This window comes from Accipiter gentilis, chromosome 32 (assembly GCF_929443795.1).
Source record: "Accipiter gentilis chromosome 32, bAccGen1.1, whole genome shotgun sequence".
NCBI lineage: Eukaryota > Metazoa > Chordata > Aves > Accipitriformes > Accipitridae > Astur > Astur gentilis.
The window spans coordinates 7,290,827-7,407,440 of record NC_064911.1 but is presented as its reverse complement, the minus strand read 5'-3'; the positions used below and the strand labels follow the sequence as shown (position 1 = coordinate 7,407,440).

The 116,614-nt window shown below is 38.7% G+C and overlaps 5 protein-coding genes across 6 annotated transcripts; 4 read left to right on the top strand and 1 right to left on the bottom strand.

Moving 5' to 3' along the window:
• The first annotated feature begins 8,529 nt into the window (after nt 1–8,529).
• On the top strand, nt 8,530–19,294 carry LCA5L (lebercilin LCA5 like). Its single transcript, XM_049835040.1, is given in 8 exon segments — nt 8,530–8,991; nt 10,434–10,571; nt 12,522–12,615; nt 16,201–16,310; nt 16,611–16,743; nt 18,417–18,471; nt 18,473–18,943; nt 18,945–19,294. Coding segments are annotated over 8 exon segments (1,536 nt in total). The 5' UTR covers nt 8,530–8,544; the 3' UTR covers nt 19,033–19,294.
• A 1,345-nt stretch (nt 19,295–20,639) lies between these two features.
• On the bottom strand, nt 20,640–28,781 carry GET1 (guided entry of tail-anchored proteins factor 1). Its single transcript, XM_049835043.1, has 5 exons — nt 28,574–28,781; nt 26,211–26,376; nt 24,768–24,835; nt 23,792–23,906; nt 20,640–22,222 (listed from the first exon to the last, which is right to left on the bottom strand). The coding sequence occupies exons 1-5, from the start codon at nt 28,661–28,663 to the stop codon at nt 22,149–22,151; spliced, it is 513 nt and encodes a 170-aa protein (XP_049691000.1). The 5' UTR covers nt 28,664–28,781; the 3' UTR covers nt 20,640–22,148.
• A 226-nt stretch (nt 28,782–29,007) lies between these two features.
• HMGN1 (high mobility group nucleosome binding domain 1) lies at nt 29,008–36,665 on the top strand. Its single transcript, XM_049835038.1, has 6 exons — nt 29,008–29,274; nt 29,764–29,796; nt 29,911–29,940; nt 30,050–30,100; nt 33,123–33,254; nt 35,773–36,665. The coding sequence occupies exons 1-6, from the start codon at nt 29,260–29,262 to the stop codon at nt 35,818–35,820; spliced, it is 309 nt and encodes a 102-aa protein (XP_049690995.1). The 5' UTR covers nt 29,008–29,259; the 3' UTR covers nt 35,821–36,665.
• Nucleotides 36,666–42,117: 5,452 nt separating this feature from the next.
• BRWD1 (bromodomain and WD repeat domain containing 1) lies at nt 42,118–105,363 on the top strand. 2 transcript variants are annotated; one of them, XM_049834934.1, is made up of 42 exons: nt 42,118–42,233; nt 42,415–42,473; nt 42,681–42,710; nt 42,901–42,960; nt 46,145–46,295; nt 47,586–47,684; nt 48,243–48,403; nt 48,799–49,020; nt 50,980–51,080; nt 52,584–52,654; nt 53,822–53,922; nt 55,790–55,830; nt 57,435–57,533; nt 58,959–59,109; nt 59,706–59,840; nt 61,270–61,398; nt 62,709–62,934; nt 63,381–63,566; nt 64,305–64,488; nt 65,322–65,412; nt 66,350–66,490; nt 69,543–69,628; nt 70,554–70,749; nt 71,737–71,853; nt 71,966–72,073; nt 72,440–72,564; nt 72,673–72,755; nt 73,208–73,319; nt 79,703–79,764; nt 83,596–83,751; nt 84,038–84,158; nt 86,339–86,464; nt 87,126–87,201; nt 88,423–88,467; nt 89,092–89,238; nt 90,372–90,524; nt 90,801–90,970; nt 92,598–92,833; nt 93,983–94,174; nt 94,674–95,651; nt 101,136–101,159; nt 103,278–105,363. In XM_049834934.1, the coding sequence occupies exons 1-42, from the start codon at nt 42,173–42,175 to the stop codon at nt 104,423–104,425; spliced, it is 6,960 nt and encodes a 2,319-aa protein (XP_049690891.1). In that variant the 5' UTR covers nt 42,118–42,172; the 3' UTR covers nt 104,426–105,363. The 2 variants fall into 2 exon arrangements, with proteins under 2 accessions (XP_049690891.1, XP_049690892.1); XM_049834935.1 differs by lacking the exon at nt 101,136–101,159 and having other exon boundaries at nt 103,278–105,362.
• A 1,716-nt stretch (nt 105,364–107,079) lies between these two features.
• PSMG1 (proteasome assembly chaperone 1) lies at nt 107,080–114,957 on the top strand. Its single transcript, XM_049834970.1, has 7 exons — nt 107,080–107,227; nt 107,361–107,470; nt 108,837–108,988; nt 109,368–109,430; nt 112,486–112,684; nt 113,567–113,703; nt 114,769–114,957. The coding sequence occupies exons 1-7, from the start codon at nt 107,097–107,099 to the stop codon at nt 114,841–114,843; spliced, it is 867 nt and encodes a 288-aa protein (XP_049690927.1). The 5' UTR covers nt 107,080–107,096; the 3' UTR covers nt 114,844–114,957.
• Nucleotides 114,958–116,614: the final 1,657 nt, after the last annotated feature.

Below are 116,614 nucleotides of genomic sequence, written 5' to 3'. Positions count from 1 at the left end.
TCCCTGACCACAACAAGGAGGCTTCAGAGTTATAGCTGCAAATTTTACGTTATAAAAGGGGAAGGAGGACGGGGAGGGCAGGGGGAGCATAGATGCAGATGTAATTATAGCAGAGATCATATTAGAATAAGTCTCAGTTACAAACGCTCTCAGCTTTAAAGAATTCAGATCATCATCCACACTGCAGGGCTCAGGGACTTCTCTGAAATAAAGATGTGTCAGTACACTTCCTAGTACTGAGGAGGGCAATTTGGTCAATTCTATGTATCCAGAACCCATTGTTGTATTTTCTCCTTTTTTTTGCATCACCAGTGAAAATTGCCAGGGCACAAGGTGTAAGAGGAGGTCCAGAATACTTGGTAAAAAATATCCCATTCTACTGTGTTATCCAGGATCCTCTTTTTCCATCTGGTTGTCCCCTTCTACCCCTGAGATGGTCACAATTCAGTGGCTGCCTGCACATATTTGCTTAAGGAGGTGTCTGAGTATGAAAGGTATTTTAGGAATGTTAAATGGTAAAAGATTACTTTTGAATTTTAAGGGCCAAGTTTGTTTCTGCTGTAAGTGAGCAACATGCCAGTGAGCTCAGTAAAGCTGACCCTGTGTCAGAGGTGAAACTGGCCTAGGTTTTAGAAAGTGCTTACACACATTTCAAATGTTAATATTGAATATAGCAGTGTCCAATCCTGAAAATACTTTAAATGGAAGATAATGTTTTATCTCCAGGATTGATTAGGTAGGACCAAATGCACAATAGTGAAGATGATCATGAAAGTAATTTTTTAGTTTGTGCAAACCATTGTGTGAAGTGGAAATGCAGTTTCCCATGTATGGAACAGGGATCCTGAAAAAAACTCACTGAAAACTAAAAATAACAGTATGGATTGTTTGCACTGTTTACTGTGGCTCATCATCTGTCATTTCTTTCTTCTTTTGAGAGCCAATAGGAGGTCCAGCAGAAAGAAAACCTGTTAGAATCAGGTATTTTCGGAGTTATTTCCTGTAAGACAAAACTCCCACCTTAGTGCCAAAACATAAATTATTGCCAGAAGTTACTACACATGCTTGTTTCTCAGGAGATTTTGTATGTAAGTATAGCCCAGTAAATTCAACGAAAATGACTGGCCCTTTGGAACATACCGTTTCCAAATTAATTTATTTGGTTCCTAGTACCCTGAAGAAGCACAAAGGATGCAGGGGTCTTTAAGCATACTGACAAGCCTTGCAAATATAGCAATACTAATAACTAATACTCAAAGTGGTAAATGTTTGCACCATCAAACATCCACGGTCAGGACTGGGACAAAATTGCCAATTAACGCGCTCTGCTGTCCTACTTCACCCGTGAAATGCCTGGTGAACTACACAGGGAAAAACCAGGATGCGGCCCAAAGCCTCTGCCCACCCAGGGCTTGGCAGGTGAGGACGTTAGGGCACGATTCCCACCGTGTCCAACCTCGGAGAAAAACATTGCTCCGGCTGCTTTCATTCCTATGGGGTTTTCCCCCTTTTTTTAGCATAAAAACTTTTTACGTAAACCCGAACTGTGAGTTTGGAGCCTGTTGGGTTTGGCCTGTGCGCTCCCTGGGCGCACACCACGCCACGCCACACCACCCGCCATAACACGACACGACGTGAGGTGAGGTGAGGTGCCTTCACGGCCACCCTGAGGCTCCGCGGCCTACAGCCCGAGTGGCAGAGGGACCCGCTGCCTGCACACCGCATTGCCAAATTTCCATTAAGGCCTGGGTCGGGTGCAGGAATGGGAGGGTGGAATGATGCCCCCAGACGCCTCGGCAGGGTGCGGGGCGAGGGAAGGGGGCGAGGGGAAGGCGCCGGGGGGCGGGCGAGGCCGCCGCGCCGGCTGCGACTACAGCTCCCAGGGTGCCCCGCGGCCGCCGCTTGTCCCCATGGCAACGGCGACGCGCCTGGCGGCCGAGAGGCCGGTAATGGCGGCGGGGGAAACGCTCGGGGGGCCGGGAGGGGACCGGGCACGCCGGGGTGGGCCTGGCGGAGGTGAGGAGGGATGGAGGAAGTTTCTTGAGAGGGCAGAGGGGAAGGTGGGATGCCCCGCCTGGGGGTGCCCTGTGGCGAGGGGCTGCTTTCCCGCTCTGGAGAGGGAGAGCAGAGCAGGGCGGTGTCAGGATGGGTGGCAGGGCATGGGGCTGAGTGTCGGGGCCTGGGGCTGGGTGTTGAGGTGCTGAGTTGGCTGTCTGGGCGGGGTGCTGATTGCCAGGGCGTCGGGGGGGCTGCCAGGGCACGGCGGGGGCTTTGAGGCCTCTGAGGCGGTTGGGGGGAGTGGGGTGGCGGTTGGACCCCACCAGCACCCGGGGGAACCCTACACTCGTGAGGATGGTGGGGGAGCTCTGGCTTGTGTGGACCACACCAGGGAGCTGTTTGGGGCCTCGGAGGAGCCCGGGGGCAGGTCGGAGGGCCCTGGATATGCCCTCGCCCTTCCCGCATGAGCAGGTGGGCCCTGGCACCCAGCTTGGTTCCCCTGGGGCTCAGGGCTCGGCTGTGAGGCCGAGGGACTGCTGCACCATGCTGGTGAAGGAAGTCAGACAGTGTTCTCCCACCAGGACTCCCCCTTCATTTACTTACTCTGGTTTTGCACATGGACTGCAATTAATTCTTCCCGTAACTGCTGTGCAGTTTCTGGATGCTTGAAATGCCATTTTCATCTTTGACAGATAGGTTTGGCCCTAATTATTTTTGTTCCTGCACCTTTTCCTTCAATATGCATTCTCTTGGTGTTTGTCCATTTTGGTCCCCCTTCAGCTACTGCTTTTTTTAATCTATTTCTATAGTAATATCTTTCATTTAATTTCTCTGTTTCTTGTCCTTCACCTTTTGTTTTTCTATCTTGTCTTCTCTTTTTCCATTCTATTTACTTCTCAACATCTGCTCTTGAAGCTGGATGGTGACTTTCGGCCCACACTTCTAGTCAAAACAATTTAAAGCGGTAGTTTGAAATTTAATTTAAGCTAATTTGATTTAAAGACAATTTGGCCAGAAAGTGTTGACAGTGCCAAATCAAATTTAAACAGAAAAACAAATATATGTACCAAGCTGGTCTTTGCCTCATCCTCATCTTAAAATAAGAGTTCTCATCTTTTGGGGATTATTGCACTGGCTCAAATTTAGTAGGTCCCTGCGCATTCCTCAGTCTTCCACGAGGAAGGGTTGTTCATGGAAGGGATTGAAGAGTAATGAAACTGGTTTGATTCAACCTAGAACATTTTGTGCAATCCTAAATTACACTTTTTAATTTTCTTTGGGAGTTATGTAATTCCCCTCTCCCCTTTAAGAAATTTAATTTAATTTAAAATAAAATGCCACCACAAAGCAAAAATGCCAACAAAGGGGTTAGAATGTTCTAAAATTATCTTCTCGTGTTTTTAGTGAAGCCTACTTGTTAAAATCCATCTGAAGTATCATTTTAACACCCCTCAAATTTCTTTTACATAATTGCTATTATTTAGACACCCCCCCCACCCCCCCCCCCCACCCCCCCCCCCCCCAATATACAACTTATTCTACTACTGGGTAGAATTAGAATTCTGCATCTATAAAACTATGGTCTGAGTAGTCTTCATGTGCAATTAAGAAAATGAAATGGATTGAACCATATCCCAATAAATAATTTTTACCAGAACCACAGTGTTTAGATAATGCTGCCAGGAGTATGAAGTAATCTGTTCTTCTACTCTCCAGGAGTATGAAGTAATCTGTTCTTCTACTTTCCAGTAGCCTCAGCAGGGAAGAAAATTGAGGTGTGACAGATATTCAGAAAGACATAGAAAATTAGTCAGCATTCTGTATTTTTATGCTAAATAAGTTTTTTAAAAAGCCAAACAATTAGGAGAGTTCATTTTGTTTAAAAATTGGGCTATTGAGAAAAGGCAATTCCAGAGGAAGCAGCAGTGTTACTTAGAACCTGATCAAACAAAATGAGATCATCATCTCATCGGAGAACCATATCTCTGACAACAGCAGTGCATTACAGATGATATTTTCTGAGCTATATGGGTGCGTAGACATGGAGATAAGTGTCTTGCAGCATTTTCGAAAGTAAACAAATGTGTCAAGTACAGTTAAGCTGTGAAGAAATTGTTTTCATTAAAAAAACACTGGAATTTTCCCTAATGTTTCTTCTGCAATTGTGCAGAGACATTTCTATTACATTGTGAGGTTTTATTTAGTAAGCTTTGTTGTTTTTACAAACAATTCTAATTTGAAAACAAATAAAAAAAAAATCCAAAAAGTTTAAGAAAACCTTTATTCCAGTCTCTAAGTCAGATATTCTGTTGTGCAGCTTTAAGTGCTGCTATATCCTCTACCTATAATATTAATATGGCAGCTAAGATTTTTTTTCTATTTTTTATGCATAAGTAAATTTTGTGATCTGCTTTGTGATCTAATTATTGAAAAATATGACTAAATGATATTTTAAAGACATAAATGGAAAGCTAAAAATACTATAAAAACACATAAATTTCCAGTTTCTAGAGATCTGAAAAAGTGTTTTTTTAATATTGTAAAGCACTTTGTAGTTATTAAGCTTAAATACAATTACATTTCTTTTAAATTACATTAATCATGGAGAAAATATATACATTACAGGAAACAAACTATGGTTTCTATTTACATTTAAATGGTAGTACCTTGTAAATCTTTAGAAAATGCATGCCAGTATCATAGTAAATTCTGAGATAAAAACTAGTATATTTCATATTGCAGTTCATTCTGGAAACAAACTTACCCACGTACTACAAACCACACAATTATTTTAATGGGTTAAAGAGTAATAATTGGGGTTTTTTAAAGGTAACTTAGTATTTCTTGGCATCATTTAGTATAGTTGAAAACTCTTCAGTATTGTTTATGTTAACTGTAAACAACTCATTAGCATTCTGATAGGTTATGGAGGTCAACTTTTAAGCCTTCTACCATAACACAGTGGTGAACTCAGATGATTGTTTCCTCCATATTTTAGTGACAGAAGATAATAAGTCAGAACATGACACAAAAAGCAGGGATACCAAAGATTCACCAAAGCACAGAAGTATCAGAAGCAGCAGCTGTAGCAGCTGTAGCATTACCTCAATCAGAGGTAATGATTGTTGGTGACGCAGTAGAGAATACAGAAGTGAAAATTCTCATGGTAGCTGTTCTGAGGGCTTTGCCAGTGACTTGCTCTGAAACAGTTAGAAGCAGGCTTTGCCAGTGACTTGCTCTGAAACAGTTAGAAGCAGCAAATGTTTAGAAATACGAGGAGCTGAAGAGAAGAAAACACAGGAAAAAGAAAAAAAGAAAAAGGAAAAGAAGAAAAAAGGACAGCATATCTTCCCCCAAGATGATAACAAAGGTACTTTGTTTTCTGGTAGTAGTAAAATGAGACTCTCTTGAGAAATATAGCTGTTTCCTTTCTTTCGCATTTTTTCAGTAATTAGGACAGGAGAAAGTTTTTCAGTGAAGAAAAATAATAAATCATGTTTCAAACACTAGGAAGGTTAGGGAAGAGAGCGAGAAATTTCCTATTGTGTTATCCCACAATACTCGACGATCCAAGAGGCGGGATAATCACCTGAAATGTGGAAGTACCTTTGCAATCCTTATTCCTCAGTTTTAATCTGAGGACTTGAAAATGGCTCTCCCACATATACTGCAATTTCTGTTTTTGACTGTGTATCACATGATGTGTCTGAAAAAGCCTTTCCTGAGGAAAGTTACTCAAAAATTGTATGTCTGCACAAAAGTGTCAGTTTTGACAAAAAAGCCAAGTTTTGACCAGCTTAGTCATGGTGAATCATGTAAAATTCAGTTTGTCCTTCAATGGAGTGACCATATAGCACAAATATATCCCTTTACATAAGTGTTAACAGTGAAGAATCTTTTCATGTCTGCATGTTTTCGTATCTACACCCCTACTTTCTTAAGCCCCACCATGCCACACCAAAAAATGAGTGTAAAACCAATAACTCTTTTCCTGCTAAGCGTCGAAATTTCATCTAGGTCTACCAAGTCTACAAAGTGCAAATCAACCAAAAACAGAGAGAAGAACCAGTGATTAGCTCTTCTATTACATAAGTTGTATGCTGCTGTCAAGAAGTCATACTGGCATGGAACTAGCAGACCAGAAAGAATGATGACATTTTTTAAATCTATTTAGCAGAAGAATCATTATTAGCTACTGGCTGTGTTGGATATTTTAAGTGGCTACTTTTGCTTGTTCATGGCTACTTGAAATGATTGATTTCCCAGGAACACAATTATACCCTGCTTTTTCACCTTGTATAGATGTGTATAGATTTTGCAGTATTTTTGTCAGCTTTTGCAGGAAGGTATCTTCCCATTTCTTTTACATCCTCTCATTCCATTCTGGCAAAACAAAATAGTAATGTAATGGTTGTTCTCATTTTGCAAATATTTGTGTGACAACATTTGTGGTCATATTCCTTCCCGCAGTGGAATCATGTTACAGAGAACATGCAGGTGTGATGCTTGTATACCTTCCATTTGCTTTGGGTTTTACCTCTGGTGAGTTTTCTTCACGGCATCTGTTAATTTTGCTTGCTGCAGAAGGTCTTGAACATGTCTGACCTCAACTGACTGCTGTAATTTCCTCTCAGTTTACTTGAACCTTCATGACAGTCCTTCTTAATACGTTTAAAACATAAATAAAAAAAATAACTGCCCTGCCCAAATCACAGTCTCTCCTCCTTTTGATTCCTTATCTCAGATTCTGTCTATCCTTTCCTTTTGCTATCACATCAAATTTGATAGTCTATTCCCCCCACGTGGCTCTGGATGAGCAAGGTCCTACCAGCTCAGCCCCGCTCTCTCTCCTCTATCAGCAGGACCATCAGAACAAAGGCCATTGGGTTTGTGTCCTGAAACAGTTGAGTGGATCAGGTATTTCAGGAATAAGAGCAAAGGATAGATAGAATTGTATAACTGACCCCCTTCATACTTTCCTCTATCTTGCTGCCTCCAGGCCCTGCCATGGGAAAGGGAGGTGCAGACCTGGGCTGAAGCTGTGGAGAACATGCGGGCTGGTGCAGCTGCTGCCAGCAGGGAAGGAGAGAGCTAGCGATAGGTGCTGCTGCTGCAGGGAAAAGCCCTTTCCCTGCTGAAGCCACTACCCCACACATCTCTCTCTTCCTAGATAACACTCTTTCCATAGCTGTCCACTATTCTGGCTTAGGTCATGGAAGCAGCGAGGTCACGGCGTGGTGGTGCCTGGCTTAGGCGGTGTCCTGCTTTACTTTTCCTACCACTGATTTGATGTTTCTTCCCATCTGCAATGGGATGTTCTGGTTGGGGCCTGCTCCTGTAAAGGGTTTGTGTGCAGAACACCCATTGGTTTCAACAGAAACGCTTGAAAAGATCTGTCCTTTTCCTCTGGTGCCTTTTTAGGTTAGGACCTTACTTATGTTATCCATAAAATGTTACGTGATCTAAATTATTCTAATAAACATCTAGTAAAATACTGCCTGAAATGTCCTGAGAGTAATAGTGACATTGATTATATGCCTGAAAAAGGGGAGTACACTCAGATTTACAGTCTTGACTATTTTCAAATTCTAATTATGTTTCAGGAAAGGAAAATGAGAGTAATTCACTCAGAATGCTGGCCATAAAGGCAGGCAAATGGCAGTAATACACTTAGAATGCTAGCCCATAAAGATTTTTTCAGTTGCTGTATAGAAACAGTGTACACAACTGTATAACTGTTCTATACTAATAAGCAGGTAAGTTTTAAAAATGTAGTTTAATTCAAAGCTGACTTGAAAATTCTAAAAAGCTGGTTAGACAACCTAATTGCAGAGAAATTTAACCATGTGTTATTGTGATCACCTTGGTTTTTGAGTTCTTGCAGACCTGTAGATTACTATGTTGGGTTTTTTCTATCACACCCCTATTCAAGGTGTAGGTCCTCCCTCTTGGGAATCGTTCTAGGTGAGTTGAATTTGGTTCATCAGTCCCCAGATCATGCCTACATTAGCGAACTGCACAATTTACAATTCATTTATTTCCATTGATACTGGAGTAATGTGTTAACATAAACATACTTTACTAAGTTATGCCCAGAGTATTATTGCTGTTTGCCTCAGAAGACACCACCTGTGTTGTTACCCTTATTAATGAAAGGTGAGCCTGATGGCTGTTTCTAATGAAAATGGCTTCAGAGAATGAAAGGAGGGAACCCTGACCTCCTGTAGACCTAGTTAGCTGTGGCCCAGTGCAGCCACATAAATGCACACACAGAGATATAAATTTTTAATAGATTTGTCTGTGAAATACTTGAACATTGGAGTCTCAGTATAGATCTTGGGCATTTTGTCAGATATACTAGTTAACTACCTTGGATGAGCAGTATATGAGCTTATGTGAGCAGTAAAGACATACAGTGATTTTGCTGTCTCAGATGATTGCTATATATCAATGCCAGTTTACTTTGCTCTGAATGCAGGAGGAAAAAAATTGCCAGCTGAGAAAATACCACATCAGAATTCTTCATTTTTGAGCCTGCAGAGTAGTATGATTTCCCAGAAAAAAAATGCAGTGGCTCAGCAAATATCATCAGCAAGCCTTCACAAAATTAAAGAGCTGAAAAATGAAATATGTTATTTACAACACAAATTAGAAGCATCAAGCTTAGAAAACCACATTTTGAAACAGCTTCAGTGTCGACACTCGAAAGCAATAGGTAGATACGAAAATTCAGGAAGTAACTTGCTGGATCTTTTAGGGAGTCATTATGATGAGGTGAGAGCTTTAAGGAAACTCCTGAGGATGTCTCAGGAGAATGAGAGAAATGCATCCAGGAAGCTCAGAAAAGTTGAAGCAGAGCTGCTAAAAGCTAAAAATGCTTTGCAGACCTTGCATATGCTTTCAGAAGACAAAGCTCTTGCAGAGAGAGAGGAACTTGATCACAGATTATCAGCCCTTACAGAAAAAATGGAAGAGAATCATAAGACAATACAGGTAATATATGCATATCATTGTATTTCTGGAACAATAATAGGAGAGGTTTCTGTGCAAGAATAGTGGAAAGATTTAGCTGCTTCTTGTCACATTAATTATTCTGTTACAGCCCTGTAACATTGAACATTCTTTTTAATCCAGTGCTGTCCTGAGTGTAAGGTACTAAAAATGGCAGTAGTACCCCCTTCCACTATTTTAAAATTTGGCAGAAATGTGTGAGTAGATTAAGTTCAGCAGTAAAGATCTTTTAGGAATTAAGTTGTATGCCTTAACCCTGTGTAGCATATAGCTGGAGAGCACTCTTCAACAGCGTGTCTGCTCTGCTCCCCGCCAGCAGCATGGGGTACCCAGGCTTGCTTGGGCCGTCTAGCCACAACAGCAGGATTAGTTATACATGGAGACCACCAAAGCTGGCTTATCTGGAACTAGCGCTGTTATTTTCACGTGGTACTGGTGAGCAGCATGGACATACCTACATCTATTCACTAGTTACTGTCACTCACTGTAGTCAGCTGTAGGGTGGCTGCTGAATTAAGCCGTAGTCAGGTGTCCTAGATTTTAGGGTTGGTTCTACTGTTGGTTTATTATGCGACTGTAGTAAAAGCCCGGTGGGAGTTTAAGAGGAGATAATTCAGCTCCTCTTAATATCTAATGCTTCTTTACTTTCATTGAACCTTTCACAAAAAGACAGTAATACAGTTTTTAATACAAACCTGGAAGAGTGAAATTTCCATTGTCCTCCAGGAATTAATTTCTATTTTCTATGGGGTATATTATGCATAGAATTAAATAAAGAGCCAGGTAATCTTAGAGGCATTTCACCATCTGAACAGCTGGCTCTGAAGTACATTTATTACATGAAAGAAAATGAAAATATAAACAGCTGAATTCAGACTCTTTTTTGAAAACTTTCTATTTACAGAAGTCCTAGTGAGAAGCTATAAAAAGCATGCAGGGTTGGGTGTCCACCTTACAGTTTTAGTAACTGTAATTTCAGTGCATGGCACTGGGTTCTGATGACAAAGTACTCAATAAAGTACTCAATAAATTACCTAACTTTTCATTGACACTAAGCCTCTTTATGCTGCCGCAGTTAACAGATCTCAGTGTGAACAGAAATGTTGTCTTAACAATTCTCAAAGATATTGTATTCATTAATCCATCAGAAAGGTAATGTACAGTCCTATGTTTTATGTTAAATGCCAAAAATACTTTTTCTTTGTTTAGTAAAATTAGGTTTTAAACCAGTTTTTGCTCATTTTTAAAGTAATTTTTCAGATACTTTGTCATAATTTCATGCATTGTTTACAACAGAATATAATTGCTAGAAGCTTACTTTTCATTATATCAGCATGCTTATTTTTTGAATCTGGTAAGAACTGAAATTTTTCAACAGTCATACTGAGTACGTGCATATGGTAAAATATGTAATTTTTTTTAAGAGCCTGGAAAAGCAGCTGAAATTGAACAATAGCACCTTTAGTTGTCAGCTGGCAAATGAGAACAAAAAAGCTGTGGAAACTGGGATAATTACAAAGAACTTGCAAATGGAAATTAAATCTCTTCACCAAAAAATTAAGGTATTCAAGATTTTAAACAGGTTTCTGTTCCTACAAGAAAACTCAAGTGTTTAATGTTACCTATTCCTTTTTCCTCTTTTATATTATTTAGTAATGGAATTTTTGTTTCCTAGTTGAGTGTATAGTCTACCAAAAAAACCCCAAAATATCAAATGATGAAATTATTGTCTGGTCTATTTCTCAAAAGGTCAAAATAGTTCAATAACTAATCGAAACAGACATTAATGCATCACAATTTGAACAAATAATCCATACCAACTTGTTACCATTTTGGTAGATCTACGTCAATATATTCATCTACTAACTTTAAATGAGCTCCTTTACAGAAACACTTTCAAATAAAAATGAGCCAAGTATTACAATCTGCAAAACTAGACTTTAACAAAAAGACTTACCTAAACGTTTCAATAGTTTGTTTAAATTCCAGCTTGGTTTTTAGACAAATATTTTTGGGACAAATATGCCTAGTTCAACACTTACTGTAATGCTTGTAAACCAAACATACAGGAGAACCTAAAAGTGACACTGAATAGAAATAGAAATAAAACTGCCACAAATGGTATGTCATATGAGTTGTAAACAAGAAAAACAGTACATATTCCAGAAAACATGAAAACCCTTGTGGCTTTTTAATAATCTAAACTGTTTGTAACACAGTTAAAATATACTTTTTTTTTATTTCTATGTAAAGTGACCCATCCATCTGTGATCCTGCTAGGGAGCTTTCTCTTTCTAAATGGAATCAAATGTCTGTGAAATATGCTGTTATAGGGAGTTTTCCCAGACATTGTGAAGGACAAAACAGGCAACTCCTGAGGATTCACAGAGATTTGCATTTCTGTACAGGGGCATTGTTTGTCCCTCTTACCTATGTATCAAGTGCAGAAACTTTCCTCTTCGTATTTGGCAGCAGCTAGGCTGCCCAGCTGCAAAAGCCCAGTGAGCTGTTGGGAAAGGAAAAAAAAGTACACCGCTCTTGCCAGGCCCCATATCAAAGTCCCCCGAATAGCACTTGCGGGGCTATTTCTCTGCCGGAGTCTGATCTCCTCCTATGTGAGCAGATCTGGGAGATGGGTATAATTGTAGTCCCAGGAACACAAATGTGTTATTATTCTGAAGTACAGTTCTCACCTTAATGCTTCTCTAAAATATTTCTATTATTTCATGTGTTTTCCGTGTGTGCAGTTCTCTTAATCTTATATTTAGATTTACAAAACCTTCTATTGTTTTACCACAAAGACGACCAGACATGCTTATTAACCTTATTTCTGTGCCATAACAGAGTTTATTCTTACACATTCATAGTTTTGGGCACCTGGCTCATTCAGATCATTCAAGCTATTCAGACACACTTTCAGGACAACCTGTATTTCCAAAGTAAATGCAGCTCCTATTTTTCACACTAAAAAACTGATACAGTGAGAGTATTACTGAAATCTCTCTTCTGTGTTTAAGACAGATTTCAGTAAGGAAAGAGGACTCTTGCTAAATAAATTTTAAAAGTGTGCCTCTGAAGATTATGTCTCCCGAGTTTATGTTTACATCTCCCAAGCAATAGGTTGTAAACCAGAACTGAGCTCATTGTAACCGAGGGCATTGAGTAAATAAATTTTAAAAAAAAGCAAGTAAAGACAAAAGTTACTTAGTCCGAAAAAAACCCCTCAGAACAACAAATGAAAAAAATCATTAGAGAAGACTTCATCTTCTGAACACTGTGTTATGAAAAAGATCATGTAGGTATACAGATGTGTTCTTAGCCTTAAAAAGGGGGAATTTTGATTTGGCTCATGAAAGAAAACGACAGATTCCTGTTTATGTAAATGACAAAGTCACCACATTGCCTGGCACAAAGCAAAATCACTGAGTTTTCTCCCAACGTAGGAAAATTAAGTTGGTAAAAAGTAATTCTTAATGCATATTATAAGTTTAATAGTGTTTATTTCTTCTTAGGAAAAAGATCGTCAACTTTACATAAAAAATACCTGTGCAAATTGGATGCCTAAAATCCCCAAAGACAAAAGTGATTCAGTACCTCATGAAAAAAGTATGTGTATATTCATTTTCCTTTTTTGTTTAGTTATGTGCAACTTACATTGTTTTATAACTGGGACTTATATGCCAAAATAAAAGCCAATATAGTACTTTGATATGGGCTAAAAATATTGTCACATGTAATTTAAAAAGAAGTGCTTGGTTTTTTGCTCATTTGTTTTATGAATACAAATACATGACCCATTTTTAATATTTAACCCAATTTTCATCATGAATAGAGTTTAGCATACATAGTTTTAGTATACTAACAGTGACAGTGAAGCAGTGGTGCTATTTTAAGTGTCCATTTGCATCAAGAGCTGTTTGCCTATTTGTTTTTTAATGTGGTGAAGCTATCAGTCCACAAAGCTTTTGCAGGCTAATTTTTGTTCAGGCTGTTCCCTTTGACTTTACCTGGAGAAGTGGCCACCCTAGACCTAGAATTCCCACAACGTGACTCACTAACTCAAAGCACCTCACAAACAACCCTCCTGTAGCAAGTTCCTAGTTTTAGTACAGACCTTCAAAGTGCTTTTATATGAGCAAAAATAATGAATTTAATTGGGTCTTTAAAAACTGTTTTCTCATCTTTAATATCCTTAGACCCTGTAGCTTAACAAGTAGCAGAGATGCTTCAATGTCCATTATTGAAGCTCCTACAACTCGGATTTTGTTGGGGTGAAAGGAGAGGAGGAGTTTTCAGATACAAACAAGGTTTAGGAAGTTTAAAGGCTAGTCTGATGATTGTACTGTCAGTTTATCTGAGAGAAGAGAATGTTTATCCTTACTAGTCCTTTGTTTTTTAGCATAAGTAAATTTAAATGGGCAACCAGACATCATAATAATCCAGTTATTTTATATTGTCTGAATGAATTCTATCCACAGAATTGATGCTATTTAGAATAATATAGTAGAATGATAGAAAAGAACAATAGAAAGTTAATTCTATCAAGGAAAAAAGAGCTCTTTGGTGAAGAGTGTTTCTTTCACGTGGATGCTCGGACAGGTATTGGAGAGAAATATCTATTATGTGCAATTTTGTCTATCAAACATTCCAGGAGCAGCTACCTTGTGTGGGATTCAACTGCCTAATTATAGGCATCCAGTGCCATTTGAGATGTCCTAGCACATTCTGCCTGGCCCTGTAGTTGTTGTTCCAGAAGGACACGGGTGTCCCATCGGTCCTGTGTAATATCAGCCAGCCTGATACCTTGAATACTCGAAGGCATCTCAAATAGCAAGAGGCGCCTGTGTTCAGACAAGTGGATCCCACCCCTTGAACTGAGGGAGCAACAGCTAAAAGCAATTACAAATCATACAAGCCAAGAACTGTTCTGTTGCCCATGTGCTCATTATATTCATCAGGGACAAAAATGTTGAAGAAGATAGTTTTCTTAAAGCACTTATAAATTTCTGATTGCCATATGCTTTAGATGTAGCATCTAGAATTTATTAATAAATGTGTTTTTTACAGAAACTGATAAACATATTTCAGGTACTTTCCCCACGTTGAAAATAGTATTTTGCCTCCTACTCAGGGTCATAAATGTTCTGTCAATATCCTAAATGAGAGCTTTCTACATGACAAACTTATATCCTTAATTTTGGACAATGATCTGAACATTGACTTTCCTGTCTTAAGCACCTCTTTAAAATACTGGTCAGATATTCCTGCTGCTAAACTGAAGGAGGAATTGGAACTTTCTTCATATGGGTGCAGAAGAGCACTTCAAATTTACATGGTAGCAAATATATCTGCTGAAAATATTGCACATGCCCACAGAATTCTTCAAATTATGGTATCAGTACAAAGTCTTATCACAGTCAGTTGCTTATTTGTTTCCTCTTCATTGCCTTTGCAAATCCATTACTCTGCCTTAACTACAAGTCAACTACAGGGAAAAGGTTGGTAATTCAAGCTGTAAAATTAAGAAACACAAATTCCTATTTTTCATTCCAAGTCAGACACAGTTTTTTATGAAACTCAGAATTCCAGTTTTAGTTATGTCAGAGAACCAGCTGTATTTTCTTTAATTTTACTCACATATGGACTTGTACAATAACGTTATTTAAATTGCAGCACTTAAATCACTGTTTACCACATAAGTTCTTCTTTTCTTTAGGCAAGATAAGGGAGCTTAGTTGGAGTGAGACCTGATATTTTGCAATGAAAAGGTTCCAAGCAAAACTGTCAGTTCTCTTGGTATTTTTGGCCAATAAAAGTTTCATTCTCTGCCAGTTAATGGAAAGAGATGGTTTAGAAATCTAGAATTGGAATGACTGACAATTATTTTTCCTTTTCACTATTGACTTGAATTTTCCTATAACAGACCTAGAAAGAGCTACTTCTTCAAGTAGTTATTTTCTATTCTGTGTTTGCAAAAATTTTTACCCAGCAGAAAAGAAAAGAAGAACTGTGGGGCTGCATTTTTTAACACTCCTGATAAATAGCTGAAGGTAGGCTTGCTTAGGTTATCAGAAAGCTCTATGTACCTAAATAAAATTGATCTATTGAATGAAGCCATTAAATTCATAAGCTCTTCAGGAGAGCAGTTTGCTCAGTTGTGGGAAGTTCACACCAGCTCATCTAGAGGTACAGCTCCCCCTAGTACTGAATCTGGGGAACGCTCCGCTGGTTCCTGGTGAAAAAGCTATTGAAATAACTAATCGCAGGTTGCCTTTCAAAAGGGAAAACTAATTCCCTCCACATCACCACAGCAATTCCTTCAAGAGTAATCCTCAAATTGGTTATCAACATCCTTTTTACCACCAACCTGCAAACATTTGAAAATCACCATATTTATGGAAAGCCTTTTTCCGATTTCAGAGATCGAATCTGGGAAAAAGGTGGAATGCTGATGTATGTAAGGTCACATTTTTGCTGCTGGGCTAGCAACTTTCTCAGCTACTGTACTCATGTCAAAATTATTCTAAAAATAGAATAAAAGAACAATATACTGACCTTTTCCATCCCATCTCCATTCAGCTATTTCTTTAAATCTCATTCAATCACTCCCTTGCAATCTCTTGCCAAAGACTGTATTTCAAACAGTGTTAAGCATTTCCTCTGAAGAGCTTTGTTCCATAAAGACTTACATAAGCACTGAACTTTGAGAAAGGTGAGTAATCAAGTCAGAAGGCATAAAAGCAAGCATGTTTATTATACTCTGTAAGATCCAAATTTAGGAACCGGAAAGCTGAGGCCTCATACCAGACCTCTTAAATTTACATTAGAAATGTTACCACACAAATTAAGCCCATATGGGCTCTAGGGTATAGACATATTTGTCTGGCTTTGCATGTTCCATCCGAACAGGGTGGTGTAGATATAGAACTTTAGTATGTTTATGATGTACTGATGTATGGATGAAAACGCTCAAAAGTCCAGGTAGCTATGTTTGTGTTCCAGTTTCAGCATTATATAGATCAGGTAGAACAAAGAATTTCTTTATTAAAAGGCATTAAGACATGCAGAAAAAAAATGTTTAAATCCTAGGCTACATATCAGTATCATCAGTCATTAAATATATCTTTTGTTTATACCAACAATATGATTCCAGAAACTACTGTGTTACTAACGATTGTCCTTTTTCAATAGGTATTAGTATAAACAGATCAGTACAAGTAGATAAACAGAATTTTAGATCACTGCTGCTGTTACAGTGCCAAACTCAGGAAACAGAAAAAAGCCCAGTTCGGCTAACAAAGGTATGAAAGATCTGGATCCAAGCCCTTGTTTAAACTCTCAGCTAAATTGTATATTATTCCATAAGTTTCAGTAATATGCCTGAATAGCCTGATCCATCATCTTAACTTTCTAGGATGTGGATTTTGTGTGAATGTAATTATGTTACAGAAAATATGTAGGACAAATGTTATGATACAAAATAAGAATGTAACAGTGATAGAAATTACTAATCTTTTTTAAGTATTGCACTGACTGTGTACTTTTAAAAGTCACTAAACAAGTATTCCCTCATTATTTTTACCTTTAATCGCCAATTATAGGAGAAAATGTCTTCAGAAGATAAGAATCAAAAAGCTGAAGCAAACGAAGCATACACAGATGCCCAATGTAGAACAGAAAAGCATTCAACCAAGAAAATACCAAGGCCAGAAACTTTTAATAGAACATGTAGACGTGTATTTTAACATTTTTCTCAGAAATTAATTTGATCTTTTCAAAAGTGAATGAACTGATGGTATTGGTAGTTTACATGGGTCTGACAGCCATTAGCTGGCACCTGACTGACAGGAACTAGGTCAACAAAATAAAGTATTAAGAGTTGCTGAAATCCAGCTGCTGGTGGTGCTAGACTGACTGCAGAGCTGCTCCACAGTATAAGGCATCTTCATGCTGCTGTACTTCTAAAAGCAGTTCCCGGTCATGTTGGTAAAAAGTCAATGCTTTATCTGTAAAAGTATACTTTTGTTAATAGTTTGCTAATTCCACACTAATCAAATACTGATCTTAAATTATTGGTGGTGAACCTTCATCATACCTGATGTCAACATACATTTCTGGCTCAGGATCTATTGCTAAGAAAGGAAAAGGGCTTCTTCAAGGGCTGGGAGCATCTCCATTACAATGATCACTGTAAATAGATTTTATGTAAATCTTAGCCATTGACTGTGTTCTCATATAAAAGTTATATGCAAGGGACTTACTTATCTAGAAACACCTTTATTTTGAAGAAATTCTGTAGAACAGAAGAAAGAAGGAGCCAGTGCATCTATTCTTTTATGTGAGGTTTTTTTTTCCTAAAAATATTCATGTTATTTTCATTATAGTAAGCCTTATAGAAAGAATGAAGATCTGAATGCCATCATGCTTCACAAATGGTAAGGGATATTACGTGACCTAAAGGTCATGCATTTACAGAGGTGAAATGGGTTGCTGAGGTCACTTACTAGATCAGTAACAGAGCTAGTAATCTGGAATGCGTTAACTCCTGTGTTTTGTACTCCGCCTTTTCAGCCTGCAGCCTTTCCAGACCCCACCAGATAACCGAAGTCACCATTTGTCTTTGAAATCCCCTTTTAAAACTGACAGAAAACACAAGTCTTCTGATTCTGCCTGTGAATCTCTCTCCTCACTGTTTGCCAGACTTTATTACGGCTTTCTCCCACTGTCGAGATTAGATTTACTTATTGAAATCTTATTTAGCTCTTTTAGTAAGTGCAACTTCATACTTCTCCTTTATGCTTGTACTCTGCCTCATTTTGAAGGTACTCTTTGTGTCTCTCCAAAGCACAGAACCTATTACAGTCTGTCCCCTGCAGCAGACAAATGTATTTACTGTAGGCATTCAGTATACACATACCTTTTTCTACTCATTTATAGGTTAGAGGGTTGCAGTGTATTCTGCTCCATGCAACAAGCAACTGTGTTGTCAATTAAGGGAAAGAAAATCATACATATACTTAAGTTCCATTTAAAAGCAAGAAAATTACAACTGGAGTTCAGATCTCATGTGGTTTCTCCATTGCATTGTACAGGACTTCTCTGGACCTGTATATTTATCCGTTACTGATTATATTTGCATGCTAGTTCATGTAATAAATTAAACATAATGAAAAAGGTAAAAATAAAGATATTTACCTGGATTCAATGGTACAATGATCTTGTTTAAATCTTGCCCCATCCTGTTATATTTATTAGTAAATAGCATTGTTATAACCCTCAAGACTGAAATACCATCAACAGTAACAACTTAAGCAATGAAGTGAAACTTGCTGTCATTAATGCTTCATGACTCTTTATGTTCCTAGGCAATTTAAGACATTCCTAAACCCCACACTATTTCATTTTAGAGTATTTAAGGGAGGGCAGACTACTGATGGAAGAATACACTTGTCTGGAATTTATGGAAGTCAGATTTGCTTAAACGGGAGCTGAAAAAAATGATGAAAACTGAACAAACGCCTGTAAGTGACAATGTAAAAGAGAAAAGTCAAGAGGAAGATGCAGTGGAAGAGTATGAAAAAGAAGAAAAAAAGCCAGATGAACAGCTGAATAACAGCACGAAGGCAGGGACTAAATGTGTTACTCCAGGTCCAAGAAACAAAAGACTCATTAGGCTGAACCGCCCCCCCATATTCTCAGATGCCACTGAGAATTTGCATCGTGGGCTTCTTACATCAGGTACAAAATCAAAAAAAGGCAGTCTTTGCAACCATAGACATGCAGGTCAGGACTGCAGTGAACCAGCTGAATCAAAAATGAAAAATTCCTTTGGGCTATATGAACCATCTTTTGGTAAAGTTACCAAAACAAGGCAGAAGGACAGTTCCACTGAAGCAGAAGGCTGCGCTCACATGTCATTTGCTGAAAGGAAAAAGTCTTATGAAAGAACTCTTTGGACCAGGCTGTGTTTGAAGAGACAACCATTCAAGTTCTAACATGAGAGGAATGAAGAAAGGGAAGTGAAAGGATGCAGGATTACACAAGCCAAGTTTCAAACCACCACTAGTTTATAGTGTAAAGCACGTAACACTAATGAAATTGTTACAAATAACCTTATGAGAATACACAAACTGATTATTTTATTTGGTTAGTTAAGTACATCAACTTATCTTTATTCTAGGAATATGGGTAATTTAAAACATTTTTTTAAAAAACAATGTTTTTACCTTCATTAAATGCATATTAAATCTTACAAATACTGACAATTTCTTTCAATGATTTTTCCAAAATGATAGTCAAATCAGTTGTCACAGAAGAACATTTTCCAGTTCTTGGTCTGCGTCCATGCATGTGCATGCGTGTGTCTTACTAAGAGGGCCTTAACAATTACAGCATTTTTACCTGCTATCAGGTGTCCAAGTTATGTCCTTGTTTTGTAATTTCCTTTTTTTTTTTGCATTCTCTCTGCAGTTTGAATTTTGAAGCTGATTATTTGTTAGCTAGCTGAAGTGAGCAAACTGCTTTCATTGGGTTCATTATTGGGTTAGTACCAACAATGCAATAAAAGAAAATAATTTTTATTTTCTTCACTCCTGAAATAGCTTCCAGAATTCACACATAATAAAAATAATTCGCTATTACATTGTTTTCACTAGCATTATAAAGCTCTAAAGCTTCATTCTTTTCCACCGTTAGAATTTATCAAAGCAGTTTGCCTGGTAACTTCCACAGCTGACATACAAAGATGAATGTGCAAGAGTAAACTATTGTTTTGGAGAAGTCAGGCATATCCAGTTCTCAAAAAGCCTTTAAAAATCCTGTGTTTAAGGTTATGTAAGTGAGGGTAGGAGGATTACATTTTGTTCCTCATAGTAATTAATGAAACACTTGCTAAAATGATGTGAAGTTAGGGAAAATTATGTGTATTCTATTGATTTTAAAAGGCAGTAGCACTTAAAAAAAACCACTTAAATTATACTGCAAAAGCTTTTAAAATGATTAAGACATTTAGATCTGAACCTACTTGCAGTGTATTTCTTTTCAAAATTTCGAAGGTTTTTCTTGAAGTAGTGCTTAAGCTGTACAGTGGACAGGTTTCAAAATGACTGCGCAGTCAGAAAAGTAGGTGTTTCTCCTCTATGAACTCCTAATACTTCTACAATGCCTTTACTGCTGTCCCAAAGCTAAGAGCAAACAAGCATACATAATCCAACACTACTGTTTGTACTGACTGGGTGACCAAAAGCCTTTTTGCCCTTACTCACGCAAATGTTTGACTAGAGCAGCCAACAAACTGCATATCTGATGACCCCACGCTCAGTGTGGATAAACAGCAAATGCCACTGTGAAGATTTTAAATGATGCTGCTTTTCTTGACTTCACTGTGTTAAAGTCTGGAACAAGCTAAGTAGAAATATCAATAGCCACATCTTTAGATTTGGAAATATGTCAAAGGCATAGTTAAATAATAATAAAAAAAAAAAAAAAGTCCTGTTGATCCAACAGTATCTCCTTATGCAAGAACATGGGAGGGGGGTAAGGGGGGTGTTGGTTTGGGTTCTGGTTTTTTTTTTTCTTGTTAGGAAAACTGTAGTTAACATTGATTGTTAATCAATGCAATGAATAATGGATTAGAAAACCCGAGATGGGTTGAAAAGCTTTATTTTGTTAATAAAAACACAAATATACATAACATTCAATCACAACATTTTTTTTCTTGATGATATTTAATGCATCTATTTTCGTGGTGGCTAAATGTAATCCTTAATACAAACCCAAATTTTTTTTTAAATTAACATTTAAAAAACCCAAACACATTTCATGCATACATACACGCAATATACCATGACCTTTTGAACTGATTTCTAAATGCAGTGTTAATTATGGAGGGGCCCCAGCCCCTTCCTTCCTGCAAAGGACCTGAACTAACGTAACAGATGCATTCCAATGTACAGAGTGGAAAGCTGAGCCAGAACCACCAAAGCCCAGCAAAAGAGGGAGAGGTGTCCCCTAGAGCTTTGTTCAGGCTCACATTAAAAAAAATAAATAAAAAAAAGGAGGTGTGGAACAAGAACTTCACAAACCCACCCATTTGTCTTATGGGGCAGCAAGGACAGGGTTGCAGATCACGGTAGTGTGGAAGATAATGCAACTTTGTCACTGCTCTACAGGCACAGTACTAGGAAGAATTCTGTCCTCCTTTAAATGCAAAACATTGTGGCTGTTTCCTGTATCTAAATACAGCAAGAAGGATTCACTCCAAAACAGAAAATTGTTTTCCCTCCTCCTCCTGCTTCCTGCCATTCTGTTACTACTTCAGACATTTAAATCACTAATTTGCCTTTTTACATTTACACAGCTGTTTTGGGCTATCCTGGATTGTCATTAATGTATGCTAACCCCCTTAGAAATGTAGTCCTCTGAAGGAACAGCACCATCTTCTACTTTCTCTTTACTAACACAGAGCTTCAGAATGTTGGCCAGATCTTTCCTCCCAAAACGTGTAAAGAAACAGTTTCAGTGATCCTCACTCAGTTTGGGAAGCAGAAAAAATGTCAACGAAGGAAAGGTCAGTTATCAATAAAAGTAGGAAAAAAGTCAAGTGTTCAATGAGTTTTAAAAGTCAGGGAGGAAAAAGTATCCAGCCATCCTGCACTAGGCAACTGAGTGAGTCTCGGGAGATAAAATCTTGATTCCGCGTATATACCAATAACGTATTTTCTAAGACAGCCCAAGAATACACCAATTCTATTGTAAAAAATAGCAAGGAGGAAACCAATTCTGTTCTACCCTAAGCCAACCTACCTCTATCCTCTAGTACCACTTGCACCAAATATAATCCCACCTTTGGGTGAAACTACCATATTATACAGCAAAGAAAGAGCAAAGCTCCCCAAGTAATTCCTAATGCCAGTGTATTTCAGACTTAAAAATACAAATCCAACATGTTCCAATTTTGGTGAATATATACCATGACAAATTCTTATGGTTCTGCCATGAATCAGATATAAATGAAGTAAACAAAGATTATCTCAGACCTAGTCTCATGAAAGACAACTGTTCTTTTTTTTTTTATTTATTCATTTAAAACAGCAATAATGAAAATGCAGTTGAGGACTCTGTGGATTACTGGGATTCCTTCAGCTGAAAGGGTGTAGCATGATAGCTACAACTTTATTACAAACCACAAGCCAACATGTAATTCCAACACCACCTGAAAGAGATATAAAACATGATTTAAGTCATTGTAACAACCCTGAAGCATACATGCATCTGAAAACAACTTTGGAAGTGTAAAAAATTAAACATAAGAGTTATGAGGTGAACAGGAACAAAACAGCTTTCTTTTTATATACAAATGTCTCTCTTCAAGGAATGGCAGCTAACTCCATGCTGGTCCCGAGAAAAGCTGAAGATTGCGTGGGGAAAAAGAGTAACAAATAATGTGAATATAAGCCAAAGTAAATTTCCTGGGAAATTTAAATTGGTCTTTTAAAAAGTATGAAATCCATACTTCTCTCCTTTTCCCTTGCTCCCCATACAGCTATATAGAAAAAAGCTACTGAGACCTTCGCTACTGACCCAGATGCCCCACACTGCTGTTTTACAGGGTCCTGTCATTCCAACCAGCGGCACAGAAATTTGTACTGGTATGATGGAATGGAGGATGTGCCCTGACTGTAATACACAGCACATCCATATTGCAGACTGCATAGAATCATGCTACATAGTATCACGGAATACATAGTTATTCATGGCACACATGTGAAGAAACTACCTTTTTGGTGATTTTTAGACATTTCTGTGTTTTATCACCTAGAATTCAAAAGCAATCTCTTTACTACGATTATCAGCCAAGACAAAGCAGGAGATTTGAAGGCAGACACAGATGTGAACTTTTTTAAATCCCTTCAAATGCTATTTAAATAAATGTCCTCCAAGGACTATTCCTCCAGAAGCAGACTCTTCTCTTGTCCAGTAAGCATGCTGGATATCATTCATTCTCTAGAGAGCTATTAAAGATACAATAACATACAATTGCAACAACATATTTTGGAATACCTTCTACGGCAGTTAGGACTTAGAAGCCTAATATGAAGATTCACCAGCAGCACTTTAGCTTGAAGGTAAATTTCCACATTACTTCGTCCTGTCATTCTGCCTGTCTACTTATCCCGTTAGCATAGAGCCAGCGCACTTTTCACTCACAAACAGGTGTCTACAACCTGTGATATCGTGCTGATCATTAATTCATTAAACTGCCCAAAAGAAAAGGATTTAAGTAGGTAAAAAAGCAGCAGAATTGTGATGGGAAAAAGGGTGGGAATAGACAAGACAAAATGCCAAGAGAGAGCATACCTAAATCACTCTGGAGTTACACTACTATGAAGCCCCAGCAGTTTATAAGAAACACATGTAAGCAATACAGACCTATGAAGTGTCTCCCCATTTTTAAACCCAAATGTACTATTTCAGTGGACTCCTTAATATAATAATATTTCTGATTTGAAATCTTCTCCAGGGTCTATTCCATACAGATAAAGCTGCTCTGTTTGAGAAGAAATAAAAATGACAAAGAGCCCATTTCCCTGTCAGTTAAATAAACAAGAATTGAATACATAGGAAACAGCTGACCAAATGTTTGAAACTCCTCCTCGTGTTACGGGAGTTAGAAGAAACGTACAGAAGCAGTGGTTTTAATCTATGTATGCTCTTTGTCACTACACTGTTAGCATCCTCCTGGGCTTGGGAAATGTATTTTTTTCCTATGTTCAGTCCTTACCTGCCACCCCGGTAGGAAAGGCTACCAAGCGCTCCAGCGGAGCAAGCCATTTGCTTGGAAGCACCGTAACCGGCTCAGAATAGTACTTCCAAATCAGAGAGATCATCAAGGCAGCCTAGAATTGAAATTTTTATTAGCTTGGATAACAATACACATCAAAGTATGTTTTCGCTGCTATTCTGAACCAGTAAATAACAAATACTAATTAAAGGGAATAGTTTCTTTGTTAATTTACATTGTTCTTAAGAAAGTTGAAAATATTTTTAAATTCGGTATGACCTTAAATTTATACACAACATTAAGAGGCAGCAGTGAGATGTTGGCAAATACTGCTTTCTTTTGAGACCCTGGTTCCAACCTAGCATAGACAAATATAGCAATAGTAATTGTTAAATTCTGATGACTGTTTTTAGCCATAATCCCTGCCTGCTAGGAATCCAACTCACTCTAACATTACCCTAAAGACATCTTCAGGTTGACCACTGTCATCCTTATTAGCAGACAATTCTTTGGCATGAAGTCTGAACTACAGGGACAATCTGATGAGGTACCATGGGGAAATGTGTGGCAGCTGTAAGTGGACATCTGCATCCTCAGCAAAAGCATATTTTGTTTTCAAAAATGTAAGTAAAATATATTTGTATGTATTGGAACTTTCCTGGGTCCAGTGCCACATATAAATTAAAAAAACCCCCAGTGATTAAAGAGTTAAGACAAACTCCTACTTTGTCATCTCAAAACCAGAACCACAAAGCTAAAGTGAGACTCAAAACTCCCTCCATCCCCAACTACCAGGCCTTATCAGCAACATCTCTCTCTTCTACTTCAAGAAGCTCTTTCAGTTTGGCATGCATTGTGCCACTGGTATGTCAAACACCTGTGTGACTAATCACCAGCCAATAAACGCAGGAGAGAATTGTAACAGTACTAAGGATTTGGTTTAGTAATTTGTATCCATAATAAAATATTTACTTACTTGTAAGATATAGAATACAATATTTATAACCCACTTTATTTTGGCTAATTGGGCAGTTCGTGCTTTCACTGTTAAAAAGAAAAAAAAAATACTCTGCATTATTTATAATAGTGAATTATACTTACATCAAACTAGTAATTTATTAATATTTCACTCTTCCAATCAGGACATTACACTATTTAAAAATCTCTTTTCAAATTACTCATAGCTATATTCAAAGTACCCTTCTGCTAGAAAGTGCTAGGTCTGTATCACACCGTAGTTTCTTATTAACTTTTCTTATGAAAAGTTGCAAAACACTGATATCCTAGACTGAGAAATGCCACATGTAATCAAGAATGCTATTCCCAATTGAGAACAGTCACTGTGGTTACTAATTTAAGACCCTGCTTTAGATGAAGCATAAAGTAATTTTTTCCCTTTCCTAAAAGAGGAGAATGATGGCTTTAGCAGATGCACTTTTTGCCTTCTTTCATTCAGGAACACATTAAGACTGTTCCTTCACTGAATGAATCTTGGTCATGCCTATTTTTCTTCTGTTACAGTACCTCAGACCAATATAAAGAAGCCCAGTGAAGACAGCACAACTTCTAACATAACGGTGGCCTAAAGTTTTCTAAAACATTGTTGATTGCTAAGTAAACTACCCAGATCTCATTTAATTGAAATTATTGGATTAAGAATTATACTATTGAAAGCAATCCAAAACTGCCAGTTGTAAATGTTGTCCTTTCTCCAAGCAAGGAGCCTATAAACATCCAACCATTCTGCGCAGAGGAGGCAGACAAAGCAAGCAGTCTCCGATCCTGTTAGGATCAGTTAGCGAGTCTGGGCAAAGACAAGAGCAAAAGCTCTGGTGCCAAAGGTTTATGTGTATTTTCTACCACAAGATGAGGGAGTATAATACTATAAAATCCTAATCGAGGCAAAGCACCACAGCTTTATCGCACAAGCTGCTGCGTAAGACCTAACAGGATTTCAAAATGACAGGAAAGATCTCATCTGGTTGTCTTATGGATCAACAGTTTCTCTCTAGCGTTTTGTGGTACACTAACCAAACAGCCCCAACCAAGCAATGCATCCTTTTGCAGTGAAGATACGCAGCAGAGGACTTCCTTGACTTATTCAAAACATGATTCAGTGATGAGCATCATGGAAACAGAGTAAATAATTACACAGTGAAGCCCAGGAAACTCCTTGTAAGAAAAATTTTATATCTAAATCAATCCCTTATCAGTGTATGCAGAACTATGTGCAACTGAAAGACAAAAGCAAGCTCTCCAAAAACTTTAAAGAAAAAAAGAGAGAAAAAATGGAAGGGAACACCGGAAATGGGTAAGAGGGGGAGGAAAAAAGTTGAAGGAGAAATATACTTAAAATTGAAAACACTCTTGACAAAATGTTTTCCAGAAACTAGAAAAGGGAATAAACATTGCACTCTACCATGAGTTTTAAGCTTGTCAGTCATTTTGTTAATCTTTCTTTCCAGACGGGCATATCTAGCAAACTCATCCATCATACTAATGGTTGAGAGTTCTTGCTTCATGTTCTGAATTTCAGCTCTCATTTGGGATTCCTGCTCTGCATCCTTTTGTAACAATCTGGATATCTAAGAAATAAAGAAATAGTATCAGTTATTTATCCAGAATTCCACTGATTTTCTTTAATATGTATAAAGTACGATCTGCTGTTTACATACTCAAAAGCCTCCCACAAAAAAAGGCCCTTTCATGAAGACACAGGAAAACCTCGGCTTAACATCTGCAACATGTTCTAAAAGCCAAAGAATTTTTACTCTCTTGTTCTGACTAAAGCAAACCAGAAAGGGTTTTACCGTCCCTGTAGGGCAGTGGTTTTCAACCTTTCTAACTACAGTTAACCGCCTCTTCCTTCTATGTTTCTGCCTTCATCTCTTCATCTTCCCACTCTCAATGACGCTGCTGCCTTCCAAGATCTTTCAAACCTCCCAGGCCCTGCCTGCCACTGCATCCCGAGCTGAACTGCTGTCCTCCCTCCTTGCAGTCCTCACCATGCGCTGCTTGGATGACAAGCACCTGGTATGCGCAGGGGAGGAAGGGCCCCGGAAGCACTCCTCTTCACTACTACTCCTTCCAGCTCCAGCAGTGCCCCTTACTCATTCACCATTCCCACTTCCAGCTCCAGCAGCCTCAGCCAGGGTCTAAACTAATTAGTATGTAAACTTTATTCACCGAAACCCAAGTTTAGACCTCACCAATAATGCATGGCTCACCAATTGGGAATCACTCCTCTAGATTACAGATTGCCTAGTCTGGGCTGTTAGAAACACACGGATTGCCATGCTGGCTGAGTTGTGATCCATCTAGTGCAGTATCTTACCACTGCCTCAAAAACAGAAACATAAATTTGTATTAGTTATTTTTCCTACATCTTACCCACATGTTTAAATGGGGTTTTCTTATAACACTTGGTTGTTATAACATTGGTTTCTTGGCTAAAATTATTTCTTACTGACAGGAACGTACAAAGGTAATCATACGTTGCGTAAGCAAACATTTTCTCCCCTTCTTTTACTTTCCTACTTTCTTTTCGTGATACACCACCTGCTTATTGGTTCATTAACTCCTTCTACCATAGAAACGAAGATACAAAGAACACAAAAACTTTTTCTTGCTGTTCCTTAGCAAATCTTCCTAGCTTTCTCAACACATGCGTGATTTTTTCCCCACAAACGATGTTCCCAGTAGTGCAGTCAATGAGAACGTTACACTACGTTCTGTCACGAACCACAGCAGAAAGTTGAGCAGAGATTTTCATTAGTCATCTGTGGTGTCACTCTGTTCAACTTCTCAAATCGCTAGGAGTAATTTATGTTTTAACGGATTTTTATCCATTATCGAATGGTGTGCACAGATCTGCATGACGGTGAAGTTATTCACATGAACGAGCAAAACGATGGGTATTTTAGCATGCTTATGCTTACTCGCATGTAAGTTTATTTGGCAGTCACAGAGTTTAACGGTCCATAATTCTGTTACCCACGCTTCCACAGAAATGCTTAAGACCAGACCGGAGGGCATCCCGATTAGTGACTGCGACATTGGGTTTTCTCCTACGGTACCCAACTCCTCAAGCCCTGGGTCCGCTCACCTCCCCCCCAGCCGCAGCGGCGGGTGTGCAGGAGACAGGGAAGGCCGCAGAGCTCCCCTCCGCATCCCCCGCGACGCCCTAAGGGCCGGAGCCTCAGCGGCATCAGTTAAGACACCGGTAACTCGTTACCCGCAACTCCGCTTCAAAGACCGGCTCCATGGAGGCTGCCGGAGTCGGCCCCGTCGCGGTGCCGGTTCGGTTTCGCGAACCCCCAGTTCCTCCCAGTATGAGCCCCCCCCCCGAGCTTCCCCTCCCCCAAGGCGAAGAGCCGGACCAGGCCCCGCTACTCCCAGCCGGGGATGGTCACGGGTACGGCCGGGCACCGGGAGACCTCCCGAACCGGCACCGCTCCCCCCGCCCCGCTTCACCTCATCGCTCAGCCCTCAGACGGGGGTGACGACGCCCCCGGCAGGGACCTGCGCAACGCCCTGCCTGCCCCCCGCCGCTCACCCCCTCCTCGGCCACCCGACGGCCCGGCGCCCACCCCCCTCCCCGTTTTGCCTCGGCGGCGGAGCCCGGGCGGGCAGGGCGAGTCCCGCGGCCCCGCTGCGGGGGGGGGGGGGGGGGGGGGGGGCAGAGGGGAGGAAGAGCGGCGGGAGCTCGGTCGCGGCCCCGGCTGAGGAAGGGCCGCCGCCCCCGGCCGGCGGGGGCGGGGAGGGCGCGGCGACGCCACTTACGATGGAGGAGCAGGAGGGCAGGAGGATCTTGAGAGCGTTGCAGAGGAAGACGGAGCTCAGCACCAGCAGCCAGGCGCCGCTCTCCGCCATGCCGCCCGCCCCCGGCACTAACGAGAGTCCCGGGCGGGCGGCATCGCGGCGGGACGGGTTGGGGCGGCGGGCGGCTGCCGTGCGTGAGGGGAAACGGGGTCAGGTGCGGCCACGTGACGGGGGCCGGCCAATCAGAAGGCTCCGCCCCACTTCCCCCGGCTAGGGGAGGCGCTGGTTCGCCGAGAGATCCCGCCTGGCGCCAGACGGGGGAGGGGAGTGGGCGGGGCGGGGCCGCTGGCGGCAGCCGGCCCCGCCCCGCTGAGGCACCTCGGCCAGGGGTAGGGGGGGGGGTGGGGCGGTGCCGGCGGCCGCCGGAGAGCGGGGAGCGTCCCCCCGTCGTCGCCCCCTCCCACCTTCCCCCGCCTCCCCCCCCACCCCTCCAATCCGGCTGGATCCTGTTGCGGTGCCGCTGGCGCTGCTGGGATGGATCGGGGGGGGGGGGGGGCGGTTTCCCTGCGCAGCGAGGCTGGCTCGCAGGCAGCCGCAGCGGCTCGCCGTGAGGCACCCAGCGCGCGCAGCAGCCAGGCGGGAGTCGCCGCCGCCGCAGCTCCGGGGGTCGCGGCCGGGAGCCGCCGCCGCCACCGCGCAGCCTCGCCATGCCGAAGAGAAAGGTGAAGCGGGCGGGAGCGAGCGGGAGGCCGCCGACGGGGAACCGGGCTGTCCGGAGCGGGCCCCCGCGCTCCCGCCGCAGGGGACGGGCGCGGTGGGGGGGGGGGGGCGATCCGACCGCGCGGGGACGGGGCTGGGCGGGAAGCGGCCGCTCCGCGGGCAGCGGCCGCCAGCGCTGTGGTGAGCGGGGGCCGGCGCCTTCCCCGTGCCGGCCGGCTCGGCGTAGCCCCTGGCGGGGGCCCCGCCGGGGACGGCGGTGGCGGTATCTGGAAGGTTCGGCGGGGGGCTCGCCGGGCGTCTCGGCTCTCCGGGACTCGAAATCCGAAAGCAGCAGCGGCGGCGACCGGCGGGAAGGGGCGGGCGGGGGGGCGGGCGAGCGAGCGGCGGCGTCACGTGCCCGCCCCGCCGCCGCCGCCGCCGCCGCCGTCGTCGTTGTCGTCGTCTCCGCTGAGGCGCCTGCGCCGCCTGACCCGCGCTGTTTGTGTCGGCAGGTGACGGTGGCGGACGGGGAGGCCCCCGAGGAGGTAGGTGCCCGGGGCGGGGCGGGGGGGCGGCCAGGCGGGGCCCGCCGCCGGCCCGCCCGCTCGCTCGCTCGCTCACTCACTCACGCCGTTTCTCTCTCTCTTCCCTGCCTGCAGCCGAAGAGGCGATCGGCGCGGCTGTCCGCTGTGAGTAGGGGAGCGGGAGGGCGGCTGGGGGTGGTGGTGCGTGTCTTCCCGGACCGAAAAGGGGATTACCGAGGGCTGAATCTCTCCGTTGCTTGTTCTTTCCTCTCAGAAACCTGCTCCTGCCAAAGCGGAGCCGAAACCCAAGAAGTTAGCGGCAAAGGTGAGAGTCTGCGGGAGGAGGAAGGGGGTCGAGTGCGCTGTGCCCGTGCCTGGTGTCCTCCCGTCCCGTGTCGTCGGTGCGTGGTGTGTGAGCGGTCTCGCTCCTCCTCGCGTGTTCCCTGTGGGAACGCTCACCGAGCTGCCGTATGGTGTTCAGGTGCTCCTGCTGGTACCTGCAGGTGCTTTCCGCCGCTGTTTGAGTAGGTCCTCGTGAAGCGCTCGGAGCATTGCCTAGAAAGGTGGGCACCGATTCACAGGTGTTGGATGGCAGTTTGGTACTAAGCAGAACTGCTTGGATGTTGAAGCAACCGTACCTAGGATTGTGTTTCATTGCTGTAACAAAAGGGGGTAAAATACACTCGCAATTTAAAGCAGCTTGTTAGGACAGGAAAAAAATATTTGTATTTCTTAGGTAGCCACCGAAAATGATCTGAGTTTCCACGCATGTAGTCTAGGTTTCAGGTCTTTGTGTGCGTAAGTAAGCGTGGTTTGGTATGACCCTTCAATTTTTCAGTGTAGCCTTCACAGTGCTAGTAGCTGAGGTGTAAAGTTCTTTGTTTCTTGGGAGAAATAAGAGGCTGTGTATCTGTTGGCTTGTTGGTATACATATTTTCAAGTGTTCTTTTGTGATTATAAGATTTTTCTCTTTAATGTATGGATTAAAAGCATTTCAAATACACTAACATCAAACTCTGCTTTGCAGACTTATTGATGTTTTCATTTTATTAATCCTACTGAACGGTTTCTTATCAGTAATGCACCTTCATTCCAATGGTTTGAATATCAGTGCATTCCCATCCTCAAAGCTGAAGTCCTAAAGAAGCTGGGGAAGCTTTCCAGTTTTACTTCAGTTCTGATTCTCTTTTTGACCAGTGTTTTTCTGTGGTGCATCTACTTCTTAGTGTTGCTAGTTGATGCTGACTGATACGCATGATACTGACTTGCTGCCTATAACTACTTTACTTCCAGATAGAAACATTTCCACAGGTCATAGCTGGGAACATATTTATGTAAACCAAGTACATCGCAAACAATTGTCATCTTAGAATATTCAGTAGAACGCCTTGCACGAGGCCCCCGTGGAATGCTGCTGTAATGTGAATATGTAAACAATCTTTTTTCTTCTTTTTTTAATTACCATTGGCAATTCAAATACATCTAAAACTTGTTTTACATTTGATCCTCTTTGTTCTAAAACTCATGCTGTCACTAAAATCTTGTGACATTTGGAAACTTTCTCATTGTTAATGTAAAAATCTCATTTGTTTGCATTTTACTTCTCCAGCTTCAGTGCATTCTCTCATTTTAGCTATTTCTGGACTTTCTTTAAATGGGTTGCAGAAATACTTCACTGTTACATACCAGTCAAATGTTAGATTGTTATTTTTTTTTTTAATTATTATCTTTTTCTGTATTTGATACATTAAAAGATGCTTCCCTGCATCAACTTTGTAACTCTTAAGACTTTCATGACAGTATTTTTTCTGGTTGGGAGAAGTTTGCTCATTATGGAGTTACTTGGCAGTTTTTTTTAAAATAAATATTGATGAAGAAAAACATATTTTGACAGTCAAAACACAGAAGTCTACGTGTTGTGAAATTGTCTATTACATGAATTTGTAATACTGAGTTCAGCCTTTATAACTTTTTAAAAAGAGGTTTTTTCCATTAGCGTGTTTCAACTGTTTTCTCTGAGCTCTTGAGGATTTCACATTTTTTTTCTAAAAACAAGAGCAAAGAATTTCTAAAGTCTTCTGACATTGACGAGTTAGTTATGTGACATAAGATGCTTCAGCATTAGATTTTTCTACCTTGCATCTCTTGTGTATGTAATGTAACTTACGGCATGTTTGTATCCAGTGGTGTAAAACACTTAGCACTTTTGCTCAATAGTTGCAATTGGCTGACAAAACCATATTTTCATGAAGATGGTATTTTACATGAGCATTCATGTAAAATAGGAAATGTATTCAGGTAGCTATTAAAACGTTGCATGTGTGACGTAAGGAAGTTGCATCGTTTTGGTAAGGAAGAATGCTTGGAGTGAAGATAATATGGAATGCTTCTGACCAAATGGTTTCTAATAGTAATCTGAGATACACATTTCTACAGTACTTAAAATATGCAAAAATGATAACTTTATTTCTTGGAGTGAATTTTAGGTCAGAGACAACAAATTAGGACCTAATTTGAAGAACATACTTATGAAATGCGTGCAACATTTTTAATGAGATTAGACACATTTTAGAGTGGATCAGTGTAGCGATCTTCTGCTTAGAGGTATAAATGCATTATGTTCTCTTGCCACTTATGTTGTACCTGCCCAGAAAAAGTGTTACAGTTTGTCATTTATTGAAAATTTTTGTTAGTATTATTACGTTTGACAGATGGTGTCAAAACCAGTGCATTTATGTAATTGTGAATTGATAGAAATATTTTGTAAGTAGCGGGATTAGCCGGAGGACAGGCAAGCTTTGTAGCATCTGGTTGCAGTAAGGAGTGTCTGGGAGGTTGTATTACATATTTATATGAAAAGTAGCCCTTGAACAAATACCTTTTCCCTACCCATTTAACAACAGTCATGTAGGTACAGAGGATGTGACTGAGATACTATCAGAGGAGCAATGAAAATGATACTCGGTTACGTTGCTGAAATTCCCACCTGTCAATGTAAGAGGAAAGATAGTGTTTGAAGTGTTTTGTATTTTTTAGAAAGCGGAAGGACTGCATTGCTATTTTTTTTAATGCACCGCGAGGTTAAATCATATATTACAAATTGCTCTGTCTAGCCACTAGAATCTAGTTATCTTCTCATCCCAGTTTGATTCTGTGATTTTACTGACTATCTGAAACTGTGATTGTTTGTCTATATATAGTTTGGAAAACTTCTATTAGCTCATTGGTTGTTGGTAGCAGCTTTTACTGTTTAGCAAGTCCATCTTGGTTTTGTGTGGTTTTTATTTTTTTGAGGTTTACCTAGTAGGTCATAGGAACTTACTTACTGGAAATTTATTTCATTGTAGGATAAATCTGAGGACAAGAAAGCTCCATCAAAGGGGAAAAAAGGGCCTAAAGGAAAACAGACAGAAGAGACAAACCAAGAACAGACAAAGGACAACTTGCCTGCAGAAAATGGGGAAGCTAAAAGTGAGGAGGTAAAGTTGTCTGTATTCTTCGGTGCAAAGCACCTGGATAACTTAGTGTACTGGTTTATCCAAACATCTAGGAGAAACATATGCAGTTCTTACAATAGAATCTATTTCTGCTAAAAGAAAGATGTAAGATATTGAAATATTAGTACACATACCTGGAAAATTATAGTTGCCCCAAAAAGAGTTGCAGTGATGTGATAACAGTCCCTGAAATTAAGGAAAAAGGTGAGAATTTTACCCAAGTCCCTTCAGAGAGGGGCTGTTTTCCCTGTGGGTAGGTCCTGGCAAAATAATACATACCAGGTGTACAGAGGGGATATTGCTCTGGGGGGAGCGGTGGGGTGGGGTGGGCGGGTGGGTATCTGTCTTTGGAGGGTTTGGTTTGGTTTTAGTCTGCCTTTGCTGTTGCTGGAAGAAAGGTTCCTTCTTGCTACAAAAGTTTTTTGACAAATGCAATATTCATTCTCTGGGACTGGAAACAGTTTTCACTGAAAATCCAAAGTTGAGGTAACATTTATGGGAGTCACAGATGCAGACACTGCTCATAGAAGGGACACAGATACAGACACTGCTGGTGCAGGGATGGGAGAGAAAGTGCAAGAACTACTTGTGGCTGAAGAAATGAATGTGCCAAATCAGCCCTGGCTGTAATATTGTGCTAAAATGGCTGCGTTGATGAAGTTTTTGGAGTCCCGATCATCTAACTTAAAACATCCTCCACACTGTATTCTTTTTCTGGAATGTGGACATAACTTAGTTTCAAATTTAGGACAAGATCTGTAGGGAGAAGCAGTGCCTCTTACTAGGGCAGCTGTTAACAACTGGACAAAACACAAATTTTCATGTGGCAACAGGCCTAGAATTAGTGTCAGGTTTCTGCAATATTGAATGCCTCACTCATTTTAATTAGTTCAGTGAAGTTTGCTGATCAGATAGTCAGATGATTTTTTTAATTTAAATCTGTGATTCATGCTTACTGTCTGGTTGTTGCATTGAGAAGTAATTTTTTTAAGATAGAAAAAAATGTCTCTCTGAATTATATCACACTGTTCTATCAGTGTGCAGATAGATCCTCAAGTAGAGGAAAAGAGTATTTGGTTTTTAGGTAGACAATGGGTTTTGGTGGGTGAGGAAGGTACAGGATGGTACTTGAGTGCACAAGACAACTTTACAGTAGCAATTTTTCATTTGCAAACTTACAGTGTGATGTTTGTGAAAAAGTTGTGCTATAACTAGGAATTCTTTAGTTACGTTTCTGTGTAGCTCTGGCTCTGTACTACTAGTGCATAATTTGGTCTTTTAATTTGTGTGTGTAGTATTTCAGCAATACCTTCGAATGTTAAATTTGGCGATATTTCTCAACTGGCGTCTGTTTAGTACACTAGTGCAGAGATGATGTAAATTTACAATGGATGATGACTTCTGCGGCACATCTTCATGCTGGTCTCATGTTGGTCACACCAGCTAAAATTGCAGGTTTAATATAATACGTATGTCTAGAAGAGGCAGGGGTGTAGTCTGTCCTGTTGGATGTTACTGTTTTCAATCAGAACAATAGTGTCAGCGATGCTATTGTTAATCCATGAAAGGCCAGTGATGACTTCTGGTGACATTCACAGAGACTAACGCCTGTGAATGGAAATGGCTTCCGTACTTCATCCTTCAAAAGCTTCCCCCAGGTGGCAGTAAAGACTGAACTGGTTCCTCTTTGGGTACTAATGTGGGTAAACAATCTATTCTGCTGGTGGTGCTGCAAAGCTTTGGAATAATTAAGTATAATTTTTATGTTAATACGTATGTTACATTCCTTTTTGTAACCTACATTGCAAATGCAGCGAGTTTTCCGATCTAAATGGAGTTGTAATTTTAATCAATTAAGTTTGTATGAACTTGTTCTGAAGTTGAGGTATAGCATATAGAGACTTGACTTGAAAACAGTATAGCTCTGCTGCTACAGTTCAGTTTCACTTTAATGTATTTTTTACAAAATTATGTTTAATGCAGTATTGTGTTTCTAAGTCTTAGTTACTTTAAAACATGGTAAGATTTGAGAATATGTTAACAGTGCTGCACTGAAATTTAAAAGCATGAAGTGTATCTGTCATGTCTTTTCTAAACGCCCTATGTGCAGGGGTTTTAGCTTATAAAAAGCTTCCTTTTCTTGTCATAAAGGCAGTAATTATTGAAATGGGCTTTGTTCTTTAAAAAAAAAAGAAGAAATCCTTTGCAGTGTGTATTGAGTAGTAACAATAGTAACATTCTGAAATTCATACATGATGCATCTGAGGAGATAGAAGCCTTTTCAAGACAGCTTGGTTTTAGTAGGTCATTATCCAAGAGAAATAAGCGGATCATGACACCAGTTTATTAAGACTGTAAAGCACGGTATGTAGAAACAAGTCATGGTTGTTCTGTATGTCAAGTTAGCTAACTTGTGTGTTAAAAATACTATGAACTAAGAGGCTGAGTCACTTAGAAACTTTCTGCATTGAAGTGTTCTGGTTTTCTTTCTTCTTCGCAGACCCCAGCATCTGATGCAGCAGTAGAGAAAGAAGCTAAGTCTGAGTAACGTCTGGTACCAAGTCTTTAATTGGTGGTCCTTATACCTTTCTTCTTGTACAATTCAGAGGAATATTTTTATCAACTATTTTGTAAATGCAAGTTTTTTAGTAGTTCTAGAAAACACATTTTTAAAAAGGAGAGAATCCCAACTCAACCCATTTTTTTACATATTTAGATAAGTGTAAATGCTTTTTTTAAGTGGTAAAATCATGTACTGGTTGTCTGTTTTCTATGAAACCAGAAATTAATGGCATGTTACGTTAAGGAGAGGACTTTGAAGCCTTGATTAGGCTTCACGTTCCACAAACTGAGGGACAGTTTTTCTATCCTATTAAATGAAGCATAACACAGATCAGACTTTGGAATTCATAATGATATGTTGAGAATGTCTTTAACATTTTAGTTATTTATCTTTATCTATGGTTGTACCATCAGTAGAATTGTTTATCTAATAAAACTGCTCCCTAGTGTTGGATTTCTTGCTGAGTGATGTATATCTGTGATAAAGTTATTTTTGGTAGCTGCAGCTTTATTTTTTCCAACAACTTTGTAGCTGTGATGCAAAAGCTTGGAAACTTTTGTTCTATCTTTATATACTGACTAAGTAAAAGTTTCTGCTTGGCAGACATAACTTGTTATGTCAGTATTTGAGATACTGGAACTTCATATCCAGTTTTAAAGGACAGCTTGTCTACAAAGATCAAACGGAAAATATTTGAAATAGTCTTAGAAAAAAAAACAGAATTATAGTTTTTAGATTTAAAAAACAATGTGACTAAAAACAATTGTAAAATTGTTCATAGTGTCTGTGATCACCAAGCAAAAGCCAAATAAATCTTGATTATGAAAGGATATTTCTGTAGCTCCTGCATTGACTATGACAACTCTCAACCTTAGTGGTGTACCTTTTGATTCTTAACCATGTTCTTAATATTGTTAAAAATGTACTTTTCAAGAGATAGGTGGTGATGCAGGGAGTGAGAAGCAAGCAGAAAACTGTAGTTGCAGTCTTAATCTGGACTTGTAGTTTGAAAGCTGATAGCCTAGTGCTGCTTCTGTTGCCTTAAAAAAAAAAAAAAGTAAGCATCAGATGTTTTCATGTTTGGCATCTAAGAATTTGCATATGCACTCCTGTGTGAAGAACTGCTTTAAGGAAGGTGCACAAAGCAATCCTCTTGAATGTTAACTGATCAGATGGTGTTGCTGTTGTGTTGGAACCATATTGGAATTTCCCCAAATCCTGCCTTAAAATCAGTAACGCTTCAGATATCTGGGGAAAAATGAACCTGGGCTGTGAACCTCCCCTGGTAGCTGAGTTTATGTAATGGAACCCATAGAGGATGAGCTGTGGAACAGCCTGGGCAGGAGCAGGGAGGGAAGCACAAGAAAATTTCCCATTGGATGCTGATGAGCTGTTAGGTGAGCTAAACGTGCTGTGAACAAGTGTACCTGCTACTTAAGGTTGCAGGTTGACAGAGCGTCATTTCAAGTAAAACATACACGTGCGGAGAGCTAATTCATTACAGTGGGTTTGTGTGGCAGGATTTTGGTAGCAGAGGGGCTATGGGAGTGGCTTCTGTGAGAAGCTGCTAGAAGCTTCCCTGATGTCCGACAGAGCCAATGCCAGCTGGTTCCAAGACAGACCCACCAAGGCCGAGCCCATCAGCAACAGTGATAGTGCCTCTGTGATAACATATTTAAGAAGGGGAAAAAAAATTGCTGTGGAACACAAACTGCAGCTGGAGGAGAGAGGAGTGAGAACACGTGAGAGAAACAAATCTGCAGACCCCCCTAGGTCAGTGAAGAAAGAGAGGGAGGAGGTGCTCCAGGCGCCAGAGCAGAGATTCCCCTGCAGGCCATGGGAAAGACCACGGTGGGGCAGGCTGTCCCCCTGCAGCCCAGAGAGGTCCACGGTGGAGCAGATCTCCACCTGCAGCCCATGGAGGAACCCACACTGGAGCAGGTAGATGCCCGAAGGAGGCTGTGACCCTGTGGGAAGCCCATGCTGGAGCAGGCTCCTGGCAGAACCTGCGGCCCTGTGGAGAGAGGAGCCCACGCTGGAGCAGGTTTTCTGGCAGGACTTGTGACCCTGCAGGGGACCCACGCTGGAGCAGTCTGTGCCTGAAGGACTGCAGCCTTTGGAAAGGACCCATGCTGGAGCAGTTCGTGAAGAACTGCAGCCCATGGGAAGGACTCAGGTTGGAGAAGTTTGTGGAGAACTGTCCCCTGTGGGAGGGACCCCACACTGGAGCAGGGGAAGAGTGTGAAGAGGAAGAAGCAGCAGAGACAATATGTGATGAACTGACGACAATCCCCATTCCCTGTCCCACCTCCACCAGTTGCGGGGAGGAGGTAGAGAATTCAGGAGTGAAGTTGAGCCCAGGAAGAAGGGAGGGGTGGGGGGAAGGAAGGTGTTTTAAGATTTGGTTTTATTTCTCATTGCCCTACTTTGGTTTGATTGGCAATAAATTAAATTAATTTCCCTGAGTCGAGACTGTTTTGCCCGTGACAGTAATTGCTGTGTGATGTCCCTGCCCTTGCCTCTACCCACGAGCCTTTTGTTGTATTTTCTCTCCCCCGTCCAGCTGAGGAGGGGAGCGATAGAGCGGCTTTGGTGGGCTCCTGGCATCCAGCCAGGGTCAACCCACCACACTGATGTAGTATAAAACTGTCCCAATTCTTCCTTGCTGTATTTGAGAAAAACAAATCAATCTTGCTGAAGATTGAACAGCCTTTCATCAGATGGGGGAAATATTAAGTATATATTACTTAACCTTAAAATAAAACATTGCATCTAGTACAGCATTACTTCAGTTCTCCCACAGAGTGGAGGTTGTTGTGGGTTTTTTTTTTCCCCCATTTCACATTATTTTGCTGAATCGCAGCAGGTAGTAGCATGGTTTTATCTTACTGGTCTATTTGATGCCAGTCGGACAACTGTCAGCCTTGTCTTGGGAGGAGTCAAGATCAAAAAGTAATGTTCCTTCTTTGATTCTTTTTATTTCCCCTTGACCGAGAACTTGTTTATGCTCTGAAGTAACACCTGCAAGCACAGTATCTGCTTCCTGTACATTTTCATTACCTTTTTCAAATTGTCATAGTTATTTCTAAAAAACAATTTAGTTTCACCTCTAACTTTTCTTAAACAGTGCTTTCATTTGAGAAAGCATTTTAGCATTTTTACCTCTTCAATATTTAAGCAATGTTTAGCTTTTCTTCAGCTTATATATAGGATGTCCTCTGACACTGGACCATGATACGCTTCTGATACCAGAGCTGTGTTCCTAGCAGAGTGCACCTGGCTTTGGCAGTGGCTTTGGCTTCAAGTTCTTGGGTACTCCAAAACTAAATTTATGCCACTTTTTCTAGCCCCCCTGCCTTCCCCCCCAAGCTCCCTTCCAGTTACCTCACTTTGTTGGTTTAATTTAGTAGTAGCATGACGTAGCTACATGACATTCTTTTACTTTCTGTTTTGTAGCAAGTCAAAAACACCAGTTAAATGACTAATAAATGAAATAACCTCTCTTACATCCTCCTACTGAATGCCTGCTTCTCATGTGTTTTGAGTCTCTGATGCTGAGATCCTGTTGACTTCCATCATCTTCTAACATCTATTATCCAATAATTTATTGTAACTGCTCCCTGATACTTACTCTTGGGGACAAAAAGGTATTTCTGACTTTATTATGGACGTGAAAGGACTTGGCAGGGGTAAATCAGGTGACAGCTGCTGTCTCGCAGGAGAGAGGAATTTTCATGCTGGAAGAAGGAAAGAACAGAGGTAGTTGCATCGGGAGCACAGGAGCTCTAGACCTCTTTTAAGCAGCACAGCCCACTTGATGCGGTAAAGAGTGACAGAGGCTTTCCTAATTACGTAAAGTATGCTTAGTAAATACGTAGGTGAATCAACTATGGATTTTGATTGATTCTACAGTAGACAGATACTGTTGCCTTTCTCCACCTAGCATGAATGCCAGCGTGTAACCACTGTGACACCACCAGTTTGGCTACTGGGAAAATGAGGAACTGTATATGTTGGCACTAGATGTCAATTCTGCCAGTGGAGGATTGGAGTGGAAGGCATTTAAATTCACGTGACAAGAGTTTCCATGGGCACGCTTCAGAAAAAGCATTCTTTCCTGTACAATACCAGATACATTTGCTCTGTGCAACTACGGCATGGAGCGACAGCTAACGCAGGTTTGCATACAGCACTACGGAATACATACGTAACGGAGAACCATCCATTTCAAAATACAACATGAAGAGAACAAAACTTGTTTCTTTGGAGTTACTCAATCGTATTTGTATGCTGTTACTAGTTTTTCTAGTCAAGAGGGTGCTGTTTCATACATGTTCACGCTGCACTGTTCTGGAACTCGTTTTCTAGTGTCAGCTAGATCACAACTCTTTAAAACATGAACACAGCCAGGACGCTGAAGCGCATCCAAGTTTAGCTAATGAAGACTGATTTGTTTAGCCATGAAATCTAAAGGAATGCAGGTGTCCTTTAAGAATGATGTGGCTGCTTCCAGCAACACAGGAAGCAGAAAATCATGGATCTCATTCAAAGAGAGATTTTCAATGGACAGGATACCTGTTGTTTTTTCTTTTTTCCCTTGTACCTGAACTGCGATGCAGCAGCACTGCCCAGGCAGGGGGTGGTGAAGAGCAGGAAGCAGAGGCAGCAGTCTGCCTTGCAGGATGCGCCTGGGGAAACTGCCTGCTGCTGGGCCTGTGCCTCAGGTGCACAAAAGCTCTTTGTCAAAAGCCGAAAGCACATCTGAGGTAGCGAGATCAATAAAGTACACACGTATTTCTACAGGGATATGTAAAAATACTTTACTTCAAAGGTTCTAAAGACTCCTAACAAGCCACCACAGATGGGGAACAGAAAAGGAAAGGAACAGCTCAGATTTGAAATACAGCATGAGTATAGCCATTGCTACATCTCCATCAGAATTCCTGCTGGGCAGAGGTGAGAAACAACTGTAAGAAGGAAAAGAAGAAAAAAAAATCCCCCCTGACCAGGCTCCCAAAGCCGGGGTGGGGTGGCTGTGGCACGGCCCCCCTTTGCGTGGGGGCAAAGCTGCTGGTCTTGGGAAGGTGACACCCGTGAAGTGATGCCTTCCTGCGGGGTGTGTGTGTGTGTGTGTGTGCAAATACCACCCCCCGAACCGAGGCTCGGGGCAGCCTGGGTGCCCCCCAGCATCACCCCGCGGAGCCTGGGCGGCGCAGGAGGCGACCGATCGGTCCGAGGAGCCGGCAGAGCCGCCTCCAGCGGCCAACGGGAGCCAGAAGACGATCGATCCCGTGCAAAGCCCGCCTGTGTGGTGATGCGGCGGTCCGAAACGCTCTCCTGCTGCTGTCCGAGCCCAGGGCCGGCCAGGCGACGTGCCGGGCGACCGCCTTCCAGGCGAACGTCTGGGCCCCGCGGAACGGCCGGACCGGAGCCGGCTGCCGGCGCCTTGCGGCGGGCCGCAGCTGGACCCCGCCGGTCGACCCCCGGGCGGGCTGGAGGGCCGGGTCTGGTCGGCCGGGCCGGGCCGGGTCGGGCGGGCCGAGTCCGCTTCCCCGGCGCGACCGGCGGCAGCTGCGGGCCTCGCGCCTGCCCCCCGACGGGCCCGCGCGCTCCCGTCCCCCCACCGCCCCCGGCAACGGCAAACGCGCGCTCCCGAGCGCGCCCCGTGACGCCTCCCCCCACCTCACGGAGCGGCCCCGCCCACCGGCGCGCCGTCACCGACCGGCTTCCTCGCGCAATCCTTCCGCGCCCGGGCCTCTCGTTCCCGCACCGGCCGCCTTCCCCCGCCGCCTCCTCCTCCTCGTCGTCTCCCCGCCGGCCTGCCCCGCCGCCCTCCCCGCACGTTTTCGGCGGCCGCAGGCGCTTCCCCTCCCCCGCGCCGCTCCCCGACCGCTGCCGGGCCGGGGACTACTTTTTTCCCCCCCGCCCTTCCCCGGGCGTGCCCGGCGCAGGTGGCGGCGGAGGCGCCGTGGCCGGTCGCGCGGCGGCGATGGCGGCGGCGCCGCCGCCGAGGCTGCGCTAGCGCCAGCGCAGGGGGGAGGGGAGCCGGAGCGCGAGCGCGGCGTCCGGCGGGGGGCGGGGGCGGCTCGCGCCCGCGCGCGGAGGAGAAGGGAGGGGAGGGGAGGGGGGGGGGGGAGCGGTTGGCGGTGGGGGAGGGGCGGCGCTGACAGGGCTATGCCGAGCCGGGCCCTGCCCGCGCCAGGCGCTGCCTGAGCCCTAATCCCTGCCCGGGCAGCAACGGCCGCCGCCAGCAGCGATTGTGCCGAGCGAGCGGGCGGGCGAGCGGGCGGGCAGGCAGGCAGGCGAGCGAGCGGCAAGCCGCCGGGCCGGGGCCGCCATGGCCGAGCCCCCGGCCTCTTCCAACTCCGGCGGCGTGTCCCTGCCGCTCATTGAATCAGGTAAAACCGCCGGGGCGCGGGCGGCCGCGGGCCAGGGCGAGAGCCGCTGCCGGTGCCGCCGCCGCTCCCTGCCGCCATCTTCCTGCCCGTGATGATGAATTACAGTCACCCCGGGGGCTCCCCCCCCCCCCCCCCCTCCCGCCCCGGCCTCATCCCCCGTCTCTCCCCGTGTCTCTTGCAGAGCTCTACTTCCTCATAGCCCGGTTCCTGACCACCGGGCCCTGCAGGAGAGCGCTGAAGGTGAGTAGAGGGGCTCCCCACACTCACCTGGGCGCACAGGCTCAGACCCCTCGGCCGTGGCTGCCGCAAGGAGGATTGAAGGGGAGGTGTGAACAGCCGGTCCCCCCGGTCCCCCTCCCCCTCCCGAGCCCTGCCGCGGCCGCTTGAGAAGCCGGAGGCTTGCTCATCCCTAACTCGGTATTTTTTTTTCTCCCCTTTTCTCTGCAGGTGCTGGTGCAGGAGCTGGAGCAGCACCAGGTCTGTGTGGGCTCTGATGAAATCATCTCTCTTGATGTAGTCAAAAGTTTCCTTTACTTTACAAGTCATTCAGGTTTCTTCCACTCTACTGTCTCAACTTTTTCCCCTCGACACACATTGTTTTGGATGTGATCTATCCCTCCTTCCCCTTTAACCGCTCACTTTTTTTTTTTTTTTCCCCTCCGTTTAGTTGCTTCCTAAAAGGTTGGATTGGCAAGGAAACGAGCATTATAGAAGTTATGAAGAATTGGTGAGACTTTTTTTTTTTCCTCCATAAAAAAAACTTTCAATTAGGAAGATAACTTTGATGTTAGACCCTTTACCTTTAAAAGTAGGCCCAAAGCTTTACCTTCCAGTTTCATTCTGGCTCTATTAAGACATTGGACTTATTTTGGAAAGGGCCTTTAATTTCTTTACATTAGACTAACAAAAACACAAGTGGTGTTTTAAATTGAGGATATTGTTTACATAGCAGAGGTGGAGCTTGGCGTTGTGCATTGGTACATGCCGCTGCCTACATACAGGGAAGAACCAATCTGAAGCAAGGTTTCATTTCAGAGTTTTGTGAGCAAGTTTGTTAAGCACGTTTTGATTTGATGATATTTATTTTCTGGTTGGCTTCCTTCATCAGTCCCCTTCAACAGATTAGGAAATGAAATCGCTGTTCAGAAATCAAGGGTTGGCAGTTCTGGTGCCTACGAGTATGCGCTTTATCTCTGGCTACTCACTGGTCATAGCTTTGTTTCCAAATATTAGAAAGATAGGAGTGATCTCTCAACAGCATGTACTTACGCCTTCTATGGCAGATGTTTGCTCTAAATGTTTTAACTTACATCTCTTTCAGAATGGAAAGCTGCCTTTCTCTTGGTGTTTTATTTTACTGCTTCTTAAATGGCAAAGTGTAATTGGCAATTGAATCGTGTGAAATGATGGCCTGGTGGTGCCTGCCCAGCGTGGTTTTATCCTGCTTTATTGTAGCTGATCTTGTTTTCTTTAATCAGATGTTTATTCTCACTTCCGCCCCCCCCCCTAAGATTCAGGCATTCCAGGTTAATTGACTGATTTCTCCCTTATGGGTCAGTTTGTGTATTGTTATAGTTAAATCTCCTTGTCCCTCTTGTGTATTTGCATAGAGAAGGAATGAAATCTTGTTTAAAACATTTTCTTAATTATTTAAGTGCTGCTTAAAATGATAAATGGGATTCCATTTCTTCTACTTGTCAGTGTGGTCAGGTGAGCAAATGAGGTTTTAAATTAATGCTTTAAGTCACTAAAAAGCCTAGTCTTGCTAAACAGGAATACTTTCAAGCTCTGACTTGAATTTAGCAAACGTTGACGTTTAAAAAGGATTGTTTGGGGTTTTTTTTGTTGGTTGGTTGGTTTCTTTTTTTTTTTTTTGACCCCAGTTCTTATGGCAAAAAGTGGTGGTGTTGGGAGATGTCATGTGTGGATTCTTCTGACTTCAGGGTTTTTTTAACTGTGTTTATTATGCATATAAGGTTGTCAGATTAATTCTTTAATATGTGCTACTTCTGCCTCTTTTTCCTACACAATTTAAAAGAAACTTCTACAGAGGATAATAGTATTTCAGAATATACAGATTAATCTTTTGAAGGTTTTAGATTCTGCTTTTGAGGGACTTTGGGAACCTCTTGTTGTCCCACTGGTCTCACTTTGAATTTGCAGAGACCACAGACAAACGCAATCATGTGGTGCAATTATTTCTTCTCCTCTTTGTTCGTGATGGAATTGGAGCAAGACTTTAAAATAACTGCTCCTTCCAAAATGTGAGTAAAACTACTTAAAAAGGAAAGAACTGCAAGGTTTCGTATGCATGCTTCTATCGGGCATTGCATTTGGAATCAGGAATATACTTGCTGATGATGGCATGCAAACAAAATGGTTTATAATGCTTGATGTAACGTATGCTGAGCTTTCTGCCCTGAATGTCGTGGCTGGTACTGCTCTATACCAATTCAAGAGGCAAAATTTATAAAGAAATTATGAAAAAGTACATTTTTGCAATCTTTGGACTACCAAATATATTTCTCATAATCAACCTTAGGCATCTGATGAGCCAATTTGCTTGGATGTTATTTGGCTGTGTGGTAATGTTAACTATTTGACTGATATTACTGCCTCCCTCTCACCCAGGAACACAACCTATACCCTCGCAAGCTTTATACATTACTTGGATTTTTATTATTAAAACAAGTATTAAGTTGTGGCTTAAATCATATGTTCTCAATACTCAGTATGCATTCGTGCAACTTTTTGTTGAATAGATCTTACATGACAGCATGTGGTATTTTTATTCCCACTGTTCTGATGACGAGATCAGCCTTGTCAGGACTTCACTCGTGTACGTTCAGTCAGTAGGCTAAGGGAATAGCATCATAAGCGTGAGCTGGTTCTGCCTGCGTTCTGAGCTACGTGGGCAAGAGGCCACATACCTGTGTTGGTGTGGCCCTCTGCCTCTCCTGGGTGTATTGGCTGGGAATAGTCTGGCTGCTGAAGTAGCAGTGTGGCTTCTGGGTCTAACTGGTTTTACGTGGCCAGATCAGAGAGTGGAGTAGGCATGGGGCTGTTTGTGTCTGCTGATTCAGACTTCCCCAATAGTTGAAATTTATGATTCTTATGGTCTGGTTTACTCGAGTCTGTGTAAACTCTACTTTGCATCTTTAACTTCTACATTATTGTGATTGACTTTATAGTTAGATAAGGATTTTTTTCACTGAACTGCTAGAAAGAAGAGAGGGGAAAAAATAATCAAAAACCACACACATCTGTTCTTGACCGAGACATCTGAGTGTGTGTGGGGGTTTATTTTTTTAGACTGTTAGGTGTAGATAGTATGGGATCCTTCCTGAATGGACGGATGACTGTTTCTATCCTTTTGGTTTAGGGAGGAAGAGCAGTCTTATGCTGTGTAGTACTGGTTCTTCAAGGAAACTATTTCCGGAGAGATTATACTCAAACCTACTAGTTTGCAGTTTACTGAACAAGTGCTGTGCGACTGAAGTACTAGTTGCATAAATTTTTGTGTTTGATTATGAAAAAATTCTCTCTGATCTTGAGTTATGAAGGTTTGAATTTTATTTATTTTTAAGAAAAATAATTGGGTGAATTGGGCAAAGACACTCATTGCAGGGTGCCACACAAACTGGTGCCACAAGTGTAAATATTGCAGGCTTTCAGTAGTAAAATACCGATGTGCAGTAGTTTTACTGCAGTCATTTTTACTACAGCTCTCCCATTCTTGGAGAGTACTTCCTGAATTTATGAGATCAGAGCTTAACAGAACTGATTTTGTTTTGTAAGTTGAACTTAAAAAATATTTAAACAATGTTTAATATACCTGTGGATACTGATGCTTTTAGATTTGTCTGTTCTGGATGTACCATATATATTTTTAAACCTTAAATTTCTGTCAGGTGCTGTCCAACAAACATGTGGCTCCAGACCATTTGTTACAAATTTGCAAGCGTATTGGCCCTATACTGGATAAGGAGATACCACCCAGCATTTCGAGAGTGAATTCCTTACTTGGTGCAGGGAGACAGTCATTGTTACGTACAGCAAAAGGTATGGTTTGTTCATTATTTGAAATGACTATGATACATTTTTGTAAGTGTATGGTGAAGACTTTTGGAATACTTAAAAGCGGTGAGCTTTCACCAAAATTGGCCCCCGCTTCTTCTGTACTGTGTTTAATGAGCCAAAACACTAGCAATCTCTGTATTAATGGTATAAATGTATATTGGTTGTTGTGAAGGGAAGGTTTTAAGTTGCATCACAAGACTTATTGTTACTCTGAGTGCTGAGGCTGCTGAACATGTCCAGTTTTCGGTGTTAATGCAATATAGTGAATCATCAGGACACAGGTGCTACTTCTCTAACATCTCCTGACACTCCCAGTAGTATATTCGCCCATGTTGATTTTGAATGCGATAGCTGTTGTACTCTGTTCAGTGCAAATGTGAGACAGTAACACCGGTTTTCTCAAAGTTTTCTTGGTTAATGCAAATGGCATCACAATTAGTACTTGTGAATTCTCTACGTATGCAGGAAGAAAGTCCCTGCCCGTACCTTAAAGGCAATGGTTGGCAATGCATAATAAGCACATAGTTTATTTGATAGAGTAGTTTTTAGCTTTAGACTTATCTCTTTGAATGTTTCTGGGAGGGGGGTGTTTATGTGTTTGTGTGAAGTTCTGTTGGGTAGCTAGACGCTATGAAGTGGGACTGGTTTATGGGATACTGTTGTGTTTTCAGTTATCTGCCCTAACTGCTTTAAAGGATGCGCACTGAATGACAGTGACTGTTCTATCCTCAAAATCACGATTGCAATTACTTCAGCATGAGTGTGTCACAATAACTGCCAGTGTGGGATTTTTTTTTTAAGAATTGCAGAATTGTCAGGTTGGAAAGGACCTCTTGAGATCATCTAGTTAAATAATTTCATACTAATAAATATTCAATAAATATTTATAATTTATGAATAAGTATTCATGAAAATGTTAAAAATCTTAAATCTTTTACACTGACAACTAGTAGGAAAATTCAGTTGAAAAGTTACTTTTGTGTTATATAAACTGCAGGGGCATCACCATTTAGGAGTAATTTCAAAGCTTGGTGGTTGGTTGTGTTGCGGGTTTTTTTCCTCCTTCTGTTACTATATTAAATGGATTTTTCTCTCCTCTGATGCTACACTGTTCATGAAAAGTTTTGAGGCATTTGGTGTTTCTAGTTTTTTAGTTTCAATTTGGTGTTTGAGACCACCTATAGGTACGTTCTTTACCATGTTTTGGAACTGCAGTTCTCTTGGCATTTTTAATGTGTACTTATGATGAACTTCAACCAATTGGTTTTAAAGATTGCAGGAGCACTGTTTGGAAGGGCTCTGCATTTGCTGCTCTTCATAGAGGAAGACCTCCTGAAATTCCTGTGAACTATGGCACACCACCAAATCTTGGTAAGCTCTTTTCAACACTCATCCCTGCTGCTGTGAGCGTATGATGTGTATCTTGATTCTGGCCTTGCTACAATGCTAATAATTGCACCTCAGAACTGGATCTGGAGGCTTATGTGAAGAAATTCATATGACTCCACTGGAGTTAGGTATTGGGTACAAAGGTCTGCCTGCAGCATGAGTGAGACAGTAGCCTCTACATGACATCTTTTTCTTTTATAAAGACACTGTATTAATTAGATAAACCTACAGAAAATATATATCATTCTCCTTTGGATAGAGGGACTCTTGTATGATTTAAGGTATAGAAAGCCATGGGAAGATAAAGATGACATTTAGCACTTATTTAGAGACTGAAGTTTTGATTAGAGCAAGTTTAATATACTGTCTTGGTTTTATACATAGGAAAAAATAGCAAATACAAAAAAAGTGACTTTATGCAATCTGAAAGTCACTTCTGTGAAGTCCTTAAGTAGTATATTAATGGAAGTTAAATCCTGGTTTAGAATAAACACGTTTTAAACATCAATATGTTCATTCTTTGATTTCTTTGTGTTCTAGTGGAAGTACATCGAGCAAAACAATTAACTGGATATGCAAAGTTCAGTACTTCATTTCCAGGAAGTATGTATCAGCATATCAAGATGCACAGACGGATTCTTGGCCATCTTTCTTCTGTATATTGTGTTGCATTCGATAGGACTGGACATAGAATATTTACTGTGAGTTGATGAAATAGATCCAAATCTGAATATAGTCCTAGATGGATGCAAGGAAAAGAACTTTGAAATGTGTGTTATGCTAAAACCTCTGGAGGTGGTATCAGTAGTGTTAAAATGTAGCTGATTAGCTCCATTGCCATGCTTATGTAGAACAATTTGATGTAACTAAAGGCCGGAAGCATGTAAGAAATTGTTGTACTTAATATCTGGTCAGGTGTTGACATAGATGTAGGAGCTTTATTTCTTTCAGCCTAAGTAGTATACATAGTTTTAAATTGAAGTGTTATTTACCAAGCTGTGGAAAAACATAGTTAGGTTCTTTAAAGGAAACTTAGAACTCTTATTCTGAATGTCTTTGAAAATCCTTGCTGAGTGTAATAAATATTTCTTTCTAGGGCTCAGATGACTGTTTGGTAAAGATTTGGTCAACTCATAATGGCAGGTTATTCGCCACATTACGAGGACATTCAGCGGAGATTTCCGATATGGCTGTCAATTACGAAAACACTATGATTGCAGCTGGAAGCTGTGATAAAATGATCAGAGTGTGGTGTCTGAGAACTTGTGCACCAGTTGCGGTCCTCCATGGACATACAGGGTCAATTACCTCATTACAGGTATGGGTTTTTTTTAAATGTTTATACATATTGAAGCCCAAATAATGTAGATGGATTGTAAGAAGCAGCCAGTCCATGAAACTCAGAGATAAGTTTCATTTGACAGCATGGTATGGAAAGTTTGAAGGTATTTTAATCAAATAGAAAACAAGAAGTAATTTGGCAAAAAAAAAATGCTCTTTCACCTAATTTGAAAAGTTAAGAGTCTGCTTTAGTAGTAGGATTTAGATTGTTGCGACACCTTAAGATTAGCTAGCTATCATATTGGTAAGAAATAACCAGTTTCCTTGGTTTCTTATTGAAGTTGAGAAACATAGTTACATGAATGCTCTACACCTTTAGAGCCTTCTATATTTGTGTTAAAACTTCTTGAGAAGGAATATTAATACCTCATTTTCAGTTTGTGGTGAAAAGTACTTTGTGGTTGCTGTCACTAGGTTACTTGCGAAGTGTACATCTTACTGTTTCATGTTGAAGTGCAAGGAACTGATGTTCCGCTTGCCACGAAGGCTGGCATGTGAACAGCAAATAACTTCCACTGTGCCTATCACTGTGGTTTTCACATGACTGAAATTATGTGTGACTGCCTGTGGGAATATTAAAATCTGAACATTTAAACACCGATGTCAAAAACTAGTCAAAACCACAGGAGAAACCTGCTATTAAAAAAAAAGAAAAGGGAAAAAATAAAGTTCCTTACCTCCCTGAAAATCCTGAATATTTAAGTGAAGATAATGACAGAAATCCTTCTTCACTTAAAGATCACTACCTGTAATATTTGAGCTGTTGGAACCAAAGAGAATTTCTGGGAAATATTGTGTCCTCCTATTGGTGATATGCTGGTTTATGTGGGCGAGTGTTCTGATCCAGTATGTGGATTCTTGCAACTTCTGTGATATAGTTATCTGTCTTAATCTCAAAAATATGAGTTACTTCAAAAGTGAAAAGATGTTCAGTGCAATATGTTGTGTATTTAAATTTGAAGGCATTGTGATAACTTTGTGCTATTGGTAGTCCTTTGGATTCAGTCTTGTTTTGGCCTTTTTAATTGCTTATTTAACAGATAAACTAGTAGTTCATTATCCAGATTTGCTGTGTTTTCCAATGAGACAAACAGGCTTATGTTGAGGGGTGAAGAGTGGCTACCTGCCAGCTTGTGAAGTTCAGTACAAAAAATAATTTTGCAGTTTTCTGAGAAGTGCTGCCTCTGAGAGTAATCTTCATATTTGCAGAATTTCTGTGGCATTTATTGCAATTGTGTTGTTTCTTTGTTTTTTTAATGGCAAAGTACTTGTGATGTTTCTTTTATTGTAGTATGGTGAATTTTTTTTTGTTTAAGCATTCTTAATACTATAATTGCAATACATACAATTTATATGGCTGTTTCCAACGGTGGTAGTAGTAATTAATGAACAATTTAATCAACTTGTGTAACTTGTGTTCTGTAATGTGTTCTGAAGGGTAGCTCTGTGCATAGTGGTAAATCCATATCTTAAAGAAGTATGTGTGAGGACTTCCTATAAATTCGTATGTGTGGCTGGGTTGCACATACTCAGATTATCTGATGACTGATGCTCTGCTTAATTATAGAATTTAAAAAGTAAGCCTGTCTAGTGAAACATCCTTCCTTTTTTTTTCCAGTCTGCTCTGCTCATTACTTCATGCATTGAAAAAAAAATTTTGTCAATGATTGTGGTTAGTTAAGACTTGAAAAACAAAGTAGTGGATAAATTGGTTTTATATAATGCAATAATTGAAACAATAGACCGCAAACTTATTTTAATGTACAGGAGACACTATTTTGTAAACATTAAAAATGACAGTTATCGAGAACTGCTTTACCAGTTTTAGTTGAAAAATCCAAAGTAAATCAAGGTTTTACATTAACGTTCTTAGAAGTTCATAAACAGTTTCTAAATATCTCTTTGTATGTGTCTGTTTTTACTTTATTCTCTTTAGTTTAGTCCAATGGTGAAAGGCTCTATGCGATACATGGTCTCTACTGGTGCAGATGGAACTGTTTGCTTTTGGCAATGGGATACAGATTCCATGAAATTCAAGTATGTAAATGAGTTGCTGATTAACTCTATGCCATACTATGCTTAATTAAAATAAGTGAAGTACTTTTAACTAGCTAAAAAGATTTGATATTTTGTGATGATAAAAATGTTGTGGAAATAATCTATTACATAATTATTTTAAAGCACCGTCACTAACTATATCCTTTACAAATTTATGTTATTCCTTTGTTGTGGGAGATTAGTTAGGAGATATATTAACTTCTTACTACACTAAAATTACAAATGTAGGACAACTAGAATTGCTGCAGATGTGAATATGGTGGAACAGTATAATAAAACTTTTTGTTTATGTTGAGTTTTCAACAGTCATGTAGTTTTGGGATGTCTCTTGCAGACCTTGCATGCAGAGTATGTTCAGGATAGTGTTTAAATGTTCTATATGTGATTGCTGTTTATTTAACCAAAAAAAAATTATTACTGGAAAGAAGAGATCTGAGATGAGCAGTCTGTATCTAGTATTGTGTCATATAATGGCAGCTATTTAAAAAAAACAACACAGTACTTCAGAAAGTGGAAGATTATTTTGGTTTTTAGTTCACACTTGTGATTTTAAGGTAGTAGAATTGCAGCAAAAACTATCAAAGGCATAGTTTCATCTGAAGAATCTTTTAGGGCTGTAAGTTATAGGAGAAGAGTGTTTAAACTGGATCATTAATTGTTCTCCTAAAACTAGTTTAGAAGACTGTATGAGATATAAACATCATTTAAAGTAGTTTAAGCATGGACTTAAATTGGTTTAAGCATTGGTAGGTCTCAGGAGCATTCTTGGGATTTGAGTCTCTGTATTGTGTATCAAACAAACATGAGAAATATACTGAAGGTCTCAACATTTCCTTTGATAAACAGAAAAGCAGTACAATAATGAGTAGAAACCTATAATGCTTGTAAGTGGCACAGTTTGCTGGATTTCTTATTGGTGTAGTTCTTAGTAGCTACTTGCTGTGAGATTATCGCATGTCAGCTGGAAGAGTGTGTACATGACTTGCAGAACAGGAAACCAGTCTTTTATATCACCGTGTGCAAAACTTCTATTTACTTATGTAAAACTTTATGATTTTGCACAGCATTCTGCAGTAATGGTATTTGGTGGGCCTTACTTCACATACTGTTGGTGGTTTGTAATGTGAGGGCAAGAGTTCAGTATTTTGTGAGTATGTTATGGAGGGGGTAAATTGTACTTACTGAAGGATGAGAGAGAATAAACATTCTTTGGCATGTCATGTTATCCTTGCTAGGTAATAGCATCTTGCAGAAAAAGCCATAAGCTGTGTGGGCTTCAAATATAATTTGCATATGTGTGTAATTTTGAAAAGTAAATCTTATTGCTCATCCTCCTGCAGAAGATTTACAGATGTTACTGTATGTATTTAAGAAGTACCTGTTATGTAGATGTTTGAAGAAACATACCTTCATGTTTTGAAATGTTGATAAAAGCCAAGTTTTGTGTGGCATGTCCTGTTTCAAGCGTCTTTTCTTTTTAAGCAATCGGCCAGTGAAATTCACAGAGAAACCTAGACCAGGGGTTCAGATGCTTTGTTCTTCATTCAGTGTAGGTAAGTCATGTACAGATTGAGTTTAGCATTGTGATATCTCTTCTTTCCTCGTAAGTAGTTATTATAATACTCTGGTTGTAACACCTTTAAAATATACAAAACCAGCAGCTGTGTAGTAAGTAATTGTATGTTAGCCTATGACATAATTAAATAATGTGACTTGCCTTAGCTAACAGTGAAAGGCAGTTGAACAAAGTGATACTATTTTCCTTTTGCGATTGGTGATTTTACATAAGTAAAAGTCACCTGATGCTTCTTTACTTTTTATCCATCTTTACTGGATTTTTATTTTTGTTTAATCCCTTAGTATAATGTCAGGGATTTGCAAAATCAGTTCTCTAAGATACCACAGTCAACAGCAGTGGAAGTGGTCACTGCCAGTAGTAGGAGGTCCTGATTCTGTGTCAGTTGTATGCAGGGATAGTCATAAAGATCCCTTCTTTCTTAAGAATCCACCAGTGTATCTATAAATGTGCTTCACTCCTGGGTTGTAATCTTCTTTCATTCTAATCATGTGGGTGACTTGTGGGAAGGCTTACTGGTACCAGACAATGAACATTAGAAGAAATTTGAGAATTTCAGAAATAAAATACAAATCAAAGTGTAGCTTGTTAATGTTGTCAGGATATAGCCCTCGACTGGGTTTGGGTTTTTTTGAGGCTTGCTTTGTTCGGGGTATTTTTGACAGCACTTACAGGTGCCCAGAGACAGATCTTACTATTGCTGCCACCACAGCTAAATACTGTTGTACTTACACTGGTTTACTTATGCTTCTACCCAGTTTTGAAGCAATTTGCATGCCACATACGAGACATACGCGACAGTGAAAGTGTTATCTAGATAATTCTGATGATGACTAGCCATATTGCCCATAGTTGAAGGCTTCTGTGCGCAATCAGTAGTGTTAGATGTTCCAGCATTCCTCTACTTACATGTTTTAAAATCTTTGTAATGCTGAGTAAGACTATTTATTTTCACTATGGCTGAGAGAGCTTGTTGGGACAAGATGGTTATTTCCTTCCACATCTGTATGTCAGTGGAAGAGCATTAAATATGACAGTCCTCAGATTTTTTGTTTTTGTTTTTTTTAAACAAGACATCTGAGAAATGTTGGTGATCTGTTTTAATTTCTTATATATTAGCTTAATTATTGCTTGATTTTTACAGGTGGTATGTTTTTAGCAACTGGCAGCACTGACCATGTCATCAGGATGTATTTTTTTGGCTCTGAAACACCTGAGAAAATAGCAGAATTGGAAAGTCATGCTGTAAGTAAGATTGTTAAATCTAATAATTAGTCACTTCAAGCAGTATTGAAGTTGCTAGTTAATGTTGTTAGCGGGTGTCATGGTTTAACCCCAGCCAGCAATTAAGCACCACACAGCCTCTCAGTCACTCCCCACTCAGTGAGATGGGGGAGAGAATCAGCAGAGTAAAAATGAAAACTTCTGAGTTGGGATAAAGACAGTGTAACAGGTAAACCAAAAGCCATACACGCAAGCAAAGCAAGGAATTCATTCACTACTTCCCATTGGCAGGCAGGTGTTCAGCTCTCTGCAGGAAGGCAGGGCTCCATCACATGTAACGGTTACTTGGGGAGACAAAACACCATCACTCTGAAAGTCACCCACCTTCCTTCTCCCTCTCCCAGCCTTATATGCTGAGTGTGACATCATATGGTCTGGAATATCCCTTGGGTCAGTTGGGGCCAGCTGTCCCAGCTGTGTCCCCTCCCAACTTTTTGCCCCCCCGCCCCAGCCTGCTTGTTGGTGGGATGGTGTGAGGAGCAGAAAAGGCCTTGACTCTGGGTACGCACTGCTCAGCAATAACTAAAAAATCCCTGTGTTATCAACACTGTTTTCAGCACAAATCCAAAACATAGCCCCATACTAGCTACTGTGAAGAAAATTAACTCTATACCAGCCAAAACCAGCACAGTGGGTTTGTAGCAGTGTTCTTTTATTGAATATTTTTAGAACTTAGGCAGAATTTCAGCCAGTCATCTCCATGTGACTTGACCATTTTAAAGGCTGGAATGTTTCTAGATGATATGTAGAATTTTATCTTTTCAAGTGGAAGTCATACATTTCTCTAATTTTAAAACATGTAGTTTGCTCAGTTGCTTCCCTCTGATGCAAGTGTGCCTAGCTACCCACATATTTTATGCTGTATACAGAAAGTAGATAGGCTGAGAATGTGGATTGTGTTACTCAAGTTATTTAGCATTTGACACCTTCTGTGTTAAATCTTTAAATGGGGTTTAGTTTCCAGAATTTTACTTCTGTTCATCTTGACCTTTATTCATGTCTTCAGTGGCTATGCAAGCTACTTTATACTTCCTTAGTAATAAGCTTGCTGGTTTAGCATTGTTTCCCCATGTGCTTTATGTAACAGTGCTGTCTGTCTTTACTTGCTTTCTTGATATAACTGATGCCTGTTAGGAAAGAACTTCATAGATAAAATACTTTCATTTTGATGCACAAAGAATCTGTAGTTTTGCTGTACAGAATTTAGATTTAGTTGAACCCTCAAAGCTCTTTCAAGAGCAGCTCTTAAAATACTTATTTTCATTATGTTTTCTCTTAACATGTTTTCTGTAATACTGAATCTGACTTTAACCATTTATGTTATAGTGAAGGCTTGATCAATATGTATTTTGTACGTAGAGAGGACTTTCAGCTCTGAAGATAAACTGATCTGAGTGTGCTATCTACTTTTCCTCTAGTTTTTATTGTGATAAAAATTAATAACTAATTGTATCATTCTTTAACAAATGTGTAAGTAGGAGTGGGAACAACAGAATCCTCTTGATTGTAGTTGGCTTAGGAAATTGGAAATATATATGCAAATATGAATTAATTGGCTGCCAAGTTATTAATGGACAGTTATTTCATCTGTCAATCCTTCATATTTAATTGGGACACTTTTTAAAAAAACTTGGTTTTTAAATGTATTAATGGTTAGTGAATTCTGGTAAGTATTTGTTGGACCTGGTTCACCTTGTGGTTAAAACTGTTGGAAATTATACAATGTGCAGTTTTTTCATCGTTTCAGTTTTTACTAAGCTCAGATTTGTCAAAACCATATTTCCTGTTTAAAAATATAATTTCTAATAAACTGTACTTTTTCTTACAGGACAAAGTTGACAGCATTCAGTTTTCTAACAGTGGTGATAGGTATGTTGAAAGATACTCAAATGTGAAAAACCAATACATTATTTTGGAATTAAGAATGTATTATGGTTCTCACCTGGAGGTTTCCAGTAAGAAAACTTTACTTATTTAGAACTCAAAGGAGGAATTTGGACTAATCCAGGAGAGCATAGTTAAGTTTCAGCTGTCTCAGCTTTCAATTAATCTTTGTTAGACAATGTCTTTAGACTAGCTGGGTTTTTATTTACCTGGAGGAAGTGTTACCACTTTTAACATACCCTATGTATTCATGGCTTCATAAGTGTCCTCTTCCCCTTCCTTTCCTTTCGGTTTCAGGAATTATTGGATTAAAATAGGAAATGGGAAAATGCAATGCAAAGGGTCTAAAATAAGTTTTAATAATTTTCTTTTTTTCTAGCCTGCTATTATTTTTGTAAGGAAATGGAGTTAACAGACTTTGACAGCTGATTGGGGGGTGGGTGGGCGTTGTGTAAATTCCATTTGTAAAACTTCACCCATGCTTCCAGTACAGAATGGAGTCAAAATTGATGCCTGCTTGGCCTGTCACTAATGAAGATGTGGATTTCAGCCTTCAGGGTAGACTTATATCTGCAGCCATAAGTTGCAGCTTTATTTTTATTGTTTTTTTTCTCTTCTTGAAAGCCAGATAACTGTAACCAAGAATGATAATAATCTACATTCAGTTTGGAAGTTGTACTTGTCTTCCTTTTAAATGTGTTTTTTTGCTGCAATTATATTTGTCACTGGGGCCATTATGTTGCACTGGTCTGTCCATGTTGCCTGCATGGATTATTTTTCAAGGCAGTACCAAAAAAAAAAAAAAAAAAGCAACCCAAGGCAAAACTTCTGCTCTTTTGCTTGGTGACACTTTCTGTAGAAGACATTTAAGATTTATAATTATTACTAAAATTAATCACAGCAAATTAGAGCACAGTTATGATATACCTAGCACACAAACTTTTTCGGGGGGAGAGGGGGGGCATGGCAACTGTCTTTCTCAGAGTTGTGATTCTTGGACTAGGGAGACCATCTTCGGATGTCTTGCAATGTTTCAGTTCCTCTCTTCAGGAATATCCATTCTGCTGCATTGATAGTTCAGCAGTTCATGAAATGGAAGCCTGAACTGCTGTGGCTTACACCTTGGTATCTTAAAGTAAACCACTGGTGGTCTTCACTTTCGTGCACAGTTGTGGGTGGGAACATCTCAGGTTTTGCTGTGCTGATCTGTTCTTGCCTCTACTTCAGTATTTGATACTCTACAATTTCAGAATGGCTTACTTAAAATACTTCATTAAAGTATTGTAACTGAGAAGGAGTCGAGGATGAAGTTGTGAATTGAGTTTAACTTTGGAACTTGCCTTTCTGTTCTACATGTTTTGACAACTTTATTCAGTTTTTCGGTTTAGAAAAACTCTCTTTCCTGGGCTTCTGGAAAGAAAGTTAATGGACAGGTAACTGTAGAGAATTCTATTGCACATAAATTGAAGATTTCACTCTTACCAGTCTTTCATTGTAATATTTTAAATTGCAGTGGTGTGTAACTCTGAACATACTTTAAAGCAAGTTCTTCTGAGGATGAATTCATTATCTTTTAAAACTTCTTCCAGGTTCATAAGTGGCAGTAGAGATGGAACAGCTCGAATCTGGCATTTTGAGCAAGCAGAATGGAGGAGTATTTTGCTGGATATGTCCGATCGATTACCAGGGTAGGTGAAGTCTTGTCTTTTTTTTTTTTTAATCTGTTGTGTAAAGTCAGAAAGTTTTGAATAATTCCTCAAGCACACTTAAAGTCAAACTAGAGGAAGCCTTAGCAATGTTCTGGTCAAGTGGTGTGGTCTTCGGGGGTGTAAAATGAGTGTTCTGGTGATGTAATAACTTGCTAGATTTTAGTCTGTGCTTGAATAAATGGATGAGTATTTGTACAGCTTTAAAATGTACACTGTGCCAAATTAATTACATTTCCCTGTTAAGGAAAAAAGTTAACAAAGTACAATAGACCTTCTCTATCAGGATTTCAGTCAAGACACCTGACATGTCACAGGAGAAACATTTTTAGATTAGTAAAAATAAGGTACATGATGACCTCTTTCCAGGAGAGGTCATGACAGGTAATAGGTGGCTTTCATCAAGAACTGATCTTGCTGACTATTTTCACTGATTCTTTTGTATTATTAAAAAGTGTATTAATGAAATATGCTGGTGGCACACAGTTACTAATGATGATCACGATACTACATGGCATTGTATAAACCTGAAGAGTGGATGATTTACAGTAGTACAGAATGCTCAGTCAACTTTTGTAGACATAAGCAGAAATTAATTTGTAGGTGATTAAATGAGGGGGGGGAACAAACACAAAAACCAAATCTTGGGTATACTAGTTGATTGGAGGGTGATTGCAAGTTCTTCTTGTGATGCAGCCATTAAAAAAATGCTTTTACTAAGGTGAATATATTAATATTTGAGATTTGACCATTGCATCTTTCTTGGTTAATATATACACCTGTAGTTGTGTATAATTGAGAGAGAGCCTTTGTAAGAAATGGTACTAGTTGAGTGGAATATAGATAATACTTTGTGAAAGTATGTTTCAAAGAAAGCTTGTATCTTCAGTTGACTAAGATGCTGAGAGGGGGTGTTACAGTATCCTATAAGTGTATTTTGGGGAGAGAAATGAGGAAATAGATTGAGGTTAATACAAAATACTACCTTTAATGTATTTATGTTGGGAATCGGAAAAAATGCTTAGTTAACATAGAGGTTAGCTTCTGAAACAGAGTTAGTTGGAAAGCTCTTGACTATAAAAATTTTTAAAGGAATTATGTTAGGACTCTTAATTGTAGAAGATACAAGACTCCATGAAAAAGGAAAGCCTTTTTGCCTTACATCTCAAATGGGAAAGAGGTTGTCATGTCCGATGAAATAAGTATGCTAGAAATCCAGATTTGCTTTATAGTTGATTTCTCCAAAAAGAGTGAAGTTTAGGAACAAAAGTTTTGAAACAAATTTAATTCTTAACTTCCCTTCCCTTGTCTGATTATTAACATGGGAAACCAGGTTATTTTTCTGTATTTTGAGATTGAAATGGGCTAATGAAAAATATCTCATGCCTGATCAACTCTTTAAAATAGTGACACATGTTCAGAAGAAGACAAATTTATGAAGCCTAAAGTAACCATGATAGCTTGGAACCAAAATGATAACTATGTTGTTACGGCTGTGAATAATCATCTTCTCAAAGTTTGGAATTCCTGTACAGGGCAACTGCTTCATGACTTGGTGGTATGTAATTTTACTTGCCTTTTTGAAGTAGATGGTATTCCTAGAATTGCAGTGACGTGCATGCTGAGTTCATAATTCAATCTGATTTGTCTTGAAAGCATTATATGAATGATAAAGCAAGTGTAGCACTTCTTCGATTTTTTTTCTTTTTTTTAACCCGAACTAGCTGCTCCTCCTGCATTTGAACAATCGTTTTCCTAGCTGCTGTGTTGAACTTGTCTGTCCTGTGGAATAAGTAAAAGCTTTTGTGCAGTAATATATTTGCCCATCGAATAGTTCACTGTCTTTTGGCAAAACCTCCATATTTCTAGAGTTCTTGCTTGAATCTAGAAAATTATTAAATTTAGAATGATAAAGTCTTTCTGGCTGCATGGGGGTTTACCCTACTTATGTGCCATAGGTAGCAGTCCAGATAGATACACTGTAGAATTTCTAAAAGTCCATGTATTTTTGGAGGCAGCTTGTAGGGGTCTAATTTTCCAAAAATCTGTGTGTGAGGAGAGGATAGTACAGTGCTTTAGGCTCTACTGTAGATATAGTATTGATGTGGATTTATGTCCTCTTGTTCTCATGTGATGTGCAATTATAAATTCTAGGGCCATGCAGATGAAGTATTTGTCTTGGAGACCCATCCTTTTGATTCCAGGATAATGTTGTCTGCGGGTCATGATGGCAACATCTTTATATGGGACATTACCAAAGGCACAAAAACAAAGCATTATTTTAACATGGTAAGGTATTTTTTAAGCTCCACGTTTTCTCCACACACAGCAGTGTGTTCACATACTAGTTTAAGGAATTGTCACCAACACGCATACCCCCTGCGTGTTCTGGGGAAAAAAAACCCCAAAACAAACAAAAAAAACCCCAAAACAAAACAGAAAACAAGCAACCAAAACCCACCAAAAACCTCAAACCAACAAACTTTATGAGGTTTGGTTTTTTCTCCAGAACTTTTACCTTTGAATTTCTTGGTTATTGTAACTATAGGTGCAAAGTGACCAGCAGCCAGTTTTAACAGTTTAACGTGGCAGAAAAGGAGAGCCAGGATTGCCTCCCTTGTCTCTCCCAGCTGTCCACTTCCATTCTCTACTTTGAATCAGCTGCATCTCACTGGACCTTTTACTAAGCTGAGTCAGTTCACTGATCTTCTGCAAAAGTATTCCCCACTTACTGTTGCTTTCCTGTAGGGCTTCTGAGTTGAATTTGGTCAGGGAGGTCTTGATAAGCTTCTGAGACAAGAAAATGAATTGTGAGAATTTGCAGTTGGGTGTGAGGTATGTGAGGCATGAGGGAACAGAGCACGACTTTGCTTTCATCATAGTCTGTGGCTGAGCTCTTCAGACTTTACCTGTTGATCAGGAATTCTAGGTCTGTGAGGTGGTGTGAATAGTTGACAGCAGGGCTTTTCCACACTTTGTCAACAAAGTTCTTTTTGCACCTCATTCATATTAACAGTTTTCCTTAATTGAGATGACGTGCCATCTAAAAGACTGAAAGGTCCTGTTTTAGACCATCATTTCAAGACTTATGGACAAATATTTGTATTCTCAACTGTCTTCATGACAATAATATTACCATAAGCATTAGTGGATTGGTGCAGTTCTTAAGAGCTCCCATGACGTTTGCTCCATTTGACAACTCATAATTAATACTTCAAAATAGATTATTTTTTCTGAGACTTAAGTTATGATCCAATGTTCATATTAATTTTTTTGGTCAATTAATTAGTCAATAGCAAAGTGATTTTTTTAATTTTTTTTTTTTAGCTTTAAGATTCCCTGTGCTTTTCTTGAAAGTGGTTTAACAAAATCAGTATATATTAGCTGCAGTTTACTTTTAAGCAGTATAGTAACAGCTAAAAAGCCTCAAAAAGTTTGTTGGTTTGTTTTTTTGTTTTTTTTGTGGTTTTTTTTTTTTCTGAGCAGTAAGTTTCCATACCCTTTAGTGCATCTTTTAAAACTGTATGATTCAGGACTTAAATTCACATGTCAGGGGGGAAAAAGAATAAACTGAAATAATGAGATTATTTGTGCTTTAATGGAGGTATTTAAGAGGTGCATAACTGCTTTTGATAGAGTAACTAATTTTTGATGCTGCATTATTGTTTGCTCAAAAAAAATTGGTCAAATAGTCTTGAATTTGTTTCTTTAAATCTAGATTGAAGGCCAAGGACACGGTGCTGTTTTTGACTGTAAATTTTCACCAGATGGGCAGCATTTTGCATGTACAGATTCTCATGGGCATCTATTGATATTTGGTTTTGGCTGTAGCAGGTCTTACGAAAAGGTAAGTTCAGCTTTTTATTAGAACTGTTTATTCAAGCTTCTAACTGAAATTAGATGCGTTACGTTTGTTCCTCTAAAACATCATATGTAAAATGAGTTTTGTATAGGTATGGGATCTAAATGTAGCGGATTTCATGATGTCTTTGAGTGCTCTTGTTTATGTGGTCCTGGCATAGCAGAAATAACCAGTGTCTTAACGTTCCCTTGGGAGTAGCTCCCAAGAACTTTTCTGGAATACATTTTCATCTTCCAGCCAGCTAATGTGCATGTTAATTGTTCAACCTCAAAATTACTTGTATTTCTAATTTCTGAAAATAGCTTAATGTTTAAAGATTGGAATGTATCACAAAGTTTACTGCACTACTACCGAATTAACAGAAAAGCAAACTGTTTATGTTAAGAATAATTTGCTGGTTTATTTCAGTCATTAGAACTTGCAGTCCTTTAGGCGTTTTCTTATTCAACCCAAATTCACTGTAGTAGTTTGATTAAAATAAGCAAAAGTAAATATTCATCCAACACTGTGGTTTTTCAAATGTTAGAAAAAAGTGCATGGGATAAATGTCTTGCTTTTTTGAATCTTATCAGGCTGTTTCCTTTTGGTTTTGATAAATACATGTGTTTCTGTTTTTTTGAAATAGGTCTCAAAAGTGCACTTCTGGCCTATGCTTTTCTTCACTTTCCCCTCAATTTTTTAAAGTTGTAGTGGTAATTCCATGTTTGGCATTTTAAAGAATGATTTTTTTCTTGCTCCGCATTCTTAGTTGAAATTTAAATTTACTCTTTTCATCTTGTTCATCATTGCTAGGAGCAAAGATTTTGACTGTGATGTAACACTTGAGTAACCGTTTTCCTTCAGCTGCATGGATTTAACAGACTGTTTCAGTTGCAGAAAAAATTTCTGGTGAACGTTGCATGATTAAGAAAGAATTTTACTTTGAGAAGTTATGTTGAACTTCAGACAATGATTTCATTGCATGGAAACCAAGGAAATTTTTTTTAATTGTGTGGAAAAAAAGTAGAGTGAGATGTAAAATATTTTTAATTTTAAGTGTAAAGCCATGCTTCTGCTTTAAGTTACCTCAGTTTATTGTTTTATAAAAGCATTTTGTTGCCTGCAAAACCACTATCAAAAATGACAGTACTGCAACAGCCATACAGGTTAATTGTACCTATGCATAACTCTTCTTATTGGAAACTTACTCTTTATATTTAAGGAGATTTTAGATATTTTAGTGTATCTTGTTCTTCTCTATTCATTAGTATATTCTTTTATCAAATTGCTAACATAAAAACTTCATTTCTTTCTAGATTCCTGATCAGATGTTCTTCCACACTGACTATCGGCCACTTATTCGAGACTCTAACAATTATGTCTTAGATGAGCAGACTCAACAGGCTCCTCATCTTATGCCCCCTCCCTTCTTAGTAGATGTGGATGGAAACCCTCATCCAACAAAATATCAAAGATTGGTGCCAGGAAGAGAGAATTGTGCAGATGAACATTTGATTCCTCAACTTGGATATGTAGCAACAAGTAAGAACAGCATCACTAAAGATCTACACCCAGAAGTTAGAGTTACTGTAGTAATTCTGAATGGGAACAGAGTAGATGTGACATAGGTGATTTTAAAATGCCTTAGTTTTCTCACAAGCAAACTATTATCTATTTATGTTCACTAAAGATGCTGAAAGGTCCCACAGTGAATATGATTTTAAACAAGGAAAGAAAAATTATCAGTTGTTCAAATGGATGTCTTAACTCTTTTCTTTTCTGTGGGTCCTGACATGCACAAACTGTGTTTGAGTTGTAGACTCCGTAAATGTCTCATTCGGAATAAGCAATTGGAATAATTTCAAGAATGGTTTTCATACTGTTTAGTGGTAAAACATGTCTCACTGTGATGTGAACAATGAGATTAAATCATTTTCCTATAGTCAGTTAACTGAACCCATTCATTTTATTTGTATTACACTTGCAAGGTGATGGAGAAGTGGTTGAACAAGTTATAGGCCAACAGACGGTTGATCAGGATGAACAAGGCTTAGAGCCCAGCATTCTCGATGGCATGATTAGACAATTACAACTACAACAAGATCAAAGAACTGGAGCCGATCAAGAATCTGCTTCAAGTGGTCCACAAAATGGGGAAGGAACACCTAGAAGAGGTTAGTACTTGCTGATAAATTCTTAGATAATTGTTCTTTCTCCATTTTTATTACTCTGTGTGAAATAGTTCAAACAGGTTTTAACTTTAATGTTGTTTTGGGGACTAAGATTCTCTTAACATAGTGATATTTGGTTAAGATATTTTTATTCATTAAAACGCTGCTACTCCTGTGATTAAATTACAAAACAAACCCTTTTACTTTTAAAGAGCATTAATTGTTTTTCTTGTAGAGTGCTACATACTTAGTAATATTTGTAGAGTACTCAAATAATATTCATAGGAGCTATGTTTATTCTCCACTAAAGTTTGCAAAATAAGTATTTTACCATTATTCAAACTGGGTTCCCCTCTCCCTTCTTTACAGATTTAAGCCAGATGCTTTTCTGATCTGTGTCCTTGTAGTTTTAATTATGTAAGCTCAGCTCCAGGAAAAGTGTTTTTTAGAACCCCGCTAGCCTCAGAGCTGCCTGAAATAGTTCAGAAAAACACCTCTGTCACATTATACTTCCTTTCACTGTATTAAAATAGTAGTAGAAATAACTATTGTAAAAGTATATGTGTAATCTCACTGTATTTTCTACAGGACAGATAATTTTCTGAAGGTGATAACTAGTCATATACTTATGATCGTGGAGCTAAAAATACATAAAATGTTAATTTTTTGTCTTATAGTAAGAAGAAACAAGGTTCCAATTCTGTGTCATCTGGAAAAAATGTTTTTGTTTGTATATTTTAGCTTTTAGAAGACCAAGTTTTGACATCCAATCTCCTCCTAATATTGGTCTGCGACGTAGTGGGCAAGTTGAAGGTGTGCGTCAGATGCATCAGAATGCTCCACGAAGTCAGATGGCTACTGAGCGGGACCTTCAGGCTTGGAGACGAAGAGTTGTTGTACCAGAAATACCACCAAGCTTACTCAGGTCTGTAGATAGCTTACTGGGCTGCAGATATGACTAGAGAGAACAAATCATGTTGTTTGTTCTGAATCTATTAGACCTAAGCTAAGATAGCTACATGGTACAAATTGAAATAGTTCAGTGTTATGGTCAGCTATGCTTAAAAACTTCTAATTGTAAAGTCCATTCAGCTAAAATAAATGGAATTTTCTCTAGTTTCATAGAGAATGATTCTCCCATATTTCAGTATTTTAAGTCACCTTAAAGAACAGCTAGATTACCTAGATTCTTGTTTTTTCCAAAATAAAGGGATGTAGGTTAAATTCATTTACATGAAAGTTTGGAGAGATTGTGCTTTTGTGAGACTTTGCGGGGATGATGTGTTATGACCGGAAGCAGCACTGAGCACTTGAAATGCTAAAACAGTTAGCTGCTTTCAAAAGTATTATCAATATGCATCTGTGAAAAGGAAAATGAATATCAGTAGTTCAGTATTCCTTTTTACTTGTACAGCCATATGTGCTGCCACATCTCTGAAGTTTTTAAAAAGCTTTCCTGGTGTTGTGAGGTGGAATGATAGCAAAGGGGAAAATGTGGATTAAAAATTAGGTTGAGAAAGCTTATTATATTCTGATATTTGCAAAGAAGACTTTCTTAATAACTGTCTTCCTTATGCTGTCTGGAAACGAGAGGACATCTGTTTTAGGTGTTTGAGCAATAATAACATCTGAAATTAATAATGTGATGGAATTAGATGTTAGGGTTTTTTAGATGGATCCTTTAAAGAGAAGGGATCATTTAACTTTTCAGCATTGTCAAAACAGATGCAGAATTAAATTGTCATTACTTTCTTGTAGGAAGCAGGAAGAATATCGAATTGCAAAAGGGGAAGAAGAGAGAGATCTTTATGCAACAGAGAAGAAAAAGTCTTTCGAGTCATTGGAAAAGGTATGCAGTAGTTTCTATGAAAATGGGCATTCTGTGTCCAGGGACAAGTCATGGTTTAAAAAATGAAAGCAGTCATTTCTGAAGGTATGATCTTCAAAGATTCCTGCTGATTCAGCTTGCGCTTATCGCAGGACAAGGTTTGGTTTATTTCTATGAATACCTAGAATTCTTTTTTCTTTCAGTCTTGCCTCCTTTTTTCTAAAGTATTTGGTAATAATTTTTAAAGGCAGACTTGATTTTAGGCCATTGTGGTTTTACTGCAGTTAAAGTTTCAAAGATGGTTGTTGCAAGTCCATGCTAAAGCATCGAGGTGCAAGTGAGAATGTTCAGGGTCCTATATTTGAAGAATTGTAGACTATATTGCTATTCCCATGTCATTTTACAGTGTTTTGTGTATGGGGCAACTTTTTCAGACTTACCCTGTTTTGAATGATTTTTTCACTATCTGTTTTTTGGAAGAGATCAATAAGAAGGAAGAATTGGTTATTGTACTGTTTCTGTAAGATAGTGGTCTGTTTTGCTGTGTCTTGCAGTACAAAACAATTTGACACAAGAATTCTACTGCATGATCCCCTTAACTGAGGGGACTTGAGGATTTCTAGTCCTCTTAGAATTGCACTTCGTAGGCAGTTAATGTCTTGATTCTATAAATATATTTATCAGGGAATATGAATGGAACTGTCACAGTAGTTTACAAAGAGAATTTCTTAGAACAACTACTAAATCTTAAATTGGGAACAGCAAATTCAAAACTGTTTGTGTACAGGAAAATTATTTCTTATGAAAAGGAGTTTTGAAGTGATCAGGCTGTGATGTGATGAGGCCATTTCAGTTTTTATGTTCAGCAGTGCTTTTAGCTACCCTTTCACCCCCATAAAAGCTTGCCACATACATGCTTTTATGTAACTTCTTTTTTTCCACTTCCTGTATAAATTAGAGTGACTCTGAGTCTTCATTAATACAATCTAAGCGTAGACTGCATAGACGGAAATATCCCAATTACCGAACACGGAATAACATTGAACAACTGGAGTCTTCTGATGAGGAAAGAGATAACTGCTTTGGCTTGATAGAGCAGGTAAGTTCTCTTGAGTTCTGTATTTTGAAGTTGAGTTCCTCAATAAGTGAAGTTTCATGTAAATGTGCTTGTTCTCTCTTCAAACAAGCAAACAAACAAAAAACCTGCTCTTTTACCGGGGAAAGTATTTCTGTAAGCATAGTTATTGCTAGCACTTCTGTGGTGGGTTGACCTTGGCTGGATGCCAGGTGCCCACCAAAGCCGCTCTATCACTCCCCTCGTCAGCCGGGCAGGGGAGAGAAAATACAACAAAAGGCTCGTGGGTTGAGATAAGCACAGGGAGATCAGTCAGCAGTTACCGTCATGGGCAAACCAGACTCGACTTGGGGGAAAGTAACTTAATTTATTACCAATCAAACCAGAGTAGGGTAATGAGAAATAAAACCAAATCTTAAGACACCTTCCCCCTGCCTCTCAGCTTGCCACATGTTGTCTCTTCCACTCCTTCCTCCTCAGGGGGAGGACTCCTTACTCTTCCCCTGCTCCAGTGTGGGGTCCCTCCCACGGGAGACAGTCCTCCATGGACTTCTCCAGTCTGGGTCCTTCCCATGGGCTGCAGTTCTTCATGAACTGCCTCAGTGTGGGTCCCTTCCATGAGGTGCAGTCCTTCAGGCACAGACTGCTCCAGCATGGGTCCCCTGCGGAGCCACAGGTTCTGCCAGGAGCCTGCTCCATCATGGGCTTCCCACAGGGTCACAGCCTCCTTCGGGCATCTACCTGCTCCAGTGTGGGGTCCTTCCCAGGCTGCAGGTGGAGATCTGCTCCACCGTGAACCTCCCTGGGCTGCAGGGGGACAGCCTGCCTCACCATGGCCTTCCCCATGGGCTGCAGGGAAATCTCTGCTCTGGTGCCTGGAGCACCTCCTCCCTCTCCTTCTTCACTGACCTAGGGGGGTCTGCAGATTTGTTTCTCTCACTTGTTCTCACTCCTCTCTCCTCCAGCTGCAGTTTGTGTTCCACAGGAACTTTTTTCTTTCCCTTCTTAAATATGTTATCACAGAGGCACTATCATTGTTGCTGATGGGCTTGGCCTTGGTGGGTCTGTCTTGGAACCGGCTGGCATTGGCTCTGTCAGACATCGGGGAAGCTTCTAGCAGTTTCTCACAGAAGCCACCCTCATAGCCCCTCCGCTACCAAAATCCTGTCACGCAAACCCAGTACAACTTCTCAAACCTAGTTATCTGTTGCTTTAATAATGGCAATCTTTCCTGTCATTTTATCAATGGCTGAACTGTTTTTGCGGAGAATCTGCTAAACCACATCCACAGCCCAAGGCAAAAAACTGATGCACAATGCTGAGGTTGGCTTAAAGCGAAGGTTGGATTTTAGATGTGTTTTGCTATTTCTCTGCAAAAACCTTCCAAACTTGTGCACACACCTAAAGCTGGAAATTTTGAAGGTTCTTGATAAAGTGGTTTTTTTTCTGGCAGAGTCCTGGCTTGGGGTGAAACAGGACTTTGCTGTAGGAGGTAACATGAGCTTTTGACTGTTGTGTTTATCAGATGCTGTAAATCAGTAGTAAGACTGCTTGGACTGTAGTTGTCTTGCCTTGCACACGAGGAAATAGTCTCAAACTGGGAAACGGGGAAGAAGAGGAAGGAGTAGAGAAGGTCGGACTTGTGCGACTTGTCACTTTGTTAAGGAAGAATGGTGAACAAAATGGGGGACATTCAGGAGATAAGATAATTTTGTAAGATGAAGTGATATTCTTTGGAAATGGACTCTTCTCCTGATCTCTTAACAAAGAATTCCTATGTGTTTAAAAAACAATAAATCACTTAAATTTAATGAAAAGTTCAGGTTTTCCTTATTATGAGAATAGGGTGGAAGGGGAGTTGACATGAGACTTCTGGCACCTGGCAAATTCAAAGCACACAAAGTGCAAATAGGAGAGTTATGCACACTGTCCTTTAAATACTACATATACTTACATATTTTGAAGAAGCGGTGTTAGATCTAATAATACTATAAGAAGCTGAGCTTTTATGTAGATGTTTTTTGGGTTTTGTTTGTTTGTTTGTTTTAATCCTACAAATGGTAGGATAAAAGAGAAGAACTGATTTAGTGAGTATTGCCCATCCTATACACTGTATGAGCAGGTCTTAGGGGAAAGACTGTTAACTTTGTTAGTCTGAAAATGACAAATAATTGGTTGGACTAATTCAAACAGTATCAAACCTGAAGTTGCAAGTTAAATCTTGTTTTCCTACTTTGTTTGCTTAACAACATATAACTTGAGACATGAGCAATGCATTATACTTAATCATTTCAGTTATGAAAAACACATTTAAAACATTAAGTTAATGCAAGTAAATTGTTGATCAGTAATCAGGAAATTACTTAAGTTGTAATATATTTTGATGTATCTTGACCATTTAGTTTTGCATTTAAATATATGCATGAATACACCCAATAGTCCTTGGTCAATTAGTTGCTACTAAAATCAGAAAAATCATCTGATTCTAACTTGCATAACTAATGAAAAAAAAAATCATAGAAGTGCTACTGCTGTAACAGAATATACCCCTGTTGTGTGTGAATTGGAGATGTGATAGTTTTCCTTGATTTGTTCATTTTGCAGTCTTTAAATTCTTCCTTTGCAGTCTAGTGAGCTAGATTTTATTGTGTACTTTACATGACCTAATTACAGCATCATGAGTCTGGAATTTGAAGGAAACAAAATTGCCCACCACTTTTTTCTGATAAATGATGGGAACTTAGACTAGAAAAAAATACAACTGTCATATGATAGGGAGATAGAAGAGTTGCTTTGTGAAGAGTGGCTACAGCAGGTGGATCCACACATGGCTAATAAAATGTGAGTGAATATACAGTAGTTAATGATTAATAGTGCAGTCCTGAGGTTGGTAGGGTAAGTTGAAATCGGCTACCAACAAGAACTACTTTCATTTCCATTTTAACAACTTTTTTTACCAAATTTCTTCCTATCTTGATAATATGCAGACATGAATAGAGAATGTGTTTTATGTTTCAAACCCTGAAAATATGTGCTGTGAGAAAGTTTTGGATTGACTGCATATTTTTAAATTCAGGAAGCCGAAGAAAGTGAGGGCTCTGGCTCATCTGATGAAGAGGAAGAGTGGAGAAGTGACAAGAAAAGCAACAGTAATAGTTCTAGGTAAAAGCAAACAACCATATCCTGTCTTTTACTGTAATGAATTTTACTTGAATTTTGGCAAGTTAGGTTGTATGGAGGTTCTGTTGTGCTTCTTATGTAACAATATTTTGTAGGGTACTGTACTGACACATTGCATTGTTTTTCAGTGTCCCATTTCACCAAAACATTTCTGTGTTTTAATGTAGTTTCAAATCCTTTTGCTTTTTTTGCTAGGCATCAAGGAGAAGGAAGATAGTTTGTAATGTTTTTTTATAGTGTGTTCTTTCTGTTGGGTTTTTGAGGGGTGGGGCGGGTTGTTTCGTTTTGTTGGTTGTTTTTTTTTTTTTTTTTAACAATGCAGCAACAGTCAGTTGTTTGCTCTTACAAAAATGTTTGGTTGAAAAAAATCTTAATTTTGATAAGGTTATACTTTTATTTAGAACTGAAGATATAGATAACTTTTTAATCACTTTATTGTGGCTTTCTTAGATATTCTTTCTAGAACTCTATAGTAGTAGAACTAAAAAATACTGAGAGATATAAAAAAAGCAAATGTGTACCTGTGAGATTTGTATAACTGTCTTTAAAGAATTTAGGTAGTGTTTGGCTAGTGTGTTCATTAGGGAGGGCTCTTAACTAGTCCAGGATTTCATTGCACAACTTTCTTGAATAAAATCACTTACTTTAGAATTCACCAGACTTGAGGGTTTGGGTTTTTTTTTTAAAAAAACAAACATGCTTTGAATTGCTGTGTTCCCCAAAAATTATGTTAAAACATCAAGTGAGGTAATTGTTATGACAGGTCAAAGTAATTTTAGTTCTCTTGATAGTGCTTTCAAGAGCAATCTGTATCTGCAGATATTTCTCTGAGATACTTTAGCATTCTGAAATATTGACAACTTGGTTCAATGTTTGTATTTTCCCTGACCCCATCTGCTATGGACAGTGATTCTTCAAGTAGATACTCTGACTGGATTGCTGATGCAGGGATTAACCTACAACCTCCCGTACGGACTTCTCGGCGGAAAGCTATCAGATATTGCAGTACTTCAGAAGATGAAGTATCAGCAGAGAAATCATCTCCTCCAAAGAGAAGAAGAAGAAAGAGGAGAAAAAAGCCCAAACCAAAAAAGCAGGAGGAGGTATGCAGTTAACTTCTTCTGCTCACTCTTTAATAATTTTCTCTCTTAGGTTTTTAGACATCTTCACTGGAAACTGTTAAAGTAATTGTTATTGCCATTGAACAAGGATATTGGTATCACTACATACAGTGTACCCTTAATTAATTTGAGACCATTCCAAATGCAAGGTATCTGCTGATTTGTATGGAAGACTCTGCACTCCAAGTGAAGTGATTTTTTTACTTTTCAAATAAAAAAGGTTCTGAAGTTTGCTGGTATCAGAGGGAAAATGTGATTATTAAATAACTGTACAGAATATTAGACTAAAACCCCATTAAACTGGGTTTAAGTAACATATCTTTTTGAAAACTTAGGGGGGTATATTCACTATATTTATGGTGGCCATTTACACTTGCGTCAAATTTTTAATTTTTCATAAGTTACAGTAATTGCTCTGAAGTTACCAAAAATTTGAAGTTGATTTACATAATTATCCTTTTTTTAAGTTACAGTAGCTGCTATTTACTGTTTTCTACTGTAAAGGGGCAATCAGAATATTATTTTTTTTAAAATACTTGGGGTAATTTTGGTATGTTTTTCTCTCCATCCTTTCACTTTCTTCCAAGTATTCTCAAAATGGTATTTTTGGAACTGTTTTAATATAAGAAACTTTAATAAAACTTTCTTACAGCTTGATAGATTTTTATTTTTTTTAATTGGGCACTGAGACTGCTATTATTCAGGCCTTAAGAGAAACAAAGTTTTATAATTTAGATGGCAATCTTGCTCATTCAAATCTTCATATAGGAAAGGAATGCTTAGTATTAGTACTACAAATACAGTTACAACTTGAGCAAAGCCTTGGAGGAATTTTGCTAATACATTTTGGAAATGTACATCAATCTTTTATAAGCTTTTGTCTGCCAAATGAAAATGGAATTAGTTGTGTTGATGTCATGTCAGCAATATGTCCATTAAGTCCAGTTTTGCTCTCTGTTAAATATGAAGGCTGATGCTCCAACACAACCAGTAAACCTGGAATTGTCATATGATTGCCATCCTCCTGTTTGGATAACAGACACAGCTCTTCGAAGATCCCCTTTTGTTCCTCAGATGGGTGACGAGGTAGGAATATTTTTTAAAATCTTTAAATGCTTATGTTAACTAACTTTCTTACAGTTACTAAATACAGGAAAACATTTATTGTTTGGGTTTGGGGTTTGTTTTTATATTTTAGGTAATATATTTCCGACAAGGACATGAAGCTTACATTGAAGCAGTTAGAAGAAATAACATTTATGAACTGAATCCACACAAGGAGCCATGGAGAAAAGTAGTCCTTAGGGTAGGTCTGCATAGAAGATAATGTGAGTTCAATACTAGTATGCTGTGAATGAAGAGTTGTATTACACTTTGCAAAACGTTGATTTGTGAGGTTATGCTGTTTCCATAATGTTTCCCTATGGAAACAATAGGGGAAAGTGTCTTCGGTTACCCAAGTATCTTCAGAGTTAACTGTGGGACTATAAATAGCTGTGTTAAAATTACTAAGTCTAACAAACTGTCTTGCATTGAAATCTCAAATACAGTTTCAATATTTTTGGCTTTTTGGATGTGTGTACAATTCATGTGCTTGGTTAACTAATGTTAAATTAATAGTTCTGTGCATAGTCCAGAAGGTAATACTTGCTGAAACTGTTCTTACCTGTAGGATCAAGAATTGGTAAAAATTGTTGGAATTAGATACGAAGTTGGTCCTCCCACATTGTGTTGCCTCAAGCTTGCCTTTATAGATCATGCCACCGGAAAACACACAGACAAATCATTTTCCATCAGGTATATGCATCTTTATTTTTCTGAAAAGTATTTAAAAATACATTTCTTTTTAAGCTTCTTCTAAAGCCCTAAGGCACACACATGAAAGGGATTATTTTTTTTATCTAGATACCATGATATGCCAGATGTTATCGACTTCCTTATATTACGTCAGTTCTATGATGAAGCACGGCAAAGAAACTGGCAAGCTTGTAAGTGTGTTTTCTAAGTATTTGACAAAACAATTCTGAAATAAAAAACTTGTCCTTAGCTAATTCCTGAATGTGCTAGATGCTACTTGCTTTTAACTTCAGAGGGCTGTCTGGTGGGTAAGGTCCCTTTGCCCATTTAGAAATTTGAGCCTACTAACTGCTGTATTAAGCATTTTGGAGGTATTACCATAGATCTAAGGTACAGTTTTCAAAACATATATTGAGACTCTAGTGTTCCCTTTTCTTATTTTACAGCTAAGTAGCAAACTTTAGATTGTAGCACTTGTGTATTTTTGGCATAATAAGTTGTCTCATATTTTATTGACTATCAGTGGGTTTAGAACTTTAAACTGAAATACACTGATCAAAATTTTTTCTTATTGCATGTAGAAGAACCACAGATAAATAACTTATTCTTAGTAGAATGTCTGAGCAGACTTTTTTTGCTCTAGCTGATAGGTTCCGATCCATTATTGATGATGCATGGTGGTTTGGAACAGTGTTGGGTCAAGAACCGTATCAGCCTCAATATCCAGATAGTCACTTCCAGTGTTACAGTGTTAAGTAAGTATAAAAAAAAAATGTATGCTTCTAATGTTAGTAGTGTGGGTTGCTTCTTAGATAGCTGGCTTATTGGTATGAGAATGTATAAATTGTTCAAAACATTTTACTGGTTGTATTATCACTTCTTAATGGTCTCAAGTCGCTAATCTAGGGACAATGTGAATATGTAACTTGTGGCAACTTTTTAGTGAATAGTAGTACAGTAAAAGAAGTTATTGACCTCTTTCAAATTTGTGAATAATTTTCTGTAATGACTAGTGCTGAATCTCTTCCATGAAGCAAGCAGTGCAATTTCCAGTGTATGTTAATGATTATTCTTCATTGATAATTGGTTTTGGATGGGGCATTCAGCATGATGTCTTCTGTTGTTGCTGACATCATGATCCTTATGCTTCAAGCTCTTAGACTTCTGTCGTTCATGTTATAGTCCGCAGGAGCGAAGCATATGTGTAAGATGATCTCATGCTATCACTTCAGACTACTGTAAAGGATGTTTCCAAATGTTGCACTCACTTCATGCTTGACAGTTGTGATATACCCACTCAATGCCATGCTCTTTGGCCCAGGTGTCTATAAGGTTGTTTCGGAAATGAGTCCTGTTGTCTGACTCCATTTTTTCTGGGGTGCCTGTGTCACCACAAGACTTGCTTTTCAAGGCCCAGTATAGTGTTCAGGTGGTGGCATGGTGCACAGGATATGTTTCCAGCCAGCTGGTGGTTGCTTCCACCATTGTAAGCACATGGCACTTTTCTTGGTGAGTTTGTGGGAGTGTGATATAGTAAATCTGCCAGGCTTCCCTGTATTTATATTTCAGCCATCACCCTCCATGCCACAGGGGTTTTAGCTGCTTGGCTTGCTTACTTGCAGCATATGTTTCACATTCATGGATAACTTGTGCAATAGTATCCATAGTCAAGTCCACCCCTTGATCATGAACCCATCTATATGTTGCATCTCTTCCCTGATGGCATGAGGTGTTATGGGCCCACTGAGCCATAAATAGCTCACCCTTATGTTGCCAGTCCAGATCCACCTGAATGTGAAGACAGAACTTGAGTCCTTTTGCTGCCTAGTGGTATTCTGCCATATTCCCTATTGTGTAGATCCCCCTTGGGATTTCACCTTTCGATTTCCTCTTTCGGTGATATTTAGCCAGATAACTCGCAGATAATGTAAACCTGTGTTACCTGTAACAGACAAATCCCATTTACCACTCTACTTGTCAGGAGATAATACTGCCTAGATGAAGGTATATAATATCAAGTACATTGTTCAAAACATGGCAAATTGAGCAAATCAAGGGTATTAGAGTAAAAAAAAATAACTACTTAAACAGGAAAGGCCAGGAACATCCAAGTCAAACTGGTAACAGGGTAGCTGGACCCATACCTTCTTTACGTAGGCGTGTTCTGAAAAATGACTTCCTGCTATCCCCCCGTGATGGTTTGACATTAATGGTGTTCATGTGTACCTTCTTTCATATCAACAAAGAGGTCCTTTACACAAAGGAGAAGAAAGGTGAACAAAGATAACTCCGGACCTCAGTGTTCAGAATCAGGATATTGTCCTTGTCCTTCCCTGTCCAAGTCGTCTGGAATGGTTCTGAGATCTTGCTTGCTTTGGATTCCCCCAGCAAGGGAGGACTGTAAGAATAATCAGTGAATATATAATATTTCTATTTCTGTCATGACCAGAGATTCTTCGCATGTCTTTTACAGTATATTTAATATTCAGAGTTTCATTGTTAGAGGGCTTTTTTTTTTCCCGTCAGAAGCTTTTGAACCTGTCGCTTGTCCCAAAGAAAGGAAGTACTTGTAGCTGATAGACAATTCTGTGAGACTGCCAAGATTGTGTAACGTATTTTGGTTCCTTGTCTCATCTATTTGATTTGTCATCTGTCCCGTTGATTTTCTGTAGTTAAAAGGTGTAAGTAACTTCCAGACTGAAGTTCTTGCCTGTATGCTTTTGACAAGTGAATTTTCACTTTTGCTTCTACAGCTACAATTAGCACTATGGCACATTAAGAGTGCCAATAATAAAAGTGGCATCAATGTTAAGTCTCTACAACAGATCATCTGACCATAAAGGACTTTTTCATGTTCCTGACAGTGATAAAGCTAAGACTGCTCCACATATAAAAGAGCTGTCAGTATGTGCGAATACTTGTTTTTTTCTTTCCGACAGTTGCTTAGTTACCCACAATGAGAAAGTACATACAGACGAAAAACTGAAATACAGACTGAAAATCTATCTGTACATTGATTTCTTGCCCTCATTTCGTTCTCCTTTGGAATCTTCCTTTACGTAGAGAGAGGATCTTGACAAACTAAGAGTGCTGAATGCTTACTGACATCTTGCTCGTCTTCCAGGCATGAGGGATAGTACACTTGGAGCATATCTCCTGCAGGTGATTTAGGGGTAAAAATATTCAAGTTACTGGCTAGTATATTTTCCCTTCTTTTGTAAAATGATGTACAGAGTAAGAATCCACTGAGTCCAGATACCAGTATGAAAATACAACTAAGTCTTATTTCAGAGTAGTGAATTTTATCTGTTAGATAGCTCAAACCCTTTGATATGCTACCATAGGGAATATATGTTACCTTTCATGTTATACCTTTCATATGTTTTGTTATGTTACCACAGTTGTTCCTTAAGAGTAAGTTTAGATGGATTTTTTGGTTTTCTTAGCCAGTTCAAAATCAAGTTTTCAGTTATGAAAAAGAGCCTTTAGCCCATTTCCTAGATTCCTTTCTTCTGTGAACGCTAAAGGATATTTCAGTATTTTAATGCACCAGCCTTTAATAGAGGAAAGTCTAGAGCTGCTTTGAAGTTAGCTTAATAATTGAATAGGTAAGGAATGCAGTGTTCCCTAAAGACCACTTTCAGAAGAGAGCTCTTTAAAGATTTGTGCTGCTGTTGTAGAGAATGTGACTCTGTTCTACCTTGACTCGCAAACAACTCTTCTAGAGAAGCTTCCTAAGATATGTATGTGAAAACGTCTGGAGTGTTTTTGCAGGTATAGTTAGGTTTTGTGATTTGGCTGGGTCCTCAGCTCTTCTCGTAAATATGATCCATTGTTCAAGAATCTTAAGTCTTGTCTACCCAAGAATCTGCATGTGGTTCAGCAGCAGTAGCTTCCTAATCTGCATTCATATACTTTGCTTTTGGATGCAAAAAGATTTTTAAATACACTTCATGGAAAAAACCCAACCTAAACAGAAGTGGTTGTGACTCTCTTGGAAAAACTGCAATATGCTGTCTCTCTTCCTCACTTAGGATTTGGGTTATGGTGTTTTTTTAGATGGTAGAATTTTGCTAATCCAGCTGAGTTTGAGCATCTGCAATTGTCTCAGAAGTGGTGAAGAACAAAGAGCTTTATTGGAATAGAAGTGCTTTTTATTTTATACCAGAAACAACCTTTGAAAGTTGGCTTCAAAACACTCAATGACAGAGTGTGTGGGAAACCACATTTGAATGAGGGGAAGGGGAGTAATTGTCACATAACTTAACTGAAAGTCTTATTGGTAACCAGGTTGTCACACACTTAGGAATCATCTCAAATTATCAGCATCACAGTTGTATAGATAATAAATAAATAGAAGATGTATAAATTGGATGTTTTGTTATTTGATTGGCCAGACAAAAATAGGTATTTGTTTAGAAGCAGCTTTATATATTACTAAGTTGCGTTACCTGGACAAATGGAGCTTTAGTGGAATTAAATGGGGCTTAAGCTGTATTAAACTGTATTGATAAAGACTTTCATGCAATATTATGAAGTAGTATATACGTTTATGAATACCAACAACTTCTCAAGTATTGTACATCAATTGGGGAGGAGAACTGAATAGGTGAACCTTTGGAACTCTGTTAGATCCATGCACACTCAGACTGTTTGATGTTTATGAACTAAGTCTTCCTAAGTTGATGGGTAATCCAAAATAATGGAGAGGTGCTCTTGCCTGAGCAGAGTTTTAGTTATAAAATATTATGAGGATGATCATCTCAATTTTCAGTTTATTTGAAAAAAATACACAGGAGGTATTAGACCAAATATCTAAGTTTATTAAGTCATAAGAAATAGATGGCATTCACCCAGGCATTTGAAGAACTCTGATACAAAACCCCTGGCAAAGCTGCAAACTATCCTACAGTTGGACCCTGTACTAGAGGACTGGCAGATTGATGTTTTAACTATTGCCAACAGAAAAGGCTCTGGAGGGAAATTGGTGAACTGTAGACAGATACATGTGACTTCAGTTTCTGGTACGTGCCTGTAATAAAGAATAATACTATTGAGCATAATGATAAACCCAGCTGCAGGAAGGAGCCAGCACTGCATCTGTACAGGGAAGCTCTGCCCCTTTTGAAGTTCTATGACTTTGTTAGTAAGCGTATGAATAAAGTGGACAGTGGAGAGCATATATTTGGATTTTTTTCAAGAAGCCCTTGAAGGGATTTTTCTTCAAAGAGTTGTTAAAGAAACTAAGATGACATAGGATTGGAGCAAATACTTCTATGTGTTGAAAATTGGTTAAACGATAGGGTGCAGAAGAGTGATTCTTAACAATCATATTTCAGGCTGGAATAGCGGGCTCCCCCAGGAATTGGTGCTGGGACCAGCTTTACTCAGTGTCCTTCTAAGCCTCTTGGAGGGCATGCACAATGAAATATCCAAGCTCTATAAATATGGCAAGTCATTTCAGGTAGTAGTCAAATACCATCCTAAAGGTGAGGACTTTCAGAAGGATGTCATAAAACTGACAGGGTAAAAAAAGTGCCAGATAATTTTCAGTGCAAATGTATGTTAGGTAGAACATCTGAGGGAACAGTGGTCTTATTTATGCTTATATGACATTGAGCCCATTAGTAGATTCAGCTGAAGACAGAAATCTTGAGGTAGTCATTGACAGTTCTTAAAACATCAGTGGTGTGTGCAGTGGCAGCTACAAAAACCAATAAGGTGTTGGCCATCATCAGAAAGGGTATCAAGGACAAAACAGTATTGCTCACTGCTTTCTAGCACTGTGGTGTGCTGATGACTCGATGCATTTTGGGTCTCAGCATCTAAAGGAAGATGTAATGACTTTGGGAAGGGTGCAAAGAAGGGCAACTAAAATGATTAAGAATATGTACCAGATGCTTTGTGGGTTAAGACTGAAAAAAACCCTGACTCTTCAGATGGAAGAGAAGGGTGAAAGGGATGTGTTCATAATTCACAAAATCATAAAGGTGATAGGCAAGATGAATAGAGAATTATTATTCACCAGATTATGTGATGATTGAACTAGAGGTATATGTTGAAATCTGTAGGGGGCGTTGTTTATAAAAGAGTTTGGGTTTGATTTTTTTTTTTTTTAACATTGAGGGTAGTGAACTGTGGAAGTACATTTACATAGGAGGCTGTGGAAACAGTATTAGCAGGTTCAAAAAGGTGTTAGACAAAAATAAACAGATACTAAAGGAAATAGCTTGGGATGTATTCACAAACATGCCTGGAGGAATACAATGATCATGAATGCTGGAAGTACAAGTAGAGTGGACTTGTACCAGGATCATATGGTCTCCGTAAATAGCATCTCCCAATAGTAGTTTCAAAGACACAAATTACTGGTCTAGCTGGAGGAGTAGGGCATTCAGCTGATCCAGTTGGGCATTTCTTATCTTTGAAATACCAAAATTCATTGGTATTTTTTGTGTTGTTAAAAACATGTAAAAATCTGCCCAAATGTGATAGGATTTGGAGAGATCTCAAAATTATATTTATACCTAATAGTTAAGTATTAGAGTGAATATACAGATACCCTATCAATATCAACTGTGTTTGCCTTTGCTTCCTCTTGGTCCTTACCTAACTTTAGTTTCTTCATTTTATACTTACCCTTTTCTTTGTCTTAATGTGGTATGCCTTATAAAATGAAACGTTAATATACCAAATACCTTACTTATTGTTCTTCCTTTCTCTGAGACATTCCATGGACTTGGACAACTACTGTTGTGGTTAGCAAAAAAATCCTCTTTCCTGCGTGTTTTTTCTTGTATCTTCCCCTTGATGTTATCTCATTTCTCCAAGTGTATGGCTTATTTTTCTTCTGCAACTTCTTGATACAGGCTTTGTAAAATTGATTTTTATATTGGGTAAGTTGCATATAGCCAAAATCAGGAGCACAATTTTAATTTGAAATTCATTATGAAGAGTGTTTCCTTTTTGCACTGTGACAGCTGATTGCTAGCTAATGCTTTTGTTTATATGCATGTTTATACAGTATATTTTATTAATACCTAAAAATAGCTGTGATTTAAATATGCTTGGAGGGAGTACTTCTGAGTCAAGATAACTTTAAATTCCTAACTGTTTTTTTTTTAATTGGGTGAATCAGATGGGACAACGGTGAAATTGAAAAGCTTAGCCCGTGGGACATGGAACCAGTTCCTGATAATGGTAGGTGGAAACTCCCTTAATAAAACAGTTTGATGTGCTTCTCCCTCTTTCCAGTTCCTTTGTTTCATGCAGGTAGTGGACCTTAGATGATTCGTATCTTTTGACTCTTGCCACTAAGTCATCCGAGTACAGTATCCGTTGTGCATGTCCACTTAACAGGTGGAACCAACATGGTAATAGTTACCCTTTAAATTACAGAGGATGTCAGCAGGGTGTCTCTGCATTTAGGCAAGGAAGTTCTTAAAGACAGTCTTGCTTCAGATTTGATGAAACACCTTGAATATACCTATATTTTTTCCCTTTGCATCTTCCAGAGCAATTTTGAAGGAAATACTTTAAATGTGTACCTCTGGCTTATGCAATAAAACCTGCTACCTCCAAATGTCAAGTTTGAAAATCATCTCAAGTCTCAAAAAACTAGTTTGTTGTAATACATTATAGTAGAAGGGAATAGGGGAAGAATATGTATAAAATAATTTCCAGTCAGCAAATCCTTACTGCATATAGTTTAAAACCAGCAATTTATAAAGTTTGCTGGTCAAATCCAAATTAGCTGTAAATGAAACAGTTGGATTCCAGTACCAGCTGGGTGGAGGGAGGAAAATTTGTGAAATAGTGAGAGTGGTTACTGAATAAGCTGTTAAAAAGATACTGATTTTTCTTAATAACCTTTGCTAGGAGTTAGCTTGTTTCCCAGACACCAGGCTTATGCTAGATCTTTTTCTTAATACTAGTGTATTGTACACACATGGGTATTCTCAGTAGCTGCCTGACTGTCTAATCTTCAAAGCGTTAGCTGGCTGCTTCAGTCATCTTGTGATGACAAATTCTGCAAAACAGTCTGAAATCAAAATGTGAATTGAAATCTTTGTACATTTTGGTTTCTAGAAAACAAGTAATCAGCAGGGTTTTGGTTTTATATACACAGATTTAGTGGAAACTTTCCATTTTCTCATCACCAACATCTGTCTCCTCCTAACATACGGAAGTTTTTCTTATTCATTGTGAACTGGTTAATGCTTCCCATATATGTCACTAAGACACTGTCATGTTATTGCTAAAGGCTCACAAGCCTTACATGTGAAATTAAGTCAGGATTTATTTTGTTAACAGGATAAATTATATCAATTTCTTCTGAATGCTGTATACTATGGTTTAAGTTGCTGTTTGTATCAGTGTATTAGTTACCATTTTTTCCTCCTATGGATTGAAATAGAGTAGTGTTCTCAACCACTTAAGTTTGATAGCATAAAGGAACTAGAATTCTTGGAATTGCTACACTGGCAATGTAATGACAGAGACATCTTATAGAAGCTAATTTAAATCTGGATAGTGTTACATGTGTAAGTTGTCATTTGCTTGTTATATCAGAGGAAAAAATTATTTCTTTAATAAGTTGTTACTTTGCCATGTCAAGAGCTAAAGGTTTGATTGATCTGTGGAGCTATGACTTTACCATAGGGAAAGGACACACACAAAAAAAGCTATAAGCTAGTGTGTCTTTTGTGGTCAATGTCAAAGAATTAAGAAGAACATCCTCTGAACAGGTCAAGGATAAGTACCACAGCAGCCACTAGGCGAGAGGAAGAACAAAAGTTGTCTAAACACAGTCTGGAACTCCTTATTTTCTATGTTTCTTTCTACGCTTCTACTTTCTACAGTGTGCCAGGCAGAAAATGGCACTCTGTAGGGAAGTAAAGCTCTTATAGAAAGGTTTTGTGCATTTATAGAAAACATTATTGTGTTAACAATACAGTATAAAACAGGGGTTAAACCCCTTCTCCTTTGCTTTCTTTTCCTTTCCTCAGTTGAATGACAGATCAAATTGAAATTGTACCTCGCATTTGCCACTCTTCTCTCAAAATATTTCTTCTTCATTCAGTTTACTAAGATAGATGTATGGGAGAAGAACAGCACTGAAGTTGGACTAACTAGCAGGTCACAACTTTAATTTGTTACCTTTTGTATCCTGCAAGCATAAGTTTTGTGTCATGATTATGAAGATACAGTATCAGATGTCAAACTCTTTTCTTGTCGGGGACAATGCAGCCAAGACCAGGAAAAGCTGGTGCATATGGACCTGAACATTCAGTTTTGAACAGCCTGCTTACTAAACCACTATTGGTGTGGACTGGCTGTTGTATCTATTAACTGTCTGTACCTGTACTGTAAGCACTGCAACCCTCCTTCTGGGGGTTCAGCTTTGTGACCCATTTACTCCTGAAGGTTAGACCATATGGTCATACTATATATAAAAAACATGCTAGAAGTTATGACAAGTCTTCTATGTCACATGTGCCAGGGTGCTGCAAAGAACAAAAAGCAAAGATCTTTACATGCTTATTGAGAAGGACAGTTTTGTTTGTTTTAGTCTGTCATTCTGCTTTAGTTGTTACTCCTGCAGGAGAAAATCCCTCTTGAGTGCTTATGCAGTGGAGTACCGGATACCATGTTGAGTTCTTCTTGACACAACTCTATATAAGTGTAGAAGTACTACCTGCAGCTTTCTCTTAGTGTTGTCTTCAGGAAGTTTGGTTGCAGAATTTGTTTCGGGTCAAAGATGAGGTAGAAGGAGCATCTAGTGAGTTGCCTCTGCCCATTCAGCTTTTCCTAGAGCCTTTTTGTATTTTATCCATTGTTTTCTTGAAGAACTGCTTCATCTTTAATACTATTTCAGTGGATAACAAATACTGTTAGGGCTCCATCAATGCAGTAATGAACAGAGAATTAGAAATTACTTTGGGTTATTAAGACTAACCCTGTTCAGCTGAAAGTAAAAATAGTTCTTTTTGTAAACCTAGAAGATCCCCCACTAAAGCTTGGGTTTTTTTCCTCTATAATAGTTGTAGCTGAAATGTATTTTAGAATCTGTATGCAACTTATTCATGGATTACAGGCATTTTAACACTGCGAAGGACCCTATCCTCTTTCCTGCTTTCATTTTTAATGGACAGATTCTCAGATGCTAATTAAGCCTACATGCTTCATACTGTTGAATTTTTCTGCTAAAAAAAGTAATTTCCCTGCTAATTCTAGTTGTCCTAATCACTACAAAGAAGCGATCTTGCCTACCCATGGTGCCTGATCAGGAACCTTCACATACTTGTTCCTTTTCAAGTGCTCAAATAAGGAATTTAGCTTTTAAAAAACAACGTAAGTGCAGAAACTGCAGATGTATTAAAAACAATCTGTGGACTTGAGGAGGAAAGATATCCAGGGATAATACATTATCTACTCAATCATTCTGCATTGGCCAGATTGCATTAGTGTTTGGAAGCCTGACTCTTTCTACAGAACCATACATCACAGGTTTATATTTCTACTAGTTCTTATTGCTTTGAAACAATTAATCTGCCATGTTAAGAATAGCTATTTTTTAAAAAATGGCCAAAAGATCACAGTTACTAATACCAGGAAGGATGTCACAAAGTATATTGCCTATCTTGCTCATGTTTAAAGGTTCGGGACACAAATTGACTCATTAAACTAAGTTATGATCCTGTGAAGTTTAGGGCATGCATTTAAAGTAAAAGCATATAAACAACTCTTCTGAGGTTAAGTCCTCTTCTACGTCTAGTGCTTAGATGAAGAGAGGAGAGTCTTCTGGAAATTCAGAACTGCAGAAAAGGCGATTAAAGGATATCTTTGCTGTTGTATGCATTTTGTGTACTACTTTTCCCAATAGTCTTAGCATCAAATTCCCCTTTAAGGCAAGATTTTTTTTGTCAGTTATAAGCATATGAATATTTAATAAGCATGAGTACCTAACAATCCATCTTGTTGGTTTGTGTTCTCACTTCTTACCCTTTCCTATTTGCTATCGCTCTTCAGTTGATCAGCCTGAAGAATTAGGAGCTAGTGTTTCTGTGACTTTTGAAGAGGTGGAGAAGCTCCTATACAAACCCCAAGAAGGGGAGTGGGGAATGAGATCTCGTGATGAAGCATGTGAACGGATTATCAGTGGTATTGATCAGCTTCTGACTCTTGGTGAGCATGTAACCTAAGCTTCAGGTAGTTTTCTCCTAACATTACATTTATAAACAGCTCTCTGGAATATCCATGGCAACATGTAAAAATTCCCTGTGATAAAGTACTGTAAATGTTCGTACATTTTTATGTGCAGTTCTTTGTTTGTCTGTACTGAGACTTTTGTATTTTTATACATCATGGGTTTTATCAAGGATAATTGTATTTAGCTATTGAACACCTGGATCAATTGTCATAGGTGTACAAGTGTTGAAATAGTTTGTTTAATCTTGCTGTTTCTTAACAGACATTTCAGCAGCTTTTGCTGGTCCAGTTGACCTGTGTACATATCCCAAGTACTGTACTGTGATTGCTTATCCCACAGACCTGAACACTATTCGGACAAGACTGGCTAACCGATTTTACAGGTTAGTACTAGCAGTAGAAACAAGGGAGAACATGGCCTTGACTTTGTACACTGTGAGAAGTTCTAAATTTTTTTTAGTAAGAAGAGCAATTATTCTTTTTACAAGCATTCTGAAAACCAATAATCCAGTACCTGAATCAGCATTACTAGTGTTTTGTAGCAGGGCTCTGACGCTTGATAACTGCAACGTTATATTCATTTTCATTAAGTTTCTTAGTTCTTAAGGAAATTGATTTCAACCTATATTGGTACTGTGTTCAGAGTTACAATAAACACTGACATTCTTTCTTTGAGAAATCTGCTATTTGAAATTAGTGAATATTAAAAAAAATTGAAGTTAATTCAGTGCTGAAGACTTAATTCAGGTTTTGAAGTGCTGTACTTCAGTTACTTTAACTTGAAGAGGGTTGAGTGCTTAAGTGCTTATTACTTTCAGAAATGGGCTTAAACACAGCAGTGAAATGTTAAATATTACCACCAGCATTTTAAATTATAAAAACTTATGGCAGAGAAAGAGGGAAGAAATTAAAGTGTAGTGATGATATAGTTCTGATTTGCTGGATGTGCTGGGTATCCATAGCTCTAAAAGAAATTTAAGGGTCATCTTCTTCTGGACTTGCATTCAGTGTGTCTGTAAATAAAGTGAAGAGACATTAATAGTTGTTTTCCTCCTACATAAGACTGAGATAATGTCTTGGGAAATAGTTTGAAATTCTGTAGGTGATTGTCGTGGTATAACCCCAGCCAGCAACTAAGCACCATGCAGCTGCTCACTCACTCACCCCCCACCCAGTGGGATGGGGGAGAGAATTGGGGGGCGGGGGGAGTAAAACTAGTAGGTTGAGTTGAGAATGGTTTAATAGAACAGAAAGGAAAAAGAAATAATGATAATAATAACAATAATAAAATGACAATAATAATAATAGAATTGGAATACACAAGTGATGGCACAGTGCAATTGCTCACCACTCTCCAACCAACACCCAGTTAGTTCCCAAGCAGCGATCGCCCCCCCAGACCAACTCCCACCAGTTTATATAATGGGCATGACGTCACATGGTATGGAATACCCCTTTGGCCAGTTTGGGTCAGCTGCCCTGGCTGTGTCCCCTCCCAACTTCTTGTGCCCCTCCAGCCTTCTTGCAGGCTGGACATGAGAAGCTGAAAAATCTGTGACTTAGTCTAAACACTACTTAGCAACAACTGAAAATATCAGTGTGTTATCAACATTCTTCTCGTACTGAACCCAAAACAACACTACACCAGCTACTAGAAAAAAAATTAACTCTATCCCTGCTGAAACCAGGACAGTGACGAGCTGCAAACTTGGGGTATCTCTGCTTCATAATTATAAGGAATTGGAAAAATGCATGATAAAAATGAAATTATGTAGTTGTGCTAATGTCTACAGAGGGGCACTGCTTTGACTGGTCAGCTGGCCTCAAAGCAAGGTATTTGAGGGAAGACAGAAAAGAACATCAGAGCTGAGACGTCTTTAAAAATGTAATTAGATGGAAAGCTTCTTGTCACTCTCTTTTTTAATTGCTTATGCCTTGTGTTTATTAGTTAAGAATTACTAAGATACTCCACAACTTGTGTTCTATTTGACAGGGCTTTGTGACAAGCAACTTCTGATGTTTCCAGAATAAATATTATAATTTACAGTGGCGGTTAAATAGTACTTTTCTCCCCCCTTCTTTTGAATAAGGTCAAATGTCAACTTTTTTAAAAAATGCATGCATTTTTAAAGAATCTAGGGAATCCACAATCCTCAGTATTACTTTGGTGATATTTTATAATTTAGTGATAACAAATACTAGTACATACTTGGCTAGATGTATTAACTGAATTTTAAGAGTGAAACTAAAGTGTGCTGGAATTTCACAGACTTTCTAAAGATGGATTATCAATAATGAGTTGGAAAATGAGTGAGCAAAGTGTGCATTGTTGGTTTTGCTTCCTTGAGTGTGTGTCTGTGTGTATATACATATACATACATGCATACTTTAGTTTTCCATGTGAATGACAAGTTTGAGACTGAGGCTAAGGAGACTTAGAGGATATCTATCCTCATCTAATGTGGACAGAAAATTACTAAGATATAATTCTTGCAGTTTTTAAGCTTTTCAGCTTGGTATTAAAGATGCAATTTTATTTTTTTTTTTTTTTTTTCATTTTAAGGAGAATCTCTGCATTGGTTTGGGAAGTAAGATATATTGAAAGCAATGCTAGGACCTTCAATGAACCTGGGAGTGCTATTGCTAGAGCTGCAAAAAAGATCACTACCCAGCTCTTAAAGTTTATCAAGTAAGTGGTGTTTTAATCTAAATAGTGCTTGAATACTCGTGCTCTTCAATGGTGGGAGAGTATAAGCATCTTAAAATCCCTTTGTTGTGAATCCTGCTTCTTTTGATTTCTCACTATTTTTCAATACATTGCGGGACAGTTGTATAATTCTTTTTGAGTACTATCTTAACCGGAGAAGTAGTTAAATCTTCAGTGTAGAGACATTTTAACTTTTTCCCTTAGTAGCATTCACTGGTATTTATAGTTTCAAAATGCCACTTGACATGAAAGTAGCTCAACCTATAAAGTAATTTCTGTGTTCTGTCTAGCACATGTCTAGAAGTTCCTGTTGCAGCTTATTGGACTTAGTTCAGCTGAGAGCTTTATTTTTGAAAGAAGTTAGTGTAGGCAGTCTTCCTGCAGGTAGATCGAAGGCCCCTTTCAAATCCCTAATGCTAATTTCACCCTCCTCCCCTCACTTCTGAAATGCACAGTATGGCAGTTTTTCAGACACAATGTTACTTTGTTAATATTATAATAGTTTTGTGGGTTTTATATTTAATTTAATTCTTAGATACTGTCTTCCAGTTTGTGTGTAGCTTTTGGTTGTGATTGGGTTTAATCTAGGAAATTATAGCTATGTTTTTGCTATTCCAATAACAGAGATCTAATTGCATTACAGTGATCAGGACTGTACAAACATTTTTGAACTATGTAGCACAACAGAGGATGAACAAGATTGTCTTGATGCTGATCTGGTAAGCTTTTTTGTGGATAATTCCAATAATGCATGGTGGTAAGAAAATACCACCATCCTTCAAATGCTTTTGGTAAAATTGCTCAATTACTTTTATAGAGATGTTTGTATATATTTATACATTTACATAGCTAATATGAACGTGGAATATATTATGAATGGGGGAATGATGTGAGGAGGTGCTTTATTAAAATAACTTTGAGTTGTCAATGTTTGTTAAGAAGTACAACAAATACACATTTTATACTATGACTGTGTGCCATCAACTAGAACAATTCTTCCATGTTTTATGCGTGGCACTGTATTTCTGAAGCATGTTAATAAGTACTTCAAGAGTACACAAATAGCTCTCTTTCATAATTATATGCATCTGGTTATTTCTAAGGTCAAAATTGTCATTCATATAGTCATAAATGCTAAAAGCTGACAAGTTGTATAACTATTGCAGTGATGCTTTGGCTCTCAGTTTCTCTGTATGCCACAATATGAATCATGCATCAGATATGCATGCCTCACTGAGAATTTAATAAAGTGTGTTTATCTTATATCTGATAGAGGTAAACATGGACTGTTATGCAGTGAATGCTATCTGCAGTGCTGTGTGTTTATTAATAGTGTACCTAAAACTGCCCAAACTGATGTCTCTTTCACATTTTGATTTCTAATTTGGCATTTATTAACAAGACTTCATAAAGTTGCAAAGCAGCTGCTCTCCCTTGCAGGTTAATATATAGGGAAGAAATTAATCATTTTAGTTCTTTATCTTGCTATTTCAGCATCACCTTAGTACTGCCACATTGTAAGGTTTTTCTTTTTACCCAAAGTAGCTTGATCACGTCCTTTCCTAAACTCAGGACAAGCAAAAATCAAAAAGTTTTATGACATTTATTATCAGTGAATTGAATTACTGATAATCTTTACTCATTGAGGTTCAAAGCTGATGGGTATCTTCTCATTGCAATTTCTGGTGGTGGTTTTTCCTTTGTATTAAGGACAAGAGTTGGAGTTGGGAATCTTCAGTGGTGGTATCTACAATCTTACCTTCCAGGTCTCTCAAGCGCTGTGTTATATTTTTTAATATGCTTGTCTTCTGTCTTATTTAGAGAAATTAGAATAAAAATCTATTTTTACCACAGTATCAAATCTAATGACACTTTGAGCACCCATTACCTATTTTTTCACACATAATTTTTAAGATGATTTTTTTTTTTATTTTGTGCAGGCTGATGAAAAATGTCTTCCAAGAACATCATATAGAAGAAGAAAAGTGAGTTGGGTAATCTTTACCATATATACCCAAATCAGGTCTGGCAGAAAAATTGGTTAACAGACTGCATTGAAATTCTGTGGGAGTGATACTTGGTTTTGTAACAATCATAGAAGAGAATTTTTCTAATGGTATTAAGGAATTGAAAGCTTTGCTTAAATAGGACTTTGCTCTTTTAATGCTTCTGCGCTCGTTCTGTATAGTTATCTAGGAAAATCTTGCATACAACTTTGATACCAGTGCTGTTCTGTTCAGTGTAACAATTTTCAGTTATCTGTATGATGCTGAAAAGCATTATTCAGCTGAGATGCTTGGAAAAAAGTATTTTGAGTCATGGGTATTATTCAAATCTTTTGAGAATAATTTGGTATCAGGAGGTATATTTTTGTGTGCCTTGGTTATTTAGTGTTAAAAAAAACCTTGAAAGCTAGTAAAAGAAAATTGTGTAATTTGTCAGAGTTTATTAATAAAGATTATGACAAAATCTGCTAGTAGTATAGTGCCCTTTTTGTTATAAAACAGTATGTTTGGAAGTGCATTTTTCTACTACAAAAATAATTCCAGATTATCAGGTTTATGTTCTTGCTATGTTTCAGTAATGCTTTTTTCTAACTTTTTTCCAAGGGACGGGGCTTAAAAAAAGGAAAAAATGTGAAAACTGGCTATGATGAAAACTGTTGGAAGAAGCAGTGTATGGAAGTGGTGAATTTAATTTTCCAGTGTGAAGATTCTGAACCTTTCAGGCAGCCGGTTGATTTGGATCAGTATCCTGTAAGTTGTTCTTTATTAACTTATAAGATATAATTTTATTTTTTTTTTCTCTTAGCATTTGGTACCCTAATAAGATCTACACATTGCTCTTGGAGCTACTTATTCTCTTTATGGCTTTGGTCCTAAACCATTGAAAGAAATTTGCATTTCTCTGTGCTTAGAATGATGAGCTGCGTGCTCTACTGCATCAAGATAACATCCATCAAAATATTGACACGGAACACAAAACAATGATAGAGCAGTGGTGGTGTCTACAGATATCCTCATACCTTAAATATGGTTTGAAACCTCTCAGCAATCTTTTTTTGCTTGCTTTCTTACTGGCCCTTATAGGGAAATAATCTTAGATAAATCTGTATGTTCTTAATTAAAACGAGTTTCTTGAGGGACAATCTACAAAACCTGTTTACTGAGCCTCAGCTATGAACCTTATTTGTTCCTTCTCTTTCTCTTAGCTGTTCATGGTATTCTTGCTAACTCTTTGGTCTGTTTTTGTCTAAAAACCCAACAAATTTTCAAGGAAAAAACTTCTTAGAGTGTGCGCAGCTGTTTTCCTATGGGCTTCACATCTTGAGTTTGTGTCTTGCTTCAGGTTTTAAAAACATCTTGAGGTTCTGTAAAACTTATTAACAGGAGAGAAAGATAGAGGTGTTTTGATTATTTTTTATTTTTTTTTTTTTAAAAAAACAGATCAATTTGTTTCTTATAGTAAAATGCATCAGGGAAAGGATCACATGACAATTTACAGCAGTCTCCTTTCTCATTTTGATTAACAGTAAAAACATTGACTTGCCTGTTACTGGGTAGTTTTTATTGAGGAAACTCAGGAGAATTGAAACTGGAAATCTGCATGTGCAAGCATGTGACATTGTATCAATTCATGATCCTTCAGAAATTCTGAAGACGACCTTGAAAATGAGCAAGAGTTTGTATGGGATAATTTAGTGGAGACTTTAAATCAGCTAGTCTGAGCAAAAGCATTGCTGTCTGCTGTGGTAGGTGCTTCTGTTTTCAGCTGGCGGTTAAGATAATCTGTGGTCATCTTAGCTACCCATAAATTATAGAAATAAAACTTAAAAGTGTTGGTTTTCCTTTACACCTTCTTAAATCTTCTTTTCCTATGTTTTATCTAGGATTACAGACATATTATAGACACTCCAATGGACTTCGGTACAGTGAAAGAAACTCTGGAAGCTGGAAATTATGACACTCCAATGGAACTGTGCAAAGATATAAGACTAATATTTAGTAATGCAAAATCTTATACTCCAAACAAAAAGTCAAAGGTAGCTGTTAACATTGGGGGGTTTATGCTTGTCTTAATGAAATGAGGTATTATTTTGGAATTGGTTTGTTTATCAGTACTTTTGATAGAGCTTCTGGTTAGATAGTGGGGAAAAGTATGACAAAAATATTTAATGTGTTAATTTCTTGTTTATCTAGTGTTACATAGGATTGTGTGCCATGCTTTTTCTATTTCTTTTCTGTACAGTTTTTAATTTTAGAAATGTTAGTCTTGGATGAAAGGTTCTGTTCTTAATATATCAGCCACTTCCTTCCAGATTTATAGTATGACCTTGAGATTGTCAGCACTATTTGAAGAGAAAATAAGAAGAATTGTTTCAGATTTCAAAAACGGTCAGAAACAGAATGAAAAACTACGAAGAAACCAGAGATATACTAGGAGATTTCATAATCAAAGCTCAGTGCAGCATCCTACCAAAATGCTCAGGTAACCAAATTATGAAGATGTAGAGATATATCACTGCTAACTAATATTCATATTGACTGTCATATTTAGTGTGTGAAGAAGAGAATAATTAGTTTATTAAATGGTTGACTAACTCCAGTAAGACTTTTTGTAATTACTTCTCTTGCAGTAGGAAAGATATGAAGATATGCAAAAAAAAAGCAGGTTTTTTGTAATATTAAACTGGCTGTGAAGCAACGAAGGGGCTGAAGAGTGGAAAAGGTTGGGGTTTTGTTTGTGTGGGTTTTTAAATATTTCAGAAACAAAGATTTACTTGCTGTATATATTACATAGATTACAAAGTTGCATATATTACATGTTTTATCACGTACAGAAGAAAGCTAGTCCTATGGAATTTAGTAATTTTCACTTACTGTAGCATTCCATTGGTAGCTAGATAAGCCTTCTCTCTTTTGAAGGAAAACAAGCTTTTGACACAACTACTGGTTGACATGATTAACTCATGTAGTCTTAATTTGCATATGGGATGAAGTGAGACAAAATACAAAAGCTAAACATGGTAAATTGTTGAAACTGAGCTTATACCTTTCTGCTGCTGTCCAGCCTTTCTCCTCTGGCAGTGAAAGGATATGAATAAGAGTTTTAAGAAAAAAAAATAATCTAAGAATACACTTTTTTGCCACATTTGGCTTTCTTCTCTTAAAATTTCAGTGGATTACTTCTACACTTTCAAATTCTATTATGCATACGTGTTGGATTATGCTACAGGCACTCCTGGCAATAAGCTTTAAGCTTTACTGGGAGTATTCCTTTGATTCTGATTTCTTCCCAGAGAAATAAAGAAACATGCATCAGGATAGGTGGGAATTTTCCTTTGAAACAACACTTCTGCTCTTATCTGAAGAATTGTATGCAACTTATTTACAAATCAGTGGTGCTCAGCAGGACAGAGGTTTGGGACTATTTGGGAGAGTGTTTGGATAGCAAAAAGAGCATATACATCTTGTGTACCTAGATGAATATTTGAAAACCTGTGACTCTAAGGAAGCAACTGACAAAATAGTAGTTCTAAACGCGAAAATAAGTCAATTATCAGGACTGCGTGTATAGTACGGAAGAATTGAATCAGTGAGTTTCTCTACAAGCATGCATTTTATTTTAGACAGTAAACTTTCTCTGAAGATACACCTTCTTTGTGTCTTTATTCCACAATAAACAGTTCCAATAGTAGTATGCATAGCACTTAGTTTGAGGCTTATGTGCAATTAACAAAAGACTGGGAATTCAACAGAAATTGAGGCTGCTGTTGCAATTTCCTGGTAAACAATAAGAGGACATTGCTGTCTAGAAGGCCTTTAGTATTAACTTCTTTATTTCTCAGAGCAGAGAAGGAACGTCTCCTTGTTTCACTTCACTAGGAGTATGGACTGTTATTTTAATGAAAGTACTTACTACTTATCCTTGTGAAAGTTAAAATTGTCCCACACCATGTTAGCTCACAAATCTAACTACCTTTCCGTAAATCTGAAATCATGTGCCATACAGTTAGTTAAGCTTTCAGAGAGAAGTATTGTTAAAATACATAATTGCCATAATTTCTCATAGCTTTACAACTTCTGTTGCTTTTACTTCTTTCCCCTTTCACTAGAAATTTGAAGCAGAAACCATTGAAGTCTCAGGCAAAAATTGAATCTGAGCAGGAAGATTCTTTTACTCAACCTACCTCAAGCAGAGCCACCTGTATTGCAAGCCATAAAATGAATGCTAGCAATTACAACCATAGTTCCTCTGGTGAATCCTCTGATTCTGCATGCCTGGCATCCTTTGAAAGGAATGGAAAAGCTAGATCCACAACACTAACAAATTGTTCTGCATTATCATCAGGTCAGAAATGGAATCTGTTTCAGATGAGGATTTTCATCTTGGTCTTATCTATGAATTGTCCACTAATGTTTCTTTTCCTTTATAATTTCCATAATTTGCAATTGCATTCTAAATTGTTAAATGAGGTTTGCATTTTTAATGTGAAATTTTTTGAGACCTAGATTTCCATGCAGTTTGGGTTTTGTGTAATACAGAATTTTGTGTAGTTCAATGAATTTTGGACACTTACTACATTATTGAATGTTATAAAAAAATCTGTGTACTAAACATAGACATTTCTGCTTTAAAATCCCATAGGATGCAGTAAGTTTACTTTTGTTAATTAAAAAGCTTGCACCTAAGCAAAAATCTGTCAATAGGATAGTTTGCTTCTTAGAGAGCTGTCTTAGTTGTATATCCATTCTGCAGTCAAGTGGATGGTAATTTTTTTGTAGGTTTTAAATGGGGATTCACAACAAAGCTGATTTGAGTAAGACTGATGATAAGAAAAAGTTGACCTGCTAACTTACATGGTTACTCGATGCTCTTAAGTCTTACCAAATAGAATAATAGAATTTCTTCATTTTAAGCAGCTGTTCTAGGAAAGCGGTAGTAGTCAATGGGTATGTCTTATTTGAGAGGAAAATGTAGTGTATTTGAGAAATGGTGCTATATGAAATACAGGTTATACACCCATATATGTTACATAAAAGTTGTCATCCGAAATTAGCAAATGGCAGAAGTTCCCCAAGACATAAAAATCTTCCTATCTTTTCCTTCTTCCCCTACACCTTACTTTGACAAAAATTCTGCTTGTTTCAAAGAATAAGAATGCAAGTCCTGGTAAAAGAGATCTGTCAGAATGTGTTTTGTGTTGGTTTTTAACATCCTTTTCTCTTAATTCTGTTATTTGGAAACAGCTGTGTTATTTTACTTGAAACTTAGAAAGCTTCTTTAACCTGTATTTATCACTGAACACTGTATAAATATGGAGTGGTATATTTCGTAGAGCTATGAATTTCATACATGTAAGACATAAAGGCATGGTACCATATTGTAAGAGAATGTCATGAGGGAGTTTTGAAGATATCCTGGATCAGCAAAACGTAGCTCTTAACTGGAAGCTAACTACTTTTAGAATTCTGATTGACAATTATTTTTTTTTAACAGAAAGTGAAATAGAGGGCTCTTTGGTTTCTTCATCTACTTCATCTTCATCTTCATCCTCTACAAGTAGCTCAGAAGACAGCAAAGAAAGCTCTGTGACTCTTGTGTCACCTCTACTACACAATGGTGTCTGTAGACGAAAGAACAGTAATTGTAGGATAACTAGAAATCAAGCTGCTCAGAGAAAACAAATAGGTAAGATTTGAGTAGTTTTCTTGTGAACGGCAAATAACACAAGTGTGTGTGTATATATATATCTAAATAAAAGTAAATGTAATTAGTAGGTTTTTAAGTTGTTGTATATGTAAGATACTAACTTTTGATTGGTGATAGTTCTGAAGCTCTCAGAATACTACACTCAACTTTTAAGAAGTTTTTTTTTTTTTCAATACTTAGAGGAGGAGGGCAGAAACCAAGAGCCTAGTGAGAGGGAATGTCTTGCAACATTTTATATGTTAATGAAGGTAAAAGCAATAATTCATAAAGAAGTTCTAATTTTCGCAAAACTAGAATGAATCTGAAATTTTTGGCATAGCTAAATATTTTTTCTTGGTAGATGACAAAAGCACATAACTAATTACTAGGGAGTGTATTTCACCTGTCATGTCTTTGGGTAGAACCTGTTCCAGAATGACAAGACTTAAGAAAATGCTATTTTTACATTTAAGATATTAATCTCTCCTTTCCTTTACAGGAACACTTATTCAGGAGAATGGGAATACACGAAAAACTGTCAGGAAAAAGTTATATGGAAGTGACTCTGAAAATACTTCAGTGGTGACATTGGAGTCGCTGACTAATAGTACTGGTAGGCATAGAAAAACTCCACGCAGAAGTGCTGCTGTGGCTGCTAATAAGTTAAGGCTAATGAGTGATGTGGAGGAAGAGGTTTCAAGCTCAGAAAGTATTGGCATTGGATGCAAAAATAGAAAACTGCCTCACCGAAATGCCTCAGCTGCAGCCAGGCGAATGTTACTGGAGGGGTCTGAGGATGATGTAGGCTTAAAGTCTGAAAGTGAAAAAGAAATAGAAGAGCAGCTTACCAAGAGGAAAATTCTTTCTCAATCTGGTTCATCTGCTGCACGAAGAAAATTTGTTAGTGAATCTGAAAATGGAACTTCAGATTCTGAGACAGACACGCAGATGAAGCAGAAAAACTGGCAAAGCAATGGTCATAAACAGTTACGTGGGACAGTCTATTCTGTATCTCCCAAAATGAAAAGTCCCACCCTAGACTTTTCAGAGGAGGACTCTAAAAGCCATAATTCAGAGGATGGGAGCAGTCAAAAAGTTTCTGACCAGTCAACACCTGCACATAATAAACCTGCAGTGAGCAACTCTGAGGATGAAGTGGATTCTGAATCTGATAGATGGAATTGCAGAAAAGCAACTGGTCTGCAGCTTGCTACTCCTTTAAAAAAAGCTAAAGTCTTGAGTGATTTAGAGGACACAGCAGAATCTGAAACAGAAGACAAAGAGGATGGGAGAAGTTTTGTCTCTGAGAGCTTGGTGCCAACTAAAATTGCAGGGAGTTCAAAATCTGGACCTGGTGCCAGCTTCAACCACTCTTCTGATACAGAATCTGAGACAGATTCCAATAACAGTAATTATTGTGAAACTTCAAAAACAAAAAAGAGGAAGAGAAAAGGAAAAACAAAAATCTTTAGAAAAGGTAAAAGTTTTAATGCATCTAACTGTCGATACTGACTAGATGAAGGAGACAACAAGATTAATGACTGGATAATGACTGGGAGGATTTGGACCCTACAAAGTGTAATAGTGTTCCTTGTTGTTCTAAAATAACTATAGATGAGGGAAGGAGAACTGTAAGGTATGATGATGATGATGACAGTGTCTAGAAGTCTAGATAGATTTGGAACTGGGAGGTTACCAAACACAGCACTGAGAGAAAACTATTAAAGTTTGGTGTAGTTCTACAGTATTTAGAATTCAGATTGAACGCTGGCCATGCCTGTGCAATTCAGGCAATACGTTTCTCTATGAAAAACTTGTTATTAAATCATGATTGTTCTTTCCATATTTAACTTGCACTTACTTATCTACGCAGCAGAGTAACTAATGCTAAAATACCTGTTCTGAAGTAATATTGCTGTGTGTGCATTTCATGACAGTTAAATTTTAGAAACGCTGGCTTACAGGTTGTTGGCACAAAACTAAGCAATATTCTAAAGGGTGTTGTGAGCGAATTCAATGGTATGCAGCTCAAGGTAGCTGAACATCTCAAAAGGAGCAATACGTTCTCTTTCTTTGGCCTGCTCCTTGTTTTGAGAATTTCAGTAATGAAAACCCTCTGGTTTCTAGTCCTGTTACCTTGAGTTTGTGGGTAAAGTAATAGTACTTAGTTCAAATTATCTTAATTTTCTGTTGAAATTTTCTGTCCCAAAGCAGACAACCATTATTTTCAGTTGAAGTAACCTGATTTTTATTTATAGTCTTTCAAAATGAATTTGATTGAAAGGTGTTTTAATTATTCTTACTTCCATGGTGTACGCTGGAACCTGTAACTTGATTTGACTTTTGGATTTTATTCTGTCAGGGATCTGTAGCATCCTTAAGACAGAGAGGCACTCTGATGCTACATTGGTAGTGTACTGATGCATTGTCTGGCTCTTCCCAGAAAACAGGGGTTTGGGTGGTTTTGGGGGGGAGGTTCCTTGCTTGGTTTAGTTTCATAGATTCATGGGTAGTCTAAGCAGTGTTGTATCTAATTGAAGCATCATGTCACTGCTCTAACTACATTATCATACTGATAAGACATTACATGAGAAGATCTCTGTAAAGCAGTTAGCAACAGCCAAATGAATGGCAGAAATTCCAGATAGTTGCAGGAGCAAGATTTACCATTCTACTTGTTTCAAAAAGTTTAGTTCTTTGCTTTTTGGTTTTTTTCTATAATTTTGTCCGTCGCTCAAATGCTTGTGTGTGCTGGCTGATATGTTATGATTTGGAGATTTGTTTTGGGGTTGGTTGGGTTGTTTTGGGTTTGGGGTTTTTTTTGTTTGTTTGGTTGGGTTTTTTTAAGCTTATCAGAATGATGCTAAGATTTATGAAAACGGGTTCTGTCCATTATGTGTCTTCATGTTGTTGTTAGGGGACTGGTCCTGACTTAGAATTTGAAAGACTGTTCAAAGATTGGTGTTTGGTCTAATCCTTCCAAACCTGCCATTGAATCACAGAGACCAGATTATGAACCTCTAAAAACTCCTCTGGAATTTTACAGAGACCAGATTATGAACCTCTAAAAACTCCTCTGGAATTTTAACTGTGGTTGGGGTTTTTTGTTGTTTGGGTGGGGGGTTTTTTTCCCCAAAAAAATTTGTGAAAGATCTTAAACACTCTTAAAAGACTTGACTTGAGAGAATACCCATAAGTGGCAATAGATAAAGCTGGATCCTTAACTTTTTCTGTATCTAACTTCTTCAAGTGCAAGTTGTCAGTATGCTTTACAATGAGTAAAGCAATTTTTTCAGGCTTTGAGAGTTCTCATGACTTAAAGTTATCATAAAGAGAAAAATGAGTATGTTCAATATACAGGATTGTATTGTGTGAACTGTTGCACACATCTTTACATAGCTTTTATTTTCAAGACTTCATTATATAGCTTTTGTTTTATTATTATGGTGCAAAGACTAATCTTTCCCAGCAGTCTTCCTCACCTACCTCCCTCAAAGCAAGCAGTCTGCATTGTTTAGCCTTAACACATGGGTTTACAGGAGTTCGGTGCCCTGCAAATAGTTATCAAAAGGCTTTAAGGGAATTAAAGAAATCAGTGTTTTCAGTTACTTCCTACATCACTTTATTTGGCAACTGAGAAAAGAGGCATCTTCGGTACTGCATTGTAATAGAGTAAAATCCTTCTGTGTCCAAGCTGCTTCCTTTCTACTGTTCAGTGTCAACTGAATGCTGCCTTGCCAAAAAATCAGGTGGCAGAAAGGATTATTTTTGACAGCATATATTTTTTTCTTCCAGACTGAGTAAATTTTCAACAGCCTTTTATGTTTGATTGTTTCACATTTTTGTGCCCTCTCAGGCAGTGGCTTTGATACACACCTGTAGTGCAGCAGTTAAAGAATCTTAAGAACATAATTGTCTCTTGAGATGAATCTGTCTTGACAGTTTTCCTCAAGGAATACTTATTTCTTTTGCACTAAAAAGATCTTAGTATTTATAGTTGCTAAACATACTGAAAACCTTTCGTAATGTTTTAACATTAGCAATGTGCAAGGATGCCAGACGGACCTGAGGAGCAGCAGGGAAGAGCTGCTGAGTTCTGTGATTGGCTATTGAACTCTAGACTTGTCAGAACTATGTTGCCATAGTCACTTTCTAAAACTTACGAGAATTGGGGGGAGGGAATCTTTTAATAGCTTTATAGAATTCAAAATCTTACTTGAACACGCTCCATATGTTAAAACTCCTGAGTCAAATATCAAAACTTTTTGGGGTTTTTTTTGGAGACTTGTACCATTACTTTCAGAATATTTGAAGAGACTTTTAATACAGCAAAAAGGGAAGGTATTTGTACAAATACTTCATCTTGTAGGAATTTGTAGCTTTTGGGGTAGCCAATTGGTAACGTTTTCCTTATCAAGCTTGTCTACACCTCATTTTTAAGGGGAAAACAAGACTGGTTAATTTGAAAAACTTCCCTTACACTTTTTGTGTAAACATTTCCTGTGAAATCTGTAGAAGCTGTCACACTGGGTAGCCAACGCTGAGCTTTGGGTCTCTTTAGTTTGTCCTTTGAATGTAACGTGGATGTATTAAATGTTTATATTGTAGAGTTTTAAAGCTTGATGAAAATTTGGTTTCTCTTCTTGCCAATTCTTTTAACACTCTGGTTAAACTGTAGCTTCTGCTGTATTGCACCTTTTATGCCCATGGGTGTGAAATGTTAATTTGTCTTCCAGCTCTAACTTGGAGCAAAACTCCTCCTACACACATATTCTCTCAAACTTTTTTGGATTATTTCTTTTTTTTTTTTTTTTTTTGTTAATTCTCATCATTTTACTTGGGCCATAGCTTCTTTAGTAATCAGTGTTCGTCCACTAGGTAAAACTGCCAGTCATAAAAACAAATTCAGCATTGTTTTCCATGTGCCGTTGGTGCCAAGCATTGGCAAGTATCAATAAGTATTATCAGTTAGTTGCCAAGGGCTGCATTTTTTTGATGATCATAATAACATTACCAAAGATTTTAATGAGAATCAGTAAGAAAAACCCCAGTATATTTTTTACTTTAATACCCACCTTTTTGCTTTAAGGGGGGCTCATTTATTATGGAACAGTCTTACTTCATACAAAATGTTTAACATACCCTGCCTTGCCTAAGCACCCAAAAGTTGAGGTGTGTGCACAGTACAATGTCAGGTTTTTTGTGTTAAAAAAAATTTTAAGCTGCTGCCCTTCTGAAACTCTTAAATCAAATGAAGAGACCCTGTCTAAAGGAAATCCCTAAGGTGAGTATGGAGCAAGAGCAAGTATCACTAAATTTCTACAAGGCCATGAAGTATGCTCTTTAGAAGTCAGTAAGGATAAAATACAGTAATGAATACTTGCATCATTTGGGTCTCATTGCACAGTCATCTGCCAAAAGGGCTCAGTGTACTGCTAACTTAGTAAAAAACTTCTTAATGTTATGTTTCCAGTATGTGCAGAACCAGGATGGTTAAAGATGTAGTGCCAAGTTTGAGACTTCTTTCACGTGAAAGGGGTATATGTCATTGTCCTATACAGTGTTCTTTATAGGCAGGTAACTTTGGGGCATTTAGTTTTCTTTACATTGTGATTTATTCCCCCTGATGTTTTGTTGAAACATTAGTTGTCCTGTATATGAACTGATAGCTAGATTTGGACAATGTTTACTGTAAAACACAATATTTTCCATTTCAGTTTATCTAATCTTTAATTTAATTTGGGATTTTACCACAGGTAGTCACATAATTATTTTTAAATTAGCAGATGCCCTTTCTAGCTCATTTTTCTCCTCGACAGTCAATAGATGCAACAACAGATGTGCTATTAGCACTGCCTGGTTTACTGTGGTTTGCCAAACTGATGCATGCATTACCCTGTTCTAAGGAGGCTGTTAACTGTAAATAGGAAGCTAAACTTGTTTGTACTTCTAAAAGTTATTGTTAGGTACTGCTGTAGTATATGCATGCTTTTATTTAAATACCTACATATAGGCACGTATATATTTATATAATACCTATTTTCAAATAAATACATATTCTCTCTATAAACTATATATACACTACACAATTAACCAGCTAAGCAAATTATGTAGAAACTTTGCTTTGGTTATTTTTTTAATATATGTAATATATATACACTACGTATATAGTATAATATATAAAACAGTGTATATAGTACTGTAATTTATATTATACTTTATCTAATGTAGTTTATATATTATAGATCTATAGTATATAGCATTTTTTTTTGTATATATGAGGGGAAAAAAACCCAAACAACTAGAAGTTTTCACATAAATTGCATAGTTGGTCAATAAGGGTTGGGAAATACTTTGTGGACTGCAGTACACCCTGCAGATTAGCTGACTGGAAGCGTGGCTGTGTATTCCTACCCAGTATTGCAGCCTGGACTTCAGGTTTAGAGTTTGGCATGAACTCCAGGACAGCTTGTCACAATGGTAAACTTGATGGACAAGGCCTTTGTATCTTGGTGCCTTTCTTTTAAATGCTCTCCCAGTTTTTGTGGGTAGTGGAGTTTATTTTATCCTCCCTCTTCCTGCCTGTGCAATCTGTTTGTACCTTTGCAGCTTTTAATTCAGGATGTTCATTGTGTAGTATCATTAAGCTTTAATTAAAGCTTTAATTAAAAAATAGGATGAGCTTTATACAAATTTAGTCCCAATTTAAGATTTTATATACAATGTATAGATTTAATATTCTGGTAGTGTGTTGCAGAAAGGCTGGACTCCTTTACACTTTAGTCTTGCATTCCATTTTAGGAATTAGCTGTTGAAACTTTGAAAATACACATAACTGTTTATGATGATAAAGGCTTTTTTTTCCTCAAAACATGCATCTATAAACACCTAAGTACCTGTTACTGTGGAAAAACTGGCCAAAATCATTGTGTGCATTCTTTTTCTTTTTTTTTTTTTTTAGCTGCCTTTCTGGGAATAGTTCCAGGTAATATCTTTAAGGTTTAAACATTTATTTCTTGAGATGGCCAAAGGGGATTAAGTTAGCACTCAGTATTAAGGCTGGGCAGACTTTCCACCTTTCCAAACTGCCCTTCTAGAACTCGAGCGTATCTCAAAGCAGATGTAAGGTTGGGTTATACGTTTCCACGCTTACGAACTGGTCAAAATGCCTCTTTGTACCAGTAACTTGTGTGTTGTTTGCCACCACTGGTATGTTATGATACATCACTGTTTACTTAAAGTATTTTCCTGTTTCAAGTGTAATTTACCATGTTGAAGCTCTTTGGTCCTGCCTATTCAGGCTTACCTCCTAATAGCTATAGGGCAGCAGCAGTATGTTGTGTACATGTCTATTTGATAGTATTGGAGGACAGTATATAATTAAAGCTTTAGCTCTTATTTTTTTTTAATTTGTAAATTAGTTCACCTTTTATACAACATTATGCAATATTCAGCAGAAATGTGTTGTGTTTTGGCCATAAAATCACACAGTACAAATAATAACAGTAGTAGTGTTCATGTATAATTTCTGGAAACTGTTAGACAGTAAATTAATTATCCTTTGGAAATGTCAAAATAGGAATATATTTGAGTAGTACATAAAAGGATTTACATTGAAATAATGACCAGCTTTGGTATCTGAAGAGATTTTTAATATTGATACTCAAGCTAGACATTGGCATTTGTGTCCCATAATTTTTTTTTAAAACTTTCAATAATAAATCTTAATTGCATTTATTCTTGTCAGAATTTAGGGAGAATGTTGCTCTGTTCTTACCTCACAGGTGAGGAATTGGGGAACAAGTGAGTACAAATGACCTGCAGTGTTAACACTTCTGGTTAAGGAACTGAACCTTACTTGGTTTTAAGTCTCAGGCTAGTGTTCCTGTGTCTGGGTGGCTGTCATTCTCAGAAAGCATTTGGCCATTAGCAGTTCAGACAGTTGAAACAAAGTTAGCAACACGAGCTTGTTTCATCCCTCCATAAAGGAAGATAACAGAGCATGCCCTCTATAAACTTCTCTCGTTTCCCCAATCTTCTACTTGAAACAGTATTTAGTTTCCTAAATTTAGTTTCCTCTAATGTTCTGCAAAATATATAGCAGCTGCCCTGATTTTTCCCTCTGTTTGCTGAGTACAGGTAGAGAATCATCAAAAGTGAGGAGTTTAAGGTAGAACAAAATTTACTATTATCAGGAGATAATAGGCTAATATAACGTAGAGGCTTTAATGGAGTACATGTTTATCTAATTTGCTCATAAAGTCAGTAACAGCTACAAAGGAATACAAGATGGACAACAGTCTGGGAAAACTAACTTTGCAAAACACATTTCTGCTAAAATAGCAAAATTTTATTGTTTTTTAATGAAGTCTATGCAAATAAATTTACTTCAAGAATTTCTGCTTTTAATTTTTACTGATACCTGTGAGTAATTCTGTATAATTTAGGAGGTAAAAGTTTAAACCATTGATCTTTGTAGCATTGTTCATATTATTTACAGATTGAATATTTGTTTTAAAACCCAACATAAGAAGCAAGTGCTATATTAAAAATACTGAATGGAAGATTCACTGTTAGAAGCAATCTTACTGTTTTAAGTCGCTAAGGAACCATACGGGTTAAATGTTCTCTGTGTATGTGAAATAATGCTAATACTGTGAAATCTGTCTGGGGCTTGTGTCTACATAAATATTACAATCTCTTTTTTAGAATAAGAAAGTCTTAAAATGTGTAATAATTTTGATAGTTCATTCTAGTAAGAAAATGATAGCTTCTAATGATAGAAGTAAGAGTAATATGAAAGCATTTGTTTATTAAGTTAGGTGATTTGTAATTTCTAAGCTAGTTACTAGAGTGATGCTAAAGAATGTTACTTTCATGCCTCTTCATTATCTCAAAGCAAAAGAGTAGTCCTGAGAGTTAAAAGTATCCCTGGGACTGGCTGACTGTATTTTTAGTAAAAACTTAAGGTAAATTGCACGTAACCATTGAAATTAAAAAGCTTTTGTCTATTTTATTAAAGGTGGTAGTGTTTGTGCTTAATAAAGTAATTATTTCAGGAATGTAAGTTATTAAAAAGAACTTTTAAATCTCTATTTTGTAGAATCAACATCTGAGGAGACTGGACAAAGTGCAAAAGTGCTCAGGAGCAGGACATGTATCATTAACTACAAGAAACACATAAAGCTGTCAAATGTGACTGAGAAGAAAAATCCACGCAGATGTGCCACTTTGGCAGCTAGTAAGATTAAGATAATGAGTGATACAAAGGAAGAATTATCAAGCTCGGAAAGTGTTTACACAGTAAAAAAGAATAGGAGGCACCTTCATGGCAATGTGTCTGCAGCATCCAGGAAGAAACTGATTGGCAGCTTGGAGATAGATGCTTGCGTGAAGTCTGAAAATGAGAAAGAACAGCTTTCTGGCAGAAAAAAACTTTCCTGCCCTGAATCATCTGCTCCTAAGAGAAAATACATTAGTGAGTCTGAGAATGAAAAAACAGAATCTGAGGCAGAGATAAAAGTGACTCAAAAGCAGAATGATGATAACCACAATCAGACACACAAAACGGTCTGTGCTGCAGCTCTTAAAAATCTCGAATATGACTCTTCAGAAGAGAATTCCACAAACCACAGGATGGCAAATGGGAGAAACTGGGGAAGTTCTAGTCAGTCAACTTCAGCCCACAACCATCATACGAGCAACTCTGAAGAGGAGGTAGATTCTGACTTAGCTAAACACGAAACTAAAAATATCAGAGAAGTATCAAATAAAAAATGTAGACCTGCTTTCAAAAGATCAAAATTATTGGATAACTTCAAAGAAACAGCAGAATCTGAAACAGGAAGGAAGAAAGATGAAAAAAGCTTGGTATCGGAGAACATGGAAGCACCTGGGACTGCAGGAAGTTCAAAAGCCAGTTTCAATTGTTCTTCTGATTCAGACTCTGGAACTGATAACAGTATCTATAGTGATGCCACAGAAACAAGAAAGAGGAAAAGGAAATCGGAAATGGTTAGAAAAGAAATTACCAATTCCAATTTACCTAAGCCTTCCAGAAGACCCCAGCGAAGGAAACGTTGGAAACCTAACCAAGAAAATGACTCTGAAGATTTGGATTACACCAAATATAGAAGAGCTAATAGGCGTTCTAAGATAAGAACTCGGAATGGTGGTAGACGGACTGTGAGATACGACGATTGTGATGATGATGATGACAGAAGTTTAGATGATGTAGATTGTGAAACGTAACCTTAAAAGGAAAAGCCAGCCCACTTCTCTTTTTTTTTTTTTTTTTTTTTTTATGGTAATAGCACTAGAACTCATGATGGATGCTGGCTCTTCTTTGTCCTACATTTCAGGGAATATATTTATATTTTTCTATGAAAAAGTTATGAATGTGATTAGATTATGACTTTCTCCTTTTCATATTTTGACTTGCACTTGCCTGCCCATGTAGCAGCATTTAGCACAGATGCCAAAATGTGCCTCATTATAGGGGCAATTTTTTGTCTTTACTGGTATTTTATTACATATATCAAGAGTTAAAAAAATGTTAAAACACTGCGCAACAGGTTAATAGCAGTATGTTGAGTATTATTGTTATGGGTGCTGCAATGGAATACTACCTAGGTCGTACAACATTCAAGAACAGATTTCAAACATCTCTAATGCTGTATGAAATCATATACAATAATAACAGGCTTATAAATAATACTATACACTATAAAAATCTGGCGGATGCTAGCAATGCATCAAAAGAGTAATGAATGGTCACTAGGCTAATAACTTTACAACTTGTGTTAGTACAGATGTTAAATGTTCTGTACTTCCATTACTGATAACATGCAACTAAAACCAGTTACCAGTGGAAAAAGCATATTTGCCAATTAAAAAGGCATATTGGTGCTGGTGAAGAGAGGGTTTATGCTGACAGGTAGTACTATCATCATTAATGTGACTTCTATACTGTAAAATTAAGAATATGAAATGCAGGTGAACTCTTGGGCCTAAGGGTTTTTGTGTGTTTTCTTTATAAAATAGAAAAACAAACAAAACACTTGTTCTGTTTTCTTTATGCGTGAAAAGCTTGAGGTGCAGGATTCTTACATTCCAGACCTTTTTCCTACATTTCTGTTGTTCTTCCATATTTAAATTTTTTAAGTGCTTTAATGTTAGACTTCTCATTGATTAAACCTTATCCGTTTCTGATTATTGCAGTACATCTCCTATTTTTGAAATGTTCGAGGTGGCTGTTGTTGACAAGAAATAATTCTTGCGTAGAAGATTGGAGAAAATTTCTCCAGGAAAAACGTGTGCATTCTTGGTTGGCCAGATATCAATTACGAGAACGCACAGCACCTCTAAACTTTTACTTTGCTTTTCCCTGGAGCTGTGCTGGTGGAAGCCCCACGGTCACTGCCTTCAGTCCCACACCAGGCGCTTGGTGATCTCTGCTCCTTTCCCAGTCACCACTGTAGGTTTCCTCCCTCTGCTCTGCTGGTTCCCTTCCTCACACTTAGTAAGACTTGGAGATTCCTGATCTTGTTGTTCAATAGGAGATCTGTCAGAATATTAGATTTATGCTAACCCAGCCCATTTTAACTGAAATAGCAAGTTTGTGAATCAGTTTTCCAGCAGATTGGATGGGTAGTAGCATCTGGAAGGGGTTTGGGAAAAAAACCCAACAACAGGCAGTGCAGCTGCACAATCACAGTCAACGCCAGAACTGCTTGTACAACTGGAGGTGAAGTAGTGGAAAAGGGTGTCCCACACACTGCTTACCAGCGGTTAGTGAGAACCGCTTCTCCAACAACGTCGCTGGCATCATGTGCCAAAAGGTGTGTGTATTTACCATCATGCCACTTTGGTGTCTAGAATGTTATCTCGGTGTAGAGAGATTTATTTTTTTTTCCTTAAAACTTCTATGTGAAGTATGAAAATAACCTGGTTTAAATCATTCTTGCCCCAGGAGTTTTATTTAGAGCAGAGTCTTTAATATAATACAGTGGAATTTTGTAAATTCAGGATACATGTTTATCTGAATTCTTTAAGTCAGTTTCTAAAAAATGAACACAGTTGTGATGGAATTTGGAGGTGGTTTTGTGTTTCTTATCTTTTAGGGGCAACATTGTTAAAAGAGAGTAAGTCAACCGGTATTTTTATGTTATCCATAAACTGAATGCATTGCTCAGCAGCTGCTTATGATCAATGTTCTATGGAGTATAACTTCCAGTATAGGAATAAATACTGGTACAAGAGCTCTTAAGTGAACGTCAGAGTCTTTATTAAGTTTAATAGCTAAAATTCGGCTGGTAGGTTTGTATTTCTAATTCAGGCTTGGATTTAAAATGACGGTTTTCTTTCTTGCCCTTCTTCAGATGCTGTACTGTCATATGGAGGTTCTGGCCTCAGTATTTATATATCTGAGAGGGAATTACTGGCCTATGGACCGCAACGCTTTATTTTCTAAGCAGAGCAAATGCTGTTTTGTATTTCCTGATTTTATAGGTACTGGCTCCTTGGAACCTGTCTGTAGGAGCAGAAATGATTAGACTGGAAAGGGACTTGTACTCTTTCACCCTCCACGAGTTTGAAATGATTATTTTTTTAGTTTATTTAAATGAGCATGTTGACTCTTCTCAAAACTGGCTGCTTTTAACCCTTGCAGAAAGCAGTTCTTTCACCTTCCAGGTAATTTGAATCGGCCAGCATTCCTTATTTGGCCGAGGCTCCGCCGCCGCCCGCCCCCTCGGAGCGGAGCCTCCTGCCGCCGGTGGGCGGCGGCGCCGCGCAGCGGGACGGAGGCCCGCTCTATGGTCTGCGGGGCCAGAGCGCCGCCGGGCGGAGCGGAACTCGGTGGTGGCGGCGAAGCAGAGTGGCGGCGCGGCGCGCAGGCGCGGTGGGCGGCGGGTCGGCGGCGATGGCGACCTTCTTCGGGGAGGTGGTGGTGGCGCCGTCCCGCGCCGGCGTGGACGATGAGGAGTGGGCGGAGGAGGCCCGTGAGGAGACGCCCGAGGACCGGGAGATCCGCAGGGAGCTGGAGAAGAAAAGGTAGCGGCCCCGCGGGGCGCCACGGCCGCCCTCCGCGCCGCCGCGGACCGCCGGGGGGGGGGGGGGGGGGCCGGGGCCGGGCCGGGCCGTGTGTGGGAAGCGCTGCCCCACTTCCCTCCGCCTCTTTTGCCAGGGAGATCGACGTCCTCTGGACCGTGAAGTCGGGCGCGTCTACGGAAAGCACTGCCGACGAGCCGTTTGCGTGCTCTAAATTTATAGTAGCGATAGGACATAACGCTGCAGGTGGGTCGTTCAGACTGCGCGGACAGACCGGCTCAGACTCCAAAACGTGGCTGTTCTTTTGCTGTTGACTAAACTTGAGAAAGCAGGAGGTCGGAAGAAACCGTAAGCGTGCCAGGACGCTCCCTTTGCCGTAGTCTCTTTTAACTTTGGTCTCCGCTGTAAGAATGGTCCTAAGGGCGTCCAGCCCTTCGTTTAACCCGGAGGCAGCTGAGCCGTCTGGAGAAAGCCAAAGTTAGTCTGTACGTGTAAAACATAGTTTCTGTTACAGTTGCTTATTCCTCCTGTCAGATCATGGTAAACTGATACATGGTCAATTGAAGGGCAGAAGCAAATTTTGTTTTGGGGTTGGATTTTAGTTGGGACAACCCCCCTTTTCCTTTATCTGACTTTTGCTTGGTAGACTCTCCTGGATTGTTGGTTAATTGGGAAAGTTTCCTTCTAATACTAGTACGTTGCTCAGTGCGGTCTAGTGTTTTGAAATAGGGATCTGTCAAAGACGTAAAATTATGGGTCAGTAAGATGTAACTTCTTTACTTTCTAATGAACAGTGATTTTTTTTTTTTCTTGATTAGTCACTCCCTTTTTCATATTCCAATTCCCCACTTGTTCAGAATTCCCTCTTTTGAGGTAGTTACTTACTCCTTAGGCCTAGAGTCTTGAAACACCCTCTCCCCTTCCCACACACACTTATCAAAGTCTTGAGTTTTTTAATAGCTGTTTTCCTGTGGATATAAAGAAGTTTTAAGTCTTCCTTACATTTAAGTTGCATCTAGATGACATTTAGATGATATCTAAGTTAACTTTGCTAGCTTGTTTTTTCTTTGTTCAGTTTTTTCCTTGAAAAATAGTTACAGGTGTTTTAGATCTGTCTTCTGTTTAACAGTAACTTTTGACAGGAATTTGATTTAGGATCTCTTTTTGCCACTTAGTCATGCATACTCAGGTCTCTGCTTCCTAGAGCCACTGTAAGAGTTCTGCCTTGTTGGTTCAGTGATTTATTTATTTTTTTTTTTGTTTGAGAAATCTGTTATATCTGGTATGTCAAGAAGTATTGGAGACTTAATATTTGCCTCCTTAGTGTATACTAAAGGAATCAGAGTTGAACGTTGTGATGTGATTCCTAAGAATACGTGTTTTTGATGTAGGGATCTCTATATGTAGAACTGCTCTTTAAGTCTTGATACAGTGAGATTACTCACATTCCTGATCTCTGCTGGATTTGGTCAATAACCATATGTCAAAAAAAATGCAATATCTTATTTTTAAGCTTGAGATTGTAAAGAAATAATCTAATTCAGTTCTGGTATTTATCTGTAGAACAGAGATTTTATTCTTCATAAAGTAACAGTTTTATTGGTTTTTGCAGCTTTCCTGTCGTCTTTTATTCTGGATTCTGTATGTTGGGAAGTAGTCGGAGTTGTGAAGCTGTGGAATGAGTGGTGTCGAACATCCAACACAACAACTGTCCTCCCAACAGATTCTTTCTGTTTGTTTTACCGATTAATATCAGATCCGACAGTAAGTGACTTATGCATGAATTCCTCTGTATTTTAGCTTTCTGAAAAAGAGAGCAACCTTCATCCTGCTCAGGGCAAATAAAGTATTAAGGCTGCAGTATTCTGGATTAAGCTCATCAGAAATCTGAACGGCCATTATGCTCACTAAAACTATATGAAGTTCTGGTGTGTGAAGTTCAGTACAAAGAATATGTATGACAGCCTGATTGCTTCACATCAGTTGTGAATGGAAAATTGTTGTTGAAATAAGAGTTGAAGAAGCCCAAGAAAACTGAACAAGTTGTTGGCTGCAGTCATATCACCTTTACGTGTGATTATGAGCTGTTGTTGTTCTCTCTAAACCACTTGCTTGTGCAACTTATTTTTTTTTTCTTTTTAAGGTTTTGTTGTGCCAGTGTAGTTGCTACGTAGCTGAGGATCAACAGTTCCAGTGGCTTGAAAAGGTAAAACTGGCAAGACAACAAATTGAGCAATGAAGTCTTAGGGGTGGGGATCTTCAACTTAGTGTAAGTGCCTCTTCCTCTCTGATGTTCTAAACATGACAGTGTGGTAAATAACTGTTTTCCATGTGGCTTTCTTTTCTTAAATATTCAGCAGATGAACAAATCTACTATCCGCAGATTCTGTGAATTTCCTTTCTACACGCTGCCAGTTGTATCTGCTGTAACTTACTAATTTTGTGCAATTACTTCTTGTCCTGGCTTTGGCTGGGGTAGAGTTAATTTTCTTTCTAGTAGCTGGTATAGTGCTGTGTTTTGGATTCCGTTTGAGAAGAATGTTGATAACACACTGGCGTTTTCAGTTGTTGTTAAGTAGTGTTTAGACTAAGTAAAGGATTTTTCAGCTTCTCGTATCCAGCCAGCAAGAAGGCTGGAGGGGCACAAGAAGCTGGGAGGGGACACAGCCAGGGCAGCTGACCCAAACTGGCCAAAGGGGTATTCCATACCATGTGACCTCATGCCCATTATATAAACTGGGGGGGAAGGTCGGGGAGGGGGGGGTGCAGATCGCTGCTCGAGAACTCACTGGGTGTTGGTTGGTGAGTGGTGAGCAGTTGCATTGTGCTGTAGCTTGTGTATTCCAATTCTTTTATCATTATTTTTATTACTGTTATTATTTTTTCCTTTCTGTTGTATTAAACTGGTCTTATCTCAACCCATGAGTTTTACTTCTTTTCCTGATTTTCTCTCCCATCCCACTGGGTGGGGGGGGAGTGAGCGAGTGGCTGTGTGGTGCTTAGTTGCTGGCTGGGGTTAAAGCACGATGCTTCTTTTGGACAGTTACAATTTTGTTGCCCTTAACTACTTTCCAAATCGTTTTGCTGTTTGGATTAAATTTTCTATGGCTTATTTCAGCTCTGGGAGAGTTCTTCCTTAAAAAATAACATAACTGTGTTTGTACAGTTGCCAGAAGATCACCAGACAAACCTGTTGGGAAACTCATGGTGGATGTTATCTTTACTAATGGGTGTGTTCTGTTCCTTTTACAAGGAGGAACTCTAAAGGAAGGTGCTTCCAAAGCAGTATCTGTCCCATTTGTTCATAGATTTAGTACACTAAGTGCCTTACCCCAGCATCATTCAGGTACACAAATGCTGCTCAGTCATTCAGGTCCCTCCAAATATCATCATGTTGATTTTAATAAAAGAAAGCCGAGGAGGAATGTTCTGGCTGTTGATTGTCTTCATGGATTTGGGTCACTGCTTGGCCTCAAGGAAGTACGATTTATTTTGTCTTGCTGTCTGTCTCCTAACCTACCTTCCTTTACATCTCTGCTGATCTCATGAACAAGCAGAGATTCTAAAGCTATAATGTTACGCTGAAGTTACCTAAGACTGTGGCTAGAGATACAAAGAGTGAGATAAAAAGCGGTGTGTCCCCTGAGAACAAGTCCTCAGCTGAGCTGAGTGATACCTGGTCAGTCTAGCCTGCCAGCTGGCCCAGCCAGCACATGAGAAGGATTACTTGATTGCAAGGGAGAACTATATGAGAATCTCAGTGTGACGGAGCCAGAGAGATTATGGGAAGGCAAAGAGGATGGAGAACTGGGGTAACTTTGCTGAACAATAGAGGGTTTTCAGACCCAAGTTTGTGGAAAACCAGCCTTTTGTGGTTCCCTGGCTTGCTGAAGAGTTTAATTCACTTTGGTGGGGGGTTATGGTTCAATTTGAAGTTTAAAAACCCTAACACCTAAAACATTTTGGGTTTGTTGTATTCCATGCATTCTTGCATTTCATTTAAACTGGGATTACAAAAGAAAGTGACTGTGGTTTTGCTGTCTTCCCAATTTGTGTTTTCCCAGCTGTTTTCACATATGTGTTATTTCAAATGTGGGTGTTTATGAACAGTAGGAGTGTACAGTTTTACCAGGTTAATGTTCTTGAGTATTTTTAGACTTCATGGTTATTAGTAATTTTAAATGTACAGCAGAAATGTTGTGCAGGTAGTCTTTTGCTTTTAGTGTGAGTTACAGGCCTGTTTTGTGTGTTTCATCAATTCTGATTCACTGAGCATCTCCACAGTCTCCATGAGTCAGATTTTTACTTCTGTATATGTTTCCTCAGTAAGTGATCACTGACAACATGAGAACATACAGACTAAAGTTTTGCAGTAATGCATACCAGCCTTCCAGAAAAGTAAATTGAAAATACGTGTGCTTCAGAAAAGTTGTATCAGTTTTATATTACAGTGGTAACACACTGATGTGAGGGAACAGTCAGCTTCCATTCTGTGATTGGTACCATATACAGAAACAGGCTTGTTTCTGTAATGTTTACCAAATTCCCTATTCCCTTATTGATCATAAATCTGAAGAGGACAGTGTAAAGGGAAGGTGCAGGTTTATCATGCTTCTGCTTATTTTGACATAGGTTCTTTAAAAACAGGGGAACACTGTGCAACACATTGGAGTTTTGTGATGGCATGCAATGGATCCAAAAATATGTTTTGTACAATGTTTTTGAAACTCTTGTTTGAGGAAGACTGGGAAAATTAAGGTTCTCTTTCTCCATTCAAATTGAATATAATTAAATAAAATCTGAGTATTTAAAAATGAAGACTCTTTTAAAGTACTGTAGAACATCTGGGGAGCATGATTTAAATTGCAAATGTCTTGCAGCTTAGCAAGCTGGCTTCCTGTTATAAGCAGCCCAGTTTTATTTGGAGCCCTTTTTCTTTCTACAATCACCATTAGTAAAAATAGTAAGTCTTAATATATTTGCAGGTGAATAAATAGAAAGTGCTGAAAACCTAAAGCCTCTCAAGAAAATCAATAGACTTGTAAATATGTTAGCTGTTCTTTTTTTTTTTTTGTCTCCATCCTAAGAGCAATGCATGTGAAATTTCTACCTGAAGGTTGCGATTCAAATTTTAATTAGTCCTGCAAACTTGAATTAAACTGCCGTTCGCCATCTGCACTTAAATTGAAATTAATCTTTGTGGTTTTATGCTGTATTGTGAGAAGATAAATTTTGCCTATTTGTTAATATTTTTATTTCAGGTTTTTGGCTGTATGCGAAAGGAGGGCTTGCAAGTAACCATACTTTCAACGTGTCCTGTAGCTGATTATAAAACTCAGGAATCCACTTTAACACTTCCATCTCCATTTCTGAAAGCCTTGAAGACAAAAGAATTCAAAGAGCCAGTCTGCTGCCCACTGCTGGAACAACCTAATATTGTGCGAGATCTTCCTGCTGCTGGTATTTTGCAGTTCCAATTATTTACGAGGCTGCTGGCAGCAACCCAAAATTCACTTTGAAGAGCATCCCATTGCAATTAGAATTTTTACTTAATTATGTGAATGGGCTAACCAGTTAGCTTTTTGAAAATGAATTCTTAACAGTTTGACATCTTGCATGTTGCCTTCTAACACAGGGACAAATTTCAAAACTACCCACAAATCTTTTTATTCCTTATGTGTGGGACATAAATACTAGCAAATTCTTCAGTATAGCCTCACAAAGCATACTGTATATTGGTTTTTTGGGGCATTTTACTTATGAACTAAGAGTTACTTTCATCTGAGCATCCAAACTAAGGCTTATAAAGTCCTTTCTGCATATTACAGGTAAAGTAGGTTTCACAATGCTACTGATTGACCTCATGTAAAAGTTAGATTCAGTTTTATTATGTGATATAATAAAACCCCCAGGCTTTTCATTATACAGTACCAAATTAGTGGTAGCATCATGAGGAAGAACTTGTCTGGCAGGAGCTGAAAGTGGATGATTTTTCTAGAAAAAGTTTATCTTGTTCGCACTTTGGTTTGAGTTCTTATGTTTGGTGGTTGTTGTTGTTTTACAGAAGCTCGTATTATTTTTGTTTACCAATCGTATGCAGTTTCCAGTTAAGGTATTTGCCAGGAAGAAATACCAATTGCATTTTACTAATTTTTGGTAGTTTATTTTCTTGTATATCTGGGGAATGAGGGATGGCTGGTCTAGTAGTCAGGCTCCTGAGTAGTTAATTTATAAACTTTCATGCTTTTGAAGTTCTGGCCAGAAGAAATGTGGGTTTATATACATAACTGAGATTCCTGCTCTGCTGAATGTAACATACGTTTTCTTTTGACTTGTATTTAGTTTTGAGTTATTGTCAGGTATGGCAGATTCCTGCAGTGTTGTACCAGTGTTACACTGATGTCATCAAACTGGACACGGTTACAATTGAAGCGTTCAGGCCTCTCCTTTCTACTAAAATCCTGAAGAGTTTAGTCAAGGTAAAATTTCATATTTATAAATTAATGGGAGGTTTGGTCTATTTTTGTCTGTCTTTCATCTCTTGCATTCTGCTGTTGATGTGCCTCTATGAGGATTCCACCTGAAAAGGCAGAAAAATACAGACTTTAATGACAAAGGACAATGATTTCTGGTATAGTACTTGCTGTAACATCTGTTTGTAAGTTGCTTAGAAATAATGGATCTACAGCTTCCCTCAGAACTTCATTTTAACTTTTCAGACTCTTGTAGTGGTACTAGTATATTGGGGAGTGATTTCTTGTGATTGTTTAAGCTGCAGCTTCCTTTGGATGTGTCTCGTGTTAAAGTCTTTTAAATATATATATTTTTTTATTTTTATATTTACATCCATATGCAAGATGGCTCTGTTCTAGCTCTGTATCTACCTGTCTTGCGCCATATGTGAAAGCTTCTTAAGAAATTTAGTTTGACCTATAACTTCTTTCTGGAATTAAAAGACTAAATTTCTAAAGATGATTCTTAACAGGTTTGCTCTAATCATGCAGCTGTGAAGTCATGGCATTATAGCTACTAAAGTGAATGTTTTGCTCCTTCCTGAAATGTTTTTAACTGAAGTATAGTTGGTTCAAAACACTCTCCTTAGTTTTGCCAATTGAACTTAGATTTAAATGACAGAAGAGGTTTGTGTGTACTGAAGTATTTATTTCAGCTTTAAATATGGTAATTGCAAATTAGTTTTCATTACAGCTTAAACTGGTCTATTAAATAAGTCTAACAGACTAGTACAGAAATGTTTTAACTCTGAAGGAAAACAACAGCAAATACGCAGGCTCTTCCTCATATACAAGTGAGGAGGAATGCAAATTAGGAAATCTGGTTCTAGGGTTGAACTGCAAATTCCTTTGGAGCCTTTAGCGGGTCTTTGGATATCTTCATTCAGAACACCTGAGTTTTGCTCAGAGTTAACATTTTAATAAAACTGGTATTCAGAGTAATAAAAATTGGAGTAGAGGACCATGAGGCTTTTTTGTTTTGTTTCCTTACCAGCAATGTAGCTAATGCTCATCATCTCTTCCTTTTCCTAGGATGCATCTGAAAGCACAAAGATTTTGAAGAAGTTGCTGACAACCAATGAAACTCACAGTAATATCTATATCTAAAGAGGACATTTATGACACAGACTGCACTTTTGTGAACTCCACTTTCTTCTGCAGCGTACATTTTGGAGTTTTATTTGCTTCCTTAAAAGTGGAATAAATTCCAGTAGATTTTTACTTCTGCACTCATTATTGTTACTTTTCTTATTGTTAACTTTTAATCGCTACAAACACATACATTTCTTCTGCATGGCTTGGGAGATTTTCTTCTGGAGCAATTTTAGGAAAGATACCTTGAATATGGAAAGCAACTTCTTTTTCTCCTCCTGAAGGGATTGTCTTACCTAAATGTATACCTTTTAAATGTAAAAGAGGAAATGCAGTTAAGGAATTATGTCTGTATCTAATGAGAACACTATTTTTTACTTTTATTTTGAGGCACAAAAATTTTCTTTAAATATTTAATCCTGTTTAAAGATTTGTCTGTGATGAAGAAAATATGCCCTGCATCTTTTTGCATACATAAATATATATAATTTTTTTGTGTGTGTATGTGTGAATGATACATACATATGTATGTATGCACATACATTTTTTTATGTATGTGTTGATACAAAATATAGTAACTAAAGTGTGGTAAATACCTTTAAAAGACTTACTAGTGGAAAATAATCTTAAACTTGCTTTACAAATTAGTAAGAGGCAGGAATGTGGAGCTGTTTCAAATTGCATGGAAGGTCTGTGACTTGGATTCACTGAGTAGATGGTCACAGGTGTTGAGGATGCTGCTGCCTGCAGATCTGGCAGGAAGAGACGTGCCCGCATTGAGATGCTGCAGCTTCCACTTGGAGTGGAAGCTTGGAGTGCCTTGCTGAGAGCTCGCCTTTGTTGGCAGTTTCAATTTCAGACCTTGAGCAGGAGCCATAGAGACGCAAGAACATTCCCTGCTGTCAGAGCTCACATACTGATGGGAACCTCTCCCGGTGAAATGGAGTGAGTGATAGGCTTGCAAGCTGCTTCAGCTGGATTTGCCAGGGCAAACAGATTTAATCTATCCACTTTAAAACTCCAAGGTGCTGGCAACAGTAGGAATAGTACAAGATCTCATATGCAGAGTATGTGATTTTAGAGGAAAGTAAAAGTTCCAAGTTCTGAAGTGTCTCAAAAAATTCCCTGAAAGCTGGTAACAATTTCAGCAGTGTATTTAAAATAATTACTAGGATTGGTATGCAGTTCTGATTTGTATTTAACCTCTGTTTAATTTAACATTTTGTTTAAGATAATGGTGTTAAAGATAATATTTCTTCTGCTACCAAGTAATTCACTGGTGGTGTCACTGCACAGAGATCTTTAAATTGCATGTAGCTTATCCTTTTGGAACAAAAGGATAACAGCTTCAAAGTTCTCTACTAAGTTTAACTTTGACTTACACTGGATGTCCAGTGGACTTTTCTGAACAGTGTATTACTTGAATAGAACTGTCATACCTTCACATTTGAAAGTGGTTGGCTTAGTCAGCATCCACTGAAGCAAGTAACTCCTGGCTTTAGCAGGCCCTCTACAACTTCTGGTTTTGGAAATTTTTAAGTGCACCCTGCATCGCAGTTTCAGTGGTTCTTGATGTGGATAACAAGTTGCATATCAGTTAAGACATTGATTTAAATTTCTGTTAATACAACTACAGATAAGCAAGCAATTGTTGCTTTAAGTGGTACTGTACTTTGGAACAAACTCTGAAGTATGAAGTGCAAGACATGGTTCCTTCTGGGTTTGTGGGTTTTTTCCATTTCTGTGCAGCATTTTAATTAAAACCTGTTTGTATGCGTGATCTGAC

Excerpts from the sequence above, each read along its gene's own strand:
- HMGN1 (XM_049835038.1), top strand. Across the intron at positions 29,797-29,910 it reads ACGGGGAGGCCCCCGAGGAG|CCGAAGAGGCGATCGGCGCG; the intron begins GTAGGTGCCCGG and ends CCCTGCCTGCAG. Across the intron at positions 30,101-33,122 it reads CCAAGAAGTTAGCGGCAAAG|GATAAATCTGAGGACAAGAA; the intron begins GTGAGAGTCTGC and ends ATTTCATTGTAG.
- PSMG1 (XM_049834970.1), top strand. The coding sequence starts at position 107,097 with ATGGCGACCTTCTTCGGGGAGGTGGTGGTGGCGCCGTCCCGCGCCGGC. Across the intron at positions 108,989-109,367 it reads GATTAATATCAGATCCGACA|GTTTTGTTGTGCCAGTGTAG; the intron begins GTAAGTGACTTA and ends TTTCTTTTTAAG. Across the intron at positions 112,685-113,566 it reads GCGAGATCTTCCTGCTGCTG|TTTTGAGTTATTGTCAGGTA; the intron begins GTATTTTGCAGT and ends ACTTGTATTTAG.
- BRWD1 (XM_049834934.1), top strand. The coding sequence starts at position 42,173 with ATGGCCGAGCCCCCGGCCTCTTCCAACTCCGGCGGCGTGTCCCTGCCG. Across the intron at positions 46,296-47,585 it reads ATTGTTACGTACAGCAAAAG|ATTGCAGGAGCACTGTTTGG; the intron begins GTATGGTTTGTT and ends TTGGTTTTAAAG. Across the intron at positions 59,841-61,269 it reads CAAAGCATTATTTTAACATG|ATTGAAGGCCAAGGACACGG; the intron begins GTAAGGTATTTT and ends CTTTAAATCTAG.
- GET1 (XM_049835043.1), bottom strand. The coding sequence starts at position 28,663 with ATGGCGGAGAGCGGCGCCTGGCTGCTGGTGCTGAGCTCCGTCTTCCTC. Across the intron at positions 24,836-26,210 it reads TGACAAGCTTAAAACTCATG|TGAAAGCACGAACTGCCCAA; the intron begins GTAGAGTGCAAT and ends TCTTTTTAACAG. Across the intron at positions 23,907-24,767 it reads TTGTATTCTATATCTTACAA|GCTGCCTTGATGATCTCTCT; the intron begins GTAAGTAAATAT and ends TTTCAATTCTAG.